The sequence below is a fragment of the Juglans regia genome, chromosome 4, assembly GCF_001411555.2.
Source record: "Juglans regia cultivar Chandler chromosome 4, Walnut 2.0, whole genome shotgun sequence".
NCBI classification, from domain to species: domain Eukaryota; kingdom Viridiplantae; phylum Streptophyta; class Magnoliopsida; order Fagales; family Juglandaceae; genus Juglans; species Juglans regia.
In genome coordinates, this window is record NC_049904.1 from 1,537,669 (window position 1) to 1,681,847 (window position 144,179).

A 144,179-nucleotide genomic window follows, 5' to 3' on the forward strand; every position below is an offset into this window, starting at 1 on the left:
AATATTTCTTGAAGCACACCTCTATCAAAGAGGAGTTTTAATTATTTGTACAAAGGATGGCCCCCCTACGTTGAGTTTCGAACCCGTGCGTGATGGTTGGTCGGGAAGCAGCATAACCATTGGGCTAAGTCCAACTTATGTATTAGTTGGCAGCATATGTAATTCATATACCTGTTCGCATCAAATTACAGAAAAATGAAAAGTTATAACTTTTCATTCACATCCTTTGGTTATCTATAAAGAGACCTATTGGCCTACGAATTTAACAGAGATTACAGAAGAAAGTAGGCAATTTCGAAATTCTCTCTCTCCCAAAAGTTTACATTTCTTCAAAACTTGTTATTAGGATCTGTTCATTCTGCAGATAACATATTTATAATCTCTTGGTTGAATAGCAAAATTTGAGGGTATTCGGGATCTAATTTCGTGTGTGCATAACGCAGTTAGACAAACAGGCTTGTTCTGGGCTTCATTGTATCTCGGAAGCAAATTCACTTGTAATCCGTGTGCATACCGTTATTGGTGGGGACGAATATTGTCTTAAGGAAAACGACATTCGTAACGCGCCTTGAAGCAAACTTTTCTCTCACTATTTATTGTTTTGTAACCCATTTGTACCAACATAGACCAGAATCCATGCAAACGCTATCATCATATATAATATGTAAATATGTTGGAGAAATAATATAATTTAGGCAACATTATTGTTCCAATCTCAGCCATTATTTATATATATATGCATGCAATGTACGTGGCACAACTTAACAGATAGAATCGATCCTGCATGCAGCATGACGCCACGAATTATTCAACTATATTTGGTTTTTGGAGGACAACTAGTACTACAAGTACCCGAACATGACCATGTAAAAATACGAAAATACATGCTAGAAACTAGAATCTAAATAGTAATACGGAATATGAAAATGGTGAAGATGTACCTACGGAAGCCATGTTTGGAGAATGCAGACAGACAGATATTCCCTTCCTTGCTCCTCATAAATTATCAGCTATCAATGGGGTAAGTCAATGGACATATGGAGAGGAGGAGGGACCTAGTCCCTTATAAATGAAAACTTATGGAGTCCACCCATTAAGGACTCAAATTCCAATGGATCTATAAAAATTTCAGAATAAAGACCTTTGAGTTTCCAGGCCTACATACGTAATTATACCACAATATAAATATGATATAATCCTATATTACTAAAGTGCAATAAATTCCAAATGATCACTCAACTTAATGGGTTAAAACAAAATACCATTGTGAGCTATATATATATATATATGTCTAACCCGTTTTATAAAACATGCAATCAAATGAAGCCCATATCTAAAATTATTCTAACAGGCCAACCATACGCCAACTGCTCTTTCAACCGCTGCTTCGAACAAAGATATTGCAGATCATTTTCTGATTAATTAAAACAAAAACAAAATTATTCTCTCCCACAAAAAGTACTTGAAAATAAAAACCTGATCATCATCACATATATATATATATATATATAATGTATATGTTATACAGAGTTAAGTTGACTATATATATATATATATGTATGTTAGATTAGGGCTGTGCATGATATATATATATATATATAATATATATATAGCTTTATTTATAAAAGAAGTCTTCATGACCAGCTTGCTGCTGCTGCTGCTGCTGCTGCCTTCCTTAACCCACAAATAATGCCTACAAATCAGTATATGAGTTTAATGATGCAACATAACTCCTCATCAACAAACAATTTCATGAATGTCTAAAAAGTCAGAGGGAGGGTTGCATTATATATATATATATATATAATGCATGCAATTAGTCAACACGATCGAGAGTCGATGAACCCTAGCTCTAGCTAGTCGGCAGATGTTTAAACTACAAGTAAAATTACATATATATGTACATTTTGAAAAGTTAAACATGGTGATTATCCTGATCAGCAAGATCAAGATTAATTAATGGTGTGTGTGTGTGTGTCTACATATATATGTACTCGTTGTTTTATGAGATCAGATATTTCTTTGGAAACAGGCTAGCTATACATGCATGCATGTCACCATGCCTAGCTAAGAGGTTCATCTAGCTCGATCGTTATTTTATACATACATGCATGTAACTGATCCATGGCTTCACCCTTCTTAATAATTAGTTGATTAGAGAAACTTTCTGATCTACATTAATTCTATATTAATTCAAGATATATTTGATCAGAAAACAGAGCAGAAGTCATGATATTCATGCGTACAACCCCATTAGATAGAGGATGAAATGTAAGAGAACCATGATATATATTTTCCACGTGTCAGTTAATCAAATGGGCTTATGTAATTAACGACCTGCATCATGTTATGAATTAAATTAAAGCTGATCATGAGTATATATGCTTGTGTTGTGGGTTACCAGGTAGTACTTCAAAAGACATTGACCTTCTTGTATCTTATTTAAAACCTAACGTGTCACCGTCCCACACCACCTTTCCCCTAACAAATTAAATAAACTTCTAAAAAAAAAAACCAAAAAATGCTTAAAAATTAAGTGGTTGACATCCAATATGCATGCATGGCGGGAAGCTTTGTTATAAATAGGCTCAAGGAGTACCCTCTCTTCCAAACCACAAAACTGTGCAAACTAACAGAGCTAGCTAGGCACATACAGTACTTACTAGAACAAGCAACTTAGATCTCTTAATTCCCTGATCTCTACCTTTGCCTAGTCTTGTTTTGCTTCAATGACGATCCCAGTGATTGATTTTTCAAAGCTCAACGGCGAGGAGAGGGCCAAGACAATGGCTGAGATCGCCAACGGATGTGAGGAGTGAGGATTCTTCCAGGTACGTGCATGCTTTTCTCTACCACTACTTCCTGATCTGCAATGAATCTACCACACGCCCCACATCATGTGTCTCTTCCATGCCTGGATGTAGCCTCTGCTTGTAGATTTATTTTGTTTGATGCATATTTTTTATGTTTCACAAGAATTTTTAAGGTTCCATCATCATCATTATTGTTACAGCTGGTGAACCATGGAATTCCAAAGGAGCTCCTTGAAAGGGTGAAGAAGGTATGTTCCGAGTGCTATAAGCAGGAAAGAGAAGAAAAATTCAAGAACTCAACACCAGTGAAGCTGTTGAATGAGATAATTGAAAAGAAGAGCGGCAACAAGTTGGAGAATGAGGACTGGGAAGATGTCTTCACTCTCCTAGACGATAACGACCGGACATCTGAAACACCAGGATTCAAGTAAGGAGTACTGCATGTATTTCTTAATGATCAATAGCTAGGCTGGACTAACTGAGTAAAGAAAACAAGTAGGACTGAAGATTCTGATCAGTTCACTCCAAGTTCACAAAAACTTGAACAAGTAGGACTGAAGATTCTGATCAGTGCAGTACTCCAAGTTCACAAAAACTTGGTTTGCTGACAGATTGAAAAGGCTCAAAATGAAGAACACAAAATTCTAGAATAACATTTGGTGTGTTAATACTGATACAATATGGCCATATTCAGCTCTAGCCACCACCATACATGGAAACTTCGATCCGTAGGAATTCATTTTAGTTGTTAGAAATGGCTCGTCCTCGAATAACTTGAGCATTAGTATGCTGATATCATTTGGCCTGTGACACTGATGACAGGGAAACCATGGCTGAATACCGAGCAGAACTGAAGAAATTGGGCGTGAAGGTCATGGAAGTGATGGATGAGAATTTGGGGTTACCCAAGGGATCCATCAAGAAAGTATTTGATGGTGAAGAAGGCAGTGCCTTCTTTGGCACCAAGGTAAGCCACTACCCCCCATGTCCAAATCCAGAGCTGGTGAATGGTCTCCGAGCTCACACCGATGCTGGAGGCGTCATCCTACTTTTCCAAGATGACAAGGTGGGAGGTCTTCAAATCCTCAAAGACGGAGAATGGATCGATGTTCAGCCATTGCCAAATGCCATTGTCATCAACACTGGAGATCAGATTGAGGTCTTAAGCAATGGTCGATATAAGAATGTCTGGCATCGAGTTTTGGCCACACCAGATGGAAACAGAAGATCAATTGCTTCATTTTACAATCCCTCCCTTAAAGCCACATATCCCCTGCACCTCAGCTGGTGGAGAATCTTAAGAAAGAGATGGATCAAGCTTACCCCAAGTTTGTGTTTGGTGACTATATGTCTGTTTATACTGAGCAGAAGTTCCTCCCAAAGGAACCAAGGTTCCAAGTCGTGAGGGCCATGTAAGAAGCAAAAACGTTAATCTTCCTACAAGATGACATATATAACACACACACACACACACACACACACACACATATATATATATATACATGGAGTTTTTTTTTTTCTTTTTTAGTTTATTATGGGCTTAGTGATGAAGATCATTTGCCAACGGGCAAAGGATACCACTGGCGATTGTCTTTCTCAGTACGTTCGCTCATGGAGGACAGAAAGCTATTAATGTGGGTATTAGTGTGTATGTTTCCGATTGCTAGCTGTTTTTCTTTCTTGTTATATATGTAATCATGGGATGCTTAAATCCACATGCCAAGGTCTGCTTTGTATAATATAATTATATAAATTGAGCTTTTGGGTAGCTTCTTTTTCTTGCTACATGAGATGATGGGATGCTAAAATGATCACCATCTTAAGGTCGTTTTCTTTCACATTAGCAATAATATAAAAAGACTGATCCTACGTACAGTTCTTTCAAGTATATTAGGGCTCATTTGGATACAGAAATTATATCATCTCACCTCATCTCATCAGTACAATTTTTTCAAATTCTTATACAAAATATAATAAACAATTCAACTTTTTTAAATATCAAAACAATAATAATATTAAAAAATAATTTTTTAACAATATTTTATTCAATTCATTTAAAATAATTTCATCTCATCTCATCTCATCTCACTATCAAACGAGACAAACTATTTCTAGTAAGAAGCGGTAAAACTATTGTACCTGACCAACTTGTTGAACAAGTTGAGTTTCTTCCGGTACCTCATCAGCTTGCAGCTCGGCCAAATTTACAAAAATAGCACTAGAAAAATGGAAAAACTGAGAATCGAAAACGAATCAGAGCTCAGCTCTGTTCAGTTTGCATAAATCCTAAATATACAATTTTGCCATCCAGGAACACGTACGGGCATTGTATAATTTAGAGCTCTGGCAGCATACTGCTTAGAACTATTTAAGTAACCATGTCAAACTAGCTTGTTTCTCCAACGATCGATTCCTGATATGTGGTTCAATATGGAAATAAGCAACATCAGAATCCGTTACAAGAGAGATTGGGAAATATCCCCTCAAAAAGATGTTGGGGGGACATGGCCATAGGAAAGGGTGAGACCTGTCTCACTCAATCAAAAGTTACAACAAATTCCATTCCAACACCACTATAAGTGTGATCTTCCACACCATTTCTCCGAATAGTATAATTTGAAAATGTATAAAAGCCTCTGTGACATTCCTCGAGGGTATAGAAACACAACCCTCATGTACAGATAAGATGCAGCACTACAAAATTCCTCCAAAGTACCCAATGACAGAATTTCGGTGAACAAAACCTGCAGTAAAAAGTATCTAAAAAGTAAACAATCTCGTTCCCAATAAACAAACTTGTAGTACCTGGCTCAAAGCTACTCTACAAGCTTTCCAGAGTTTCACTCAATTACTTTCATTTTGCCTTTGTTTTCTTGGAAGATCCCTTCTTTGAGGATGAAGATCCCTTCTTTAAGGACTTCTTATGAGGTTTTAAATTTGGTTTCAACTTGCTTGAGGTTGGTGAAGACTTCCCTTTCTGGTTCTTTCGCTTCTCTTTTTTCACGTTGTACATGGTGTCAGCCTAGATCCCAAGCATTACATGTCCATGTGATAAGCAAACCTTCATTTGACTAACAAAGTTGAAGATTTAAACTACCAAGGGAATATTAAACCCGAATGGCTAAAGATTACCTTATCTACATTGAGTATCTCGTGGGAATTCTTAGAGATTAGCTTGTTCAGGACTTTCTCAGTTTGCTCCTTCTCTTGTGAGCCTATCCCTTTTCCTTCCACAACAGGTAGGAACTGAAAGGACATATTGAAGATGTTGAACCACTCCATTACCGAGTACAACTTTTGGTGGAGAAGCATTTGAAGGTAAAATTAACAAACCTTGCGATATTTCCCTTTATGTTGTGCAGGCTTTTCTCCGGGCAACTTCTTGTCAAACTTCCCACCACTGGCTGTTGCACTTGCTGCTATTCCTGCTACATTCACTAGTTCATCTTTAGTGACTTTCTTGGGTGCAGTCTGGGTTCCTGTTATAGGCAACGCTGTGGCAGCTAGTTGGACATGGCTGCAGAAAAAGTTTCCTCAAGTTCCAGTGTTGCAATACAAGAAACGGAAATATAATAAGAAAACACAACAGAAAAGCCTATTTGACCAAGTAACTAAGCCAAGAACTACTCCTACAGCATTGTCAAGATGACAAAAGCCAAAAGCCAACGAGATATATATTATGGGCAAGAAAAGTAAGACTGGGCTGACAATGACTAGATTCACGAGAACTTGGGATAGCCCTGACTAAGTCAAGACGAAGGATCAATTGGGATAGTTAGGCCATCAGAATGGACAAGAAACAGGGTTTTCAAATTGATACTCCACAAGGTCAAGTAAGTTGTTCTTGAATAGTTGGGAAAAGGATTTATGGTGTTCAGTGGAGGTGATCTAGGGCATTCCATCATAATACTGAAGAATAATTGTTGCATTGTCTTATGTGGGTTGTGAGTGTAACCAATACAGTGACATGGAAGCAACCAGAATTCAGCTACTCATCCAAGAAATTTTCTTGAAAAGGCTGACAACTAGACTATAAGCACCAACAACATTGGAGATTGCAAGATCATTGATTCACTCTTAAATTGCAAAGGTGAAAGCACCATTTGTGTCTAGGGGAGTCCAGCAATGGAAAAGAGGAGTGACAAGGGGTAAATCAAAGGAAATTACTTGTACTAACTAAGAAAATATATATACTTTCAGATCTGTAGAGAGGTTATAAAATGGAAAACCTTGGTAAAGCGCCAACTTTTGCCGCTTGTTTCAAGTTCTGCAGCCGATTTTTATCTTGCTTTTCAACACGTTTCCTTTTATCTGCTTGCCTTTTAGCAAAAGGATCCTCCCCTGGCTCTACAAAAAGGTGATTACCATGTCATAACGCAAGAATGTGATATGATATTTTGATGCTTGTAAATTAGTGGATAAAAGATTATTGCTTTATAGTTATGATATCACAATTAGATATCAAACTTCAGTACACTAATTTTAATTTTTTTATATTGTAATTATTTTCACCATTTCGGGGGAAAAAATAAAAAGAAGTACCAATAGATGGCTATTAATTGCAACAAATGATTCATTAACACAGTAAGGTCTTGTTAAATTATTTACCATCAGTTATCTTGGCCTCAATGATTGGTATATTTTCCTCATCATTTGCCCGATCATATCCATAACGACGTTTCTAAGTACCAGTTGGCTCATCATATGATATCTTGTCTTTTTTGCACTTCTTTATACCTGCAAGGTATCTCAAAAATTCATAACCAAGGACATCAAAACTTACCCAAGATAGATCACATAACTGATAACCCATATAGGTTGAATGAGATTATAAAGATGCTAACCTCTCGCTTTGGCAAACAGTTCCCATTTTGTAGGAGGTTTAGGCTTTGGAAGCTGAAAATACAATGTATTTGAGATAATCAATCAAGTGTATATGCTATATATACACAATTAGGAACTGCATGGCACATTGTACAATTTAGTTCTAAAAAATGAGATGATGAACAAATACAGATTCCTCTACTAGGAACATGCATCTCCTCATATTTTAAGTTGCAGAAGTAGTTTCCTTCAGTGGTCTTGAAGCTTCCTAAGCAACTAAACCAAGTGCCATCAACACATTCACCTCTCTCTCAAAATAGTTGCCATCAAAAACCTTGTTCCCCAACTAGAAAGTTGCAGAAGCTACTGTAATAGTGCATTTTGGCAACAGAAATCCAACAAGGTAGACAGTTCTATCAATACCAATTATAAGCCATCTTACTTATATACGAACTACGGATTACTTATGAAAGGAAGTTATGATCTATGTTTTCTCACGTTCAGCCCAACCAAAGAACGCACAGAAACGGTATCGATTACATGGTAAAGATGCAATCCGGATATATGAAATACATATATCTGGAAGACAAAATAGAGATACATATATATAGGAGTGATAAACGGTCCAATCGGACCAACCGTTTCGGTCCGGACCAGACCGGACCAAGACTTAGACCGGTCCACATTTTAGAGGACCGAAAACATTCGGTCCGGTCCACGGTCTAGGGTTTTTTCGGACCGGACCGAATGAAAAATAAAAAAATATATATATTTTATATATAATAATTGTACAATTAACAATATAAATTTTTAAATATATTATTAATACTTGTTAATATTCTATAAATTAACAATATTTTATATATATCTTCATCTAACCTATCACTATTAACAATATAAAATTTTAAATATGCTATTAACACTTGTTAATATTCTATGAATTAATAAATATATAATATAAATTTGTTAATTATATAGTAATTATATAAATTAATAATATAATTTTCATCTAATTTATTATCATTGACCATATAAAATATTTTTTTATTGAGTTTGTTACATAATCCACATTAATAAGTCACTTAATTTAATTTAGTATTTTAAATAAATTTTTTTATTAATTATTTAAAAAAAAAAAAAAAAATAGGCCGGACCGACTAGACCAGACCTGTCGGTCCGGTCCTTTTGGGTGTTCGGTCCTGTCCGGTCTGGAAAAATGATGGACCGAAAATATTCGATCCATCACCAGACCAGACCGGACCGTTTGCAGCCCTACATATATAGATAAAAGGAAGAACTCACAAGCTTCTCTCTAGGCAGTCTTGTTGTTGGTGGGGGTAACTTGACCTGGGGACCATCTACGTCCACAGTTGAAGGTACGTTGAACAGAGTATTGAAGGTACGTTGAACAGAGTATTTGCAATGGCTTGAACTAACTCAATGCCCTTCTCTAGACATTCCTTCACTAACTCCTCTCTATGATGATTGGAAATATTAATTTTTTGATAAGTGTAATAGGGTTTAAAATATTAATTAAAAACAGATATATAAAATTCCCGACTCAGACCAAAGAAGCAACATTCCACGCAGAATGAGGATCTGAAAAATAAAACTTTGCAGAACTCGAACAAATGTAAGACAAAATGGGTTATCACCACATAGAGGTTAAACATCCATGTGCACGTTATTTGAGGCATTAAACACGAGGTAATAGATTTCAATATCTTCATGTGCATAGAGAAGCTTCTTTCCTTAAAACCTAACCTGGATGAAGGTTGGGAGGGAAATTGGTGGTGAGGATTGAAGGCAAAGAGATTGCCAAGGTCGATCTCGAACTGCGACATCTCCATCTCCGACCGCTTCTTCCTTGGTGTGCTATTTGGTTTAGCTCTGCAGCTCAGCAACTAAATCAGAGCCCTACAATGAAAACAAGCAGCAACTAAATCAGAACACTAATGGAGAGGCACCCCATCCGCTGATCCACAGGCTATGCATAAGAGCAACTTTTTTTTTTTTTTGTTCCTTCAAGTAAAAAAGAGGAACTTTATTTCAGAAAATGCCATCAAAAACAGTTCCCACTGTTGAACTCTAAGCTCCAAAATTTGGACTACGAACGATCTTTTTTCAAATAAAACACGAATTAGTATATTCCGAACTACAACTTGTCTACCATTAGTCACAGCAGCTAACCCAAACAAAGTGTTGAATCAATACACTCATCCACGTGATCAACATCATGCATCAAAACCTTTGAACTAGTAACAAAGCCCAAGCTCTTGATTTCCTCCATTAGTCCACCCAATGCAAGGTATATCTCTTCACAATGGGAGTGGGAATGATCTTCTGCATTAAAAGCATGCACCTCATTGTGAACTTCCATCCAACTCCAACCAGGGACTTTTTTCACCCCATTTTCTCTCATAAGCCTGGTCACGCTAGCCTTTGCATCCCACAGCCTAAGACGCCCATACATGTTCGAGAGAAGAACATAAGTGCAGTGCTCTTCAGGCTCTATCTCTAGCAAAAGGCTTGCTACCTGAGTAGCTAATTCAATGTCACCACAAATCCTACAGGCCCCAAGTAAAGTCTTCCATACCATTGCATCAGGTTCAAAAGGCATTGCCTCAATCAAAGCTTTTGCCTCACTGAGACACCCAGCACGCCCATATAGATCAACCCCACAGGCATAATGCTCCATTCTCGGTGGAATCCCATATTCTGATTCCATAGATTTCAGAAACCTGCATCCTTCCTCTAGCAAGCCAATATGGCTACATGCACTTAGGATCGCAACAAATGTTATATGATCAGGTTTCACCCTACTCTCTTTCATTAGGTCGAAGAGGTCAAGTGCAATATTTCCCTGCCCATGTTGTGCATACCCAAAAATGATCGAATTCCAAGTGATTGAGCTGTCTTTGGGGGTGCCTTCAAAGGATTTCCTAGCATCTTCAATGATCCCACACTTGGAATACATGAAGATCAATGAGCTTGCAACAAATTCATTGGACTCGAATCCTGACTTAAGTGCCAAGACATGAACCTGTTGACCCAATTGGAGGGTTGCTATATCTGAGCAAGATCTAAGAACAGCTGAAAAGGTATAGTGATCAATGTCTTCTACCACAGATCTCATGTGTCCAAAGAATTTCAAGGCATCTTCACTCAAGCCAATTTGCGAAAGTCCAGTCAAAATAGAATTCCAAGAAACACGGTCCTTGGACTCCATGGCTTCGAAAATGAGCAATGCTTCTTCCATGGATCTGTTATTTGATTTGAGATACATGGCTATTAATGCATTAGATATCGGTACTGATTGTTCCAGTCCCCTTTTTATTACCAATCCCTGCAAGGATTTCCCATGGTTTTTATGTGCTCCATCAAAACAAGCACTAATGACACTAGTGTAAGTATAGATGTCTGGATCAAACCCAAGCCATTGCATATCCATGAAGAGTTTAAATGCAAGTTCTTCTTTATTGTGTACAAGGTAAGAAGCGAGCATGGAATTCCATGTCACCAAATCCCGGTTGCCAATAGCACCATCAAATACTCTTTAGGCATCTTCTATGGACCCACACTCTGAATATGAAGTGATTAAGGCATTGCATACAGTATTGTCAAATGCCCGCCCGTGTTTTATGATTTTACCATGAATCTGCATTGCTAACATGTAAAACTCAGTATTATTGAGCAATGTCAAAAGCGGAGCAAATGTACCATCATCAAGTTCCACATGCTCCCGCTCCATGCAATCTAACAGCCAAAATGCAGTCCCAGGATCACCAACCAGCACATAACCAGCTATCAGTGCATTCCACGAAACTGAGTTACGCTCTGGTATGCACTGAAACACCACATATGCATCCTCAACTCTCCCGCACTTCGCATACATGTCCAAAAGTGCACTACCCGAATAAACATTTGCAGCATAGCCCATCTTGACCATCATCGAATGCACTTGCTCCCCAATATCAAGCCGATAAGCAGAAGCAACCCCCTTGAGTATGCTTCCAAATGTATACCCATCAAAATCAAAGCCACATATCTTCATGGTTCTTAGAATCTCGAACGCAGTCTCGACGTTCCCACAATGTACATACCCAGCGATCATTGTATTCCAAGAAACAGTGTCTCTGCGGGGCATTTCCACGAACAGCGTGCGGGCAAAACATAATTCCCTGGATTTCGCATACAAACTTAGAATATTGTTCGCGGTGTAGATGTCAGCGATGGCACCTAATTTGATTGCCCGACAATGGATTTCTAAAACCTTGAACAAAGAACACGCAGAGCTCTCGATGAGAGAGTGGAATGGCCTCATTCATTAGCATAGATAAAGAGGCAGAAATCTACAATTTACACGAGAAACTTTCCCAAGCAATATATCAAAGAACTCATTCACTGATTAATATGGGCTTGCCGTGAGAAGGAGCTGGGTGGTGCTTCCCATTTGCTGCCGTGATGCTTGTGGCGGCCTCCATTGGTCACGGTCGCGGTTCCGGAGAGGGGACAAACAGAGGGTAGAGAGAGAGGGGAAAGAGGCAGACGGAGAGTAGTAAATAACGGCAGCAGAGGAGCCCGGCGACAGCCTAGTGGCACACTGCGGCGCTGGGACAGAGGAGAAGTCAGGGGCAGAGACCGAGACAGACGGCGTGGGGCCTGTCTTCTTGGAAGGCGGGGAGAGGTGCTCGACGCAAGGGGGCTCTGAGGCGTCGTGTGGTGGCCAGAACCAGGGAGAGCAGTGCAGCACAGACCGACGGGAACTGAGGGCGGGCGACGTGAGTGGCGACGGAAACAGGATTGCAGATAAGTATGAGAGAGAGAGAGACACTCGACAGAGAGAGAAATACGGCAGATTGAAGTACTTAACGGCGGCCTTAAGTCCAACGGCAGACGGAGGACGGCGAAGCACGGCGTTTCTGGTTGGGTTGGTGTCACACTTCGAAGGGCAGTTCAGTTCGAGACAAGAGAACTGAGGGAGTTAGGGTTTTGTCGTCTGATGAGGAAGCGGTCTTCTGGGCTGGGCTTGTTCACAGGCCGACGGGTGGTGGCTGTTTTATAAATTGAGTCCATGTTAAGTCCAGTTATCTTTTATGTTTTTAGTCCAATGGACCAGTCAGCCGAACATCAGAGTCTGTTATCCATTTTGTCATGTAGTAAGTGTCTGTTTGTTACGTTGCAGTATGTCAATCTTATAAAATTTGAGCTGAATATAAACTTATCATAAAAAAATAAAGATAGCATGCACGTGTTTCAAATTAAATAGAAATATCGTTTATTCAAGAATGTACATGAAATGGAAATCAATGGTACTCATGTTAAAATAATATTGGAGCCATGATGTAATGATCTAGCTAGAGTACTTACGTACAAAAACTTTTATTTAGATCAACTTGATGATCATGACAAATCAATGAAAATGATCGATTGATGTAAAGGTCTGCGAGACCATATATACTTCCAATCAATGCCTGATCTCAATCGGTATATAAATTAAGAATGCAAAATAAAGAATTAATTAGTGAATATTTGGAAAAATCATGATTAATTAGTTCTTGACTTGCATTTATTAACATTTTTATTTCTTCTAGATATTGTATTTGGGCCCATTTGGATATTTAGAATATCTTAATATATCTGTGCATAAATAGTAGTAAAATAGTTTGAGTTAAAATGTTTTTATTAGGTTTCAAAAAATAAGAGAAAAAGTTGAATAAAAACGATTGAATATAATTTTTTAAATATTGTATATTTTTATTTTAAAATTTGAAAAAGTAGTAATATTTTTTGTGCTTTCTTGAAGAGTTTGAGAAAGTTGTAATGATTATATATATGAAAAGGTTAAAGATTTGAAATTGAAAGTGTTTTATGTTTAAAATTATGTTTGAAAATGAAATATCTGAAAAGTGAAATGATATTTGCAGTCGTGGAATATGCAAGAGTTGTGCAATTTCTTTAAAAAAAGTAAATAAATAAGGGATTCACATGAAAAAATTTAATTAATTTTTTAATAGTGGATCTCACTCTTTTTCAAAATAATTGAGCAGCACTTGTGCACTCTACGATTATATGTAATATTACTCATCTGATAATACTTGAAAATGATTTTATTGTCAAATGGAGCTTTAGTTGCTAGATAAGAATCGTGATGAGTATGATCATGTACATGTAAAATGATTGCTTATTGCAATTTTATTGATGAGTTTAGATTGTTTTATATGAGTTGAATAAAATATTGTTATAATATTATTTTTTTAATATTAATATTATTTTAAAATTTGAAAAAGTTAAATTGTTTATTATATTTTGTATGAGAATTTAGAAAAGTTGTAATAATGAAATGAGATGAGTTAAAATGAGTTTTCAATCCAAATCGAGGCTAAATGAAAATGAAGTCTATTATTTTTTTTGTTAACATCATCTAATTTATGTAAATAAACTTGTGGGAAGCTTTCAAATATTAATGTCTAACAATAATGATCTGATTTAAAAAAATAATAATAATATTAAAAAACCCCATTATTTCTTTCCTAGCCTAGTTGTAATGAAGGGATCGAAGTCAAGGGTACGTCTTTGTTTTTTGTTTTCTTTTTCCTCTCTATCTTATGATTGATTAAAATCCAACTTAATCGAAAAATTAAAAAAGAATTTCTAGAAAAGTCGTCTCGCACGCGGAAGATTATATATATAAATAGTAAATTAATTATAATATATGATCGTTTTATAACAATGAAATTTAGAAAAATAAAACATTAATCTTCATCGATGATCAGCTAGCTTGGAGCCAGGCATGCAAGAATATCACCTTTAATTAATTAAAAGACATTATATATTATTGAGATAAATGCTACAAGCTGGAATATTTAACTTTACACCACGTACCACATCCACCTAATCAATATGTAATTCATCATTTTTTTCCTTCTATTTAAATACACATATTTAAGTATTAAAATAAAATAACAAAAATGATAAATCACATGTTAATTAAGTGGATATGTGTGGTAAAAGTCGGAATTCATGTATAATTTCTCTATATTATTATATAACCTAATTTCATAATCAATATTACCAAACTCCATTAACGGTCGTCATGGGTAGTTATATAGGTTATCTATATTATTGTATAGCCTAATTTCATAATCAATATTACCAAATTACTCCATTAACGTACGGTTGTAATGGGTAGTTATATAGGTTACCAAACAACGAACGATGCCTTAAATTTAATAAAAAAAGTAACTTCGAAATCTTCAAACTAGTTACTTGGGGACGTGATCATCAAGAACTATTTTCATAATAACCATTGAATTAAGTATTTTCATTGATTAATATATACAAACAAGATTAATGTATGATTGATTAAATATATATGTTGATTTTTCGATTAAACCAATATGGTTAATTCAATGCTAATGGTTTTGATACAATGATTTTCGAAAATTTAACAAAGAGATAGTAAAAGAAAAACATATAGACTCCGTTTGGATAGTAAGATGAGATGAGATAGTTTTAAATGAAAGTTGAATAAAATATTATTAGAATATTATTTTCTAATATTATTATTATTTTAAAATTTGAAAAAATTAAATTATTTATTATATTTTGTGTGAAAATTTTAAAAAATTATAATTATAAAATAAGATGAGATAAAACTGTTTATATAAACTTATCTAAGCGGGCCATATGCCTTGACTGATTTGCTAGCTTAATTAATATATATATATATGTACACTTTTTTTAATTAATTTTTGGGTCTCCTATAAAATATTACCAATGATTGCGTCAAGATCATTAATTAGTTAAAGTAAAAAATAAAATAAAAACATAGTAGTGAATGACAAAGACCACAAACCAATTAAATCTATAGATGATGTACAGTCCCCCAGGCCATTTCTTCGTCACCCTCATGATCAATACCTTCTCAGAGACACAATTACTCAGCAGTTCCATGTATGTCATGTGAGAGTCGTGGGTGAGATCAGCTAAATAGATCAAAGTTCATCAGAGACACAGATCATAGAAATCTATAAATAGAGAGTCCGGTCTTTGCATGTACGTAAGGGATTGAATTACAATAATGAATTACACAATTAATGATTAATTAATAGTCGAGCGTTACTGATTTAGTAAGAATATTAAATCTACATACTAATATATATGATGTGATATGGTAGTACGTACCAATACTATACAGTTGTATCGAATTATTGTGCACCCAATAATACCGGTCGAGGCTCAGCGCATTTGGAAATGAATCTTTTTTTTCTTCTAGGCTGTACATTTTTGGACATTAACAGTAAGATTATCTTTATTATAAAATAGATTTAAAACATTATATGAAATCATGTGATAAATGTATAAATTTATTTTTATATAATTTCTTTGTGACTATATCATTTCTCAATTAATTAAATAAAACTAATTAATAGCATTGCTTCGTTATCTTATTTATTCAATTGATCACAAAGCCTAGCTAGCTATCCTTTAGGGAGAATAATGTATCTGCGCATGCAGAATACCCTAGATATATGCATGGCTGCCTCACTTAATATATATATATATATATATATATATAAAATCTCTTTCCATGAAAACATACCATTGTCCACGGGAATTAATATTTTAATATAAGGGTTGGCCGGCATGATATTCATTTCGGGAACATGAATGCTTGCGGAAAGCTAGCTAGGTTAATTTACCTCGAATATAGGGTTTTCCGATCAAACTGCACATATATATATATATATATATAATATATATATATATATATATATATCTTAATTATAAGGTGTGTGAATGTGTGTGTAATTTGGTCATGAAAGATCGATGTAAAATGAATAATTAATTCAAGTTGAGTTCATCTTTGACCATGCGCGCATCAAATTAACTTAGACTAGCTAGGATTTCATTTATGTATGATCATCATGATATGAACAAAATGGAGATCATCACGATCAGAACAAAATATATATATATATATATATATATATATATATATATATACGGACAGTAGCTCAATACAAATTGTGGCTTAAAACGAGATTTAAGTAAGTCATTCGTAATTATAATATAATGAAATATAAATTATTATATAGAATATTTTCAAACTTTACAATAAAATGAGATTTTATTTAAAATCTTTAAATACATTTTTGTAAATTTATATTTACAACAACTTAAAATAAGCCCTCAATGCAGATTTTGTGCCTTAATTTAGCAAGATCTTAAAAAAATTATTTAAAATATAAATAATTCATTGTATTACTTATCAAAAAATAAAATTCATTGTATTAAATATTAAATTTAGTATTATGGGGCCTTGCACACATTGAAAACTATATAAATTATTTAGAATTGTATTTAATTAAATGGTTTTTATTTAAAAAAAAACACTTCATTTTTATTTTTAGGAACCTTAAGCAATGGCTTAAATGACCTTACCATCGAGCCGACCCTATATATACATATAAAAGACTATACGTACTTACCCTTTGGCCGCCAGAGATCATGATCATATTATATATTAATTATCTTCATGATCTTCATGTAATTTATTAAATAAAATTTCTTGGTACAAAAATATATATATAATAAATTAATTACCATATATATTTATAGATATATAAGCTGCAGGTAATTATCTTGATAAATTAGTGGCGAAAGGCAAGCACCGCCCTTAATGGTGGGAAATATTTTTGGCGACACATATTCCCCGCAAATGTTGAATAGATTATTTCCAGCGCCTAATAATCACCGAAAATACAGTTTAGCAACTAATTAGAAAATATTGGCAAATTTTTTTCTGACGATCATTTATCTTAATTAGTTCCGGCTAGTTTAATCGGGTAAAGATTATAGTACTAGTATTTCGTCAACTTCAAAAGTTGGTGGAAAATTTCTCACTTGGCTCTTTAGAAGCGGCGACTGGATGGCAACCTGTACGTTTCAGCCGGAACTAATCAATTGCGGCGAGTTTTGATAGTATTTCTGGCGACGGCTTATTTCTTGTAGTAGTGGATCATCCATGCATGATGTTGAAGTGGTACTCACGTAGTACATGATGCAGTACTACTTCATCATGTCCGCTCGGTTATAAACAAAAGCATTTCTATTTGGGAGTAATTCATGAGATCGATTGAATATGAATATCGATCCATCCGGCCTGCTACCTAGCTACGTACGTACGTGCCTGCATATATATGCATGGCTCTCAGAACATGATAATTATTTATTGTATATATTGTTATAAAAATAATTATATGAATTAGGCTAGTTTGGATTGATGTATTGCTCTCAAATGATCTATGAATAATAGTGAATAATAATAAAAATAGAACAATGTTACGTACAATCTCCATTTAGAAACTGCAATGTAAATATAGGCAATTTTATCTTTAAAATTTTTTAAAATTACAAAAATATCCCTTTTAAAATGATGCATTTTCTCATTTTATAAAGAATCTGCACATACAATTTCTAAGTGAAGATTGTAAATAGAATTTTTCATAAAAATAATAGTACATATATAGAGAGAGAAATATTATATTGGATGGCTTGTAACTCATGTCAGCTTCTCGCTCAATGAAAACTTAAGATGGCTATCGTTTTAGCTTTCAGGCCGTGGCTAAATCAATTAAAAAGATACATATAGTATTAGCTAATATTTGTGACGATATTAATATTCGTAGATCATAGAGATATTCATGATAATTAGGTAGAAATTAATTTAATGGAGAAGCTAGCTAGCTGGGGCAGGCCGGCAGCACTCGGATTATTTTAGGAGGGCTCACCACCATTTTGTAAAAGCTAATTTAAGATCTCAAAAGAATTTATTTTTACCCATTTTATTATTAGAAGGGAGATCACTAGCTAGCTAGAAATTTAAGAACTTTTTCTTGGAAGGATTACCCCTTTAAATACGTAATTTAAAAAGGAAATATCACATTAAAATTAATATGAATGCCATGATCAAAATAATTTGGTGCACATTAATGCATGGTTTGTGTTAAAGTTGAAAAAAAATTAGCTGTAATTTAATGCATTGGCCTGTGGATTAATTAATATCTACTAAAATTCTTGCTCCAAATCATATAGAGTTTAAAATAAAAGAGAAATAAATACAAGAAATATATATATCATGCATGTAGCTAGCATATTATTTATGTGTACGTTTATCTCTCTCATATTTTAGACCTTAGCTAGAATTCGAAGAGAAACTCTAATAAATCTTAGGTTGTGTTTAATTGGCTGCTGAGACGATCAATCTTATAATATTTTACTACTATTTACAAACAAGTACATGAGTACTTTATTTATTATTATTTTATTACTATTCATCAACTATTTTACTACTATTCATTAATATCCAACATGTATCCTTAATCCCAGTGGTGGACCTACATAGGGCGGGGGGTGGCCATGGCCCCCCAAAGTTTGAAAAAAAAAAATATGTATTAATCTTTTTATGATTTAATAGGATTATATTATCTCATATTGTGTTGGTTTCTTTTTTAAAAAATTATCTTAGCCTCCTCTATAAAATTATTTTGATCTTATAAATTATTTTGACTCAAAAATAGAATAAAAAATATTTTACTATAATTTTAACTGTGCTCAACTCTCTCCTAAAACAAATTTCTGGTTCCGTCGTTGCTTAATCCGATTTTGGCATCGATCAGTAGAAACATACCAAAAGTAAAAAAATGAAAAGGTTGCATCGATCTCTTGACTTTCTGCTCTACACCAACAGCTAGCTTAATTCTTTTTCAATAGTTGTCATTATCAATGTCGTAGACAATTATTCAAAAAAAAAAATGTCGTAGACAAAAACCAATTAAAACTTTAATTATAAACAATATAATTAATAATGAGACTTTAATATATAAATCATTGATGGCAAACAAATTATATGCCTCGGAATCGGAAGAAAACGATAAGCTCATTCTTGTAATTAATCATGACCAAAGTAGATAACTTTAGAATCAACAAAAGGAAGCTCATGATCATCATGTACTACTGATCAGTTTCATAGAAAGTATGTACTGCAAATTAAAAGATTGTGTTCGATCTAATTCGTCTCTATCTGATCTGCCCAAGGATTTAGCAATTGATTCCCAGTAGCTATTGCAAAACCTGAAATTAACTTCCCTTTGCAATCTCTAGCAAATAGCTCCGTCTGCACCAGATGAACCTGGGTTCCCCAACGAACAACCATCCACGTTTTTCTTGTGCCAACCTTCATTCGGTTTCACCCATTTCAAAGGCAAATAAGATATATGTTTCTGCTTGATAGGTATATTAACCATCAATAATATCTCCTCATCTCGCTTAGATAATTCAGAAGAAGCCTTCAGATTTTCCCAAATCAAACCCAACCAATATTTAATCGGATTCCACACCGAAAGTAAGGACTTATGTTTTCCTTCCATTCTAGCCATGCATCGTCGAGTCCATAGCTTTCAAGTGATTATGCTAGGAAGAAGACCAATTAATTGGCCTTGTTGAGTTGAAAATTTAGCACGCCTAAACCATATTTCTACTTTGTCTCTCGAGTTTTGACCTTCCATCCGAGGTATAGCAAGTGTAGAGCAACATTTGCTCCGTACCTGTTCGGCAAAAGTCCCAACTGCCAGTACATGACTCTAATCCTTGGTTATCAACTTTTCATATCATGCAGCTTAGAGCATTCTCTCTTTTTGGTTAAAATGTGGTCAAGAATTTGGGGAATTTACCCTTTTGAACATTACATCTGGTTGAGTATTTTAGAGTTTGGTTTTGGGGATGCTATAGTTGATCTCCATATTTGGAGCTCTAATGTAGATCTCTTTTCAAGTTTAATATTGTTTTCTCTGTGGTATATTTACCCAAATTTGTTCACTCTCTCTCACACGTTCTACTTGCTCCCAAGTCTTATTCTCATCCATCGATAGCAACCCCTTCAATCGTCTTAATTGGTGTTTCTCCACTTGTTAGAGACGAGTGTTTGCGCAGATAGACTCTCTCTCTCTCTCTCTCTCTCTCTCTCTCTCTCTCTCATGTTATATGACTCAGAAATCCTTTCGAACCTCTCTTGCTCTCATTCTCGCTTAGAACAAGTTCCTACAACAGTTTCACTGAATTTATAATTGACCATTTTACTTCTTTAGTGACGAAATGATCTCTTGTTATAATTTTGGGTCTATGTTCATGCTTGCCAAGCATTCCAATGTGAATGCTCTTGGGTGGCCAAAAACTTTGACCACAATGAGAGTTTAGATATGGATCCCTACCTTGCCATCCTTGGAAGTTGGAAATTCTGAGACGATAAAATATTCCATATTTTAAAATAAATTACTTTTTTAATAAGAGTAATTTTATAATGTCTTACATTAGTTTATAAATTTATTTTTATAATATTTCTTTGTAAATAAAACATTTTTCTTTATTTAATTCTTATCCATTGTAGATCGGCTGTAACTCTTAAGGATGGAAATCCTAAAACAACACCCTGACTCTCTTTAAACTTTCCATTTCCACTCCATGGCTATACATGAACTTGTTGGACGTCATGAAAATAAAAAGGAAAAAAAGGTTCATTGCAAGGTACTAGAGTTTCACGTCTGCATCACATGCACGTCTCAGAAATCACCCACAAATTAATATTATCATAAGACCACTATTTTAGCATGAAAATTTCTATGGCTTAGCAATTACAAACACACCATACCTTGAAAGCTAGGATGCTGCTACCTTGCAATCACATGGTTTCCATGGCACTTTATTCTGCTTTATGTTGGAACTCGAAAAACCACTTCACATGGTTGCACCTCTCCACATATTCTCACTTTGACGGTATCCCATTGAAAGGCCTAAGGAATCTGATCACTGACGTCTTGGCCTTCAATTTCTACGCGTAATTCTACATGGGTATGCTTCTCTGTTCATATACAGCTTCGAAAATATCGTGTAAAGAATGTCATCCACTTGTTTGAAATACCAAAATCTCCACCTTTTCCAATACAGGGGCCCGATGATAATTCCTAAGCCAAAAATAAATCCTAGTTCAACACTTAGAAACTTCCTTCCAATCACTTTCTTAGAATTCGAGTCAGGTGGAGTCGACGGTGCTGTCCCGCGGCCAACATTGCAAATTTTCTGAAGAGGAAAGCCACACAATCCTTTATTCCCTTTGTAGGAACCATCTGAAAAAGTAGCAAACTGTTTAATAATCGGAATCTGCCCCACCAGTTGATTGAAGGAGAGGTTTAGGACTGAAAGGAATATAAGATTTTCTGCAAGTTGCATAGGAATCTCTCCCGTAAGCTTGTTGCTTGACAAGTCCAATGACTCCAACAGTCTCAAGTTTGCCAGAGATGTTGGGATTTGTCCTGTAAGAGCATTATGCGACAAGTTTAGAACATATAACGACTTGAGAAGGCCGATATCCTTTGGTATTTCTCCGTCAAGCTTGTTGCACGAAATGTCAATCGAGGTGAAGATAGTTAGAATCTTCACCAATTCAAGATTTAAACCTTTAGAAGTTACTGTCACCCTATCTTGATAATAAGATAATCGTAGGACTCGAAATTGGAGATGATTGAGCTCTGATTCAACCTCATCTTCACCACCTGTCATTGCTTTCCAGTTCGAAAAGAAATTTATTGGAAACTTTCCAGTGAAATTGTTTGCAGCCAAGTCCAAAATTTGAAGCATCGGGAAGGTGGCATTATGACCAGGACAACCAAGTGACTCACTAAAGTTGTTAGATCGCAAAACAAGGACACGCAATACGGATGCGTTCTTCAAGTGACATGGGAAGATATCCTCAATATGGTTGTTACCAATATCAAAGACCTCCAACCTTGTGCAATTTTCCAGAGACTTGGGCAACTTTCCTTGAAGTTGGTTTCCATTGAGATCTAAAGTTTGCAATCCACAATTGTCTGGAAATGTATCAGAAATTGAGCCACTGAGATTGTTTCTCCCTAGATTCAGCACCCCAAGAGTTCTACCCATCACAAACAAGCATTCGGGAATCTTGCCATTGAAGGAATTATAAGACAGATCTAGAACTTGGAGATATTGTGCATTGCAAATTGATGCAGGGATACTCCCATTGAATTTATTGTTTGAAATGGAGAAGAAATAAGTGAACCAAAGGACATTACCAATGTTAGCTGGTATGACAGAGCTGAAATTATTCCTCGAGAAGTCCAAATATGTGGCAGATGGTGGGAGAACTGGGAGTTGTCCCTGTAGTCGGTTGGAACGAATGTCCAGGACACTCAGAGAAGAAACATTGAGTGCAGATCCTTCCAGACTCACCAAATTGTTAAAAGAAAGATTTAACTGTAGAAGAAAAGGCAGTTTGCATATCCAGTTGGGTATCTCTCCACCAATTTCGTTATCTGAAAGGTCTAGAACTGCTAATATGGATTGGTTTCTCAAAAAATCAGGAAATATTTTCAACTTGCTGGAAGCCAATTTTAACGTGGTGATGTTGGGAAAGGAGGGGGACAGAGAATCAGTTCTATCATATTCAATTGATAAGCTGTTGTAGGAAAGATCAAGACTGGAAAGATTTCTCAACTGCTCGATCATATTTAGCTTGAAAGAGCCATTGAAGTTATTTGAAGAAAGTGAGAGGATCTTAAGACCTTGAAGATTAAAGACAGACACATGGATTGCCCCTTCCAAATTGTTGCTGCTCAAATCAAGGGTGTCGAGTACATGAGAAGAAATGTTGGGAAATAGACCAGAAAAATGGTTGTTGGAAAGTTCTAGAGTCTGCAATGATAAATGGGAAAACAGAGAGGCTGGAATGCTCCCATTCAGAGAATTGTAACGCAATTCAAGTTTTACCAGGTTCTTCAGCTCTTGCCAGTGAGTAGAGGTAATCTGACCTGTTAAATCGTTATGAGAAAGGTTTATTTCAGTCAGATTCTTGGCCTTGCTGAAGGATGGAATTGGTCCAATGAAATTGTTGGATGACATGTCCAAGTAAAACAATTGGGTAAGATTTGCCATTGTTGCTGGAATTGATCCTCTGAAATTGCAACTTGAAAAATCCATTCTAGACAACAAAGTAAGGTTACCGATAGAATGCGGCAACGTTCTCGAGAAATTTGTTTGGCTAAGTACCAGGGTTCGAAGATTCCCATTCTGAGGAAAATCTGGCAAGGAACCCCGAAGTCGTGGATTATTAGACAAGTCAAGAACCTCTAGTGTTGGCACCTGGAAGATCTTTTCTGGAAATGTGCCGAACAACCCACAAGAACCGAGACGCAAGGACATCAGATTTGTGAGATTTGCCATGAACTTTGGTACTACAACACGCAAATTGTTAAAATCCAGACTAATAACCGAGAGGGACTGAAGCTTTAGCAAGGAGGGATCGAAAGGGCCTGAAATATTACAACCTGACAAGCTCAATGCTCTCAGATTTGGGAGTGAAGATGATAAGGCTTGGCCCCACTCATTGCCTTGTTCTGAGATGTTTACACCATCGAGATGAAGTTCCACAAGCTCCGTAAAGTTGTGAACCAACATCTCTAAATTTGGATTCTCAAGTTTTAGGAGGGGAATTCCAGGGAAGTGAAGGGTAGATAAATCGAGAATAACCAACCTTGTCAAACTCGAAAGCTCAATTGGAATTTGACCTGCAAAGCCAGCATTTGATAGGCTCAAATGTCTCAAACTCGTCAATTTGTCAAACCCTGACGGAATCTGAGCATAGTTGAACTTGTTATATGCCAAACTTAGATTCTGGAGATGGTGAAGACTGAAGAGGCTGCTGGAATTGTCGAGACCACCGGAGATTGATTCACTGCTCAAGTCGAGCCCAATAACACGTCCTTCACTGCAGGTTACACCTTCCCAAGAACAACAACTAGTACTTTTGTTCCAATGCACTAGTTTTGTGGACAAACCGTTGAACACCAGACTGTTCTTCAAACGGAGCAACAGGGATTGCTGATCGCGGAGACATTGGCCAGACTCCGCAGGTGCACAAAAGCTGAGGAGAAGTAGTAGTGGTGATATGGGCATCAAGAACAGCCATGAAAAGGATCGAGATTTCATTGGATATACACTTCAAAGAATTAAGGACACCAACAAAATAGGTCGACAAGGATTGTTGGCTCCGATCAAGCGGATGAGTTGTATAGTCCTGCGTCCTAAGTGTGGAATGTGTTGTATAGTCTTTGCTGCTTTGTAAATGAGTTTTCGGTCCACGGTTTGACACCTAAATGATTTGCCAAACGGTATTCTTTTTACTTCCCGCCCTAAATGCACAAGTCACTTTATTCTTTCTTCGACTGATCAATAATTATTAAAGTGGACCTCAGGACGTCTTGTAACCAATGGAGGCAAATTACTTGGTGACCAAATTTAAAAGCCTTTGGCGAATCTAAAGTCTTTCAAGCTTTTGTTTCAATTTATAATTTGATTGGTGATGAACACGCATATATGGCATTGTCCCATTTTCTAAATCAAATTCTGCCCACAATATATACAAGGAAGGAATCAAACGTAGAGATAACAATAAAACAAGTACCACTTGAGTTAAATCAGATTATTAATTAGAGGCTTAACTTACATAAAATTGCTTCATTTGGAATTTATAATCATCTCAATTCATTATTATAATTTTTTTAAATCTTAATATAAAATATAATAAATAATTTAACTTTTTCAAAATTTAAAATAATAATAATATTTTATCATTATAACTCAACTCAATTCAATTCAATTCAATTTAACATCTAAACAAATTAAATTTTTAGTCAAGCAGGCAAATGGAGCGATTAAAGTGAGGAGATAAAAGTAACTTCTTCCTTAAAGTGCCGCTAGCTTTGATAGTTGGCCGTGACTGGCATAAATTATTATTATTTTTTATATATATTTAAAAATGAAAGTAAAGATTAACTTTTCCATTTCTCCTACTCCTTTTTCTTAACAACCTCCCTATCAACAAACCTAGCAAAGAGTTCACATGAAAAATTCAAAGAGAACAGAAGGAAGAATATTGAATTTTATTTAATTGACTAATCAACATAGACTTATGTTTCGAGTCTACAATTTACAAACAATTTAAAGTATTCGGTGTACCTAGCCTTCCACCTATTTGGTATGGCATTTTTATGTAGAAAGTTTCAGGCTCATCCTGTTAAACTCATCTTTCACATCTCTTTCTTGGTTTTCAGTACAAGTTTCTAAGAGTAAAACATAATTTATGGTTTCAAACAACAATTAAACAAGCAAAGCATCATGATTTCCTACCAAAAATGACATTACGAATAATCACACATGCATGTGATTATCTTGAGTAAAATAATTTACATAAACCAGGAGTATAACAAGAGAAAAATTATGAGAAGCCATAATAAAAAATTTTATAAATTTTATTATTATTCACAAATTATCTCAACTCATATTATTTTTAAATCTAAACAGAGTCTAAGTAAAAATAAAAATTAAAAAATTAAATATATAAACAATCTAAATGAAAAAAATAAAATAAAACGACTTAATATTACTCAAAGTTTGAACATTCAAAAGTAGAAATCAAAAGAACCACCTGTGTAAGATGGCATTTCCTAACCCACGATTGATGTTATAATACAAAAAGAAATAGACAATTAAAAGTGTTGGGACCTTACTATCCATGACCAAAAAAACAATGACTTGACTCGACTCGACTCTAAGATTGATGGACAAGACTCTACGTTAGGATAGTGAAGATATCTCAATATTTTTCAAATATTCTCGTACTATTAAAAATATTCTACATGCCTAACGTAATAAACCATTTTCATATCAAAGTCTTTTTAAAAATTATTATAATATTTATCAGTATTAAATATAAATAAAAAATAAAATCACTATAATATTTATCACTATTATATATAAATAAAAAATAAAATCACTATAATATTTATCACTATTAAATATAAATAAAAAATAAAATCACTATAATATATAAATAAAAAATAAAATCACTATAATATATAAATAAAAAATAAAAGGGAGACATATAGCAAATGGTGTGTGACAACATCTTGGAAGCTTGATTGAATCGTATAAATTTAGAAAGTATAATAGAAGCCTCCAAAAAGTGCTATAATAGATGCAAGCAAGCCAACACAGAGATCCAAATCGAAAAAATCTGCGAAACAAGACAACCAAAACATTGAACATGCCAAAAAAAAAAAAAAGATCTATTTTTTCACAAATTATATATTAGACGTAAAGTTTGCTTTAAAGTTCCAAACTTTTCAGCATATTCACATCAGATTGTTCCACTTTATAATTTGAGATAGTTTGGAGGAATTTTTAGAGAAAGTGGTCAGAATAGTGGCGAAACAGAGCACAAAATTTTTTACCTTCCAAATCAAGCTAGCCAGATTAGGATTCAAAAGGTGAATTGTCTAAAAGAATTTGAAGTTTGACATTTTTACATGCAGTAAGATCAAATAATCATTGATAAGGGCTACTAAACCTGTACATGAATATGAGAAGCAAGAACACCATAAGAAACCTAATCTTATCACATGTATAGTGTCTGATACAAGGAAAGATAACCAAAAGACAAAACTTCATCACAAACTGTACAAAGATGCTAGTATTAATAATAATATACATATATACCTGGCCAGATTCAGCATTCAGTAAAAAGCCTAACCACAGTACTAAGAGCTTATTGTTGTTTCTCATAAATTTCGCTTGCATATTTCCAGTTAATAACCTTCCATATGTTCTTCAGATAATTGGATTTCACATCACGGTACTGCATGAGCAAAAAAAAAATTCAGTTTTAAGTAAGAATGAGGATGATTATTTCTGGTTTCAAGTTACAATGAAATGACAAAATCATGCAAGAGACCTGCAGATCATTTTATATTCTGCCCTTGAAACAGCCGAGATAGATGCTCAATATACCCAAAGAAGCAATCCTCATACTGAGAGGTGAGCAGAAGCATTTATCATCATTGCTACGTAATGGGAAGAAAGAAAACAACATCTGAAACCATAAACAATTACTACTCTTCATTTTAAATTTTGTCATCCACAATCACACATGTCGATGTGAGTTAGTTCATAAAAGAAAGTTTCATAAGATTCTATTCTAATCCAATATGTTGAAGTCATGCAATGTGAAACAGCCAAATTCAGACTAACAACATCTTTGAAATAATAGCAGCAGCAGTAAATTCACCTGCAGGTAGTATGCATGCTTCCAAACATCTATTCCAATCAGCAGGACCAAAGCTGATCCTCTAGTTATAAGTGGATCCTGTAAAGTTTTATGTCAACAAACATAATTTCAGTCACTCATAAAATTTAAAGAACAAAAAATAGAATATCTAATGCACCTTGGAATCATTGAAAAGCTAAGAGGACATAACGCTTACTAACAAATATTACTAATTTTTTCACTCAGATTTTCTATCACCTAAAATGTTTAAGTATTCACCATTGAATTACCATTTTCACATAAACGCGCACATAGTAGCAAAAATGTTCTTAAAGTCTCAACTGCAAGTAGCATCAAACTACTCAGGCACATAACATGCATCTATATTCTTTAAAAAATGACTTAAACAGCATAGCTTTGATGACCATACCTGGTCTAAGAGCTGCTCCCACTCTTTATCCAGTGCAAGCCACTGTCTAGAATTCAATTAATTATATAATTCCCCATTAATTGATTTATGAGATCCATCCAATATATTCAGAATCTGATGTAACTCAGAGAATAGCTAAAATAAGTTTTTGAACACTTATAACCTATCCAAAGCCTTGCAAATTAGAAGCACCTTCTACATTGACTTTCTGAATCAACGCGTCAAGAGAACCATACTATGTGTCAATGGCTAACCCCAGGGAAGGCTTTGGCGGCGAACCACCTAGTTCATATCATAATAGTCTCATAAATGTGATCAGGGACCCACAAAACGACATCGAATGAAACTGAATAATCAATTGCTCACACAAGAAACCAAATAAACAAAAAAACAATAATGATAACTTCGTTTGGGTAGCGAAGATATCTCAACATTTTTCAAGTATTCTCGTACGGATGAAAATACTCCACATGCCAAACACAGTGAACCATCTTCATATCAAAGTCTCTCCAAAAATCACTATAATATTTATCATTATTATATATAAATAAAAAATAAAATCGCTATAATATCTATTATTATTATATATAAATAAAAAATAAAATTACTATAATATTTATCACTATTATATATAAATAAAAAATAAAATCACCATAATATTTATCACTATTATATATATATAAAATAAAATCACCATAATATTTATCACTATTATATATAAATAAAAAATAAAATCACTATAATATTTATCACTATTATATATAAATAAGAAATAAAATCGCTATAATATTTATCAATATTAAATTAAAAAAAATTAAAATTGCTATAATATTTATCACTATTATATATAAAAAATAAATAAAATCACTATAATATTTCTCACTATTATATATAAATAAAATCATCATTGAAAAAAATCAATCATTGATGAGACCCACACATTTTTCAATTATCTATCCAAAAGTCAACAACTTAACATACTTCATACATCCAAACAACTCAAAATACTCTCAATGGGACCCATAAACCCACTTCAATCTATACTCATAACTATTCATAAACATTCTCAACACTTCTCAAGTATTCTCACTACCCAAACGTAGTTACTTTAACGGTTGACAGATTTTTCCAGATAATCGAGTGGTTTATTTGACCTTTTCCACAAAGATTTGGCAAGAGCTAAATGCTAAGAATTCAAAATTTGTTGGCTTTACTTTTATCTCAGTACGAAAGCATTTTTTATACTTTCAATTGATGCAGGGATTAGAAAATACCAGAAGAGAGTACAAAACGGCGCTACGACCAAATCCTTCACTCCAAAGAGCAGAGAGAGAGATGAAACCTCCACCGTTAAATTTGATGGCGCTCTGAAGCCAAACGGTGGTGGAAGAATCAGCCATGGTGAGGGGGTGTTCGAGGCGAATGAGGGGTCTTGTGGGTGAATATCCTCCATGCGTGATGGGTCTCATGATGGATTTGGGTGGTATTGGTGGTTGTCTTTGTAGATCTGGATAGATGTGGTGGTTTGCTGGTGGTGGTTTTTAGTGTTTGGGCACGGTTGGGCTTCGGTATTGGTATTTGGTGGTTTCTGGACAGAGGGTCGACGAAGGCAAAATAGAGAGTGAATAGAGGTGGAATAGCTGCAAATGGAGACAGCGAGTGGCGTCGCTGGTAGCTACCGAGACTAAAAAGGAGAGAAATAAGGAATTATCACTCTTATACCAAGCGACAAGCGGTGGGAAAAAAAATTCAAAATTTGATAAGAGCGGTTAAAGCGGTGGAAAACAAAAAGAAAAAAAAAATAGAATCTCAAGAAAAGGCTCTCGACAAGAAGACAAAGACACACTCTGAATCAAGAAACATAGTCCGCAACCAAAGAAGATGAAAATCACTCATAACAATTGGCAAGCGGTGAAGGCGGTGGGGAAAAAAATAAAATTCAAAATCTGATAAGAGTGGTGGAAAAGGAAAAAAAAAATTAAGAATTACGAAAAAGAAGGAGATTAAGAAGGAAAGAAGGAGATTTTGAAAAGCTAAAGGATCGAAGGCTCTCAAGAAGAAGACAAGGAAAAGCTCTCGAAAGCTGAAGGATGGAAGACTCCGAATAAGAAGACAAAAAAACAAATTGAAAATGGACAGAGTGGAAAGCGAGAGAATTTGAGGTGGTGAGAATTTGAGAAAGCGGTGGAAAACGAGAGAAGGAAAATTTAGCAGTTGAAGCGGTAGACAAGACGAAAAAAAATTTGAAGCGGTAAACAAATGTAAAAAAAAAAATCGAGAAGGCGGTGGAAAACGTGAGAAAAAAATGTAGAATCGTGATAAAATTGACACAGAAATTTGAGAGACAGAGAAAGAAATTGTAAATTCAGAAACAAGGACATAAACGAGAAACATGAGAAAATAAAATAGAAAAAGATGAACCAAAATAATGAAGGACGCATCAATAAAATGAATATAAAAGCAGGGGCAAAAAAAAAAAAAAGTGAAAGACAAATAAGAGAAATGAACAAAAAAGTAGGGATAAAAAGGATAAAAAGATAAACAAAGGGATATAGCAGGGGCAAAAATGAAAAAAAAAAAAAAAAAAAGATAAATCAAGGGGCAAAACTGTATGTAGAAGCAAGAGTAAAAATGGAAAAAAAAAAATAGACCAAGGAATATAAAAGGAAAATAAATATAAAAACAAGGATAAAAAGAGAAAAAAAATAAACCAAGAGGTGCTGCTTATTAATTGGCATAATAAGATATATATAATGTATTGAGTATAATTATATTTTGGTTCCTCCAATATATTATGCTCGTTAGTCGTTTTCTCTCCCTCCACTCTCTGAACATTCTGTCTACTTCACACGTGAAAGATTGTAGGGTATTATTGAATATGAGCAAACTTAAATGAAAAGTTATATTACTTTTATCTCAAACATTTTTCACTGGAGACGTTTAGTTACGGAGATGACTTATAAAATTCTTAAAAATTATTATAATTTTATTCTTAAATATTATTAAAACATAAAATAATTTTCAATTTCAAATTTTTAAAATTTTCATCTAAAGATCACCTAATCATTATCGAAATAAACAACTAGTACAACTTTTACAAACTTTAAAAATAATATTAAAAATATTTATTCAAACAATTTTTTAATTTTATAATATTTTCGTTGAATTTTTTCTCTTATATTTCTAAAAATCCAAGAAAACATTTAAATTCAAACCATTTTACTAATATTCATAAATTTCCGAAACATTCCAATCATCCAATTCGACATTACTCACTTTCCATTTTCTTTATTGCACATATCTTTTTTTCTAGCCAAGAGAACCATAATAAAAGGAAATGATAATAATATTCTCTTTTTTTTGTGACAGGATTTTGCACATATTCTCTTTTTCCTATCCATCAGTTCTCTCGGTTTTAGGCTTTAGCTGCTTAGCACTTCCACGGAGAAGTTTATCTTCTGTCTCCAACCAACATCATCTGGACAATTCAGATAATTTCCCATCTTTTAGTTTTATGCAAGCCCAACCTTTCTTCTTATTTGGTATGATTTCCTAACAACGAATATTACCTACCGGCTACCACCTCTTATTTTATTTCCATTCTACTATAATAAAGTGGTATTATTGCCCATCAACTTTTAAATTTTTCTTTAAATAAAAGTATGATCTAGTAATAATAAAAATGTCACATTTTACATAGTGTGATGAGAGTGGAACATCAGTGTGGTATGTTACATTATTTATTTTTTTCTATTACAAATGAGTAATACTATATACTACACTAGAAGTAATGTTACATATAACATTTATATCACAATAAGTAAAATGTGACATTTTTATTATTACTGGATCATCCTTATATTTTTTGGAAAAAAAATCAAGGATCAATGGACAGTGTCACCATATCGTAGTGATATAAAAATGAGATGAGAATGTAGTACATAGAGAGATTTATTACCCACTAACAAACATCATACCCATATACAACATTGGCATCCAATTCCATGGATTCATTTATTTTGTAAAATTGCATAATTTGAGAGGAAAAGAAAAGGAGTTTGATAGACCTGATTGCATTGCTCCTCACAACAATCACTGATGTCTGCATCTCCCTTTTTTGTGCCTTGGTCAACAATGGTATTATTTTCCAAGATATAGCTTTGCAAATATCTAGAAGAGAATGTCATCATTAAGACTGTTCAACCGGGCTAGATTTTTTCCCGATTCTAGTTAGGTTTTTGGCCCGGGTCAAATTCGGGCCGAAACCCGCATTCTAATAATCGAGTTCATCCGGTCCGGACTCGGGTACGAAACCTAGGTTCCATAAAAAACACCAAGTACCGCCCAGGTTTGTATAAATTGGAAGAGACGTAACCCTAGCCGCTTCATCTAATCTCGCATCCGTCTGACTCTGAGACTCGCCCATCCATCTCTCTCTCTCTATCTCACATCCGCTTCCATCAATCCATCCCCCTCTCTCTCTCTTTGACTCTCGCTGACTCGCTGAAACCGTAGTATCTTTGTCGAGCAAAGCTCCGTCACTCATTGAAGAGAGTGAATCTAAGGTCTTTTTCAGTGATTTCATCTTCTTCTTACTGTTTCTTTTGGGGCTCGAAGGTCTTCCCTCAGTACCGATTGAAGAAATCTCGTCATCTTCATGACCTCATTGTCGTCGCCGACTTTCTGTCATCCTCTTGTCCCCAAGGTTTGTTCTTTGTGATTTGGGTAACATTTGTGTAGAAAATGAAGTACCAAGGAAATATTTCTTTGTAACATTTGTGTAGAAAATGAAAAGAAAATGAAAAGGGGAAAAAAAAACCTCATCCTTACAACAACAAGTAGTACTGGTCTTGGCTTGCTTTCTTTGCAACAGTTTTTTTAGGATTTTTTCCTTTTATTACTTTGTTGATTCGGGTCTGTTTTGATGAAAATGTTTGAATGGAAGAATCTTTGATAGATTTGGATTTTTTTTTTTTTTGTTAAACATGGGTATTAAGTATATGCTGCTCAACATGGGTATAAGTAGGTTGCAGTGGACTTGGTTGTGTTCTTGAGAGCTGAAAATGATTGGCGGTTATGCAGCCTCCTGTCTGTAGCTTAAATCTCTTCTTTGTATGTTGGTAGTGAAGCTGTTAAAACTTATTGTTTTTTATTTATTAAATTGGTGTGGTTTATGGTTGACAGTTATGCACCCTCATGTCTGTAGCATGTATATAGCTTTAGATAGCAGACCATTAGCCCTTTGTTTCTTTTACTTGCATAACTGTCAACCATAAGGTAGGATAAGCTATAACTCTCTTTTGACATAACATGGAACTGACTTCTATTTCTGCATATCGCTTGCAAGAATTGTAATTAATGATAATGTCATAAATTATAATGTTTCCTATGGTCATCTAAAGATAGCATCATCTGCCATGATTCTCTTCTTATGTCCCCAAAGGAGAAAGTGTTCCATTCCATTCCTTCATACAAGTACATGGGTTTATTCTGAATAGAGTGTAGATTTGTCTTGTGATGTGTGACTCAGATTTAATGAATTGTGAACCTAACATGCTGTCTCTATCCTGCATTAGGTGGGGATTCCTTTCACATGCAGGTATGTGGGTAAAAGCCATTTCTTGCATTATATGCCCTTCATGTATTTCCGTTCACAGGAACATGTATTTGGAGTATCATGGCTTACTGAATTGGTTTTGAATTGCTTTATTAAATGGTTTGGTTGATAGATTGAGTTTGATATTATGCATTCTCTTGTGCAGACTCTTGCTCTTGATTCACATTCGTATTACCAATCTCAGTTCAAAGTTCAATGGGACTGCCAATGAGAACTAACCGCAACATTTGAGAACTAACCCCAAAGAGTCACTGAGTTGGAATACTGGATTAAAAGTTGATGATGGAAGACCATGCAACTGATTGTAAAATTCATATATTATAATTTTGTAATTTTTGTGTTTCATAATGTAATGTATAAATATAAAATAATGTAATATGTAGTGCATTGTGTGTTGCATGCATTTTACATGATGAATATTGTATTTATTTTCTTTTGCATGCATTTAGTTAAAATGGTATTTAGGTTGTAACTTTAGTTATTTTTTACCTAAAATTTAGTTTTCCATTTTGATACATTTTTATCATTATGGACAATGTTCCATTAGTATTATGCTTTTTAACAGAAATATAGGCTTTTAGATAAAATTAAAAAAAAAAAAAAAACATTATGCTTTTCAACATCATCATTTAAAAAAAAAAAAAAAGTTAATAACCTGGAATTTTGTTTAAAAAAAAAAAAATCCAAGTAGAACCCAGAACCCGGATTTCCGAGTTTAAAAAACTCGGATTCATCCGGGTTTCAGCCCGGGTTATAACCCAGCTAATCCAGCCCATAACCCAACTCGGGTTTGAAATTCGGGTTCCGAGCCAGGTATACCCAAATACCCGGTCCGGAACCCGGATGAACAGCCCTAGTCATCATATTGCTTGTAACACTAGAACCTCCACTTCCTCCAATGCATAATTCCCCAATGACAATCTAAAAGCCAAAAACACATCCCATTTCAGCACTTGGAAAGTTCCAGACAATCACAATCTTATAATCCGAGTGAGGTGGAGGTGATGATATTGGCTTAGCATATGGGCATTATGCTTTCAAAGGAAATCCTTTGTACCCGTTGCACGAAGCTTTAGAAAATGTAGCAGATTGCTTGATCAGTACAATCTCCCCACCAATTTGCACAGAAATCTTCCTTGTGGAAGAGCTCCTAAAATAAAATAAAATCCAATTGCGTAAAGTTGCTCCTGACGATCATTGATGTCGTCACACCAAATTTCTGTGTGCAATTCTGGGACAATATTCTTTTCTAAGATACAGCTTCGGAAAGATCTTAAAAAGAATGTCATCAACTTGTTCACTATACCAAAACCTCCACCTCCTCCAGAACATAAGGGGCCTAACAACAATCCCAAAGCCAAAAACAAATCCCAATTCAACACTTAGGGAATTCCACTCAAATCCCAATTCAACACTTAGGGAATTCCACTCAATCACACTCTCAGAGTTGGAATGAGTTTCTTCCAATGTTGGAGGTGAGGATGTTGCCTTTTCGTCTGTGCACTTTTCTTTCAAAGGGAAGCCACACAATCCTTTGTTCCCTCTATAAAAAGTTTCTAGGAATGTACCAAATTGCTGGATGAGTAGAATTCTTCCCACCTATTGATTGAATGAAAGGTTAAGGACGGATAGAAATGTAAGATCATCTGCGAGTTGTACAGGAATCTCACCAGTAAGTTTGTTACTTGAGAGATCTAGTGACTCGAGATGACTCAATTTTCTCAAAGATGGAGGCATTCGGCCTGTAAAAGATTTATGCGACATGTTGAGAATATATGGTAATTTCAGTTCTCCGATTTCTCCGAGTATTGGCCCCTTGAAATTGTTGCATGATAAGTCAAGGGAGGTGAAGACAGTGAGAATCTTCACCAGTTCCACCACAAGACCTTTGATGGTAATTGCTATCGTATCTTTATAATGAAGAGCAGCAAAATTATCTTTATAATGAAGAGCAGCAAAATCATCATCGAATCGAAGGTGATTCAGCTCTGATTGAATCCAAAGTTCATCAGCCATCATTGCCTTCCAAGTAGAAAAGACATTTGTTGGAAGTTTACCACCGAAGTTTTTTGACCCCAAGTCTAAAATTTGAAGCATTGACCAGGTGGCATTAGAACTTAGACAACCTACTGGGCCATGAAATCTGTTAAATCGCAAAATAAGGACACGCAACATGGATCCATTCTTCAAGTGGCATGGGAAAGTGTCCTTCATGTTGTTGTTCCCAATGTCCAAGACCTCCAACAGTCTGCAATTGGCTAAAGATTTTGGTACCTTTCCTTCCAGTTGGCTTTTGTTGAGAGCTAAAGTTTGTAGACTACATTTTCTTGCAAATGTATAAGAAACTATACCAGTGAGATTGTTTCTCTTTAGATTCAGCACTGCTAGAGGCCCTCTTGTCCCAGTCAAGCATTGGGGAATCTTGCCACTAAATGAATTGTTAGACATGTCTAGAATTTCAAGACTTGTAGCATTACATACTGATTTAGGGATATTACCATAGAATTTATTGCTTGAAATCGAGAATAAAATAGCATCATAAAGCAAGTTACCGATGCTCCTTGGTATATGGCAAAGCAAAAATAGTTCCTTGAGAAATCCAAGTATAGGACTCCTGGCTGAAAAACTGGGAGTGGCCCTTGGAGCTGGCTGGATTGAAGGTCTACAATCCACAAAGTAGAAGATTGAGCAAAGGTCTACGATTCACCAGGTGGTCATGAGACATATTTAACTCAGAGAGACTAGGAAGATGCCAGATCCAGTCGGTATTTCTTGGTGAATTTGGATGTCTGAGATGTCCAGGCTATCTAAATAGGATTGGTTTCTCAAGCAATCAGGAAATGTTTTCAACTTGCTGGAAGCAGGCTTAATTTTTAAATTTGAGAAGAAGGGAATAATGAGGAACTAGTTCCATCACATTCAATCAACAAGTTATTGTGTGGGAGATCAAGCTCAAAAAGATTGCCCAACTGCTGAAACATGTTAAGCTACAAGGAGCCGCTGAAGTTGTTTGAAGAAAGTGAGAGGGTTTCAAGACCTTGGAGTTTAAAGATAGACATGGGTATCGGACCTTCCAAGTTGTTGCTATTTAAATCAGGGGTGTTCAGTAGGTAAGACGACATGTTGGAAAACTCATTTAGTTGACCAGAAAATCAATTTTTGAAAAGAGAGAATTTCTGCAATGATGGAAGTGAAAACAAAGAAACCGGAATACTCCCTTCAAGTGAGTTGCTACTCAAGTCAAAATTTTCGAGTTTCAGAAGTCCAACCCATCGAGTGGAAGTAATCTCACCTGTTAAATTATTATCTGCAAGATTAATTAGGGTCAGATTCTCGGCAATGCTGAATGATGGAATTGATCCACTGAACAAATTGGATGACATATCCAAACAAACCAATCGTGTGAGGCTTGCCATTGAGTGTGGGATACGTCCACTGAAATGGCACTGATGAAAATCTATTACAGAACATTTTACGATTACCAATAGAATTTGGCAATTTTCCAGAAAAACTTGTAGAGCTAAGCTTCAAGGTTTGAAGAGATTCATTCCGAGGAAATTCTGGCAAAGAACCCTGAAGTTCTCCATTACATGTTAAAGTCGAGCGTCTGCAGTGTTGGAATATGGAAAATCTTCTATGGAAATGTTCCATTCAACCCACAAGAAAAGAACCTTAAACTTGTTAGACTTATTAAGTCTGCCAAAAACTCTGGAATTGAAGTAGAAAGATTGTTCCAATCTAGACGAAGAATGGAGAGAAACTACAAATTTAGCAAGGAGGAATCAAGAGGTCCTGAGAGAGAACAGGTTGGCAAGCTCAATACTCTTAAATTTGGCAATGAAGTTGATATGGCCCGACACCATTCATGCCCTTTAGCTAATATGTTTACATGATCAAGATAGAGTTCCTTGAGCCCAAAGAGGTTTTGAATAACGTAGCTAAATTTGGGCTCTAAAGTGTCAGATTCGACCCAGTCGAGCTACTTAAATCAAGAGTAACCAACCTTGTGAGGTATGAGATCTGAATGAGAATCTGTCCAGCAAAGCTAGCACATGACAGATTCAAAAAACTCAGATTCTAGAGCTTTTTCAGATGGGATGGAATATGGGAAGAATCAAACCTGTGTTTTGCCAAGTTAAGGTTTTGGAGATGCTGGGGACCAAAAAGGGTACTTGAATTGTCAACTCCCCCAAAGATGGATTCTTCACTCAAGTCTTGTAACACCCCCTTCCCGTAGGCTAGGTGTGTCACGTATTTTTCGTGAAAAATAAACCCGGCAAGCGATTCTCTAATTTCATAATTGAAAAATAAACTGAAGTAATTTATTATGAAATAAAAGGTCTAATAAAAATGTCTTCCAAAAAACATTAAAGAAATAAACTGAATAAATTCGTCATAAAAGACACATTTTATTTTAGAAAGTCTGAACAAAACTAAAATGCTTCTTCTACTCCTGGCCTGCCTGCTCGTAATCATCATCTTCACCTGGGTAATTAAAAACATGAAAATAAACTAAAATGAGTCAATGACTCAGTAAGAAATCTATCATAACGAAAACGTAATAAACATAAAATTTTCATAAGAACTTTTATGCTGAGCTTAAAATTCATGACTGTTCATACTGATGTTCATGCTATGTATGACTGGTTTAACTAAATTAACTGACTGATCTGACTGATTTATCTGACTGGCCAACACACTTAACCCTGTGTGCAAGGTTGTGCACCGGCCCCACATCCCGCTGCAGCAAGGGAAACCGCTGATAGTATTCTAACATACTATGGTGGACCACGACTAGGTTCATGGCTTGCACACCACCCTGAACTGAACTGAACTGCATTGGTACCATGCATCTGAATGGCCATCTTATTAACTGATCTGATATTATCTTACACTTGAATTTAAGATGGCTTATGTGTCTTATACACATGAGATGCATGACATAATACATACATAATTATAATTTCTGAAACTGAAACATGGTGCGGAATGACATGATCGTATGCTATGTTGGATGACATGTTTGCATATGACATGAGTGGTTCATAAATAATGGCTGTCAAAGAACTGGCTTGAATAATACATACATATAAGCTAACTGTGATGATCCTAATTTATGATCAAATTTACTTACCTCCCTGCGTTTCTTCTTGAATAATACTTCGTAACTTGTGACCTATATTCAATAAATAACTATCACTAAATTGTTTGGAAATAAATAAATACTAATATCTTACTTAACTAAATTCAGAATTCTAAAAGATAGTCAAACAAATATTTTGTTTAACACTATAATCAATAAATCCTAGTATTCAAATTACTTAAAATACTAATAACATATTAAAACTTAGTAGAATACTTGAGCTATTTAAATACATCATAAAACTTCCATTCTTAAAATAAGTTTCATTTCTTAACAAAATGATTAAATCTTATAAGAAATCTAATAAATATTAATATCATTTAAATATTCTTAACATTTTTCTCTATTTTCAACCTACAACTTTAATAGTATAATTATAACAACATCTATTAAAGTAGACAGTAGAATCTCATTTAATAAATCGTTCAAAATAAATTAACAACTCTTATTGCTGAAATATGATATCTAATCTTTCAAATATAATTTAACTATATATATATATATAAATCTAAAATAATTGGTGGAAACATTCGATTTAATAAAAGTAGACTTAATCATAATATTATTCAAAACTCATAACATATTCCTTAATTCTTTTTAAAATATAACATAATAATTTTATTAAAATCCGACTAAATAGATAAAAGAAAACTAACTAAAATAATAGGCTTCATAATGTACTTCAAAACACATTTTAAACTCCTTAAACAATTTCTTAATAAAAAGAGCATTTGACTAATATATTTACTTAATAAAATTAAACTCAACTTGAAATATTAAACTCAACTTTAATTAAAATGACATAACAATATTCATAATTAACATATACTTAAACGTAAGGTTATAAATATAATTATACTTAAAAACACTGCTTCAAGATACTAGATTAGAAAGGGCATACTTGTAATTTCATCTACTAACACTTAGTAAACTGAAACCTAAAGCAAATACGTATATATATTCTGCAGAAAACAGAGAGCTCGAGAGAGAGAGACGCGCGAAGCAAAGGCTCACCGAGAGAGAGACTGACGTGCGGCGGTTCTGGGTTGCTGGTGGGGGTCACGGCGGCGCGACTGGGGGCTCGTCTGTGGTGGTGCGACGCCGAAGGAAAAGAACCATGCGGCAGTGCAACCGAGAGGGAGGGAGGCGCACGTACAGAGCTAGGTGGCTGAGGGTCGTAGGCCAACCGGGATGGAGTAGGTGCCACGGAGAAGAGCTGGTCGGCGATTTCTGGCACCGTGGGTGGTGCATCGACGTCCTGGGGTGATCGGCAGAACAATCTGAACTGGTAGCATCGAGATGCTTGGCAAGAAGCCACAACGTGGCGTACGTGCGATAGGGCTTGGAGGTCCTTCACGGTCATGCATGGTCTGCACAGTGGGGTGGTCGCCGTGGTGGTTCCGTCGTCAAGTAGTGGCCTTTCCGATTGATGTGTCTCACTAAGTGGTGCCGGGTGCTATGGCATGGGCTTGCTCTGTTCCGTGAGTGTAAAACAGAGTCATGCCCTTCCAATCATTTCGTGCGACGTTGGTTTCCGTTTGGTCTAACGAGGTCGACGGCACTACAGGTAGCGGGGCTGAGCATGGGCTGGGCAAGGCTCGAAGTGGTTCTTGGTCTGCGGCGTGAGGTTTTCTTCATGCAGAAGATCCAGCGTATAAACATATATATATATATATATATATATATAGGTGGTAGAGAACATTCTAAAATAAAACCCTAGGGAAAGAGACGTGCATGCATGGGAGTGGAGATGTGCGGGGCGGAGAGGAGGGAAAACGTGGAACTTAAAATATGAGTTATCCTAACAACAATAAAAATATGAATAATAATAATAATAATAATAATAATAATAATAATTTAAAAAAAATACATAAAACTTATCTTATACCCTAATCTAAGGATCGGGTTGTTACAAGTCTAGACCAGTGACGCGTTCCTCGGTGCATGTATACCTTCCCACAAACAGCAATCGACATTTTTATTCCAGTGTACCAATTTTGTCGACAAAGCAATGTCGAACACCAGTGTACTCTTCAATTGGAGCAACAACCTACAAGGATTGCCGAGAGGCAAGACAATTGCCAACCACCCCAAATATAGAAAAACTAGGGAAAGTGAGCAAATGGTCACTAAGAAAAGACGGAAAAAGAGCGGAATTGGCATTGAGGCTTATAATAAGAGACCACCACACATTAAGGGATTTGAAAGTTGAATGAAATCAATAAGATAAGGTTTTTCAGCGATGTGGGATATGGCATCTTGAGGATTACTGGGATGAGATTCGGGAGATTCTTTCACCGATACAGTGTGTGGTTCGGCATGTTTTTCGAGAGTGTAATGTGGGAGCTGATCACCTAGCTCGATTGGCTACGGATTTGGTCTCTAGGACATGGGTGTAGTTCGGAGAGCTTCCTCATCTTCTAAAAGGAATTTTGAATTTAGATCGGTTGGAGCTACCATGTTTGCTTTGTTAGTTTCAGGATGGGCTCCCTTTGTTTCGCTGGTTTGTAGTTACTATTTTTAATTGGTTCTTTGGTTGGGTAAATTTTGTTTTTTTGGCACCTGTGGTCCTATTTTGGAGTTTTTTCAAGTGAGTTTGTCTGTTTATACGGTATTCCCCGTTATAAGTGAGAATTTTAATAAAATAGGGAGGGTCACTTTTAAACATGTGACTCTAGACTTTTTTTTTTTTTTTTTCCAAGAGACAGAGACGAAAGTGTAGAATATTGGGAGGTAGAACGATGATGATAGTTGATTTTTGAGTCACTCACTAGAAATCTGGAAGGCTGATTAATTATTTATAGAAAGATGGAGAGAGTAGTAATCAACAACAGCTTTCAGTGTACAAAAACTTCCAACTCAATGAGTTTTGATGCGGATTGGGTGACGAGTCACTACTTAAATTGGCATGTAAGGGTAGTGATATGCATGCGCATTGACGCTATAGACGCACTTAGTATTTATGCATTGTCATACAATTGAGACCTTGAATAAATCTTTCCTCGCTCAATGAAGTCTAGAGGATAAAACATTTTAACTATTTTTCATATAAATTATCAATCTTAAATGATTTTTCTTATATTTTCACTTTGAATTTCATATTAAAAAGCATAAACGTAGTTTGAGATCCATATTAAAAGTTTATTATTTCTCCTAAAATTTATTTTAATTTAATTTTTGTGAGACCATATCCTTGAAACTAGATAATATATAAAAATTACAAAATTGAGGAGCTATAGGAAAAAAAATTGGAGGGATATTTCTATGTATATTGAAATTCTAAAAACATTTAGATAACATATTGAAATTATAATTTTCCAATTTCTATATACATAAAATTATGTATCAACTCCATGGCCATACATGAACTCGTTGAGTGCCATTAAAAAGAAAAGAAAGAAATTGGCCTGAATGAACTCACTCAGTTAACTTGGAAGAATAGCTGTAGAAATTATGGCAAATCCCGTGGGATGAAACTTAACAACGAAAATGACCAAACAAATTTTAAAGAAGAATGAAATTTAAAAAAAAACAATTTAATATCTGTTTTAGATTTTTCAAGATAATATTTCATAGAATAATATTTATCCATTATTATTTTAAAATAAAATATTTAGAAATTATTTTTTTCATAAAAACCATGAAGTGATATTTTAGAATGCCATTTCTATTTCTATTATTTAAACTAGTTTATCAAGTTTCATATAAAAAGTAGGTATTTTTTATCATATTAAGCATAGAATGCGCTACAATTGAGACCTTGAATAAATTTTAAACAATGCAACATAACCTCCTCAACCCCAACACACTATATTTTTTTTTAATTTTTAAAATTTTTTTTGAGTTTATTTTTTTTTAAACTAATTCATTTTTTCTATTCATTATTCATATATTAAATATTTGATAAAAGAAAAAAATAATAAAAATTAAAAAAAAAAAGTGTGGTGTGTGGAGGTTGTGTAGATTTTTTCATAAATCTTTCCTTGCTCAATCAAGTCTAGAGGATAATACCTCTCAATTATTTTTCATATAAATCATCAATCTTAAATGATTTTTCTTATATTTTCACTTTGGATTTCATATTAAAAAACCTAGACTTAGTTTGGAATCCATATTAAAAGTTTATTATTTCTCCTAAACATAATTTTAATTTAATTTTTGTGAGGCCATATCCTTAAAATCAGATAATATATAAAAATTATACAAAATTCAGGAGCTATAGGGAAAAAAATAAATTTGTAGGGACATTTATATGTATATTGAAATTTTAAAAACATTTAGATAACATATTGAAATTATAATTTTTTGGAGGGCCAATTTCTATATACATGTTATTAAACAACACCCAGACTCTCTTTGAACTTACCATTTTCACTCCATAGCCATACATGAACTCGTTGGATGGCATTAAAAAGAAAAGAAAGAAACTGGCCTAAATGAACTCACTCAGTTAACTTGGTAGAATAGCTGTAGAAATGGCAAATGCCGTGGGATAAACACACTTCATTGTTTACAATACTTTACACAAAAATAATTTGAAAGGAGAGATATTTTTATAAATTATCTTATAAAACTAGAAAAAGAGGTTCACATCCGCATCACATGCGCGTCTCAGAAATCACCCACAAATTAATATTATCATAAGATTACTATTTTAGCATGAAAATTTCTATGGCTTAGCAATTACAAACACACCATACCTTGAAAGCTAGGCTGCTGCTACCTTCCAATCCCATGGTTTCCATGGCACTTTATTCTGCTTTATATTGGAACTCAAAAAACCACGTCACACGGTTGCATCTCTCCACATACCCTCACCTTTGACGTTATCCCACTGAAAGGCCTAAGGAATCTGATCACTGACGTCTTGGCCTTCGAGTTCTACGTGTAATTCTACGTGGGTATGCTTCTCTGTTCATATACAGCTTCGGAAAGATCTTGTAAATAATGTCATCCACTTGTTTGAAATACCAAAACCTCCACCTTTTCCAATACATAAGGGGCCCGATGGTAATTCCCAAGCCAAAAATAAATCCTAGTTCAACACTTAGAAACTTCCATTTAATCACGAATTTCTTAGAATTCGAGTCAGGTGGAGTCAATGGTGGTGGAGTCGACGGTGGTGTCCTGCTAGCATTGCAAATTTCCTTAAGAGGGAAGCCACACAATCCTTTGTTCCCTACGTAGGAACTTTCTGAAAAAGTAGAAAATTGTTTGATCATTGGAATCTTCCCCCCCAGCTGATTAAAGGAGAGGTTGAGAACTGAAAGGAAATTAAGATTTTCTGCAAGTTGCATAGGAATCTCCCCTGTAAGCTTATTGCTTGATAAGTCCAATGACTCCAACTGTGTCAAATTTGCTAGAGATTTTGGGATATGTCCTGAAATAGCATTATGCGACAAGTTTAGAACATATAGTGATGAGAGACCGCCAAATGCTTCTGGTATTTCCCCCTCAAAATTATTGCAGGAAAGGTCAATCGAGGTGATAAGCGTTAGAATCTTCACAAATTCAATACTTAAACCTTTAACCGTAACTGTGACCGCATCTTGATAATAAAAGTTACCAAATCCCAGGACTTCAAATCGAAGGTGATTGAGCTCTGATTCAGTCTCATCTTCAGTTTTCAACATAGCCTTCCAGGTATAAATGCATCTTATAGGAATCTCACCACTGAAATTGTTCGAAGCTACATCCAAAATTTGAAGCATGGGCCAAGTAGCATTATACTCACCACAACCAAGGGGCCCGCTAACGTTGTTAGAGCGCAAAACAAGGACACGCAATACGGATGTGTTCTTCAAATGACATGGGAAGATATCCTCAATGTGGTTGTTTCCAATATTTAAGACCTCCAACCTTGTGCAATTTGCCAAAGATTTAGGTATATGTCCAACAAGTTGGTTTCCATTGAGATCTAAAGTTTGCAATCCACAGTTGTCTGAAAATGTATCGGGAACCATGCCATGGAGATTGTTTCTCCCGAGATTCAGCACCCCAAGAGTCGTACTCATCCCAACCAAACATTCCGGAATCATGCCACTGAAGGAATTATTAGATAGATCTAGAACTTGGAGGTATGTTGCATTGCAAATTGATGCAGGTATGCTCCCTTTGAATTTATTGCTTGAAAGAGAGAAGAAATAAGCATATGAAAGGAAGACACCAATGTTATCTGGTATGACAGAGCTGAAATTATTCTTTGAGAAATCCAAATACGTGGCAGATGGTGGGAGAACTGGGAGTTGCCCATGGAGTCGGTTGGAACTAATGTCCAACAAACTCAGAGAAGAGTCATTGAGTAAAGATCCTTCTAGAGTCACCAATTTGTTAAAAGAAAGATTTAACTGGCGAAGAAAAGGTAGTTTCCATATCCAGTTGGGTATCTCTCCACCAATCTCGTTATCTGAAAGGTCTAGAACTGTTAATTTGGATTGGTTTCTCAAAAAATCAGGAAATACTTTCAATTTGCTGGAAGCCAATTTTAACGTGGTGATGTTGGGAAAGGAGGGGGACGGAGAATCAGTTCTATCATATTCAATTGATAAGCCGTTGTAGGAAAGATCAAGACTGGAAAGATTTCTCAACTGCTGGATCATATTTAGCTTGAAAGAGCCCTTGAGATTATTTGAAGAAAGTGAGAGGATCTTAAGACCTCGAAGATTAAAGACAGACACAGGGATTGCCCCTTCCAAATTGTTGCTGCTCAAATCAAGGGTGTCAAGTACATGAGAAGAAATGTTGGGAAATTGATTGAGTTCACCAGAAAATTGGTTGTTGGAAAGTTGTAGAGTCTGCAATGATAAATGGGAAAACAGAGAGGCTGGAATGCTCCCATTCAGAGAATTGTAATGCAAGTCAAGGTTTACCAGATTCTTCAGCTCTTGCCAGTGAGTAGATGTAATCTGACCTGTTAAATAATTAAGAGAAAGGTTTATTTCAGTCAGATTCTTGGCCTTGCTGAAGGATGGGATTGTTCCCGTGAAATTGTTGAACGACATGTCCAAATAATGCAATTGGGTAAGATTTGCCATTGTAGTTGGAATTGATCTGCCGAAATTGCAACTTGAAAAATCCATTCTAGACAGCATGGTAAGGTTACCGATAGAATGCGGCAATTTTCCCGAGAAATTTGTGTGGCTAAGTACCAGGGTTCGAAGATACCCATTCTGAGGAAAATCTGGCAAGGAACCACCGAGTCGTACATTATTAGACACGTCAAGAACCTCTAATGTAGGCACCTGGAAGATCTTTTCTGGAAATGTGTCAAACAACCCACTATAACTGAGACGCAAGGACATCAAATTTTTGAAATTTGCGAAGAACTCCGGCACTGCAGCAGACAAGTTGTTATTATCCAGACGAATAGTTGAGAGGGACTGAAGCTTTAATAAGGAGGAATTCAAAGGGCCTAAAAGATTGCAATTTGACAAGCCAATACCCTCAAATTGGTCAGTGATGATGATAAAGCCCCACACCACTCGTTCCCTTGTTCTGATATGTTTACACCATCAAGATGAAGTTCTATAAGCTCCGTAAAGTTCTGAACCAACATCTCTAAATTTGGATTCTCAAGTTTTAGGCCAGGAGTTTCAGAGGGGAAGTAAAGGGTAGATAAATCAAGAATAACCAACCTTCTCAAACTCGAAAGCTCAATTGGAATCTGACCTGCAAAGCCAGCATTTGATAGGTTCAAATGTCTCAAATTCGTCAATTTCTGAAGCTGTGATGGAATCCGAACATAGTTGAAGTTGTTATATGCCAAACTTAGAATCTGGAGGTGGTGAAGACTGAAGAGGCTGCTGGAATTGTCGAGACCACCGGAGATTGATTCACTGCTCAAGTCTAGCCCAATAACACGTCCTTCACTGCAGGTTACGCCTTCCCAGGAACAACAACCGATGTTTTTTTGCCACTGCACTAGTTTTGTGGACAAACTTTCGTCAAACACCAGACTGTTCTTCAAATGGAGCAACAGGGATTGCTGATCGCGGAGACATTGGCCAGACACCGCAGGTACACAGAAGCTGAGGAGAAGTACTAGTGATGATATGGGGATCAAGAACAGCCACGAAAAGGATCGAGATTTCATTGGATATACACTTCAAGAATTAAGGGTATCAAGCTGATCTTCTTTACGTACGTCCTGCCTTTCAGTGTGGAATGTAGTGTTTATGAACTCGTATAGCCTTTGCGGCTCTCTAAATGAGTTTGAAAAATGATAAACACATATTATTTTTTATAATATTTTATAGAATAAACACGTGTTTGTAAAATATCTTATTACATTGATATCATTTTATAAAAATATTTTATGTTAAAGAATGTATTGTAAAATATATTATAAAATATATATTGTGGATATGATTACTCAATGAATTTTGCCGTTCGGTTTACGGTTTGCTTGACTTGTTATCTTGACTTGTACTTGTCATCTTCACTTGTTAATCGTCGGTCAGCCATGGACACGTCTACTTCAGAGCTCATTACTGGACAATTAAGGGGAAGGTTCACGCTAGTCGGCAGCCCCGCTCGTCAAATCTGGGGAGAAAATTAATATTTTTCTTTAAAGGCAAATAAATAAAGGGCGCTGCTAATCTTCCCCCAAACTGACAGCTAGTGCAATTTTCATTAAATTATATAAAAAGATTTACACTAACGGTTAAAATGAGCGGTCCAACATAATATTTTCCATAATAAATAATAGTTTCAAACCTTTCTTTATTTTATTAGTTTTCCAATTGTAAGTCAAAATAAAATAAAAAGAATTAAAAGCGGACCCACCCGCTTGAATTTTCTTCGTGACAAAGTTCCAAGTCCACTTGAAAGAGAAGGCATTAAACTGATCAATGCTAATCGAGAACCAGATGATAATTAAATTGAGACCAAATGCAGATCAATGACCATGGATTAAGTGAGAACAAGATAAAGATTCTTAATTTATCTCATAATAGAATAATAGGAATTCAATAGGAACTCAACATACCACAATCTCATTCCATTTCCATTCCACTATATATAAGATAATATAATTACATGATAAAACAGACAATCTTATGGAAAAGAAAAAAAAGGTACCAACACGTTTTTACATGCTTTGGATGCTACTGAAGAAAATTATTCTATCTGAAGAAAAATCCAATTCTGTGAATTGTTGGTAGTCAAACCTTTTAGTGGTTTAAACAATTTTGCAGAAGAGTATATTTTGTATGTTCGTTTTATGACATTATGTTTATCATTTTTGCTAATTTTTCTATCGGTTGTGATAGAAAAATGTGACAATTTTTTATTAATGCAAAATATTTGCCTACTTGCAGGGAATTAAATAACTGACTGGTACATGCTACCGAAATTAAAGACACGACTCAACAACTCCACACGTTCATATGTAGACCAACAACTTTTGGTATTAGATTGGTTATTTGCAATTGACTCATTCAACTAAAGAAACAAGAATTTAATGCAATGGACCTTCGGCCTAATAACCATGAGAAGCATCATGTTTCACTCATCGGTGGCCCAGCATAGCAGTCTCAATTACGGTGCCTGACCCGTAACATAGACATTGTAAAATCTATTACTTTACTTTTATTCTTTACTATTTATTCTGGGACTTGGTGTGTGAAGTTTAAATGATTTTTTCTAATCCATTGGTGAGTGAGGATTTCAAATAAAATATGGATGTAGAACAACTTTCACACGGACAAGATGACTTTGCATTATGTATCGTGCCCCAAGATTGTGCTATTTTACTGTGTTTTTTTTAACTTTAATGGCTCGCAATGCCCTTTCTGCAGTGGTATGTTATGAAATGAACTCCATGGTATTGGAATCTTAATCCTGCTTGAGTAGTATTAAAGTAGTAAATAGTCAGAAATCAATTTTGTCTTCTGCAATTTTGTCATTTCGAAATGGTTCCAATGTTCCTTCTTTCAAATAATACATGCAGATTGTTGAAAGTGTCCCCAAACATGGGGTGAATGAACGAAGATTGGCTTTTTGTTTCCATTTGTTGGTTTTCTTTTCCTGTTCATTACTTTTGTTATTTAAACATTTTTTAAAAATTATAATTTTTATTTTTTTTTAATGTTTGATGGTTTTTTTTTTTTTCTCTTTGGGTTTGCGTGTTGTGATTTCAATCTTTGGGTCTTCTCTATTCAGGATTTTTGTAAATGCATGTTTTATAAAACGTAAAACACTGGTGTTGTTTCATAAAAGGGAACAAAACAAAAGAAAATCCTAAAAGAATAATGTTACATACAATCGTAGAGTATGTAAGTAACGCACAGTCTCTTTGAAAAAGAGTGGAGTCCGCTATATATTAAAAAATTAATTTTTTTTATGTGGGTCTCAAATTTATTCACTTTTTCTCAAATTGATTGCACGACGCTTGCGTACTCACGACTGCAACTATCATTTTTTTTATTTTTATTATCATTAGAAAAGCGTAGAGCTTTTCAACACGTCGAGAGATGGGTAATGGTATATTTATAATTATTTTATAAACATTTTATAAGTCATATTATATATTCTAAAGCACGCTCAATTTGATAGAGACGTTGTAAACTAATTGTAATTTGATCAATTTTATTAATTTATGGTCTATACCAATCTTATTAGAGGCAATGTGCCCTTTATGTCTGGATCAATGTCGTCAATACCATATATCTTAAAACTTGCATTTACATGTGTAACACATATCTATAAGTCTATCTTAATGCATTAGGTATAACTTCCTACTATCTTATATCATATTTTAATTTGTAAACAAAGAAGAATAAGAAACCGTAAACGACAAATATCCTTTAAACATATTACAGTTTCACTATCATTTTGAGCCTTTTGAAAATTACCCAGTTTACTACATTTTTTGGAAAAATAAAATAAGTAAAAATAATTATTCATTAGTAATAGATGTAATTTTTAAATATATTGTTTGACACTCTTCCATTTTGTTTAAATAAAATATATATTGAAGAAAAACTTAACTTTAATGTTCCAGAATCTCTTACAGCGTCGATGCAACGTAACTCGGTGCAGAAAAAGGTGCCGATCAACAATCAGACATTCTCCACATACATTTTCTGTAGGCATTTTCCATGAAATATTTATTGGTGATGTTAATTTGGCAAGTGGGGATACTGCAAGTTTGGCTGAAATGGAGGGTGAGTTGGATAACCACAAAGTCAAAAAGGCTGAGAACCCAAATCATGGTAGTTTCCAAAATGGTGAAGGCACGATTACAAACTAATCCAATGCATTTTATGTTCCGATCCTCTTTATTTATGGAGTTCTTAGCAGCACTGCTGATGTTGGCACTAAAATGGATTGAGGTCTTCTCTTTATTGAATTTCTGTCTTGAGGTCCTCTCATGGGTAGCAAGAATGCCAATAAGCCTGGCCCATTCAAGGGAATTTGCTCTACAATATAGCAGGCTATCATCTTCAAAAAAGAGGTGATTAATGCATAACTTACCTCTTATAATTGAAATGCCAGAAATTAGTCTTGATGCCTCAGCTTGATTTAGCAACAAGCTTTGTGCTTCAAAGCAAAGGATGAACATGTATGGTGACAAATGACCACCCTGCCTTATCCCTCTTGTAGGTTTAAAAGAGTATTGAGGAGATCTATTAATGAGGATAAAATAAGAAACTGAATTGATGCACCTCATCACCAAACTGATCCATCTGCCATTAAAACCAAGCCTCAGCATTACCAACTAATCCAATGCATTTTACGTTCCGATCCTATTTGACCCCACCAAAAGTGAGCAAACACATGTTCCAATTCTTTAAACAACACTTTGGGTAGTTTGAAACAACTCATGGTAAATGTAGGAAGAGCTTGGACAGTATGGTTGATGGTTTGGCTAAGCCCATGCAAAATTTCAAAAAGGTTAAAACAATACAACAATTAAATTTAGATTTTAAAGAAATTATAAAATCCATAAATAAAGAAATTAGAGTTAAAACAAAGATTAAAATTAAAATTAGGTTTTTAAAAAAAGGGTTTGGTTTAGGGTTTATGGGAAAAGAGATCCAAAGCTACGGGTGGTAATATGTGACATGACCTATTAACCCAACACGAACATGAAACTAAATTAGCAGGTTTGAGTTTGATGTTAACGAGTTCGAATCAAAACGGGTTGACCCTCTAAGACACAATTCATTAACGGGCCAACTCATTTAACCCGCTAATGACGTGTTTAGACCCATTAAGCTTTTTACTCAAAATTACAATTATATTATTTTTAACCTGAAAATCAAAATACCCTAATCCTAATTTCCTAGCTCTCTCTCATGAGTCACAACAACCTCCCTTACTTCCTCTACCTCACGTTGTCGTCTCTCACACCACCCCCACTCTCACCTTTCTCGGTCTCCTTCTCTCTCAAATTACATCCTCTACCTCACATTGTGCTACCATGCTCTTCTCTCATCATTTCGTACATATTCTTACTGATTCTTAAGCTGTTAATCGGCCTTCACTTCTCTGTCTGATCCATAAAAGAAAAGCTCGGGTACGTTCTTTGAGTCTTCCCTTTACCTCCTTATTTATTGTAGTCTATTATATGTGATACGAGCCTTCATTTTGCTTGAAATTCGAGTCAGCTCTCTTGCTTCTGTAATTTTCAGCTGTCTCTATCTTATTTGTTTTCAAAATATCACCAAGTTCCACTTTTTTTTCAATAATATTTTGGTTTTTCCTTAGATTTCTTTGTCTAGATTAGGTTAAGCTCCCAAGTAGTAATCTTTCATCGACTTCTCCTTTCCCTCCTTACTTGTGGATCTCTTGAGTTTCATGTTTTTTTTCCTTCTTATGTTAATATGTTTGGTTCCCAAAAAAGTTAGAAATTAGAAAAATGCATACTTTTCAGATTTCTAAATTATTTTGGGGAAGAAAATCTCTCTAAATTATTTTGCTTGTATCATATTTACTCTCTAGTCATAAGAATTAGGTATTATTCTTGTTTGCTAGGAAAAATTAATCTGATTTTGTTGGATAATCTACTCTATGAGTCTCTGCTAATTGTTATTAATCTTTTAAAATATAATGAAACAACTATGGTGTCTGGTCTGGGAGCTTAATAGCTTATTCGTGTTGTCTATTTTATGAATATATTTATTCGGTACCATTCCTAAGTCTCAAAATTTAAAAGCGATAATTTGATTGGTGTGGCCTACAATTTAATCCTATATGTATGATAAAGTATCACAAATTATGGGAAGAACTTTAGGGATGTGCTCAACAGAATTCTAATTTTCTTCTGCATAAATGAAAGAGGACTAGGTAACTGAAGACGCTTCACTTCCTCTTTCAAATTTTAAAATTGTTTAGATTTATGTTTATCATTATTGTTATGTTTTTATTGTTTAGCTTTTAATTTTGGACTTATGTAATTAGTTTTATATTTTTTGCAGATATTATGATTTTAACTTTTATATGAAATTATATTAATAATCAAATGGGTTATTTGGGTCAATTCAACCAGTTTACATAAACAGATTGAAAATGGTCGGGTCATATTGACTTATTTCAAATTCATTAATAACGGGTCAAAACGGCCAATGTCGTATCAACCCATTATTTTAATGGGTCACATTAGGATTTGAAAATTTAACCCGTTAAACATAACAGGTCATATTCAGGTTGACCTATATAATATAATATACATGATTTGACACGATACAAACACGACATGTTAACATAACTTTCCACCCCTCTTATTCATGAAAAGTTGAAAACTCCCCCATCCAAGCCGGGGAGTAAAAAAAAAAATATGTTTAAATTATCTAATCACCACGAGACAACTATAACATCCCATGTTTTAAAATAAATTATTTCCTACATGCAACGCTAAATTACATCAGTTTGTGAAAAAAAAAATCAACATTTATTCGTAAACCAACCATTTATCTTTATCTAATTCTAATCTGTCCATTCTAGATCGGTTGAACTCTAAGCAATGGTCGAACCAACAGTTTTTCCTAGGTGGCAACTTTTTTACCACGTGAGATGTTTATGTAAAATGAAAAAAAGATTAAAAGATCATTAAATTTGACTATACATAATATTAAATCTCGGTAATTTGCTGCATATATGTATAAATAAAATTTAAAAAACACAATTTAATATCAGTTTTAGATTTTTCATGATAATATTTCATAGAATAATATTCATCCATTATTATTTTAAAATAAAATATTTAGAAATTATTTTTTTCATAAAAACCATGAAGTGATATTTTAGAATGCCATTTCTATTTCTATTATTTAAACTAGTTTATCAAGTTTCATATAAAAAGTAGGTATTTTTTATCATATTAAGCATAGAATGCGCTACAATTGAGACCTTGAATAAATTTTGAACAATGCTACATAACCTCCTCAACCCCAACACACTATAGTTTTTTTAATTTTTAAAATTTTTTTTTGAGTTTATTCTTTTTAAACTAATTCATTTTTTCTATTCATTATTCATATATTAAATATTTGATAAAAGAAAAAAAATAAAAAAAAATTAAAAAAAAAAGTGTGGTGTGTGGAGGTTGTGTAGATTTTTTCATAAATCTTTCTTTGCTCAATCAAGTCTAGAGGATAAAACCTCTCAATTATTTTTCATATAAATCATCAATCTTAAATGATTTTTCTTATATTTTCACTTTGGATTTCATATTTAAAAACCTAGACTTAGTTTGGAATCCATATTAAAAGTTTATTATTTCTCCTAAACATAATTTTAATTTAATTTTTGTGAGGCCATATCCTTAAAATCAGATAATATATAAAAATTATACAAAATTCAGGAGCTATAGGGAAAAAAATAAATTTGTAGGGACATTTATATGTATATTGAAATTTTAAAAACATTTAGATAACATATTGAAATTATAATTTTTTGGAGGGCCAATTTCTATATACATGTTATTAAACAACACCCAGACTCTCTTTGAACTTACCATTTTCACTCCATAGCCATACATGAACTCGTTGGATGGCATTAAAAAGAAAAGAAAGAAACTGGCCTAAATGAACTCACTCAGTTAACTTGGTAGAATAGCCGTTGAAATGGCAAATGCCGTGGGATAAACACACTTCATTGTTTACAATACTTTACACAACAATAATTTGAAAGGAGAGATATTTTTATAAATTATCTTATAAAACTAGAAAAAGAGGTTCACATCCGCATCACATGCGCGTCTCAGAAATCACCCACAAATTAATATTATCACCACTATTTTAGCATGAAAATTTCTATGGCTTAGCAATTACAAACACACCATACCTTGAAAGCTAGGATGCTGCTACCTTCCAATCCCATGGTTTCCATGGCATTTTATTCTGCTTTATGTTGGAACTCAAAAAACCACGTCACACGGTTGCATCTCTCCACATACCCTCACCTTTGACGTTATCCCACTGAAAGGCCTAAGGAATCTGATCACTGACGTCTTGGCCTTCGATTTCTACGTGTAATTCTACGTGGGTAAGCTTCTCTGTTCATATACAGCTTCGGAAAGATCTTGTAAATAATGTCATCCACTTGTTTGAAATACCAAAACCTCCACCTTTTCCAATACATAAGGGGCCCGATGGTAATTCCCAAGCCAAAAATAAATCCTAGTTCAACACTTAGAAACTTCCTTCCAATCACTTTCTTAGAATTCGAGTCAGGTGGAGTCAACGGTGGTGGAGTCGACGGTTCTGTCCCGCCGCCAGCATTGCAAATTTTCTTAAGAGGAAAGCCACATAATCCTTTGTTTTCTCCGTAGGAACTTTCTGAAAAAGTAGAAAATTGTTTGCCAATTGGAATCTGCCCCACCAGTTGATTAAAGGAGAGGTTTAGGACTGACAGGAAAGTAAGACTTTCTGCAAGTTGCATAGGAATCTCCCCTGTAAGCTTATTGCTTGACAAGTCCAATGACTCCAACTGTGTCAAGTTTGCCAGAGATTTCGGGATTTGTCCTGAAAGAGCATTATGCGACAAGTTTAGAACATATAGTGATGAGAGTCCACCAAATGCTTCTGGTATTGGCCCCTCAAGATTGTTGCAGGAAACGTCAATCGAGGTGACAAGCATTAGAATCTTCACAAATTCGAGACTGAAACCTTTAACCGTAACTGTGACCGCATCTTGATAATAAAAGTTACCAAATCCCAGGACTTTAAATCGAAGGTGATGATTGAACTCTGATTCGGTCTCATCTTCACTTTCTGACATAGCCTTCCAGGTATAAAAGCATTTTATTGGAAGCTTACCAGTGAAATTGTTCGAAGCTACATCCAAAATTTGAAGCATGGGCCAAGTGGCATTATACCCTTCACAACCAAGGGGCCCGCTAAAGTTGTTAGAGCGCAAAACAAGGACACGCAATACGGATGTATTGTTCAAATGACATGGGAAGATATCCTCCATGTGGTTGTTACCAATATTTAAGACCTCCAAGCTTGTGCAATTTGCCAAAGATTTTGGTATATGTCCTACAAGTTGGTTTCCATTGAGATCTAAAGTTTGCAATCCACAGTTGTCTGAAAATGTATCGGGAACCATGCCATGGAGATTGTTTCTCCCGAGATTCAGCACCCCAAGAGTCGTACTCATCCCAACCAAACATTCCGGAATCATGCCACTGAAGGAATTATTAGACAGATCTAGAACTTGTAGGTATGCTGCATTGCAGATTGATGCAGGTATGCTCCCTTTGAATTTATTGCTTGAAAGAGAGAAGAAATAAGCGTAATAAAGGAAGTCACCAATCTCAGAGGGTATGAAAGAGCTGAAATTATTCCTTTGAGAAATCCAAATACGTGGCAGATGGTGGGAGAACTGGGAGTTGCCCTTGGAGTCGGTTGGAACGAATGTCCAACAAACTCAGAGAAGAGACATTGAGTGAAGATCCTTCTAGACTCACCAAATTGTTAAAAGAAAGATTTAACTGTAGAAGAACAGGCAGTTTCCATATCCAGTTGGGTATCTCTCCACCAATCTCGTTATCTGAAAGGTCTAGAACTGTTAATTTGGATTGGTTTCTCAAAAAATCAGGAAATACTTTCAATTTGCTGGAAGCCAATTTTAACGTGGTGATGTTGGGAAAGGAGGGGGACGGAGAATCAGTTCTATCATATTCAATTGATAAGTTGTTGTAGGAAAGATCAAGATTGGAAAGATTTCTCAACTGCTCGATCATATTTAGCTTGAAAGAGCCATTGAAGTTATTTGAAGAAAGTGAGAGGATCTTAAGACCTCGAAGATCAAAGACAGACACAGGGATTGACCCTTCGAAATTGTTGCTGCTCAAATCAAGGTATTCCAATACATCAGAAGAAATGTTGGGAAATTGATTGAGTTCACCAGAAAATTGGTTGTTGGAAAGTTGCAGATACCGCAATGATAAATGGGAAAACAGAGGAACTGGAATACTCCCATACAGTGAATTGTAACGCAAGTCAAGGTTTACCAGATTCTTCAGCTCTTGCCAGTGAGTAGATGTAATCTGACTTGTTAAATCGTTATGAGAAAGGTTTATTTGAGTCAGACTCTTGGCCTTGCTGAAGGATGGAATCGGTCCATTGAAATTGTTGCCTGACATGTCCAAGTAAAACAATTGGGTAAGATTTGCCATTGTAGTTGGAATTGATCCGTTGAAATTGCAACTTGAAAAATCCATTCTAGACAACACGGTAAGGTTACCGATAGAATGCGGCAATTTTCCCGAGAAATTTGTGCGTCCAAGTACCAGGGTTCGAAGATACCCATTCCGAGGAAAATCTGGCAAGGAACCATGAAGTCGTGCATTATTAGACAAGTCAAGAACCTCTAGTGTAGGCACCAGGAAGATCTTTTCTGGAAATGTGTCGAACAACCCACTAGAACCGAGACGCAAGGACTTTAAATTTGTGAAATTTGCAAAGAACTCCGGCACTGCAGCAGACAAGTTGTTATTATCCAGACGAATAGTTGAGAGGGACTGAAGCTTTAATAAGGAGGGATTCAAAGGGCCTGAAAGATTGCAATTTGACAAGCTCAATACCCTCAAATATGTCAGTGATGATGATAAAGCCCCACACCACTCGTTCCCTAGCTCTGATATGTTTACACCATCAAGATGAAGTTCTATTAGCTCCGTAAAGTTCTGAACCAACATCTCTAAATTTGGATTCTCAAGTTTTAGTGGAGGAGTTTCAGAGGGGAAGTGAAGGGTAGATAAATCAAGAATAACCAACCTTCTCAAACTCAAAAGCTCAATCGGAATCTGACCTGCAAAGCCAGCATTTGATAGGTTCAAATGACTCAAATTCATCAATTTCTCAAACCCTGACGGAATCTGAGAATAGTTGAATTTGTTATATGCCAAACTTAGGCTCTGGAGGTACTGAAGACTGAAGAGGCTGCTGGAATTGTCGAGTCCACCCTTGATCGATTCACTGCTCAGGTCGAGTCCAGTAACACGTCCCTCGCTGCTGCAATTTACACCTTGCCACAGACAGCAATCGAAACTCTGATTCCAGTATCTCAGTTTTGTGGAGGAAGCTATGTCGAATTGGAGGCTGTTGTTCAATTGGAGCAACAAGTCTTTCTGATCGTCCAAACATTGGCCAAAGACCAGAAAGATCGAGAAGCCGTGCAAAATTGAGCATATGGGTATCAAGAAAATCGATGGAAAGAAAGGAATTCTCATTGTAAGCTGCAAACAACATATAAACACATATATAGCCTTTCAGCGTGGAATGTGGTGTTTATGAACTTGTATAGCCTTTGCGGCTCTCTAAATGAGTTTAAAAAATGATATACACATTATTTTTTACAATATTTTATATAATAAACACATGTTTGTAAAATATCTTATTAAATTAATATCATTTTATAAAAATATTTTATGTTATCAATGACTTTTGCCGTTCGGTTTACGGTTTGCTTGACTTGTTATCTTGACTTGTACTTGTCATCTAGACTTGTTAATCGCCGGTCAGCCATGGACACGTCTACTTCAGAGCTCATTACTGGGCAATTAAGGGAAGGTTCATGCCAGTCGGCAGCCCCGCTCGTCAAATCTAGGGAGAAAATTAATATTTTTCTTAAAGGCAAATAAATAAAGGGTGCTGCTAATCTTCCCCCAAACTGACAGCTAGTGCAATTTTCATTAAATTATATTAAAAAATTTACACTAACGGTTAAAATGAGCGGTCCAACATAATATTTTCCATAATAAATAATGGTTTCAAACCTTTCTTGATTTTATTAGTTTTCCAAATGAACGTCAAAATAAAATAAAAAGAATTAAAAACGGACCCACCCCCTTGAATTTTCTTCGTGACAAATTTCCAAGTCCACTTGAAAGAGAAAGCATTAAACTGATCAATGCTAATCGTGAACCAGATGATAATTAAATTGAGACCAAATGCAGATCAATGACCATGGATTTAGTGAGAACAAGATAAAGATTCTTAATTTATCTCATAATAGAATAATAGGAATTCAATAGGAACTCAACATACCACAATCTCATTCCTTTTCCATTCCACTATATATAAGATAATATAATTACACGATAAAACAGACAATCTTATGGAAAAGAAAAAAAAGGAACCAACACGTTTTTTCAAAAAACTTTGTTGTTTGAAAAAGGAACTCCTTTTAAACGTACTGTACTCTGGGTGTGGAGGTGTTGTGACCAATTTATTTTCAGATGCTGTAACGGTTAGTGATTTATTGTTTTCCAAAATGTTAATTTTGGTTACTTGCAAATGCATTGGTATGCATTGATATATGGCAATTGTCATCCATAGACGGTGATAGTTTAGATTGTTAGGCTAAAAAATAGGATATTAATGGAATGGATAGGAATTGATCTGTTCGAGAAGATCACTCTCAAGAGATATTAGCTGGCTTGAATAATTTGTCTTTTTTATTAATGCAAACAATACTTATAGACAAATGACTCTATTGACTTGGCAAAATATTTGCCTACTTGCAGGGAATTAAATAACTGACTGGTACGTGCTACCGAAATTAAAGACACGATTCAACAACTCCACACGATCATATGTAGACCAACAACTTTTGGTATTAGATTGGTTATTTGCAATTGACTCCTTCAACTAAAGAAACAAGAATTTAATGCAATGGACCTATGGCCTAATAACCATGAGAAGCATCATGTTTCACTCATCGGTGGCCTAGCATAGCAGTCTCAATTACGGGGCCTGACCCGTAACATAGACATTGTAAAATCTATTACTTTACTTTTATTCTTTACTATTTATTCTGGGACTTGGTGTGCGGATTTTTTCTAATCCATTGGTGAGTGAGGATTTCAAATAAAATATGGATGTAGAACAACTTTCACACGGGCAAGACGAGTTTGCATTATGTATCGTGCCCCAAGATTGTGCTATTTTACTGTGTTTTTTTTAACTTTAATGGCTCGCAATGCCCTTTCTGCAGTGGTATGTTATGAAATGAACTCCATGGTATTGGAATCTTAATCCTGCTTGAGTAGTATTAAAGTAGTAAATAGTCAGAAATCAATTTTGTCTTCTGCAATTTTGTCATTTCGAAATGGTTCCTATGTTCCTTCAAATAATACATGCAGGTTGTTGAAAGTGTCCCCAAACATGGGGTGAATGAACGAAGATTGGCTTTTTGTTTCCATTTGTTGGTTTTCTTTTCCTGTTCATTACTTTTGTTATTTAAACATTTTTTAAAAATTATAATTTTTTTTTTTTTTTAATGTTTGATGGTTTTTTTTTTTCTCTTTGGGTTTGCGTGTTGTGATTTCAGTCTTTGGGTCTTCTCTATTCAGGATTTTTGTAAATGCATGTTTTATAAAATGTAAAACACTGGTGTTGTTTCATAAGAGGGAACCATAACAAAAGAAAATCTTAAAAGAGTAATGCTACATACAGTCGTGGAGTACGTAAGTACCGCGCAGTCTCTTTGAAAAAGAGTGGAGTCCGCTATATATTAAAAAATTAATTTTTTTTATGTGGGTCCCAAATTTATTCACTTTTTTTCAAATTGATTGCACGACGCTTGCGTACTCACGACTACAACTATCATTTCTTTTATTTTTATTATCATTAACAAAGCGTAGAGCTTTTCAACACGTCGAGAGATGGGTAATGGTATATTTATAATTATTTTATAAACATTTTATAAGTCATATTATATATTCTAAAGCACGCTCAATTTGATAGAGACGTTGTAAACTAATTGTAATTTGATCAATTTCAAGAGAAGTTTTAGCGCCTAAAAGAGCCACACTTGCACCACATGTATTTTGAGAAACCTTATCCAGTGCAATAGGATAGAGAGCACCTTCACTTGTCCCCTCTAGAAGCATTTTTCCCGTTGGTTTGTCATTCACGCAATAATGAGAGTCGATTAGGATGAAAAAGTAATTATTATTCAAACAAAATTTATTAATAGAAAGTAAATTAAGCATGACATTGGGACAATGTAAGACGTCCTTAAAGAAGAGATTTTTCTGTGGAGTGTGAATGGAAAAAGAACCGATATTAGCAATAGCAAAACCCAATCCATTACCTATGGCCACAGAATCCTCACCGACATAAACTTCCTACAAAGTCAAATTGGCAATTTCATTAGTAATATGCTGATTAGCACACGTGAGGCTGTATGGCAGCCATTGATGGTGGCACTGGTCGGCCTTCCTTTGCCGATTTGGTGGCTGCCGTCCCTCAACCCATACCTGAGATGATCCTTGCCCCCAGACCTCCAAAGATGGTGGAAGGAGATGTTTATTTCCAGTTTACCAAAGAAGAGATTGCACGATCAGTGGAGCCATTCCGCTATTCTGTTATGCTCAAGTTTCTGAAGAACAGACCGTCGTTGGATGCTGTGAGAGCTTTCATTCACAATCGTTGGGGCCTTACACCATTCCAATAGTTTCTTCCATGAGGAGACGTCATAACGTCTTCGTACGCATGGCTAATGAAGCTGACTTCACCAAGGCATTATCGCAGGAGGTTTGTGAGATTAATGGGATCTTTTACTGTGCTTTCAGATGATCACTGGATTTCAATGAGGATGCTGAACCCTCTAGGGTCCCGGTATGGGTTTCTTTGCCGTGTCTCTCTCCAAACTTTTATCAAGAAGCTTTCTTGGATATTCTTATGGCACCCATTGGAACTTTCATTCGCCGTGATAATCCTACTCGGTGCGCAACAAGAACGGCCGGAGCAAGATTATGTGTGGAAGTTGATGCTGCAAAACCTCCGCTGTCTCACTTCTGGATTGGAGCAACGGGGTTGCCTTCTAGTCGAAAGCAAGAAATCGTCTATGAAACGCTACCGGCATATTGTTCTTCTTGTAATATGCAGGGTCATAATACTCGGACTTGACGTTTCACTTCCTCTTTCAAATTTTAAAATTGTTTAGATTTATGTTTATCATTATTGGGATTGTAATATTAATATTATTACAATATATTTATGTTTTTATTGTTTAGCTTGTAATTTTGGACTTATGTAATTAGTTTTATATTTTTTGCAGATATTATGATTTTAACTTTTATGTGAAATTATATTAATAATTAAATGGGTTATTTGGGTCAATTTAACCAGTTTACATAAACAGATTGAAAATGGTCGGGTCATATTAACTTATTTCAAATTCATTAATAACGGGTCAAAACGGCCAATATCGTATCAACCCGTTATTTTAATGGGTCATATTAGGATTTGAAAATCTAATCCGTTAAGCATAATAGGTCATATTCAGGTTGACCCATATAATATAATATACATGATTTGACACGATACGAACACGACATGTTAACACAATTTGATTCACTGCTCAAGTCGAGCCCAATAACACGTCCTTCACTGCAGGTTACGCCTTTCCAGGAACAACAACCGGTGTTTTTATGCCACTGCACTAGTTTTGTGGACCTTCTATCGTTGAATACCAGACTGTTTTTCAATTGGAGCAACAGGGATTGCTGATTGTGGAGACATTGGCCAGACACCGCAGGTACACAGAAGCTGAGGAGAAGTACTAGTGATGATATGGGGATCAAGAACAGCCATGAAAAGGATCGAGATTTCATTGGATATAGACTTCAAGAATTAAGGGTATCAAGCTGATCTTCTTTACGTACGTCCTGCCTTTCAGTGTGGAATGTAGTGTTTATGAACTTGTATAGCCTTTGCGGCTCTCTAAATAAGGATGAAAAATGATAAACACATATTATTTTTTATAATATTTTATAGAATAAACACATGTTTGTAAAATATCTTATTAAATTAATATCATTTTATAAAAAAATTTTATGTCACAGAATGTATTATAAAATATATTATAAAATATATATTGTGAAATATATTATAAAATATATTGTGTGATGTCATTACTCAATGAGTTTTGCCGTTCGGTTTACGGTTTGCTTGACTTGTACTTGTCATCTTGACTTGTTAATCGTCGGTCAGCCATGGACACGTCTACTTCAGAGCTCATTACTGGGCAATTAAGGGAAGGTTCATGCTTGTCGGCAGCCCCCGCTCGTCAAATCAAGGGAGAAAATTAATATTTTTCTTAAAGGCAAATAAATAAAGGGTGCTGCTAATCTTCCCCCAAACTGACAGCTAGTACAATTTTCATTAAATTATATTAAAAAATTTAAATGAGCGGTCCAACATAATATTTTCCATAATAAATAATGGTTTCAAACCTTTCTTGATTTTATTAGTTTTCCAAATGTACGTCAAAATAAAATAAAAAGAATTAAAAACGGACCCACCCCCTTGAATTTTCTTCGTGACAAAGTTCCAAGTCCACTTGAAAGAGAAGGCATTAAACTGATCAATGCTAATCGAGAACCAGATGATAATTAAATTGAGACCAAATGCAGATCAATGACCATGGATTAAGTGAGAACAAGATAAAGATTCTTAATTTATCTCATAATAGAATAATAGGAATTCAATAGGAACTCAACATACCACAATCTCATTCCACTATAAATAAGATAATATTGAACATCAACTTTTGAATTTTTCTTTAAATAAAAGTAAAGTATGATCCATCAATATTAAAAGATTCACATTTTACATAATGTGATGAAAGTGTGGTATGTAGCATTTGAAAGTTTTTATGAAAGGTATTGTTCAGTTATTCAATACCATGGGCAACCTTTCATTATATACAAAGTTTACATTACATATTAAAGGCAATAGAGAATGTACAAGAAAAGAAAATTAGATAGGAAAGGAAGGTAGCTGAATATATAGGAGACAATCGGATAGAATAGATAAAAAAAAAAAAAAAGGTCAAATATTGCATCTCGAACAGAATATCCCCCCCGCAAGCAAATGGGAGGGAGGCCGACTAGAAGCTTGTCCTTGAGAAAGAGAAAACGAGCGAAGTAAGACCCTTAGTGAAGATGTCTGCAATCTGATTTTGACTAGGAATGAACTGAACAACAATGTCTTTGGTCGGATTCTCTTTTGCAGAACTCAATTCATGAGTGAGAGGAAATATTTGTGTAAGAGACAGATTAACAATCGCCTTACTGTTTGTTATTTTCGATCTCTATTTGCTCTTCATTTTTCTAACATTTTTTTTCCCCTCTTCCCATGTAGCATTTCCACCACTCTTAGCTTGGTTTGAAGATTCCAACCTAACAAATTTTACAGGCATGCAAACTTTTTAGGAGGGAAACAAACAAATCAGTAGAATAACAACACCATTTTCTGTTTGCGTACGTATGCGTTAAGTGTGAATGTTGTCACTCGGCAAGGAGACTTCTTCAAAGCCCATCATGAATTTTTGTTACTTAAGGATATTGGAGGAAAGGAATGACACTAATTTCTATTTGCTTTCGTGTTTGATGGGAATGTTGTCACTTCGCAATAAATCCCCATGACTTTTTGTAACTTTGTATTTCAGGAATGAATATAATTTTATCCGAGCCCACTAAGGAGAGTAACGTGTTTTCTTTATGATAGATAGTCTTCGAAGATTCTGCAAGTGGAACGAGAAAAAATGGACGCTCTTGAAATTTATGCACCAAAAGTGTTCGATACGTCTTCTTTCTCCCAAGACATATTTGAGATAATATTAAACAAATAATAAATATTGTAGAGTTTATTAGATGCATTTATATTTTTCCTACTTAAAATCCAATTTGGGATATGAATTTTTTTTTAGTTTTAAGTTCCTTTGATGTGGTAAAATATTTTTTTTATAAGTAAAAGTAAAATTTTATTGATATAATAGGCATCGCCCAAGTACATTAGTAGTATACAATGAAACATGCCTAATGGCATCTAAGCACTAGTGAGAGTTATAAGCAAATCATGAAGGTTGTCTATGTTACAAATACAAATAATGGCAGAAGCCCAAGAAAGTAATGTATTGTAAGAAAATAGTTTCAGCTCATCCACAGAATGTTCCATGTCTTCAAAGCACCTCTTGTTTTGCTCCAATCTCAAGTACCACATAATGTAGTGAGAGATCATTCTCCACACAACAGCGATGTGGGCATTTCCCCGATACCCCTCCAGCAAGACATAATATCCCTAACTCTTCCAAGCATGACCCATCCACCCCTATCCTATTAAAAATCTCATTCCATGAACATCGAGCCACTTCAAAATGTAATAAAAGATTATCAACTGAGTCTCCATCACTCTTGCACATAAAGCACCAATCTGAAATAATAAGACCATGTTTTCTCAAATTATCTGAGGTGAGAATCCGCCCAAGAGATGCAGTCCAAATGGAAAAGCAATCTTAGGAGATACCTTGCACTTCCAGATCATAGCCTTCCCAGGATAGCTGTGATTAATAGAGAATTTCAAGAGAGCCTTATAGAAAGAAAGCATCGAGAATTGCCAATCGACATAACATATAATGAATCAAATAAACCAGTAAACATGTTCAACTCCCAATCTTGAGCCGCTCTAGATAAACTCACATTCCCAAGAACAGCACCATTAGAGAGTACCAATAAATCAACCATAACAGCCTCTTTATCACAAGCAATTTGGTAAAGCATAGGAAACTCCTGCTTAAGAGCCATGTCACGACACCACACATCGTGCCAAAACTAAACATTATTGCCTCTTCCAATTGTGAATCTGAAAAACTGAGAGAATCTTCCCTTGCCAGCTCTTATGTTTTTCCACAATCCTACTCCATGTGCCCCCTAACTTCAATAGAGCACCAACCCTCCCAAATGCTCACATACTTAAGACTCTATCACTTCTCTCCATAAGCCCTCTCCTTCCCTATGATATATCCACTACCATTTCTCCAAAAGTACTTTATTGAAGACCCTTACATTTCGCACCCCAGCCCATCACATATTATTGGTGAGCAAACTTTATCCCAATCCACAAGATGGAACTTAATTTCATCCCCCATTCCTCCCCAAAGAAAGTTATGAAAGTTTTTCTCAATATGAGAGGCCACACTTGCAGGTATCGAAAATAAAGATAGAAAATAAATAGGAAGATTATATAAAGTACTCTTAATGAGAGTCAATCTAAGTATACCACCCTTGGACAGATATATCCGTTTCCACCCAACCAATCTTCTTTCAATTTTTTCTAACACGCCATCTCAAATAGATTTTGTCTTGAACGCAGCTCCCAATAAAAGACTGAGATAGTTCAAGGGCAGCGAAGCAATATAACATATTGTTTACGAGCACATATTTACTGCCAATATTTGTGCTTAAAGATTTACGAGCACATTTGCATGTAGCATGGATCTTAAAATAAAGTATATATTGTTTACGTAACCTTGGGACTCAAATTAAAAAACCTAGTATTTCTTATATAAGAACTTTAGGGCCGACATGATTAAGAAGCCTCCTATGTCTCGAATAACCTAAGTTTAGATATTGTAAGAGTTTTTGGGGGCGCAAAGCTTAATATGGGTCTGAGTCATGCTATGTACAGTCTCGAATGGAGACTTCCCTTGCAATCCTGCGTACGTGTGCACCTGTTTCTCATGTGAATGACCATATTGTCCATGATTCCTACCTTCTGTTAAAGAGAAACAAAATAGCGAGAATTCCAGCTCATCATAGTGAGATCAAAGTATGGTACGTAGAATTTTTCTTCTGTTGATTTTTTAAAATTTAATACTTGATAAATAAAAATAAAAATCAATTAAAGAAAAAATATTTTCTATTGATTGGAAATCAATCTAACCTCCTAGAAAATGATCTATACATCTTTGCAAAAAGTAGGACAAATTTGGGACCACATGGAAAAATAAACTTTTTTACAGTGGACCGCACTTTTTTAAAAGGAAGTACGCAAGGCTTACACATCATATGATTGTATCTAACATTACTCTTAAATGGATAAAGTGTAAAGTTAGGGTTTGAACTCATGATGTTTGCTCTAATATCATGTGAAATCAATGTTTATACCAAAAATTTAAGTGGATGGGAATATCTAGATTTAATTATTTGTATTATATTATATATATTCTTAATTACACTGCAATTATAACAATGTCCATTTGCAATAATTGCCTTCTATCGGTCCCTACTCACTACATAGTCAAGCTTTCTCCATTGAGTATGGTCTAACTGAGTTAGGATCTACATTTTCTCCTCAAACGTTAGATTTGATGTTGCAATGACAATTGAAAAAACCATTTATTTTTAAAGATACTCAGATCAATGTTTATTTTAATGCAAGTGTTTTGCTAATGTATATTACTTTGATTAGAATACTTCATTATTTCACTTGGCATCTTTCTTTATAAATAAGCCCATGTGGACTCTTTGCGAAATTTTTTTGGTGTTTATCTTTGGCAAGCTTGTCGCCACTCGGTGCTTCCCAACCATCATCGCTGCTCGTTCGGAAACCAAATTTTAGAATCAAGTTCGCAAGGTACAAATCATTGGATCAATGAAAGACCTAATCCCATCCACCATCACACGTGCCGCCACGACCTACCACAACATTCGGCCCTCAACACCATGGTCAACTACCAATATATGTTTTTTCAAAATTTTAACAACATATCCTAATAGAATAGTTGTCAGCTATTCACCATCACACGCGCCGCCACAACCCACCACAACATTTGGCCCTCAACACCACAGTCAACCACCAATATATGTTTTTTCAAAATTTTAACAACATATCCCGATAGAATAGTTGTCAGCTAGCTAGGTTTGGCTAACGAGAGTACCTCAAGTACTCTCAAATACTCCTACTACTATTCTTTACTTTATTATTAACCTTTCACCTACTTTTTCCTACTATTTATTACTTTTCAGCTACTTTTTACTACTATTCAATATTTTATTATTATTTTTTCATTATTTTTTCACTATTATTCACAAACACTCTCAAACACTTTCACTAACCAAATGTAAATCAACACCAGAGGAGCCCACATGGGGCCCACGTACCGAGCAAAGATTTTGGCCACCGTCCACATGCCTGGGCATTGTTCCACTCATAGCAAATAGAAACCAACGACATGTGTCACGATCTCAGCACGCCACATCAGCAGAGACGCGTCAACCATTGACCGTTGACTTTAACTGTTGACCAGGTGCTTCCTAATCGATTTTTCACATTGATTTCATATTTTCGGACTATTTTTACATTAAACTACTCTTGATGGTTCAAATTTCTTCTAATTTAGACAATATTGTTTGTCTAATCGATTATATTTTGAATTGGCCCAATTACAATACGTTGACCCAACATATGGTAGTTTTTCTACAAGGACGTTGATTGTGGGGTTATGCGTCTAGCAAAATTTCTCCACCTAAGCCTAAATACGGTGAGACAGAAGATGATTTTGTTTCACGTCTTGGAGATTGGGATAGTATACAGTGTAAGATACTTTCCTGGTTTATAAAGATTTCAGTTCTTTCTATTCATAGCCTGTTTCCAAATCTTAGGAATAGGGGTGGGCAACGGGGACTTGCCCCTGCTACCCTCCCCCTTCCGTCCCACACCGCTAATGTGGGGGAGGGGCCCTCGCCCCTCATGGAACACCCCATGTGGGGGTAGATTGACCCCAGGGAGGCCCCACCCCTGCCCCACACTCCGCACTCCTCCCCTTTTTAATATAAAAAGTTATAATTTTTAATATTTATATAAATATATTGTATATAGATATATATAATTTGTTAAAAACTTGAATTCAACTTCAAGTTAATGGATTGCCTTGACCTCCTAGGCCAACTATTATATAGGAGGTCAAGGAAATACAATAGTGATAGTTAAGCAATGAACTTATATTTTTTTAATGTATAAATTTCAATTTATACTTTAAATTATATTATAATTTGGGTCTAAAAAATTTTTTTAGTCTAAAAAAATTTTTAAACAATGGGTTGAGCGGGGGGTGAGGCGGGGTGTGGTTTCAACCCCACCCCCTGGTAGTTGGGCGAGGGCCCTGCCCCCGCCTTTCAGGAGCGGGGTATGAAACCCCCTCACCATGCGAGTAGCACCCCTACTTAGGAATGCAAAAGTTGTTTGGGATTTTTAAGTATGTCGATACAATTGCACTCATGATTCTTCATAGGAGTTCCAACTTGAGACTAAATATTATCAAATGTGTCAAGAGTTACGTTAGCCTATTTTTCTCTAGTGGCCATGTCAAAGGAAGTGGGAGAGCATTTTGGATCAGCCATTGGAAAAGTGCTTGCAGTTGAGGCTTATTGCGATGGTTGGGCATGGGGAAAATCTCTTTGTGTACGGGTTGAAGTAGACTTAAACATGCCTTTACTAAGGGAGGAAGTGGCTTAGAGTTGATGATCAACAACTATGGATCTCTTTTAAGTATGAACGATTGCAAAGTTTCTACTTTCAATGTGGGTCCTGAATCACAAAAGGAAAGGGTGCACAAAATAGAGAATAAATAAACAAGTGGACGAGGAGTCACAATTGCAGTATGTTCCATGGCTTCGAGCTTAGCCTATGAATTCTAATATCTTTGATATTAGAAAATATGGTGGTAGGTTGAACAAGATCCACTCTCAGAGGCAGAAGCAAGAAGATTCCAGTGGTGGTGAAACTAAAAAAGGAAAGGAAAATTACAAGGAGGGATTAGAGGCTCAATCTCAAGCCTCTTCTGAGGTTGGTGATCTTAATTTGGCAAGTGGGGATGCTACAAGTTTGGCTGAAATGGAAGGTGAGTTTGCTAACCACAAAGTCAAAAGGGCTGAGAACCCAAATCATGATTGTTTCCAAAATGGTGAAGGCATGATTACAAATAAGGAAGGTAGGCAGAAAGGGGTCTTAAGGAAGGATGGCAATAAATCAAAGATGGTGTCTCTTCGAGAAGGTATGGAAAGTTCTTACCACATGGACTTAGAGTTGCCTAACTTATCACCTGTGGTGTCATTACTACATCAAGCCTATCCTCATACAAGTATTAGTTCTCTTGACAATTTAGTTTCTGATAATTCCCCTAAAAGGAATGCTAAGTGTCAAGGAAGAAATGACTCAAGTGGAAAAGAAGAGCCAGGGAGAATCAAAACCAGAAAACAATGATATATGTCCTGAGAGTTGTGGGAAAAAAAAAATGGGACATGGGTTTGTCTCTTATGACAGTGTGTTGCATCAATATGCTCAATATGTTGAGAAACCAAAATCAGTATTAGCCATTGATAAGAAAGTCCATCTCAAAATGTATTGGTGGAGGCTATGGTGCAGCCCCACCAACAACCATGATTGGCCTTAGTTGGATCTGTCGAGGGCTTGTGAACCCTTGAACAATTCGTAAATTATACCTTTTGGTGAAATCTAAGTGTCCCAATTTTGTATTTCTCATGGAAACTAAATGCAGCAGACATAAGGAGGAGGTTGTGAGAAATAAAGTGGGATTTGATTGAAGGTTTGTGGTTGATAGTAGGGGTCTTAGTGGTGGGCTAGCTTTTATGTGGAATAGCACAGATAACATATGTCTAGACTCTTATTCTCAATACCATATCTCCATCATTTCCAAAAGAGTAGAGGATGACTCACAAACTCTCATTACCAAATTCTATGGTAGCCCTTTAATAGCGAAAAAGAGTGAGAGCTGGCAATTACTTCAACTTTTGAAGCCAAGACAAGGGTTGGCATGGATGTGTTTTGAAGACTTCAATGAATATTACAAAACCTTGAAAAGCAAGGGGCTACAAGTCGACCTTATAATCAAATGGATGATTTTCGAGAAGCAGTTGAGGTATGTGGATTAAGTGACCTTGGTTTTCAAGGTTCCAAGTTTACATGGAGTAACAATAGAAAGGGCAGTCAGTTCACTAAAGAGAGGTTGGATCAAGTTTTTGGCAACTCAGTTTGGATTAGCCTCTATGCAATCAGTTCTATTACCAGTTTAGCTACCCAGACATCTGATCACAGTCCTTAGTTGATTACCACGAGGAATGATTTGAGTAGTAGTCAATGGAGGGAGAAACTTTTCAGGTACAAGGCCAGTTGGGATAAAACAGAGGAGTGCAGCGGCATCATTAAAAAAAGTTGGGCTCAACAGTAGAATCCTTCTTCCAAGATGGGATTTATTCTTAGAGGTTTGTAAAGTTATAAGGAATCATTAAAGAGATGGAGCAAGGAGATAGTGAATAAATAGAGAAATGAAATCAATAACAAACTTAAGCATATTTGAAGTTGCAGAATTTAAACATAGGCAATCATTCAGGAGACATTAAGCAGTTGCAAAAAGAGGTGGATGCATTATTGGAGGAAGAAGAGATTAGATGGAAGCAAAGAGATAAACAGGCATGGCTCAAAGATAGGGACAAGGGCACTAAGTTTTATCACATGTGTGCTAACCAAAGGAAGAAGACTAATTCTATCAAGAGAATTGCTAGAGAAGATGATTCTGTGGCAACTAGTCCTAAGGAGATTTCAGAGCTCTTTTACCAGTTTTATCAAGCAATTTTCACCTCTTCCAACCCAAAAGGTATTGATGAATGCTTTAGCTCGATGATTCCAAAAGTGACTGAGGAGATGAACTCTTTTCTGGCCAGGAAATTTACAAAAGAAGAAGTTAAAGAGCCAATATTTCAAATGAACCCATTGGGCTCCCCTGGATCAGATGGATTTCCAGCAGCTTTCCACCAAACTCACTGGAATATTGTAGGCAATGCTATTAGTGAAGCTGCACTTGAGGTTCTCAATTTATCAAGTGAGATAGCACACATTAATGAGACACATATTGTGTTGATTCCTAAGGTGATAAGCCCTTCTGATTTCAGGCCAATATCCTTATGCAATGTTCTTTATAAGCTCATTTCCAAAGTGTTGGCCAATAGGCTAAAGAGCATCCTCCATGATATTATTTCCTCTATTCAAAGTGTCTTTGGTCTAGAAGGCTTATTTTGGATGATATAATAGTAGCTTTTGAGGCCATGCACTTCATGAATACCATATTACTTGGTTATGCAAGGCATATGATAGGGTGGAGTGGGAGTTTCTAATAGAGGAAATGCTTAGGCTAGGTTTCAATGGCAAATGGATTAGTTTGGTGATGAGGTGCATCAATTCAGTTTCTTATTTTATCCTCATTAATAGATCTCCTCAATACTCTTTTAAACCTACAAAGGGGATAAGGCAGGGTGATCTTTTGTGACCATACCTATTCATCCTTTGCTATGAAGCACTAAGCTCTTTGCTAAATCAAGTTGAGGCATCAAGACTAGTTTTTGGCATTCCAATTGTAAGAGATAAGTTATGCATTAATCACCTATTTTTTGAAGATGATAACCTGCTATTTTGTAGAAGAAATTCCCTTGAATGGGCCAATCTTATTGGCATTCTTGCTACCTATGGGAGGGCCTCAAGACAGAAATTCAATAAAGAGACGACCTCAATCCATTTTAGTGCCAACACTAGCAATGCTACTAAGAACTCCATAATCAGTATTGCATGGGCCAGATCCCCCTCATCCTATGAAAACTATCTTGGGTTGCCAGCCCTTATTGGAAGATCAAGGCACAAAGCTTTTAAAAGTATTCTGGACAAAGTAAGGAGTAAGATCAGCAACTGGAAGTCAAAGTTCCTCTCGTAGGCAGGAACGAAAATTCTACTGAAGTTTGTGGTTCAAGCATTGTCTACTTATAGAATGAGGGTTTTCAAGCTTCCTAAATCATTGCTCAAGGAGATTAACAAGGTGATGCATCATTTCTAGTGGGGTCAACTGCAAAATGAGAGGAAAGTCCATTAGGTTTTATGGAGTCAAATGGGGAAGGCCAAGTCAGCAGGAGGGTTGGGTTTTTGAGATTTAGAATGATTCAACTTGGCTCTACTAGTGAAGCAAGGGGAAGAATCTTACAAAAACCAAAGTCCCTTACTGTTCAGATCCTAAAACTGAAGTACTTTCCTCACACCTCATTGTTTCAAGCCAAGCTAGGTTCAAGACCATCTTTTATTTGGAGGAGCATTGTTGCAGCAAGAAATTTGGTGGCAGAAGGCTCTTTTTGGAGGATTGGGAATGACCAAGAAACTAGAATATGAAAGGATAAATGGCTACCTCAACCTTCAACCTATAAGGTTCAAAGTGCAGTTAAGGTACTGGATGGAGATGCTTTTGTGGCAGAGTTGATCAATCCTTACTCTAAACAATGGAAATTGGAACTTTTGGAGGAGATCTTCTCTAGTAGTGAAACAACCATCATAAAGATAATTCTCATTAGTTTTGCAAATGCACTAGATAAGTTGATTTGGATATGTATTGCTAATGGCAAATTCTCAATGAAAAGTGCCTACCACTTACAAAAAGAACTTAATGATCTAGCTATATGGAAATAATGATCTAGCTAAAGGGAAAACATCCAAATCTGTATCCAAGAAAGAAGAGTGGGCCAATTGTTGGAAGCTCAAAGTGCCTAATGTCACTAAGGGTTTTCTGTGGAGATCTTGTTTGGACTCACTACCCACAAACCTTAATCTATCAAAGAAACAAATAGTGGACTCACCACTATGCCCCATCTGCTTGAGGGAAGAGGAGTTTGTCTTACATGCTCTATGGGAGTGTATTTCAGCAAAGGATGTTTGGAGTTAGTGTTCAAAGCTTATAAAAAAAAGTGCACTTAATGCAGAAAATTTCGAAGGAATTTTTTAAGCCTTTAGTGCAGTAGCTGAGCAGGATACTATGGAGGAGTTTGATGTGATAGCAAGGAAGATATGGCCAAGGAGAAATGAATTTGTGTTCAAAGGCTCTTTCCTTCATCCATCTTTAGTGGTGCAACAATCAAGGCCGCTATTGGTGGATTTTAAAGAAGTGCAGTCCAAGAACATTCGACAAATTACAAATAACTCATCACAAGTCACTACAAGAAATCAAGCCTTTCCCAGCGATTTTAAAATCGTCGCAAAAAAAAATCGCCACAAATAGAGGTTATTTCCGACGATTTTCAAGTCGCCGCTTAATTTTCGTTGAGAAGTTGCGAAATCATGGAGTAAAAATGTACAATTCACTTTTGCGACGACATTTGTACCTTTTGCGACGATTTTTGTCGTCGCAACAATGTATTATTAACTGTAGTGGCATTAAATTTCCGTCGATTAAAGAAAATCGCCGCAATATATACTATTTGCGGCGAACATTGTCGCTATAAAAACACATGCGCCCATTTAAACTTATTAGCAGCGAGTCAAAAGTGCCGAAAAAGCTCATTAAAATTAAAACCCTCGCGTTAGGTTTTCCCCTCATTTTGTTCCATCCAGCCGTCTCTCCCCCTTCCCCCTTTCTCTCCACAGTCCCTCTCCTCCCTTAAGCCTCCGCCCGCACACAGCCCGTCACCAACGGCCCCAGCATGCCACCGTGACCTCACCTCGACGGCCACCCCCTCCTTCTCCCCTAGCCCCCACGCCAATCTCTCTCTCTCTCTCTCTCTCTCTCTCTCTCTCTCTCTCTCTCTCTCGGATTTCTCTATATCGTCATTGCTGGGGCCGCCGTTCGCCACCACCCATACATCGACGCCGTTGCCAGTCCTTCGTCGGAGTCCCTTCTCCTCTACACCTAGCCCAGCAGCCCAAGGCCCTCCCTCTCTCCCTTGCTCTGTTTACAACCCATTGCCACCAAATGAGGAGGGGGCGCGGGGAGTAGGGCAGATGAGGCATTTGAGGCTGGCCAATTTGATTGAGTATTGCTGTGATGTAGATGAGAAGCTGCTGATTGCTGAGTACATGCCTAATGATACTCTTGCGGAGCATTTGTTTCACTGTAATACGATTTCTAGCATGGGTTCTTCTTTTTCTAATTCTTGATTTTTTGTTTTAGCTATGGCCTATGTATCCAAGAAGAAATTCTTATTAGTTCTTAGGTTGCTCTGATTCAGATGGTCTCTTAAGCTTGTCCTTTGTGTTTTAAGATTTTCTTTGAATCTTAAAACTCATTTGTGAGCTTTCCATATTTGATTGGCTTCAATATTTTTTTATGTTCGGTAAATGGGATTGTTTGCTGTGGAACTTGGATAGTTTTTATGACATTGATAAGTCTAGTGTACCAGTTTTATGTTTATGAGTTCCACAAGTAGTTAACTCAGATGGCCATCGGTACAGAGGAAATTATTGTCTACAGAATTCTGAGAGATGATTAACTGGTGAACCTTTTTCAAATTCACCATTTTTAGTGCAACTTTTTGCTATTCTCTATTAATCCTTTATCATTGAGTTGAATGAGCTTTATCATTGGGTTCCTTTGGTAGATTAAAACCTTGTTTATGCTTTACAAATGTGTGTGCATTATTTTCCATGCTTTTATTCATGACCTTAGACATTTATATCCATTGTTTCAGGAAGTATATTTCAAACCTTAGACCTGCTAAAGCTGGCAAAATAGGGCCCCTCATTGATGAATTATTTGTTATTTGGCTTGGTTTCTTACATATCATTTTTTACAACTCAGATATTTTACTTGCTTGGTGACACTTGTTAGTTTTTAGATCATTTGTAAGTTTGGTTTTGTGCTTCCCACTTGTGCAATTGCTTTTTGAGCAAGAACATACAATTTGGATGTGTATAATATTTTTGGTGGATTCTGTTTTTGGTTGCTTAGAGCTGGTTTTGGTTGAAATTTGAGTTCACTTGGTACTTCTCATGTCACCTCTTGAGGTTGAGATGGAGGGATGGAATAAAGGTAGAGAAATGAAAAATAAGAGGTTGAAATGTTAAGAGAACAGAGAATACTAAAAACTGTTTTATTGCTGAATTATTTCCTCTACTGCAGGCGACATTTATTTTCTGCTTTGCTTTTGTTTGGGCTCAATTATCTAGCTACTGACCAACTTTAATCATGAGCATATGAGGGGATTCAATGGTGGAGTCTTATGTAAGAAGAAATGAAGAAGTTTTGAGGAGACCATAAGCAAACAGTAAGAGAATTCACAATAGATTGTAACACTGAGTTGTGTAGATCTTTCTGTTTTCTTACTATTAGGAATACCAAATGACCTTAAAATCTCAATATGTGACAATAGAAAAACCTTCATAGGAACCACGAAAACTATAGTGAAGTCTATAGAAAAAGGAGGAAGCTCCAAGGTTAAAGAAACAACTTAAACTAGTTCAAGTTTGAGGTGAAAAAAAAACTGTCATCTATTATTACTATGTTTCTGGTTTGATTTAGTTGTTGCAAATCAGTCTCATTAATGGCTTGGTGCTTTTCCACAAATATAACAATTGGTTCCAATTTGATGAGTCAATATACACACCACTTTGGACCTCTGAATTATTTTATTTCTAAGATCTTTAAATTTAAAGCGGTAAAGGCAGAAGACAACGTTATTTCACCCTTTGGAAAATATTTAAATTTTGAGCCTCAATGAGCCTTTTTTTTTTAATCTTTGATTGATTGTAGGAAAATTGTTGAAGAGGTGGCTCGAGGTGTGCACATTAATTTTTTGAAAGCTGAAAGAAGCTTACACAGGTGGGCTCTTGAAGATCTCCAGAGAATTCATGGTGCTAAGGAACTTGCTGCTGATGAGGGAGGTGGAGTTGAAATGCATGTCCTTGAAGATGCTGGCCATTGGGTATGTTTGCTTTTGTGCACATAGTTCTATTCCCTCTTCTATCCCTTTAAACTCATGAACAATATTAGTCTTACTCCCCCATTGAGAATTTAAGGGATACTTCCATCTCAAAGTTTAAGATGGCCATTGAAAAAGCTGCACCCAACACGTGTTCTATATATAGCTCATATATCTTGTGTAAACTTTCATGAAGAAGTTACTTACATGTCATGAATCCTCAGGTTGGTCTCGTTTCTATTCCTGTCTGTTTGTAGTGGTCACAGAGCTCTTTTTGGTGTGCATCAATCTAACATGCATTGATGTAAAAGAAAGAAAATGAAAATCAGACTTTAGAACAAAGATCAAACTATTAGATGACAAGATTGTAAGCACCTTCTTCCCCTTTTAAGAATAGATATATGTAGTCATAGTTTCAGAAACCACCAGGTGTGACTTGTGAGTGACTTACCAATCAAAATGAGTAGATAACGAAACATATAAGAGGATAAGGTGTTCAGCAAAGAGTGGGGTGTTTTTATACTTATTTTAAATCTGTAAATTTATATCTTTAATTTTATTTATAAAACAATTATATCTTTAATTTTCTTTTGACGTGGCATGTGATTTGTCTAAGCATCTTGTCATTTCTGCTGGTCAATGTTTTGACAAACAAAAGAACCAGGAGAGAGATTGATAGGGGTGACAATCATGTCAAAATAAACCATAAAAAAGGCAAAATTATAAGACTTGAAGAATCAGATGAATCTGACAACTCACCTTGACGCCCTTCTGTGGCAGACTCTCAAAACATTCCCCATTCCATTGAATTGAAAGTAGTGTCGACTGGAACATAATGATCATGTTGATCTTCAAAAATTTGGATGAATGAATGAATGTCCTTTATTAAATTGAAATGAACTAAAGATGATTGTACATAGTTGTTTTGATGTGGATCCTAGATGCATGCTCATCAGAGTAGATAAGTCATCAAATTCAGAGCAATTTTATGTCCATGGTGACACTTGTTATTGATTTTTAGATCATTTGTAAGTCTGATTATGTGCTTCCCACTTGTGCAATTACATTTTTGAGCAAGAACATATAGGTAGTGAGCTTTTATCATTTTCCAGCAAAATCTCTCATTTTATTGATATATATATATATATATATCTGTGTGTGTCTATATGTAGTATTAAAACAACAGTTACTGTGAGGGATTGTTGCACTATTTAGGTGAATTAATTATAGCTTGGGTATAGTTCATCTCTGTTTTGTGCATTTTTTTTCCTTTTTTGGAACACCATTTTCGGCGAATGTCGCTGGAAATACTTTTTTGTCAACTTAACTTATTTGCGGCTACTAAAAGTCACCGCAAATAATCTATTTGCAGCGATAATAATTGTTGGGAATACATAATAGCGACGATAATTTTAATCGTTGGAAAAAATAACCAGTCTTTTGCGACGATATATATCGCCATAATTGATTTTTCCCAACGATTTAATAGTAAACGGAATGGCCATTTGTGTCGATTTTTGGGACAGTTGCGACGCACGAAAATCGCTGAAAATAATAGTTTTTTGCGACGATTTTTGCCTATCGCTGGAATTGATCAAAACAGACACTTTAATTTCGTCGAAAATGCAATGAATTAAAAATCGCCGAAAATGCTTAAATGCAACGATTAATAGGGATATTTGCGACGATTTTGAGCGTTGAAAAATGCCTAATTTCTTGTAGTGGATCTGTAAGTGGGAGCCCCCTTCTGAAGGTTTCTATAAAGTGAATTGGGATGCAGCTATTAATAAGTCTATGGGAAAAAATGGTATTGGAATTACAACTAGAGACCAAGAGGGGAATGTCTAGCTACAAAAAGGATGTAGAGAGAAGGTTTCCCTGAACCATTCTTGGCAAAAGCTCTGGGAGCTTTACATGCAGCCATTTTTGCTTTTGAGCTTCGTTTGAGAAAGTTCATTTTGGAAAAGATGCCTTCCAAGTTGTTAAGCAGATCACACAAGGTTCTATATCATGGCATAGTGCAGGGATGAGCATTTCCGATGTTAAACAACACCTCTCACAGTGCTACTCACATGTTAGCCAAGAGCTCCCTAGATCTAGTGGAGGATGTGGTTGATATGGAAGATTACCCTTCATGTATTCTGTCCATCATTTGATGAAGGCTTTATCGATAAGAGATGTTATTTCCTTTCGAAGAAGAAGAAGAAAGTAAAAAAAAATTGTAACTTCATAAAAACTTATTCGTTTATCGTGTTTATACTAGTAGGAACATGCTCGATTCACAATGAAAGGATCCTCATGAATAGAAAAGCATTGCAAAACAGTTTAAAAATGAAGGAGTGACATTTTTTTTTCAACCTGAGCTATGGAATTCTTTAGATATGATGCAAAATAAACCTTATTCTATCGTTCATGAGATATTTTTGTAGGGCTTGTTTCGAAACCTAAACCATCTCATCTAAAAATTCGTCATAATTTCTTTGTTAAACATTATTAAATACAAACATTTTTCAATTTCACGTCTTCAATTTTTTCATCTAACCATTACAACTTTTTCAAACTTCTAAACAAAACACAAAAAATTATACAACTTTTTTAAATTCTAAAACAATTAAAAAAAGTATATTCTAACAATATTTTAACTTTATAATATTTTTATTCAAATTTTTCTCTCTTCTTTTCCTAAACCTAATAAAACATCTTAACTTAAATTATTTTATTACTATTCACAAATAATTTCATTATTATTCACAAATTTACTATCTTTTCTCTCTTCTTTATAATGTTTTTTTATTTTTTAAATCTTTGTTATTTTTCTTGGGCAACCGGCCAGCAAACTGAGGAAGCTCAGGAACGTATTAACAGAAGCCTTTAACCTAAAACCTGCGGACTCTCGGAGGTCGGGAAGGCAGATCGAAATTCGGCAAAGTGGAAATGGACATTGAAAACGCTGCTAAAGCCAAAGGTAATACCCGTGAGAGCAACTTTTTTTTGTTATTCGTTGAACTCGTATGGGTTAATTGATATAAATTGTATATGTGCAAAGGCGAAGAAATAAATGTGAAGTCTGTTGTGGTGATATTGGTGGGTGCCCCAGGTAGCGGCAAGTCCACCTTTTGTGATCAAGTCATGCCCTCCTCTACGCGACCGTGGGTTCGCATTTGCCAGGTTTCTTTCGATACTATGTGTGTCACATGTTTGATGAAATGCTTAACTTGTTTTCTAGTTGCTCGCTTGCTTGAATTTCGCAAAATGCAGAACACCATCGTGAGAAGCGATAACCAACGGTGCCGCCAGATTAATGGAATATCACAATTACTTTACCACTATGCGGCTTTTACGTGTTTTTTTTTTTTTTTTTTTTGATAAACTGGATTCATTCATAGATCAAAAGAACATAAAAAAGTACATACTCCGTCCCAAAACTACATAATCAACTAATGGTTACAACAAATCAGAGTCTATGAGCACCCTATTAGAGATAAAATCCGGATAAGAGTGCCACCATTGCTGCGTATCTTCAATCCATTTGGCTTGTTGAGCTAGTAGGTGTGCTGCCTCATTACCTTGTCTTCACACATGAATGACATCAAACATCTGAAAACAGTGTCAAATATGCTGAATCTCCATGATCAAAGGCCCCTGAGATGTATCTTGAGAATTTATAGCTGCAACAACCATCAAAGAATCCCCTTCGAATTGTAACCTTGTATACCCCATGTGTAGAATCATCTGTAGACCTCTTAATGTTGCTAAGGCCTCAATATCATCCACTGAAAAATTCTCAACTTCCTTCCTACTTGAAGCAAACCAAACATCCCCTTTATCATCCCTAAGAATTGTATCCACTCCAGCAGCTCCAATCTCCCTAAAGAGAGCCCCATCGAAATTCAACTTAACACAACCAACTGGTGGAGATTTCCACGACAAAATCCTTTCTTTTCTCAACACTTCTCTAGATTTCTTGATAAAATTAAAGCTAGCCACATACAGTGGCGGAACCAGCAATTTTTCCAACCGCACGAGATGTTTATGTAAAATGAAAAAATATTACAAAATCATAAAGCATAACTATATATAAAATTAAATCTCGATAATTTTCCAAATAACATAGAAATAAAATTTTAAAAACAAAATGCCACTGCCTAGTTTGTGCATTAAATAACAAATTTTCAGAAGCATTTGGAGGTAACAAATTAGAACATGGAACCCCAAGAGCATCTACCCTTTCTGAAATCCATCTATCAGGCCACACATTGATGCTCTCACCACTCCCAATTCTCCAATAACACCATTTTTTTAAAATATTCTTGGCTGTACATAAACTCCTCCATACATAAGCGGAATTAGCATGAATATCTAACTGTAAAAAAGAGGTATGTGGGAAGTACCTTGCTTTCAGCACCTTTGCCACCAATGAATCTGGATTAGTCATGATTCTCCATCCTTGTTTTGCAAGAAATGCATGATTGAATAGTTCCAAATCTCGAAATCCCATACCATCATGCAGTTTAGAAACACACAATTTACTCCACTAATCCAATGCATTTTACGTTCAAATCCTCTTTGACCCCACCGAAAGTGAGCAAACACTTGTTCCAATTTTTTACAACACTTTGGGCAGTTTGAAACAACTCATAGTAAATGTAGGAAGAGCTTGGGCCACAGCTTTAATCAATATCTCACTACTTGCTTGCGATAACAATTTTTATTTCCACCCTTGTAGTTTGTTCCAAATACGATACTTCAAGTCTTGAAAAGTTTCTGTTTAGGAGCGCCCCACAAAAGATGGCAATCCCAAATAATGATCGTGTGCTTGAATAGAGACCACATGCCATAGATCCTTAATAGCTTCAACTTCTTCGAAATCCACATTTCTGCTTAGCAATAGTTCAGTTTTACTTGAGATATTTGGATTTATTTCTTTAGCAAAATGGGAATAGCTTGGGTAATGCCGGGTAGGGTGGTGGAACTGTTAGCAAGCTGGAGAGGGATCACTGGAACACCACAGATCAAGGTTGTGTGGAAGATGACTCTCATTTGTATATTTTGGTGTATTTGGTGTGAAAGAAACGAGAGGCTTTTTGAGGATCATGAGCGCTACATGGAAGAGTTTAGGAATTTTTTCTGGAAGATTTTGTTTTTGTGGGCCATTGCTTTAGATTTGAATGGCCTCAGCTTCCATGATTTCCTTGTAAGTGTTTTTAGTTCTTAAATAGGTGTATTCACATGTATACTTCTAGTGTACCTGGGCTATGCCTATTTTCTTTATCAATGAAATAATTTATTACTTATCAAAAAAAAATAGTTCAGTTTTTTCCAAATTTAATTGCTTCCCAGAAGCCCCTTCATAAATCTGTAACAACCTCATAATAGCTTCATTTTCAGCCAAGAATCTGATGGCCTGATGGCATATGACCCGGTTCTCCAAATAGAAAACATGGGTTCGAAACCCCCCACCCCCTTGTATCAAAAAAACAAAATCAGCCACAGTGGCTTTGCAAAACAATAAACTATCATCAGTGAAGAACAAATGGCTAATAACTGGTGCAGCATTACAAATTTTATTTCAAGTCAATTGCTCCTTGCTGCTTTGGTGATTTTTTATTATATATCTATGCTCAGTCGCAGAAAAAGTGTTTAAAATCTTTCCTTTTTTTTCTCCCTGTTAGTTAGTTCGTTTTGAATTTGCATTGCAGGATACCATTGGGAATGGTAAATCCGGAACAAAAGCCCAGTGCCTAAAAAGTGCAGCTAGTGCACTTAAGGATGGAAAAAGTGTATTTATTGACCGATGCAATCTAGACAGAGAACAGCGGTTGGAATTTGTGAAGCTCGGTGGTCCCAACGTAGATGTGCATGCTGTTGTACTTGATCTTCCTGCTAAGCTATGTATATCCCGATCTATTAAACGGACCGGGCATGAAGGAAACTTACAAGGTGGAAAAGCTGCTGCGGTGGTGAATAGAATGCTACAAAAGAAAGAATTGCCCAAACTAAGTGAGGGGTTCACTCGGATCACACTTTGCCTGAATGAGAGTGATGTTCAAGCTTGTCTTAACACATACAGTGCACTTGGTCCTATGGACACCCTTCCAAATGGATACTTTGGTCAGAAGAACCCAGATGCCAAAATTCAACTTGGTATAATGAAGTTCTTAAAGAAAGCGGAGGTTCCTGCCGCTAATACAATTTCTGATGCAAGCAGGATTCAGAGTTCTTTTTCTCCTCAAGTTTTTCAGGAAAAGAACCCTGGATATAAAAGAGTGGAAAATGTTTCTTCATTTCCAGTAAATACTGCTAAGGACTTAAAGGAATGTGAAGACCTGGCAGTTTGCTCTGCTGGCAGTCATATTTTGAATGATGATGCTCCCACTCTCGCATTTCCATCTATTTCGACATCAGATTTCCAATTTGACCTCGAGAAGGCCTCTGATATTATCATTAAGAAAGTTGAGGAATTCGTGAATAAGCTTGGGAATGTTAGGCTTGTGTTGGTGGACTTGTCTCATAGATCAAAGATTTTGTCTTTGGTCAAGGCAAAAGCTACTGAAAAAAACATTGACTCCAGTAAGTTCTTCACATTTGTAGGAGACATTACACGACTTTGTTCAGAAAGAGGTTTGCACTACAATGTAATAGCTAATGCCGCAAACTGGTAAGTCTGTGTCATATCCTTATATTTACTCTTTATTCAAAAATTTAATTTAAATTTTTCATCAATGACTCTAACAGTTGGTGCCTGTGTCTGTGTCTGTATCTGCGTGTGAGAGAGAGAGAGAGAGAGAGTGTGTGTGTGTGTGTGTGTACAAACAAGAAAACTCGGTTAAAAACCTGATTTCAACCTTTTGGAATCCCTGAGCTCTCTTGGGTATCTGAACCATATAAGGCAAACTCCAGAGATTGTTATTGATCTTCAAAAAGGCATTGTTTGAATTTGATCATGACCTTTAACATTGTTGCTACATATTGCCCAAAAGCTTTAGTCATTCCTTGTTTTTAGTATCCTGGGGATAATGCTGCTCTGATTACTATGGAATCTTATAGCAAGTCCTTGAAGTCCAACCAGTTTGCTTTCATTACAATATGCTGAGTTGTCATTGCATGCTTGCCCCCTCAAATATAATGTAAGATAGATATATGCTTTACTTGACCGATATGCTGCTAATAAAAATAAACATAATGGAATACTCCCATGATTAAAATTTAGTTTGCATGCCAAGAAGATCAAATGAGTAGTTATCCTTTTCAGGCGGCTGAAGCCTGGAGGTGGAGGTGTGAATGCTTCAATCTTCAATGCTGCTGGCCCAGCCCTTGAGGTTGCTACCAAAGAACAAGCTAAATCTCTTCAACCGGGGAAGTCTGTGGCTGTTCCTCTTCCTTCAACTTCTCCCTTGTTTAGTAGGGAAGGGATTACCCATGTCATACATGTTCTTGGACCAAATATGAACCCACAAAGACCAAATTGTCTGAACAATGACTATATTACAGGCTGCAAAGTTCTCAGTGAGGCCTACACTTCATTATTTGAAGATTTTGCATCCATAGTTAGGACCCAAGCAAAGTTGGCTAAGGGAAAAAATGTTAACCTTGTGACAAACCCTCTAGGGCTACAAGAACACAATGAGGGTGTCAATATGAAGCATTCTCCCAATAACGATCAAAAGAGTAAGAGAGAGGATGTCAATTACTACGATAAAAGCAAAAAGTACAAAGGATCTCTGTATGAAGCTGAAGCCAATATCCATGATTTTAGAACTGAGAAGGAACACACAAACAATGACAAGATTGATGCAAGCACGACCAAGGTGTGGGGATCCTGGGCTCAAGCTCTCTACCATATTGCCATGCATCCTGAGAAACACAAGGATGTTGTGCTGGAGATTTTGGATGATGTTGTAATATTGCATGATCTTTATCCCAAGGTAAATTTAGACCATTAACCCTCCACCCCCCTTCTTATGCTTAGGTTCCATGTATCGGGAGTGAAATATTCATTCTTTTGCAGGCGAGAAGGCATCTTTTGGTGTTGACTCGATCTGAAGGTCTTGATTGCCTCACAGCTGTACGTAAAGAACACCTGAATTTGTTAAGGACAATGCATGATGTGGGTATGCGTTGGGTTGAGAAGTTCTTGCAAGAAGATGCATCGTTGATTTTTCGCCTTGGATATCACTCGGTACTTACTGTCTCTGCTTTAATGTATTTGATGTACTTTTCATCTTTTATGCTCCTTTCTATGCCTACAGCCTTGGCTTAGGTGCTGTAGCAGTGAGTTCAGGATAGTTTTCATGTTCGACCCTTACCAAAAGTAGGAATAAGAAACTATTTTACCTTATAAAGTCTATGCCTTAAGCCCGTAGACAAAACTTGGTGGAAAGGATACTCATTAAAGTCGATGACAATACCGCTTGGAGGCCAAATTTTGGCCTCAGGTAGCTGGGTTTGGTTTTGTGCAAAATCAAATGACTGGAAGAATACAGAATGATACGAGACAAAAAAGAGAAAAAAAAAATGAGGAGAAGAGGAATAGACAAACATGTCTTTGGGTTCTGAAAAATAATATAATATTGTGATTCAAATACAAGTGAAGTATTTAAAATTATTTTCAGTTATGTTTTGAACTGACCTTGGAACATATGAAAGAATGATCCAATATGCCATAGTCTTTAGTTGCAATTTTTATGCGTTTCTATGTTCATCCGCCAATTTCTAGTTTTCTGCTCAAATTTCAGTCTGATTAACTACAAGAGATATATGGTAGAAATTTAAAATTTGAATTTCTGGAAAGGCATTTCTGACTCTTTCTCCTCTCTTTGCAGGCCCCATCAATGCGACAACTGCACCTGCATGTTATTAGCCAAGATTTTGATTCAAAACATTTGAAGAATAAGAAGCACTGGAACTCATTTAATACTGCTTTCTTTTACGATTCAGTGGATGTAATTAAGGACGTCAGCAATCATGGTAAAGCAACATTAAGAGATGATGAAAGCCTGTTATCTACAGAATTGCGTTGTCATCGATGCAGAAGTGCGCACCCCAACATACCTCGGTTAAAATCACATATTAGCAATTGTCGGGCCCCCTTTCCACACTCTTTACTTCAAAGTGGCCGTCTGGTGCTACCACCATAAAATGCAGCCCTTGATCCGTAAGTGCATGTAGGTAATATATCATCAAATTTTGTTGTAAATAATGTAGAATCAACACCCTAATGAAATCGATGTGGAATATCATCCATTTACTTTATGGTTTTTGGTTGATGGAATGATGCTGTGGATTGAGTATTAGAAGGCGTTGATAATGGAGCGGAATATTGTGTTGTCAAAAAGGTACAGCTGAGTTGAGTTAGAGATCATGCAGCAGCAGCAGGAACCACCTTAAATGATGGGACATGTTGATTTAAGGGACATGTTAATGGAACTTTAGAAGCCCAAATAGAAAAGCAGTGGCATCGCACATGGCATTAGGTTCGTCTTCTTTTTGTTTGGAATACATGCCCCTTATGTCTTCTAATGATATACATGTTTAATGAAGAGAACCTATATGTTCAGTTATAACAAGAGTAGATCCAAACTACATATGCATTTCTATCCTTGACCCTTGTGGACGGATTTTTTTTTTTTGTCAAATTTGGCAATACTTGGAAGGATAATGATTAGGTTATTATCTTTCTGTTATCTATTTTTTACTCTCTTTGTATTTGATTTTTTTTTTAATTTTTAATTTTATTTAATATTTAAAGAAGTAATTATTAGTAAAATTATATTTTTTTTGAATTTTTTTTAATGATTAAAAATTTTAAAAAAAAATACTTAAAAAGAAAATAATAAAAAATTTCAAATATTAAGTAGTAAAATAATTTCAAAACTATATTATGTCCTATCAATCTTAAATATTCACACGACATCAATCTTGTCTTGTACCAGCTAGTTTCGTGTCGCTTGCTAGGTAGAATTTACAATGTTTACGTCTTGGAATAAGTGTCTTCGTCTTACGTAAGACGAGGGGAAAAAAAGATTCTAATACGTTATTACCGGTATATATCATATCAACACGTAGTATTTTCGCGATGTGACATGGGAGAACGGTTAAAATTATTATTAAATGAGAAATAATATATAATTACTTAACAGGTTTAAGGTTGTGTGCATGCTTTCATAAAATAATGTGGTAATTATGTGCAAATGGGGCAACTTAACAGACGTGGATTGAATGTGTTTGATAGATCTGGAAAACGTCATTAAGCTGAACGAGTGTCATGTGGTAGGTGCTGACACTGTTTCAAAAGTGTCAAAACAACACTGACACTGATGACGTTTCAAATATGAAAAAAATATATAATAAATTTAAAATTATTATATTATAGATATAAAAAAAAATTTATTCATATAAAATTTTATTACTTATATACATATAAAATTATTATATTATAAATTATTGGATTATAAAAATGAAGATGAATATGATTGTTAGAAGTTATAGAAAATTATGAAAATAATAAAAAATAATAATATTTTATTATTAAGATAGTGTGATGACTAATTTAATATAGACTTCAAATTGATTAATTAAAAGTCAAAAAATTACATATTAATTAAAAAAGAATAGGATGGCACTCCAATTTAGCTCCCTGGCTGGCCATGCCAACCGGTCTCTGTCACACCCACAAACATAAAGATCATTTCTTAGATAACTATAAGCAGAAAACATCGAACACTCCAATTCAACAAGCAAACCGTCCAGGAAAGAAACTTCGCAATTCAAAATCATACTGTAAATGGTAACAGTACTGAGTACACCAAAAATAGAGAAAACTCAAATCTATTTTGAGCTGATTATGGCATTTCGTTCAAGTGGTTTCAGTTTACTGAGGGTTGGGTGGGCGGCTGTTGGCAGCAGAGACCCTGGAACCCCACTCGAGCAGCTCCTTGCTGGTGTCGTCTTTGTGAACAATCACCTCAAGGAAGCACAAACAGTCCTTCTTAGCCCCTGTTGCTGTCTCAATAGCTTCAATCAAATCCTCCTCACAAAGGACCTGAAAATTATTAAGAAAATTGTTACAAAATTGTAGTGTATATATATATATATATCACTGCATTTGATCCCTTTGGCATTGATGCGTTAAAGCATTTGTGTCGTGTACAAAAAACTTAATTACCTTGGTCGTCCAGCACTTTCCGTGACCATTGTGTATTGCATCAATCAAACCAGTGTAGTTCCAGTTCTTAATCACGTTGTATGGCCCATCATGGATTTCAACTTCAATGGTGTATCCGCCATTATTTATGAGGAATATGATGCTCCTCTGCCCACAGCGAATCATTGTTGACACATCTTGTGCGGTGACCTGTGAAGCAGACATCATGATATATAAAAACACAGAGATTCCAGGAATCAAGTTCCAGTGAGAGAAAATCAAGGTGAAACTCGAGGCAGTTTCAATATATTGGAAAGGAAATATTCTTGATAGGTAAGAGAAAGCGATATATATATATGTATCACGACATTTGGAACTTAACCAACAATCCTATTATGGATCAATGTAGAATTTTCATGTTTTAAGTGGTGATTTGTTAAGTGATGCAAGTTCAAATTAGGTTTTAAAAAAAATAGAATCAAGATAAACCTGGAAGCTCCCATCACCAATGCAAGCAATCACTCTCTTCTCTGGCACGGCCTGTGCATACCCAAGAGTTGCACCAACTGACCAACCGATTGATCCATATTGCATTTGAAATTCATACCTGCAATCCAATTTTAAAAAGTTTTAGAAACTCCTACTCAGAAATAAACATCAAACAAGATTGAGCTCCTCCACTTACCCACAAGCTCGTGGCAATTTCAGTTTCTGACAGTTAAACCACGAGTCCCCTGTCTCAGCAATCACAGCAGTCTCACTAGACAGCATCTTCTGTATATGCTGGAACAAAACATTAACTCTCAATGGTTCTCTCGGTTCTGCCTTCGGAGGATGCCCCTCGGGAACATAGATCCTGTGATAGTTCTCATAAGAAGTTGGGTTTCGCTTAAGCCGCTTGGCGAGTTCTCTGAAGAAATCCTTCATCAAAACACACCCAAATTGAGGCCCATTCCCAATCACCACCCGCTCCGGCTGCACGATGATCGCCTTCTCCTTCTTGAGAAGGAGCGAGTACCCAACGGAGCTATAATCATTGAAAATAGGTCCAGCAAACAAGTAAGCGTCCGCTGACTCCACAATTTCTGCGCAGAAAGCAGTGCTCACAGCACCCCAGTAGGTCCCAATGAAATGTGGGTGATCCTCCGGCACGAGCCCTTTCCCTGATGGCATCACTGCAAGGGCATAACCGCATGCATCGGCGAGCTCCACAAAGGCCTCGCATGCCTTTGCCACTCGCATTTTAGGTCCGCCCAGCAAAACTGGTTTCACGGCCTTATTCAAGAGCCCCGCGGCTGCCTCCACTGCAGCTTCTAAGCCCATCTTATTACTCCATCTGTGCCACAGTCAAAAACAGAAAACAGAGTGCCAATAAATCTCATAGTCCAAAGTTCAATTCTAACATGTAATTTAGTCTAGACTATGAATCATCAGGAAGCCCGAAATTTACTTGGGAGCCAGTGAAAATGGAACAGGTTCTCGGCTGAAACTTGGATGAGGAAGCCCAGCCAAGTTGCAGCTTATGCTAATGTAAACAGGCTTGCTTTCTTTCAACGCAGTTGAAATCGCTGTATCAATCTGTTCGTGTGCATCTTCCAAATTGTTCACCACAGCCTATAGCATACCCAACAGAAACACGCATCAATTCATTCATCCAAACGAAAACAGAAAAACCAGACCTTTTACCTAATTAGCAGATCAAACTTGTATTTTTATAACACAACACGACGAAACACAGCCAACCCAAATACCTGATAACAAGTGACAGTCTGAAAGCATCTTAGCTCTTGGCTAAAGTCAGGCAAGCCAATAGTGTGATGAAGGATTCTGTTTGTCCCATAGTCATTAGAGTTGGGACCGCCGACTATGCAAATAACCGGCAAGTTCTCGCTGTATGCGCCGGCGATCGCATTGAGGACGCTAAGCCCACCGACGCTGAAGGTGACAACACAGGCGCCAACGCCGCGCGAGCGGGCATATCCGTCGGCGGCATATCCTGCGTTGAGCTCATTGCAGCAACCGATATTGTTGAGTCCGGGCTCAGCAATGAGGTGGTCGAGGAGCGTAAGGTTGAAGTCACCAGGTACGGAGAACACGTCGGTCACGCCGATTTGGACGAGCCTGCGCGCGACATGGCGGCCCATAGAGGCCTCGAACGAGTCGAGGAAGGTGGAAGGGACCGAGTTCAGGATGGTACAAACGGTGCCGTTAGAGGGTGGGGAGCCCAGGTCGCAACACGCAGGCTTACACGCGTCAAGCGATCCAATCTTGGTGTCCATTGGATCACAGTTGCAAGTGAAATGAAAAGACAGCTAATTCCCAAAACAATTTCAAAGACAGTTTTCGAGTATTCGTGGGTTTGGCTTTGGCTTTGAGGAATGGTGGATGGGAGAGAGTGAGTGGAGAGAGGATGGCATTTATAAGGGGCTGCTTTTTGTTTGTAAAAAGCCTGAATGGTTCTGGGAAATAGGCGAGTTTGAAGTCTGTGGATTCTTGTAGAAGGTTGGAAATACTGTTCTGTGGCGGATTTTTTGGTGGGTGCGAGCGAAAAAGGATACTTCTTCACGTTCCTGTAAATAGTTTCTCTTTTCTTTTTCTTCTTTTTGGTTGGAAGCAATATTCATATTGTATTTTACTTCATCGATCCATTGTTTTCAAGGGATATGGGCCACGATGGACATGATATTTGGAAGAGATGAGATGAAGTATTAGAAAAATACATGATTCCATAAATATTGGTATCCATGATATAATTGCTTCTTTATTACTCAGTATTCTGATTAAATTAACGTTTTAAGTGAGAGACAATTCAAATATCCGGATTTATATATAAGATAAATTATATAATCGGATTGAGATTCTTTGTAACTTTTTGCTTCAAACACTTTCTACAATTTAAAAAGATATAGATATTATAGGTGGACATCATTATATTATATACCGTATAGTCTACATTTTATATCTACTGTCTCTTCAAATTGTAAAAGATATTTTTATTCAAAAGCTTATAGAAAATTCTAATTCGACATAAGTTATAACAGTTTCATTTATTTTCGTATATGAAATGAGATGAATTTATATAAAAAATAAAAATTAAATAAAATATTTAATATTATTTTTATTTTACAATCTATAATAGGTATAAGCTATGTCATCAATTTGGTTCAAATGGTCTGAGAAGGATTTATAACAGTTTCGATAAAGGGGTAAAAATGTATGCTGCTAAAGAACTTGTAGAAAAGGTAAAGTATTTACAATATTGTATACAACATTAATGAGGAATTTAATTAATAATATAATTTCTAAATAAGGTTTTTAAATCCTTAATTTACGAAAGGAAAATGCTTTAGCTACATATGGTAGCCACAGATTGAATTTTTTTATTTTTTTTTATTTTACTTAATAGTTAAGTAAATATTTTAAATAAATTTATAATTTTTATTTTTTTTAAAAAATATTTGAAAATAAAAATAAGAAAAACATAAAAAAAATTTTGCCTATACGGTGGCACTTTCGTTGGCCTCCAGAGAGTAGCACCACCATTTACGGAAATGGGAATGAAGCAGCTGTTTTTCATTCGTTGGTAGACATACGAGGACGACTTGTGCATCATGATGATCATGTTGGTCAGGTCGGCAAACCGTTGAATTATATAATTCCCGGAGCGACACAAGAATCCTGATCCCTGCCCTGGTTTTAGAAATTAGAAAGTAGAAACCACGTGAGTAGCTGGTAATCCAACCGTCATTTTGACCACCTGAAAATAGGACATTTATATTTAACAAAAATTTTATCTTTCACTCTATTAATATGATTTACTATATTATTTTTTTAATATAAAATAATTACTTTAACAATCAACACAAAAATATATACAAAAATAACTGTCCTTAACATAACTCTTTATATTATTCTTTTCCCATTTTAGGAGACCAAAGCTTATATATATATATATATATATATATATATATATAAATAAATATAGATAGAAGTTATTATTAAGAACATTCATTTTACACACATGATGTGGCATCATGTAGACCACACATCTCCTCAAGTGAGTGTTGGAAACAATGAACTAGAAACAACCACTCAGTGAGTGCAAAATATACACTATTATAATGACTTCTCTCTAACATTACTATATATATATATATAAAGAAGTTATAATGGAAACGTTTAGTACTATGACATTTATAGATTATTTAATTCATATAAATTAACCAATATTTTCAGCTTGATACTTTTTAAGTTGTGTTTGGATGTTGAAGTGAGTTAAGTTAAGTTGAGTTGAGATGATAAAATATTGTTAGAATATTATTTTTTAATATTATTATTATTTTAAATTTTGAAAAAGTTGAATTATTTATTATATTTTATATTGAGATTTGAAAAAATTGTAATGATGAGTTGAGATGAATTTGAGATCCAAACGATTGTGTTTGGATATTGAAGTGAGTTGAATTGAGTTGAGTTGAGATGATAAAATATTGTTAGAATATTATTTTTTAATATTATTATTATTTTGAGAATTGAAAAAATTGAATTTTTTATTATATTTTGTGTTGAAATTTGAAAAAATTATAATGATGAGTTGAGATAAGTTGTGATCAATACGTTAGAACGAAAAATCTAAGATAAAAAACAAGATTTCTCTTTTCTTTTATGAGAGAAATCGTCTAATGACCAATCATCAAAGCAGTCCTCAAATGTCATGAAAATCATTTTCTTAGGTGTGCAGATGCTAAGACCTTAAATATCATCAAAATTCATATCTTGGAGCCCACATAATTCTACTACCTTAGATCTCATCAAGATTATTTTTAAAAATATGCAAAATCTCTAAATCTCATAATTCTAGAAACTCAGTCCATAAAATCTGCAGAACCTCAAACCCAACTCTAATACCAACTGTAATGCCATGATCCTGGAGGTCCGGAGAGTTAACTCTTGTAACTTAAAATCATTTCTCATAACATATTTATATACTCCAAACTCCCCATAAAATATAAACTCATTTATTCAAAACCAAAAATATATGTTCCTCTACCAGGACTCCAAAAAAATATCTCAATGAAATAAATTAAAATCTCCATAACGACTCGAAAATATCCCTGACTCAAAATACCAAAATAACATATAATAATAAATCTACTAAATAAGACTCTCTAATAAATACTTGTACCATTTGACACTTATTTATCTACGACCATCAAACCTTACTAACACCCCCTACTCTTGACTTACAGCTGAGGCATCAAAATTATCTAAAGAATATTATGGAGATAAGGGGTGAGTTATCAACAACTCAGTAAGCAAAGAACATATACTAGTATGTAAACATGAGCATTTACAAAGTTCAGAATGCAGAACAAAATATTTTTATTTTCAGAATGCAGAATCAGAACATGTTATAAAAAATATCAGATCGAAAGTTCAAAAAAATTCTTATTCAAAATTTTTTTGGCATAGCATAATTGAAACATCTCATCAAAACAAAATTTCATGTTTAACCCCAGTGGTAAGGTTGTGTAAATCCCAGCGGCTAACTGAGCAGAAATAGAATGTGAAGTCTTCCCCTTATTATTCTCGGAGCCCCGAGTGTGGATATAGGAAAAACCACGAAAAAAATCACTTTACTTCCAAAGTGGATGCATCGGAAACAGAAAAGTTGGTAACAACCCAAACAGAGGTCACCGTTTTACACCTGTGATAAGGTCAGAACAGAACAGAAACAGAATGTCATGCCAGAAGTTTTCAGAAATGACATCATATCATATCAGAGTATAAAACATATTCATAATAGAACAAAATCATATCATAATCATATAATTATGCACAAATTTTTATATTTGTTCCTTTTTGCACAGTTCATAAACAAAACGCAAAAAATAAGCTCATGTCTACACCAGTTATGACAGAAAATATTTTTTTTATACAAAATTTCATGAGTAATTCAAAACAATTAACTGAGGTTATTAAAAATTTTTTTCATAACAAAACATGCACATTTTTCAAAATCGACCTTAGTTCATTTCTTTTATGTAAAGTCTAGTATAGGGACCCCGCTTACTTGAACTTGTTTTTTTAGAATCTTCTCACAACAGTGCTGAGCAAATATTAATCGTTACCTATAAAATAGTCACGTATTTTCGTAAATTTTCAATCGAACACGTATTTCGATACTTAAACCTAAAATGTTAGAATAACTTATTTTTCCTAAATGTCTAAAATTCTCTTAACCCCAAAATATCTTTACTTTCCTAATTTCAATGATATTCATTTCATTACTCTGACTAATACATTAACTCTAAAATATTTTTGTAAAATAAAATTTTGTAATATAAAAAGTGAAACTAGCCCACCTAAAATATTATACTAATTTTCTGCAAACCAAATGAGGCCCATGGTAAAAGTCACGCCCAACATAAAAATACAAGTTCAAACTTTGACTTGTAACTCAAAGGGCTTAAGCTTTACGGGGGACAAAAGAAATATTTCCTATTTTGAAAACAAAGTAGACACTACCAAAGTGTGGTACGACTAAGGCTTACTAAGAGGGTAGGAGGTGTGCGGCGGAGCAAGGAACTAGGCGGCAGTTGTGGGTGGTCAGCGAGGTGTAAGACCACTGAAAGTGTGTGTGTGAGAGAGAGAGAGTGATGAGAGCGAGAAAGAACGGAGAGAGAAAGAGAGCATGGCGTGAGGGAGAAGAGAGAGGTTATTGAAAGAGAGCAATGGCTTGGGGTGGCATGAGGTGTCCGGCAGTACTTTCTCTGCAAGTGGAGACGTCACAGAGAGGTATGGCGGTGTGCAGTGGCTTCTTGAGCTGCAGTGGTGGCTGGTTCATGTTGTAGAACTACTCTGTTTCGGTGTAGCAGGGCAGAGTGCTACATTGGTATGGGTGTAACCGGTTTGGTCTGGTACAGTTTTGGGCAAAATTTAGGATCGAACCGGTATATACCAGTTTTGTATTCTCAAAAACCAATTACGCACCAGTTATCCCTCTAAACTAGTACTTTCGATTTTACCGATTCCGATCTGGTTCGATCCGGTTTTCTGATTTTAATAAAATGCAAATTTATTAAAAAAAAATTGCTTTAAAAAAATATGTTTTATACTTTTATTCGAAAATATGTTACTATTACAAACAATAAGAAAAATATTATATCCAAATTCATTTAGGAAAAAGATTAAAAATAAAGAAGCATATAGATAGATTTATGCAATCGGTAATAAATCCTATGCATTTACATGCAAGGCATGATAGACAACAAATTAATCGACAGATTAATCAAAAGTATAACATAGTTATAAGCCAGTTACATACAAACTACAAAATGAAGATATATAGATTGGATTAAAGGGTCCTTCCATTTATACATGGGTTATGATAAATTATAAGAAAAAATATTGCATCCTCAACAATCACACCTTAGCTTTACTAGTTATATCAAATTAAGGAAAATACATAAGCCTACGGGACCGTGAGACGGTCAATTAACAGAGACGAAAATATATTTTTCTTTCTAATTCCTCTTAAAGTTAAAGTTATCTAAATTGTCATTATTAAGTATCAATATCATGTTTGGTGACTTTATCAATTTCAATTTAAAGTTTTACAATTCCAATTTATTTTTAAATTAATTTATGATAAAATGTTATTAATATATATATTTTTTATATTTAAAGTATATGATCTTCAATTAAATTTTCATGTTTAAGATTAAACTTTTATTTTATAAATTATAATAATATTATCTTATATATAATTATAATTTGTATTATTATATATATTATATATAAAAATATATATAATATAAAAAACATTATATATAATATTTAAAAAATAGTTTAAAATACATATTAAATGGATCCAATCCAGGCCTAAAAAGCCTAGAATCGGAATCGGAATCGGACTAGTTCCAACCCATTTTCCCATTACGGAAACTGGTTCCAAACCGGACCGGTCCGGTTTTCCAGTTTTCTAGGGTTTTTTTATACCCCTAACCATGTTTCTGTAGTTGGGCAACGGTGGTGTAGGGCAGAGGCTTGAGTGCACGTTGAGGTGCTTATCGGTTATTTCCTGGACGTGGAGGGCAACGTTGCAATCTGTGGCTTGTTGTCGTTGTGCGTGGTTGGTTGCGGTTTATGGGGGAGAGTCATGGTGGTTGCCAAATTCACATGGTTGGGCAGTGCGACTAGTGGCTTTCGTCATGTAGGGGTATCTTGGCACGTGGGAGTGGTGTGCAAGAAGGGTATTGAGATGGCTTTGGGCGGCGTTATCTTGAGGCTCACTTGTTACTTGTTTTGTTGCTAGTTGGCAACAACGTACTACTACCTCTTGGTCGGAGGTCTGTTTTCTGAAACCTATGAAGAAGGTGCAGCAACCCTAGTTTGTAAAACTAATGAAAAAATTGCTTATACATGAATACGAAATTGTTGCCATGAATGTAGTGGGGAAATGAACCTGCATGGTGTGCTTTACGTGGGTGAAGTAACCAAAAAACTAAACTAGATTTTGAAGAATAATAATATCCACCCACGATATATGGGCTGAATATATATATCAGTAATTGATTTAAGAATTTTAATGAAAATGAAACTCTAGAATTGTAATCCTAATCTATTTGTACTTGAACACAAATATCTAAATCAGCCTCAATCTTCATGTCCAAAATAAATCCATCCTCCAATAACATCTTGAGCCTTTGGAAGAATTGTTTGGGCTAATTTTTAATTATTTAGAACTCACTTAGTCCATAAATAGTAAATGGGTTTTAACGTAATTATCAAACCCAATAAAATTTATATTCGGTCATAATAATATTTTAGACCCGTAATATTTGAGAGTAATAAATAATAAAGGTTTCAATTCTCCAGTACCATTTGAATGTAATAAATAATAAAAGATTTCAATTCTCCAGTGTATCTTGTAATAAATGCTTTAAAAAATGTGGGGAAAATTCTAAGTACCACCTTTTATCTTATTTTCATCCGACTTTATCCATCAATATTTAATTTAAAAAGTAAAATAAAATAAAATAAAAAATGCTATATTTTATAAAAGTGCTATATTTTATATAATTGAACGAAAATGCAAGAAAAGTGTAATATGTAAAATTACTCAAATAATTTTAGTAATAAAATTATCAATTATAATAGTTTGGAGAATATGTAAAAAAGCCTTGTCCCTTAATCGGGAGCTTAAAAGCCTAAATATCTCCCGACTAAAATGGAGAAACTCCATATCCAAAGTGTACTAAGTTCTTTCTATTTGTGCACACATGCGTATTCGTGTGCGTACACAAATGCGCTTTCTTTCTCTCTGCTATTGAAACCTTTCCTTTTCCAGGTGCCTATGAGCTCCACCCCGACCCTTTGGCTTTACTCAAGGATGGATACCTGAGCTGAATAGGGTTCACAGTTCAAGCATATCTGACACAACTAACCCCTCTACTTCTGCCGTGTGATAGGAGGCCTCTTGAATAGTGTTAGAGCTGAATACGATTATCACTTCTAGTAACTAAAACAGTGTCACACAACACCCGCCTCTTATGCTTGATCGAAACCAACATTCTGTGCCTCTAAATTGTGTAAGAGATTTGGAACACTTGGAAAAGACACAAAAGGGCGTATAAGCAGAAAAACACAACCAGGATTACAGTCTAAACACTATCATAAACCAACTCATCCAACCTGATACAATGGACTGGACAATAAGTACCAAAATTGACAGGGCGCGGATTGAAAAATGGAAGGGGGGGAAAAAGACTCATTCTTGGGATGCAGCACCGTTTGTCGTAGAATCCATAGGCTCTGCTTCTGTTGACTCCTCTGTTTTGTCTCCCTTTTTACCTGTAGTGAGCAAGAAATCCCAACAACAATCCACAATGTAACTTCACATAAATTTTATTTTTATCCAGAAAGCATGGGGTATGGTAACAACAGGGTAGAATGTTTCAAAATTTATATGGTTAGAGCCATTTCCAGCTTTACCTTTCTTCTTCTTTCCACCACCTTTCTTCTTTGTCTTTGTGCCCAAGGCTAACCACGCCTTGATTTCAGGATCATCTATTGTCTTTGTGGGTTGCAGTTCTTGCAGAGGATGAGATGTAATCCGATCTGACCCATTTGGCATTAGTAAAACTGTGAATTTGATGTGTGCAACAAAATCATCTGCAAAACCACCAACCATAGTTGTAATATTAGCACATCTCATTATCAACTGTGTCAATCCAACCGGGTTCTGCTACAAACCAGACACAAGTTTCTTACCAGGCTTCTCATGAAGCACAGGATATGGCTGTAAGAGGTCATGATTAACACATTCCACCAAACCCAGCCGAGCCCTCTTCTCCTCCAGAGCCCTATTTCAACGAAACTCCACATGTACTATGAAATGCTGAAGAATAGAAGGGAAAAGACACTACCCAAAAACATTGTTTACAAAATACCTAGACATTCTCCAAAGGAAAAACATACCTAGCAGTGAATGGCATGATGGGAAATTTCTGACTTATTTCACTGAAAATAAACCTCGATGCTTTCATTTTCAAATGGTAGTTCCTGTCAACAGCTCTCTTATAAATAGTAGTCTGCTTCTCATCCAACAGCTTAGGCTGGAAATTCCATGTAAATAGACTTTGAGGACACTAAGTAAGCAAAAGTGCACAAAAATGGCATGTTAATATTGATTCCCAAAATTACCTTGCCTTCACCTGAGCTTGTTACAATATCAACAGCATAAACTTCATTCTCCTCGAATTCTACATCATCGACTCTTGTTTCTGGACCAGATACACTCAGTACAACCTTGTTACCATCTATCACAAACTGCTTCATCTGGTGGCTGAGAACACCTTCAACAATTTTGCAGTCAAATGCAGTAGCCACCTTCTGAATTGCATCGGTGACATCTTTGTTCTGCCAAAGAAACAGAGATTCAGAAAAACGTAATTGAAGGAGAAGCAGATGGGAATTCAGTTTACCAATAAAACCATAGTAATAATAACCAGTAAATTTAAATTAGTTCTATAAACCCTCATATACTAATCAAATGAAAATGTGCCCCTTACATTGTACCCGTGCTCTAAACAATACAAGTGTACCAACCCATGCAATATAGAAAAGTATGTGTAACAAGGATATCGGATAGAATGGATGACTGTACAGACAATATACAAGTCGGTACCATGCATCTATCATTAGCCAGTTCCAATGTGGGCAACAGGGAAAAGAGGGAATCAAGTCCATCTTGATCACCTCGGCAAAGTTGCCAATGATTCAGCCTATATAGATTTTCCAATTACAGATTCGAATGCATTGATCACTTGCAGAGGATTTGTTTTAGACAAATAGTGGTCAAGGTGGTACTCTGGGAATATTTTCAAATCAGAAAGGGATTGTGTTTCTCTATCAGAATAATATGACAAAAGCCTCACTTGGGTTTTCATCATATACGGAGACTGAGTAATGTAATAAAGATTCCAGTTCTACAAGCCTTACTGGAAATAGCACCTGAGGCCACTGATTCTAAGAGGAAAGAAGATGAGCCAACTCATCAGGGACTTGAGAGCTCAATAGTGCGGCGCAAGAAAGAAGAGAACACAACTAAATCTTTCCAATTAAAAAAAGACTAGGTCAAGCTGCATAATAGCGGTTACAATAGTTGATGAGAAGCCAAGAAAAGAATACCATATCAAGCCCATGGAACAAAAATGTATGATCATCTATCAGTGTAACTATGACAAGAAAAGTGGCTTCATTGGAGTTTATCCATAGCCCACAGAATCTTCATCATCTAGAGATCATGTCAAACATAAAAAAATTAAAAATAAAAATAAAAAGCCTCAAACTGTTACATGAAGAGAACATGTTAATAGAAGAAAACAAGACCAGGCAATGTTGACTCACAGCTGCGTCCTCACCAATATGCCAACAATTAATTCAGTCTTGAAAAACAAAATTGTACAGGGAAATTGAAATATTCCATATTATCTTGGCACAAACAATTAAATTTTCAAAAACGCAAATCAAGTTTGTCCAAAAAATTTTGAACAAATGTCTGCCAGCATTGGGATATAGGAATTGACCGCAAACAGATGTCCACCTAAAGCACCCCAAGCATGGCCAGGCACAATATAGGCAACAGGGAAAAAGAGGAAATCAACAAGACATCGATCACCTCGGCAAAAGTTGCCATGATTTTAAATGTTTTAGCATCATCTTATGCTCATAGTGCTTTATTCATACAGTTGTAAAATTATAAATGCATGCGAAAACAGTATATAACTTGCCCTCAGCCTTGAGCACCTGCTCACAGACACCCACCCACACCCAAAACAGGCCCGCCCAGGAAAGAGGAGAGCAAAAGTGTTGATCTTTCAAACTGGTCAGTTTTTGAAAATATTAGTTCAAACACAATGGAAACATTATATGTCACATAGATTTTCGTCACGCTAGTCTCAATATGTACCAGCCTACTAAAATTCAGGCAGCCAAGTTCAAATACATGAAATAATGTTTTCATAAAATGTAGTGATATAGCATTCCCCTATCAGAGTAACTATGACAAAAAGCTTCATTTGGATGTATAACCATAGCCTATATCAGGAGTTCATCATTTAGGGGAAAGCGCAAACTGAAACAGACTATTTCCATTTCAAAATTTAAGCAAGGATCAAACAATAAACAAAACGAGTTAGTCACCAGAAAAATGTTAGAAATAAAATAGGGAAATACCAATCGTATTTTTGCTCTCAACTATATCATGAAAAAGACATTTTGAAGGAAGTACAATCAAGTCAAAATATCAGCAATAATTTCTATATACTTTTGATTTGCAAGTAACATAGTCTTCAATAACCGCTCAAACAATAACTTTGGCATGATTCAGTAAGCCTGCATGCATATAGAACCAACTTCATAACTGTACTTATTATAAAAAGAGACCTAAGAACATGCCTTAAAGCAGAGTAACGGATGACTTGAATACATTGCATCATAGCGGCTCATCCGCAGAAATAAGCACATATAAAATAAATTTCATCTAGAAAACAAATTCAAAATTGACACAATTCTAAATAACAGTGATCATGAATCAATAGGATGAATTGAGACAGTCTTCTGTAATTAATTACTTATATTACTTATATAAAAAAATCATTATTCAAATTTCATATCCAAGAAGTACGATAGATAATCTAACTCATAGCTTACGTTTCTTCCTGGCCTCACAAGCCTCAAAGCAACCTCTGCAGCAGTATTAGCTGCGGCAATAACATCAGCTGCCCTTCCAGTAACTGGGCCTTCCTGAAGAACATGAGTATGCGCCACTACGGCAATAAACCCATCAATGTGGCAACCCATATCGCTGTATCCAGAAAAATAGAAGTATCACATTTAGAATTGCCCAAAAATTAGTTCGTTGCACTTGGCAGCAGGTACGCAACATTTAAGCTATGATGACATTTTTTTATAAGAAACTAAAAAATTAAAAGGAAAGCTTACATTTTTAACACATCACCTTCTTCCAGCAGTGTCTCATCGCTGGCAAGCGGAGAAAAATGAGAAACAGTGTTGTTGACAGAAATGCAAGTTGGGAAAGCAACACCCCTCTCGATTTTCTTCTTAACATTTTTGTACATGCTTCCAGTTTGCCTTTTATACACAAACAGCAGGGCCCACACTCATTACAATATAGAATTGAAAAATCCAGATAAACTTGAAAAGTAAGCACAATAAATTTAGAAAAAATTTAAAAACTTAAAAAACTTACTCTCGGATGTACGAATCACCCCTCTCACAAATGTCTACAATCTTAGCCTTTGGTTTGCATTCGGATACTACTAACTGCAAAGCCTCTGTAGATTTTCCAAGTTGTTTATCAATATATACCGCAATCAAAAAACAAAAGCAGAGGCAACTAAATCCTATACATATAGAGAGTGAAAGTGAGGGTAAGAGAGTTTATTACTGTTAATTATCTCGGCGGCGCTCTTGTATTTGGTGACGACTTCAGGAGAAGAGAGATCCAACTCCTTCTCCTCCCTTTCATCGTCTGACATCGTTATGAAGATTTGGGAATTAACAACTGAAATTTGGGAAAAAAAAAAAACAACAAGAACATTGAGCTAAGTAAGAACCAAAAAATTATTTAAATAAAAAAGAATTAAAACTGGCTCAGAAGCAAAGCGCATCAGGGAGTGTTACATTGAAACACAGATAGACGAACGAAAGAGCTGGATTCAGCACGGACAAAATGATGGAGATGGAAGGGAAGCTAGTTTGGGCACTGGAGTTAAGCAGAGGATGTCAAAAGGTAGCACCGAGTGAAAGGTGGCTCACCAAGAAGCTAGGGTTACGAACCTTTATGCAGCGTTGGCTTATATAAGACTTTTTTTTGTTTTATAGCCTGGCCTTGGCTTTTTATTTTATTTATTTTTAAATTTTTAAATAATTATTAATTACTATCAAAATACGAACATGTGATATTTTCAAATGTCAAGTTAATTAAAATTATATTCAAATAATATTAATTACCTAATATCTTGTGATAGAATAAAAATATTATATAATCTATCTTTTTTTCTCAACAATTTATAATCTATCTTGTTTGAGTACCTAATAATTTTTCACATTTTTCTGTTATTTAACGTATTACACGTTTATTTTAGTGTATAGAATTTTGCCCCTTAAATTACTACATTTTCTAATATCAAATTATAGAAGTTCATTTTACTCATAAAATATTGTTCGTGTTCCAATTTATCATTTTCTTGAATATTGAATTGGTAATTTCAAATTAACCAATTTAAGTTACGAGGCTCTTCACTAATTAGGGCGGGGGTGGGATTTGCCTCCTAGGATCCAGCCCCACACCCTGAGAGTGGGCACCTCATCTGAGTGCTGAGGTCGGATTTGGAACCCTGGTCTGTCCACCCCCTCCCACGTCAGGCCCAAATGGCCCCATGGCTCACAAGTCCCAAAATCTATTTATGGGCCAAAAAATGGCTCATAACCTATTTCTGAACTATTTTGGATCCAGATATTAAAAAAATTAAAAACTATATTATACCTATTACAAAAAATGAAACAAAGGTTGTTAAAGCATAAAACATAAAAATCTAAATTCTAACTAAGTTAGTAACTTTTAAGGTCTCGTTTGATTACACAGATGAGATGAAAGTTGAATAAAATATTGTTACAATATAATTTTTTAATATAATTTTTATTTTCATATTTGAAAAAGTTGAATTATTTTTTATATTTTAATTGAGAGTTTGGAAAAATTGTAATAATTAGAAGAGATGAAATGGTTTGTGAAAACAAATTATGCAAGTTTTAACCAATAATACTAAACTATTACAATAATACAAATTAATCTAAAACTATTACAAATATTACAAATTGTCAAATAATTTAAATGAATAATAACGTTTCAATGAAATTACAAATTGTAGCAAGATCAAGATGACTTTAAAATTGACTTTAAGTCTTGAGATTGGAATTTGGGGAGTCGTGGGCAAGTGAGGCTATGAGATTATATTTCTGAAACATTAATAGAAAAACAAATTACAATTACAAACAATATATACATAGGTAAAAAAATCTAAAAATTTAAAACTACAAGTTCAAATCAAGATGAGATCGTAAGGTTTTGGTTGTAGGCCTTTATATCAATGATTCAATATTAGATCACTAGGAATTTGGGATTAGGGTCGGAAATTGGGCAAGTGAAACTATAAAACCTGAAAAAAAAAATCATAAATAAAAACATTATATAGATATGTGAAAAAGTTAAAAAATTAAAAATACAAACTAAGATGAGATTGAGATCAAAATGAGATCATTGGAATCCTTCACTCTCCAAGTATTTAAAGTATGTTTGGAACCCTTCACCATTTACAAACTGAAATGGTAGCTCGTCTACTATAACCATACGAGTTAGGTATCTCCTACACTTCTCTGGATCATATTTTGTATACTCTTTCAATGTTCTCCCTCCTTCCCTTACTCTCATCCACTATTCTTTTAAGTCCAATCTCCTGTTTAGATTGACTATTTTCTTGTAAAAAATGTTTAATTGAACTCTTTTTATATTGTTCTTCTAAGTGGACTTTCAATTGAGATGTATCATGTCTCTTGTAGGAACATCCATACACTTCAGCACAATGATTACACTCAGCTTGGGGGGTCATCACCCTATATTTTGGTGAAATGAGACCACACAATTGAAACTGGCTGCTTATTTGGTGGGACCATGTGTGTAGGCATAGGGGTAGTGGTAGGGGTAAGCGTGGTAGGGGTAATGGTAAGGGTTTCAATTAGGGTAGGAGAGCTAGCACTAACGCTAGTGGTTGGATTTGGCTCACTGTCCATTCTTGTTGACTCAAAAAAACATGACATGATACCATGATGCAAAAATCACACAATAATTAAAATCATATAATTATGAACATCCAAATAGTTTTGGGGTTTCAATATTGAAACCCCAAAACATCTAGGGATTCAATCCTGAAATCCCTAACATAATTTAGGGTTTCAGATTGAAACCCTAAATTAATTTAGGAGTTCAGACCTAGATACTCAAGCACAAGTCACAAAAATCACATCCAATCTCCACAGCACACAAATCACAATCCAAATCTATTCATCAATCACATCCTCCAAATCCAAACATCAAGACACAATATATTGTAAAACTCAAAAAAATGGCTCGGATACTTACAGAATGTAGGAGAGAGAAACGCTTGGAAACGACAATGGCTACTGAGGGTACAAGAGTGGGGATTAGAGAGCTGAGAGAGATAGGTCTGAGAGACTGAGTTGAGGGAGGGAGTTTTAGGCTTTTAGTAAAATCACGTCGTTTTAATATAAGTATAATTTTTTTAAAATACATACATATATATATATATATATATCTGGAGTGGGGTGGGGCAACACAGATGGGGGCCTAGCCCATATCGCCTCTTGCACTAGTTGGGGTGACTAGATTCGGGCGAATTACCTTGCCGCCTACATCCAACGAACGGGGCCTCTACTCCTCCTAGGCCAAGATCGGACAAGGTGGGGCGGGGTGGTGGCAAGCAGGAGCCCCTCCGCCTAGCCCTATCAATAATAAAGAAACCATTAGAGCATTGATATATGAAGTTAGAGACAACAAAAGTATGATATTTATATGAGTTCATTATAAGCAATTTATGAGAGTGTACCACATTTATGTGTCAAAAAATAGTATACTCCTAATATAGAAATTAGAGAAAATTTCAAGTTGTAGCTCCAAAATATGATTATTTATTTTTTAAAATTAAACCTTCAACTTGTAAAAAAAAATATTAGATCGAGTTAAGTTTACAATACAAAAAGAAAAATAAAACAAGTAAATGGAAAGGTCAATATCAGGAGGATAGCCCTCACTCACTCACCCATAGGGATGCGAGTGAGGGTGAATATATTTGTTGCCAGAGGGGGAAAAAAAAAAATCCTAATATTCTTTTGCCCTTTATTATTTGGAAGACATTTGAGCATTGGTGTTGTCTGGCTTTAAAAGCCTTGGTGTGGGTCAAAAACTAGTCATTTGAGCATCATTTGCAAACAAGCAAGGTTTCAATACGTTGAACTCTTAAATGGGATTGGAAACAAGAATCAGAGCCTCGCATTGGGTTTTCTTGACAGCCAGAATTCATCCCGCGTGGTAAGGAAAATGACCTCTCAATATCTGGGACGCGAAGATTTATTAGAGCAGTGGCATTTATTAGAGTAGTTAAAATATACAGAAATGTTTTAAAGGTATGTTTGGATACTACTAGACTTCTCAAAATACTCAAAAGTTTTTATGATTTCGTTTTAAAACATTATTTAAATAAAAAATACTTTTTAATTTTTAATTTTTAACATTTCATCTAATTATTATTCAAACACATAAATCAATACAATTTTTATGAATTTCAAAATAAAAATTATAATCAAATATTTTTTTAACTTTATAATATTTTTAATTTTTTTTATTTGTCATAAAATATCTTCACTCGAACCATTTCACTATTATAGAGAGTCTATATAATTTTCTTTCTTTACATTGAATATATGAACATTATCCTTAAAGATGGAGAACTCTTATGTCGAATATATGATCTTTTATTACTATAAATATCTATATTGACGTACTGATAATATTATTTTGTATCTTGAATTATGTTGACAATAGTTTTTTTGTATTATATATATATATATATTTATATATATATTATCATTAGTTTACAACATGAAAAATGTTGCCAAGATGACTAACTCAAGAGGCCGGTGAATTTTATTTTAAAATTTAACAATTATAAATTAAATATACAATATAAAATGTGAAGAGAATACTAATTAAGCAATACTAAATATAAAGAGCTATGGTGAAAAAGATGCAAACTATTTCGTTTGGATAGTGATATGAGATAAATAGTTTTAGATAAAAGTTGAATAAAATTTTATTAGAATATTATTTTATAATATTATTATTGTTTTGAGATTTTAAAAACTTGAATGGTTTATTATATTTTGTATAAAAATTTGAGAAAGTGGTAATGATGAGATGAGATCGTTTTTGTATCCAAATGGGGCCTTAGTATTTTAACGAGGTTCAACCCCATGCACTGCCTATGCCATCAGCTCAAGTTACACCTTGAGTATTTTCAAATTCATTATTCAACCTCTTTTAGGTGGAAATAGAAAACATATTATACCCTTGAGCAACACCGTTTCAAAGAATTAGTATAGAACACATTCTACATTTACAATCACTTTCTGAATGGTGATTCAGCTATTCTTTGTGTAGAACTCCTACTGCACTTACAAGGGTTATACACACTCTTTACTATTTATACAAGAGTTGATAGTTGGTAGGTTATCAAAGTACATTCCTCAATAAGTGAAATGAAAACAGTACAATGCAAACTATATTTCTCTTAAAATGAATAAGTGTTAAGACTCAATGCTAAAAAAGAGAGATTGAAAGTTTTTTATAAATGAATGATGTAAAGCTTGTAGTTGTTGTGCAATTTTGAAAATCTCAAATGAGCTATTTATTAGGGTTGAAAACTTATCCTATCGGTGTAGTTTTGGTCTAAAACCAAAACTAAACCGACATGTTAAAAGGTTGGTACCGAACGAAACCAGCCGACAGGGAGGGAGAGAAGGTTTCTAAGCTTATCCCCAAATTGACATTACAAATTCACAACAAATCAACTTCAAATTCACAACAAAATCACAAATTTACAACAAATCAACTCCAAACTCCATGGGTAGTTGTGTCAGTGTTTGTGTAACATCTCGTTCCCCTAGGGTTATGGATAAAGTTATTTTTAGAAAATCTCAGGGAAACAATATGCTACTGAACTTGACTTAAAAATATTTTTTCTTAAAGAAGCGCCAGATACAAAGATTCCTTATAATAAATGTAATCGTTTTGTATTAAAATACTAAAATCATAAAAGAGAATGCGTGAAAGTATTTATTAGAAATTTCTCAAACTCTGTACTATAAAAATCATAACTTAAAATCTCTGTACATGATCTAGGCATTGCCACGTCTCCCTAGGCCAAGTCTCATCCTTGCAATCTCTATGATCTTCATAAATATTCTAACTTGAGGTGGTTTAAAAACAAAATAAATTAAAATGAGTCGAAAACTTAGTAAGAAACTCATCATAACGTAAATATACTTAACATAAGGCTTTTCATAAAAAATCTCATGCTGAGAATTTAAAAGCAATACCATTCGTACTTATGCTTATGACATGCATGACTTATTTTACTGGTTCACACACTTAATCATGTGTATAAGGTTGTACACTGGTTCCACATCCTGTGGCCACAAGGGAAATCGGTAATAGTATTCTAGCATACTATGGTAGACCACGCTTAGATCCGTGTAAGAGTGTAATCGGTCTGTCTGGTCCAGGGGGGTCATGGATCGAAAATCTCGTGTGAATCATTTTTTCCGGACCAGACCGTTAGCTATCAGTCCATTCGGTCTGATTCTGTATGAACATCCTTTTTTTTTTTTTTAGAAAAATTAATACAAAAAATTAATTAAATTAAGATGAAGTGATCTCTGTAACATTTTATATATGGTTAATGAATATTAAATAATTTCATTGTATATATGATCAATGGTAATCCCTTAGATGAAAATTATATAATTAACTTATACAACTACTATATAAAATAATATATTATATATAAAAAATATATATACAGTCGGTTGGTCTCAGTCCAGTCTAAAAAAAGCACACCTCAAGATTGACCAATAAGACTATCGATCTGGTCCGGTCCAAACCAAACCATTTAGTCTGGTCGATTTTTCCAGTTCGGATCGATAATCTTACAACCCTAGATCTATGGCTTGCACATCCACTCATAAATTACATTGGTACAATGCATTTGAATGACAATCTTATCAACTAATTTTATCTTATACTTGATCTTATGAATGCTTCCGTGTCTTATGCAATGTGAGATGCATGACATGCATAATATATACTTAATTATAGCATACAAAATGAAACATGATCATGAATGATGAATGACGTACTTGCAAATAACATGACATGCGTAGTACATTAACATTGACTTCTAAAGAACTGACTTTAGTAATAATATATATAATTAGCTAACGTATGTAAATTCTAATTTATGATTAACCTACTTACCTCTTAGTGCTAATCTAATAATTCCAGCACTAAATCTATCACATATAAAATAGGCACGTAATTTATATAAATCTCTAATTAAATACGCACTTTGTAATTAAAACCTAAAATACTAAAATAACATATATTTCCTAATACTATAAAATTCTTATAAATATTTTATGTGAAAGAGTAAATTTCTAAACTAGATATCATCCTTGTGAAACTGACCCCGATACCACAAGTTGAAAGTAAAAGCTCAAGGCACACAGACTTGTTTACAATTTAAAGGTATGAAGCAATCACTGCTAAATGCTCTAGAAAGTCTAACAACATTCGATTACTCCTTTCTTCAAATTCAGGTATTACTTTGCTGCTGCTGCTGCTGCTGCTAGCGTAGGTACAACTAAGCTAAACTTACCCCTCCTTCGCTAGCCACCATAATAACATTTAAGGTCCCGTTAGAATATAAAAATATTCTCAACTCATCTCCTCTCATCATTACAATTTTTCTAAATTTTCATACAAACATAATAAACAATTTAACTTTTTCAAATCTCAAAATAATAATAATATTAAAAAATAATATTCTAACAATATTTTATTCAACTCATCTAAAATCATCTTATTTCACTATCCAAATGAGCTTAGAAAAAGTTGAATTATTTATTATATTTTGTGTGAAAATTTGAAAAAACTATAATGATGAAATGAGACGATATCGTTTCTCTATCCAAACTAAAAAGACTTTTGGATGTTTTTTGGTAAAGGACAATGCTAGGGCTATTGAGAAATGTGATCCATCCATTGTACCAAATAGTGCAAATTGCACTTTTTTTTTCTTTTTTCAAAATTTTTTTAAACCCCTTTAAGAATTTAAAAATAAAAATAAAAATCACAAACTTATTAAAAATACTTCCTTAACCATTAAATAGAAAAACAAAATCAATAGACTTTGTTGGTGAAAATATCATTTCCCTTTTGGTAAAACACCACACTGTGAGATAAATGGAATTATAATAATATATAAAGGGAAGTCCGAACATGCTTTTACCGAAAGGCTAAAAGCCAAATGATCGACCAAAGACAACGCTCCTATCCTCTTGGCCATCTCCTACGCAGCTCATGGTGCATCTTCCTCATCGGTATTCATTCCTCTAGCACTCTGTGACTCAGCATGCTTATTTTGTCTTGGCGCAATGTCCTTGCCAAACCTGGCGCTTCTTCTCTTTAGAGCTTTGTTTGCTCACTCTAGATTTTCCATCTCCAGCGTCATCATTTTCATGTGCTCTTCCATCTTTATGAATCTTCCTTCCATATTTCTCGAAGTAGCCTCCTGATTGCAGGTTGCTTGAGAACGCTTTGTAGCAAGCATGCAAAGGACATGTTAATATTACCAAAATCTCATAGACATCACCACTATTGATGTCGTGTTTCGCACCCTTTTTCACGACCTCAATCAACCTACACCAGAGAGAATGTAAGGGCTCAGTGTGTCGGGAGAAACCTCCGATGCCTAAGTCAGAGTCTCGTATTTGCTAGATTAAAGTGGTAAAAATGATGAGCAAAAGTTCTCTCAAATCACTAGCTTCCATTGTTTATATAGGGGAGCATGCATTTAATTGATGGAGATCGCATAACAACCTGATTTTCTCTTCTAATTTCGTGAATGCTAGATATCTGGCTTTTGAATGAATGCTAATCTTAGGAGAAGTTACCATAGATGGTGGAGATCTCGGATATTTATCTGTTGAAGGAAGGTTTGTGAATATCCTCTCAATCGTGCCATTATTACGTGGTTAATGAGTCGGATAACCTACCAGTGCCCTCAAGGAGTCATTCTGTGTACCCCTCACTGTTGGTTTGTTGGACCCATGGTTGGCATTTGTGGACCTCTCTTAGGCTTCATCGGCCCATCGAGGAATATTGTCCCTCCAGTTATGTGATTCAAATTGTTTATAAAAGCATTAAGTTTTGTCGTTGGATAGAATATCATATATTCGTACTCTGAAATTATCTAATAATTACTCACTAATCAAAAGAACTAGTATAGACTATAGTTTGAAAAAATAATAAAAATCTTGTTGGATTGTAATATTTTAGGGGCAATAATATAGAAAATTCGTAACATAATTTGAATCATTTAAAAATCTAAAAATAAAAAACCAAATATGAAAAGAAAAGTACTGAAAGTTTTTAAAAAAATATAAGAAAGACAATAAAAGAATAAACACGTATATCTTTAGGGAAATACTCTAGCTACAAAAAGATTACATAAAAATAATCTCACAAACTGACGTGACTTGATGTGGTTAGTCAGATTATAAAGTTACTTTTATTGTAAAGTAGTTCTAACAGATCAGATAAAACCATGTCAGATTGTAAGATTATTTTTGTGTAATTTCTTTGTGGATGTAGAAGTCCTCATATTTTTATATGTGTGTGTGTGACCTTATATTTTTATGTCATGCATGCATATATTTGATCTTAGGCAGATGATCATCGAAAGTTTCTACACCATTCCATCGCATTGAATTCTTTAATTACGAGCTAGATGTTTTCAAATCATGTAGATCACTATATATTATATCTTCTTACTTTAAAAGAATGGATTTTGTTTGATTAAAAGTGTATTTCCCTTATTTCAAAAGAAATTAAAAAAAAAAAGTGTATATCCCTTTATGAAGAGTGTAAATATTTGGAAAATAGCTATATATTAAGCGATGGATCGTACGTGGATGTACTAGGCTAGGCTATATTTTATGGTGCTTGGTGAACTAGATGTATGGTATTGGTGTAGAACCAAGTACTACAACATCAATCTATTTGGGGTTCTCTTTAATAATCAAATATGAAAGAATTAAACAAACAATATGATCTATGTGATATTCATTTTCATGTTTGTGCAATATGCATGGCTCGCTCCTTTGACTTGGAGCTGAATCAGGCGTTGTAATGGTATAAGAAAGCTGAAATGAGAGACAGCAAGGGACACGTGTAAGACTTCAAATGCCAATAGCCAATTTAATGGATGCAATAGCCAGGACTCGTGTCATTTTGATTGCTGTAAATAAGAGTGTTTTGACTGACTCAAGCACCTGTGTGTCATTCTAGTATCGCTCAACTTCCCCTATTTCGCCGCGTCTGTACCCTTACGTGGCCTCTACCGCTCCCTTTCTTGATTACCTCCCTTCACCATCGGATAACTCTCTACCTGTATATTAAGGAAGGTCTCTCCGCTTAGCCAATTCATTGTAGTATATATACGTAGCATCAGCAATATTCAGCACTAGCGTGGTCATTGAAAATTAAGCAAGTTTGTCAGGAAAATCCCATCCCAAAACAGAAATGGCATTCGAACAGAAAAGAGAAGAACTTGACGCAAAGGCAAGGCAGGGAGAGACCGTGGTTCCAGGAGGAACTGGGGGAAAGAGCCTTGAAGCCCAGGAGAACCTTGCTGAAGGTATATATAGCTTGTGTTTGTGTGTTTCTGGAGTCAAATCGTTTAAAAGTTTTGCAGTGGAGTACGTTGAATATTCATGGTAATAAGATTGCATGCATGTTTTTGTGCTAATGGTACTGCATGGGTGATGAATGAAGGACGGAGCCGAGGAGGGCAGACGAGGAAGGAGCAGTTGGGACTAGATGGGTACCAGGAGCTGGGAAGCAAAGGAGGACAGACGAGGAAGGAGCAGATAGGACACGAGGGGTATCAGGAGATGGGCCGCAAAGGCGGACTCAGCACCACTGACAAGTCTGGAGGAGAGCGTGCTGCTGAGGAAGGCATCGAGATTGATGAATCCAAATTCAGGACTAGGGACCGCTAATAACTACATGTAAACAAAATGTTTTAAGGAGTTCAGGCTGGGCTTTGCGTTTTGTTTCTTCAGGCCGTCTTTGTTGATAAGCCAGGTGTCTAATAATGACAGTCATGTATTAGTGTGTCTAGGTGTTTTTTTTGGATAAATGGTACTCTTAGGATGTCGGTTTTTTGGGGACCGTTACTGCCTGTTTTTGTATGTTAATTTAACAGTTTGTTATATCACTTTCCGTGCATGGTACGTAGATGATCACTTTGGTTGAATTTTATCTTGAAACGCGGCAACTTCGATCGTGTGAGAACGACCTGAATGCAGTCTCTGACCATCTATACAGATAAAAGGAAACGGGTGTGTTTGCATCCAGAAAGTGGGATTAGGGAATCAGCAAATTCGTGGGCCTCAACTGTAGCTCCAACATCAAGATAAATATCAGAGAGATTAGAAACGATAGCAACTGAAAAATCCAAATTATAAAGGAGTAATGCTAAATGGAATCGAATCCAGAATGAAAAGCCACATCCCGCACAATGCTAGCAGCAGGGATATCAACAAAAAAGAGCACAACCGTATAACAAAATTTACAGCAACTGCTTTCTCCGAGGATGTCTACTTTTGAGCCCTCTCCAGGCAAAGAAAAAGGGGAAACCCTCGCATAGTTTAATCAGGATCAACATGATTAGTAACTCTCTATCAGCTTTTGGCGCAGTTTGTGCACCTAATTAGTAACTGTTCAGCGGGCTTTTGTTTCTGCACTTGTCTCCTCTCTCTCCACACAGCGGCATTTGGTCATCGGCTCCTGATAAAATCAATGGCTGGTTGCAAAAGCAGTCACCAAAAGACCAAGCACGAGAAATGGCTGGGCGCTTGCCTGGAACATACAAAATATTCTTTTATTTTTTGGTGCAAAAGGACTAGTATGAGGTAAAGCAAAATGCTCGAATTTTTTCGAGATTATACGTTAATAGTGAAATAATTTGTAAATAATAATGAAATAATAGCAAACTGTTTGTTACTAGTAGTAAAGTACGTAGTCGAACAGTTATATTTCAAAATAAACTTTAAATGGGCAAAAGAATGTATTATGTACAGTGAAGAATATAATATAAATAATAAATCTATATTTTTCTTATAAGTTTTTAGAATAAATGTTGATTTTACATGATATTAAAATAGAGGTTTTTAAATCCTAACTCTACAATCTACACTATTATTGGGCAAATTTATTGAGGGAAACTATTAGTTCAGACAAGTGGTCAGAATATAATATAAATAATTACATATTCGTTGGGCTTATTTATTGACAAAAATCTTGTCTACATGTGAAGGGAAGTAGTGACACACTGACATGAGGCATGGAGGAGTTTGATCCCCTCGTAAAAAGCTCCTATTTGGGTCGTTTTGGAGGTCTGTGTTATGTCATGTGACATAATGAATTACAAGGCTATCTAGCTAGTCGATCAAGTTCATTAAATAATTATTCAGAAGTAGAAGCCTCATTCTCAAAAAGCTCGATTTGGCAGTAACTTCACATTTCATAAAGAGTCCTGAATATTATACCTGATATTTAACATCATACTTAACAGGGTCCTTCAGGAAATACTGAAACTGCAGTGCACAAAAAAAAAAAAAAAAATGGTATTAGCAGAGTGCTTATTACGGATATAGCACGTATCGTAGCTAGAAGCAAATGGGCAAAGAATAAAATAACAAAACAGAAAATATTCATGGTTGAACCGTAATATCGACAGTAAGGAGTGCACCTAATTACAATTGTTAGTTAATTAATTAAAACGAATATATAATTTTTAATTTTATATAAACTATAAGTCCTAATTTCATTTTCAACTGGAGTAAGTGATGAAGTTCCATTAATGCAAGTGCTTTACCTGAAAAACGACTTGAGGTATTATCAAAGCAAGTAAGGCTAAGGCATGGTGTGGTTTACCAGCCCCTAGCAGATAACCTGCAATCATATAAATTCATCATGGAATGAAGGCAAATTTTCACGAGGTATCAGCAATAAAACGAAATATGGGTTTCAATGAATATTAATATTGGAAATAGAAAAAAAAATGATTTACCAGCTACAGAGATCTGAGTTATGTCAATAGCGGCAACACAAATCCATTTGGCAGTTTCTGCTCCAAAAGCAACTGGAAGTGACTGCCCGAACGACATTATTAAGTTTATGAAAGCATCTTCTAATTAGATGGTCAATTCTAAATTGTTGCCAACATAGCAATAATTCGTATTACCAAAGGGTAAGAAACAATGGAGAACTGGAGGTACCTGAAGTCCTAGTGCTCTGTCTCCTTCAATACTTTTGAAATCATTGACAATGGCAATACCCAACTGAAATGTGATGTAGCCATAATCAAATATTGATGATTGGATCACATATTTAACATACATGATGTAATATACCCCTGATAGTGTGATTATGTATAAAAAGGTAGTGAATGAGATCCCATATTGTTTGTGAGGGAGAAGTTCAAGCCATTTATAACCACTTTAATAGGCTCTAATTGTAGCATTATTGACGAGGCCTTTTACACATAGCCATATACTTCTCCCAAAAAAAAAAAAACCATACCCCAGCTATGCTATACAGTAGAGTCAGAACAATTATGTGTGGTGTAAGTGTCCCGAATAAAGCTTGACCAGCCCACCTGTGAACAAGAGATCAAGTTGAAATCAATAATGTGTGGTGGAAGTCCATTATCCACCTAGAAAATTTTACTTAATGATGGTTTTTATTTAGCCTATTGTATGAAGCTTGCCTTCTATTAACATATTTGAAACAATCCATGCAGAAAAAATAAAACCTACAATCTGAATGGCTTTCCTTCACAACAGGCTTCCAATCCCACAAACAAGCAATAACGATAAATATCCAACATAAGGATTCTCAAGGGGGAAAAAAAAATCTAAGAATGCTCTGCAGTAAGCGATGGAACCAAGAAAATATCTATAATTTCCTAGTGAAAAATTAGGTATTGGCTATCGTACCGATTCAATAAGTCACTTTTGATTGCTAAAGGATTCCTTGCTTAGAACCATCAGATATGTATTGCCCTCTTCATGAGCATAATGTTAGAAAAACACTAAGAACTAGACTTACAATTTTCTCTTGACAGGTCTGAAGAATAGCAAAGGAATTAGTCAACTGAAAAATGCTATACATTAACAACCCCAGGACAAATGTGAATCTGTCTACATTAATTTTAGGAAGGACAGTTAAGCATAGGATATCTCACCATGGCAAACCGATGTAACTTGCTCCAAGGGCAAAATTTCCAATCCATCCATTTTGTTTCAACTGCAACCAGATTTGGAACTTAGTCATGGTTTAAGCAAAGTTTTCACTGCAACATGAAGGAAAGCTGAATGGTTGGACTTAGTGACAAGGATGACCAAAAAAGAAGTACCTTTAAAGGTGGAGCAGAGTATATGTACGATACTAAGGATCCACCAACAGCTAGGTAAAAAATTATGGGGAAGTCATGCCCGGCCTATAAGAAGTAAGGATTAAGGAATTGATATTCATCTTCAATACTATCATAGGGAGCAACATGAAAAGCCCATTTGAAGTTACCTACCCACACGTCTAATAGACCAGCCAGGCCAAGTCCTCCCAAAAGCAACAACCAAATTTGTGTGAAGACCTGAAATATTTGGAAAATAAAAGAAAAAATTATAAATGAATTAAATGGAAGTATTTGTGTGCATACATTACAATTGGTTAAATAACTTTATACCAAAAAGGATGAAAAAGAAGAAAATAAACTAAATGCCTCTTTCTCAGATATTGCTCCTGAAGGAATTGGACGATAAGGTTCATTTATTGCATCGACTTCTCGGTCATACCAATCATTGAGTGTCTAAAAAATGAAACAATCAAAGAAGTTTACATTAGATGAGTTTGAAGTTCTTATGGTGTTGAAGTGGAGCATTTTTTATATCACTAAGAATTATACCTGTGTATAGCCAGTTAGACATGGGCCAGACATCATCATGCAAACAATTGATTTGACAACATCCTCCAAATTCCAGTGAAAATTTCCTGCCATGAGAGCAAAATTGACTCAGAAGATTAAAACATACAATTAAACATATATACATATTAAGATCATAGTGTCTATGAATTAAAAAAATTTATAGGTATATGGCTAAATTCTTGGATCACTGCACATGGATTTGAGCCCAAAACTTGGTAGGATTGATCACAAATAGGAATTAGAGAAGGTCATAACCACCTCAATCTACAGGTTTATGTGGAATTGGACAATGGCATGGCTGATTCTATGCTAACCAAAGAAGGTATCAATACGGGAAGAAGATTGAGATGTAGTGTTTAGTTGAGAAAAGCGTAAGGATTTACTGCTTGCAGAAGATACTGACTGAAAATACACATCAAAAACTTCCAAGCGGAATTGATAAACTAATAAAATAATCAAATGAAGGAAAAGAATATTATTTGTAACAAAAGACGCTACTGATTTCATAATATGCAAGGAGGGTACCAGAAGCAGCAGCTCCGCAAACCACTCCCCATACCAGTGGAGGCCATGTAACAGGCTTTGTTAGCTGAAGTCGGATCTTCCATTTAGTCTGCAAAATACAATGTCTATTATAGATCAAAATGCTTATCTTATTCCGACTCAATAGATTTTGAAGCCTAAGGCTAAAATTTTGAATGAGGCTATTTCTTATATTTAAACATTAAATTAATAATTTTAGTTGTTGTATTTTGCTTTATATTTGAAATTTATTCTCCTATTAGGAGCTGCAAGCTAGGATGAAGCAAAAAAAGAAAAAATCAAAGAAAAAATTATTATCCTTTATTTATCGTAATTAGAAAAAAAAAATCAAAGGAAAACCGTGGTACATTGCAAAAGTTGCAAATACCCAAAATAAAGAAAATAAAGAAAAATAATGTCTTTACCTTGGGTTTGGGTGTGAGAGTTTATAGTATGGAGAGGCGTAATAAAAGAGCTAGTGAGATTTTGGTAATTTGCTAGAGAGATTGTTTAGAGAATAAGATTGAGTGTTTGTGGGAATTGTATATATTAATATATAGGAGCCTTACGACTAGAGAGACAATATATTGTATTCTTTGTATTCATGTTTAACTGTTGATTTTCTTAATCGAAATTCTAGTCTCTCAAGAGAGGCAATTACCTTTTTTTAAATATAAAATCATTGCTTTTTTAATTTTTTAATTTTTTCATGCGGTAGTGGAATGTTAATATATAATATAAATAATAAAACTTGTCTCTTTTGATGAGTTTAAAATTTTGAAAAAGTAGTAACTTAACATGACATTTTATCAGAGGTTCCTATATTTACACTTAATCTCATTTAATTAAAATATTTTATTTATTGGCCCACTTTAACATGGAAGTAGCTCACACGTTTAAACCATAGTTATTTTTTGTGGACTTTTTGGCAAACCTATTTTTCTAAAGGAAAATACTAGTGTGTCCTGAGTGGGACCGTTAGTGCATTTTATTTATAGTGAGTAGAGATAAAAATTGAATAAAATATTATTGAAATATTATTTTTATTTTAAGATTTGAAAAAATTGAATTGTTTATTATATTTTATTTAAAAGTTTAAGAAAATTGTAATGATTAAATGGGTTGAAATGATTTCACTATCCAACCAAACCTAAATGTTTAAAAAAGTTATCATTAGTAAATTTCTATACTTTTTAAATGTTAAAAAATATTTTTTAAAAAAATCAGAATGAACCAGCGACCACACCCAACAATAAGATTATTAGTAGCCGGCATGGTAGTTCGACTATTTTCTAAAGAGAATAGCTATACATCAGCCTGTAGCCATAGCACACCTCACATAATGTTTTTTTTTTTTTAAACTTAGTATATTAAGTATGCTGCAGCTACAGCCTGATGTAAATAATTTTTCTTTTTTAAAATATTATACTATTAAGTAATGTTAATATTTAGAGGGCCTCTTCCACCGGGGCCTTAGGGGACTGCCTAATTGGCCCACTAGTGGAAGAGCCGGCCTGTTGTCTATAACGTTATACAAGTTGTTGCTCGGCTTTCCGAAGCAGTATACCTAAACTGGAGAAAATCTCAAACAATTCAGAGAATGAAAGTTGTAAATTTGTAGTTGAAAATTGAAATGGAGGAAGGAAATTAAATTCAAAACAAAGAGCTCACACTTTCTTGCGCCGCTCCTTTAATGCCTAGAAGCTGGTTGAAACTGGAACCTTCAGCAGCAGGCGCCTTTTCCGGTGTCTGAGATTTAACTGCTTACAAGAACACATAATAGCAATCATTAGAACCCTAAACCAATTCATTAACAATCGCTCATATATATGGAGTAGCTACTTCTTATCTATTAAATTCAAACTTCAAAATTTTCATCGACAACAGCAAATCTTCTAAAAACAAGGCTAAAGAGAGCATTGAATCTCACAAGACCTTCGTCGGAATCGGTCTCCGCTGCTCTGATCGCAAGTCTCTGCCCTGTAAAGTTCACAGATCAATCTCTCAGTGTAAAAAAAAAAAAACAGACAGTTTAAGCTCAATGGCTGAATCTAAGACCGTCGTTTGGTAGCCGAGACAATGTTTACTAAGTGAAATTTATATGTAAACAATCTTAAAAGGTTACAAATTTTCCTACCCTATATTTGATTTCATTTTCTTCGGTAATCAAACGGAGCATTAATGAGCGAGGTAACTCACTGGTGAATGACACAGAAGCCCGTAAAAAAAGGGGCCGGGTTCGAAGTCGGTTGCAGTTGATATTTGATAAAGAAACGGAAGAAACTCTGTTCAGTGCGGCCGCCATAAATAAGTGAGAAAGCTTCTGAATAGCTAACAGGAAGACAAGAGGGAGACAACGAGGAAAGGGCGGAGAGGTAGAGGGAGAGCTATTTCCTATTGGACTTTGTAGACGACGACTTCCTTTGCAAAATTATACTACAAAGATTCCCTCGTTTAATATTAGAACATGGAGCCTTTTTTAATGATTTTTTTTGGAGTTATGCTACACAAGCCTCACACTCTGTACACTATTTAAAAAATATGATTTTATTCTTTTATTCTCATATTTCATATTTCATGAAATATGAAAGTAAAAGAATAAATTCACATATTTTTAAGTGGTGTGCAGGAATATGAAGCTTATGTATATAATTTTTTTTTTTTTCATGTGATCGAGTTTTTTAACCTAGCATGACGTAGAAATATTACTAATTTTTGTTTCGAAGTGACAAAAGAAACTAAAAAGCAATAGAAATAGGATATTGAAAAGTAAAATCATTTTTTCACTCTTACAAAGTCCGATAAAAACTAATTTATTAAAAAACATTTGTTGAAAAAATATAATTTATTCTACTTGACTTACACATCTTAAACTTGTATTTAATATTATTTATAAAAAATATCATTAAAATACTATTTCCAACTATCAAACAAAAAAATTTATCTACTAACAATATCTTTTAAAGAAAACAAACAATCAATAGCTACTACTCTATGATCGCCACCTTCCTCCTCCGATATATTGACAGTGGATTCAAAATTTAACTTTACTAGAAAAATCATGTAGACAGTGGGAGTGGGCAATGGGGATCCGCCCCCGTTTGCCTCGCCCCCATGTGGCAGAGTGGATACTCACGTCTGCCAAATGAGGGGGGCGGGGCATTTGGCAACCACAACGGGCTAGGGGTGGGATGGGGGTGCACCCTCGCCCTGCAAATATCCCTCCCCACCCTCGCCTTTTATTATATATATATATATATATATAAATATATTAAAAATAAAAAAATACCCCCATACATCAAAATGACGCCGTTTTGTCATTGTGCAAAATAACGTCGTTTTATGTATGGTGTATTTTTAAACACCCTATATCAAACGGTGTCGTTTTGCATTGTGCAAAACGGCGTCGTTTGATGAGTGTTTAGCCTAAGGGGGATTCCCCCTAGTTTTCCTGAATATTTGATTTCTCAAAGGCCTTCTTTCTTCTCTCTCCCCCCTTCTGCCTTCTTCTCTCTCGATCTTTCTCCCAATCCCTCTGCTCCTAAGCTTGAGCCTTGTTCCGTGAAGTATCTGTCGCCTGCTATTGTCGCTAGTCGTGGTTATTGCTGAAGGTAAGTTTTCCGATTGGGTTTTCCGAAAATCTTTACATTTTTTTTATGCAATAGAGGATGAGATTAAAATTTAAATAGAGAATGGGATTGTGAATTGTTGTGGAGGATGAATGTGCATGTGAATTGTTTGAACTTTGATTGAAATTTTTACCATTCGGTGTGTCAATGTCATCAAACATTCTATTTTTTCTTACTCTTTTTGACGCTTTTGTGTGGTTTTTGTTTGCATGCCATGTATGAATGAAAAAAGACAAGAAAAAATGATAACTACTAAGTATTATTAGGCGGTCTGAACTTTGGGAGATGCTGCATTTGTTTTACTCAAAAATCATTATCTTCATTAATAATTGTTCCATCTTTATACATCAATGCATGTGTATAGTGTTGTTTGTACGTGTGTGTGTGGCATTCTTGATCTGAAAGCTGTTTAGAAAATGTGGACTATAAGCAACACATGTGACTATGTGTGTATATATATATATATGTATATGTATGTATGTATATGTATATGTATATCGTCTAACCTCCAATAGCAAAGAAACAAATGAGATTTTAAATTGCGGTGAGCTACATAAAGCAAGATATCTCAAGTACCACCTAATGCAATGATGAAACATAACATTCCTTTACATTTTGTTAAGGTAATTTGGTACAACCAATCTACAGTATATATATGGTAACATTATGTTTTCTGTTTTAAGATTTCTAATTTATTATAATCTAATTATCTTTTGTATGTGGTTTAAGGTTCCCCCAAAGTCAATGTGGTCTTTTGTGTAAAACCAACATAAATTAAAGAAAGGGAGTTATGCAATTCACAAGTCGATGTGTAAACACAATACTTGTTATAAAACTCATTAAGAAACAAAAAAAAAAAAAAAAACTATTTTGCGTGTCAATAAGCAAATTTTATAAACAAAATTTCTCATATTTATAACAAGAACCCATGTTAGTCCTTGTTTGGATTTCACAGTAGTTTTTATTTTCCTCCTACATTACTTTTGTAAACCTAGTTTTAATCGTTAAATTTGTTTTGTTTTGTTTTTGTTTTGTTTTTTTGTGTTTTTTTTGTTTTGTTTTGCCTTCAATATTGACGTTATGCATGGAAGTCTATTGATCCCCATGTGATCGATGGTTGGATCTTTTACAAGTAGCATAATCTTGATTTTTTTGTCAGATTTAATACTTGAATGTTAAAACTTAATACTTGGATGTTAATTGTTTGGATGTTAATTCTTAGATGTTAATTGTTTGGCATGTTTCCATGCTTGCTATAATTTTAGATTTATTGTTTGCTTGAGTTCATGGAAATCCGGCAGATTTTAATGCGAGCTCCCCTATCCAGGCTACCCCTACTCCTACTTCTGGCCCAACACCTACCCCTACACCTACGGAACCTTGCCCTGCCCCCCAGCCTAGCAAGAAACCCGCTTCCGTAGTTTGATCTCATTTCACCAAATTAGAGAGGGGTGACCCCAATAACTCCCAAGCCAAGTGTAACCACTGTGGTAAAATTTATGAATGTCATTACAGGAAACATGAGACCTCACAATTAAAGGTGCACCTAGAATAGCAATGCAAAAAAAGTCCAATATTAAGATCATTACAAGAGAAGAGCCAATCTAGGCTAGAGATTGGACTTAAAAAATGACGGATGAGAGTAGTGGGAGTGCAACTTTAAGGGAGTATACTAAGTATGATCTCGATAAGTGTAGGAGACACCTAACTCGTATGATTATCATGGACGAGCTACCTTTTTAAGTTGTTGATGAGAAAGGGTTTCAAGCATATTCTCGATACTTGGAACCAATGTTTAATCTTCATTCTCGCCACACGGTGGCAAAGGACGTAAAAAAACATTATTAGTCTAAAAAAGAGAAGTTGATGGATCAATTGGCGGGTCAATTTGTTTGCCTCACCACCAATACTTGGACATTGGTCCAAAATTATAAATATATATCTTTGACTGTGTATTTTATTGATTGTGATTGAACATTGCACAAGAAAATAATAAAATTTTGTCAAATCACCGATTACAAGGGTGAGACGATTGGGAGAGCCTTGGAGACCGCAATAAAAGAGCGAGAGTTGACACAAGTTATTACAGTCACAGTTGATAATGCCTCGTTTAACGATGTCGTATTGGAACATCTTAAGACCTATCTTAGAGAGGTAAATAAGACAATCATGAGTGGTGAGTGTTTGCATGTGAGATGTGAGGCACATATTCTGAATCTTATTGTCACTGATGTTTTGAGGAATCTTCATGAATCGATTGCTCGGGTTAGGACTACTGTGAGGTGGGTGAGATCATCTTCTTCGAGATTTGAGAAATTCAAAATTGCTGCGAGGTCTATGGGCCTAACATCCAAGAATGGGCCTTTGTACTGATATGTCTAAACGATGGAACTCAACATCTTTTATGTTGGAGGCGGCCCAAGAATATAAATTGGCATTTATATTATTGGGTGATGAAAACATCTAATATGTAAAATATTTTGATGATCACAGGGGATTGAGGAAGCCTATGAATGATGATTGAGAAGTTGTATCTATTTTCGTAGATTTTTTGAGGTTTTTTTACGAGGTCACCATGATTCTATCTGGAACTTTATACCATACATCCCATCATTTCTATAAGCAAATATGTAGGGTAAAAGAAGAATTAGATGACATGGTCGCAGGTTGTCACATTATGCTGAGGGAGATGGCATTGATTATGAGGACAAAGTACAACAAATATTGAGGAGATTTCATTAGGACTAATATTTTATTATATGTAGCTGTTGTTGTTGACCATTGGTTAAAGGTGGATGGCTTGATATATGGATATGGAATTGCATACTGTCAAGCATGGGTGTAGCATATTACATCAATGGTTAGAGAAACAATTGGTAGATTATTTGATGAGATACTGTCTTGCGGGTGATAGATAATATTGCAGCACCTACACCTACCCCCCACCAGTTCCAGAAGCCGAGGTTGGGAAAAGAAGTAGATTGGACTAGGGGGAGAAGTAGGAGCAGAACCCCTTAGTCCGAAATTCTACAGAGGCTCAGTAAAAGATAGACAGATACTTGGCAGCGGAGCTTCAACCATTAGCACGAGACTTTGATATATTAGGTTGGTGGAATGTGAATGCCGTGAAGTATCCCATCCTTGGAGAGATGGCCCACAGTATTTTGGCCAACCCTAGTTGCACCGTAGCCTTAGAGTCAACCTTTAGCATCAGAGGGCGTGTATTAGATTCATTTCAGAATTTATTAGTTCCTACCACTGTGAAGACTTTGACTTGCAAGTAGAATTGGATCATGAGGACTCCAATTCATGTTCTGGATATTCTTGACTATGAGGAGGTCGACATTGAGGAGGAGAGTGGTGATCAACCTGTATCTGATAATCGTGGGACTTGAATTTCATTTTCTTATTTTAATTTATTTATTTTCATTTAATCGGTATTAATTTCAAATTTAATTGTTGTAGTAATATATTAGATGACGTATACGGCTACCTCCAATGCAGTATGACTTTGTATGTATTGGGCCCACCATTGCCAATTTGCCATGGTTTGCACAATTTGTCCCTTAATTGTTTTTTACATTTATAATTTTATATAATATTTTAATGTCTAATTATTTTGCTTGTAAGTTTTATAGCTTTTATATTCTCAATATACATATGCCGAATCCTAATCCTAAAGACCCAATGATCTATGCTCATCTTTATTCCAATCTCATTTTGATTAGTACTTTTAATATTTTGTATTTTAAATTTTTGTTTTATGTTTATAACTTTATAATTCTAATTTCTTTTATTTTTAACTTATTAATATTACAGGTTTTATGATCTCAATTCTCATAGTCTCATAGTAGTCGACACAATTTAGTGAACTCATCGCCACCCCAAATTGATCAAATTTGAAATATTATGATTTTTTTAATTTACAATTAATTATAATGTTGCTACAATAGTTAATAGTACAATTTGAAATATTTACTATTTATTTTTAGATGAGTTTGTAATATTGTAATAATTTATTAGTTCTCTTAATTTATATAATTGTAATAACTTAGTGCCTTAGTGATGATTATCAGTTAATACTTAATAGTATTAGTTGAAACTTAGTATATAGTTAATAGTTTCTATCCACATAATTTATTTTTTGTTTTCAACATTTTAGTTTTTAAATATATTTATTTTTGTAGTTAAATTCTAAGCTCAAAATCACTCGAAAATAGGTTTGAATGTGTTTATGGGTCATTTTGGGCCCATGTAACTGAACTGGGCCCCAGTGGGGGGTATGGGGTGGGGAAGGGGTGGCCCCGCCCTATAGGGGGCGAGTAGCACCCCTAGTTGACAGTAAAATATCAGAGCAGTACACTTTAAAGTTTTAGTTCAATGTTTTGAGTCAATAAGCCTCGTTTGGTTATACAATTGAGATGAGATGAAATAAAAGTTGAAAGTTGAATAAAATATTATTAGAATATAATTTTTGTTTTGAGATTTGAAAAAATTGAATTGTTTATTATATTTTGTATGAAAATTTGATTAAGTTATACTGATTATATGAGATGAGATGAGTCTTGGTAACCAAACCATGTTTAAGAGTCTTGTATTTGTAAGCCTATACAAAGGCAAGTTAGTGGTCAAATTTAAGATTAATTAATTAATTTATTATTATTATTCAGATTTGATTAAGAAAATATGAGTCTTTTCCCTTGTTGTCTTAGTGTGGATCTTTATGATTTATTAAAGAGTTCATTCTTCGTTTTCTTGAAGCAGATTTGTGTTTTGTTTATTTAATTCGCTGCATTCATAGCGTCATATTTGGTTTATACATTGCATATATTAGTGGACTCCTGTATTATATATATATGATAAATGATATTTACAATCATAAAATGCGTAAGCATCGCGTAATCTTCTTGAAAAAAGTATATGAAAAAAATTAATTTTTTAATAATGAACCCTACTTTTTTTCAAAACGATTGTGCGGAACTTGTGTATTCTACAACTGTAAATAACATTACTAAACATTAATGCTTGTGCATTTTACGACTGTATGTTTATATATCTTAATAAATTAGCCTGCATCAAAATGCCTTGTACATAGTTAATTAGTTACACGTGAGAAAGTCATGTTTTCTAATTTTTGCAATGTTAAACAATAAACATTATTCTGAAGAAAGATTTCATTTAAAAGTTAATGCGTGGAGGACACATATTTCATACTATAAATATGACATGAATTAAATATTTAAATATTACAATATATATCAGTAGTGTGGACGTGGCGTATATTGATCTCCACACCAACTTTGATTAGAAGAACTCTTGCTGAATAATGGAACTGATCCATTGTCCTTGCACTTGCTTAATTGCTTGTTTTCCATATGTAATTTAGAGCTGATCATCTCCCCTAATTATGACCATTGGCAACAAAACAAAGTCTAATCACATTTATTATATCGATCTCTAATTTTTTTTATTTTTTAAAAGAAGACCGGCCAGTGTCATTCATGTGGTTAGGAAGGGAACATGGTCGAAAAGGGTGCATGGATGGTTGGGTCATACGCAACTAGCCACAAGGCTAAACCAGTCCAACCATGTAGCACAACTAGGGGTATAACCGGTTCGGTCTGGTCCGGTTTTGGATAAAATCTAAGACCGAACCGGTATGTACCGGTTTTGTATTTTTCAAAACCGATTACGCACCGATTACCCTCTTAAACCGGTACTTCCGATTTTACCGGTTTTCGGTCCAGTCCGATCCAATTTTTTGATTTTTTTAAAATATAAATTTCACAATTTATCATTAAAAATTTGTTTATTAAAAAAAATTGATTTAATTTTTTTTATACTTTTATTAATATATTAAACTATATAATAGTATTAATATTAGACTATTGGTATAGTTATAAGTTATATATTAGTATTAGTTATAAACTTTTATTGATTTAGTATTTAACATTTTATGTAATAATTTATAAATTATAATAAGAAATTATTTCATATATGAATATATATGTTATATATAAAATTTCACATAAAAATTTATAATTATATATTATATATAAAACTAATATATATTAATATTTAATATATAAAAAATATTTTGTATAAAACTTATATATAAAAATATTATTTTTTATTTTTTTTAATCAATCGGTCCGGTCCGGTCCAAAAAATCCCGGAACCGGAATCGGACCGGAACCGGCCGGTTTTTACGTTTTAAAAACCGGTTCTGGACCGGACCGGTTCAAAACCGATAAAACCGGTCCGGTTCGGTCCGGTTTTCCGGTTTGAGTTTACACCCCTAAGCACAACTGAATTGTACCATTCACGTACGATTAGGGGTGCTATCTGTCTTATGGGCATATATATATAACCCCACCCACGACCAAGCTGTGGTCGTGGTTGTAGTTTATAGGGACCCATGCTCATGGTCGTGGATCTGTCGACATAACTAGTTCGAAGAGAAGGAGAGCAGGATGAAGAGGAGGATAAGGAGAATGAGACAATGAGATGAAGAAGACGAATAAATGAAGAGAATGAGAGGAGCTGAGAGGGAAGAGAAGGGAGAAATGAAAAAAATGAGGGATACCTATAGCTAAGGTCTGCCCATGCGGGGGTGGGTAGATGGGCCAAGCTGGCTGGATGCGGGACCTACCTAGCAGCCCTACATACAATATCATATATTATGATTTGGAAGATAGATATATATCATATATATCTATATATGATATATACATACAATATCATATATATGATATATATCATATATTTGAGCATCAAATGGGAGATAGATAGATATATAAAATAGATCTTATAGTATTCATTACTCATTCAATGCTGTCCAAAATATTTATATGAACAACAATAAATATTATAAAATCCATTTTATAAGCTTATCTCTCTCGTATTGAGGGAACCTTAATCCACAACCACATCCCCAACCAACCATACCATTGCCGCTTTGGTATTGGATGTTGGATAGGACTAGCTTGGCTTGGTAGGATATATGACATGTATTGTTCACATAAATATATATCTGTAAGTGCACAAAATCGTAACAAGTAGTAAAGTGTTTTAAAAAAAATGGATATCGAACCCACATGGAATAATTATGCTATTGAATATTGACATTGACTAAATTAATTACTATTTGGAAAATCGAAATTTGAATAATGATTTATCTAAATTAAACTGAAGAAAAAAAAATTAAGACTAAGATTTTAAAAATAATAAGAATAGATTTATAGCGTTTGACCTTATCTAGCAAATCCCACACAATTTATTATTCCTTTTTATATAATCACAATTATCCCAACTAGATGATAAAAATCCTTTAACTATTCAATATTTTCTCTGGAACAATACCAAAAATATCTCCAACTAATAACTCCATATCTCTATGTTAATTTAACTAATTGGAGACTCATTAAGTTCTTTGGATTTTTCTTGAAAATCACACTAGTTGTGGTAAATCATCTCTACTTTCGCCCAACTAATGGTGTTTAATTCTAGAGTTTTAATCACAAATCACCTCTCGGTCTCATTGCAATCCAAAATATCAAACAACAGTTAGCTCAAAAATTGTAAACATTCAGAACAAGGAATAAACACTCAATCATGGAAATATTGAAAACAAAATAACTTGGAATATAAATTGTATGTTCAATACTAGGTTGTAACGCCCCGGTCCCGGATGGGTCAGAGAGTTACATCTTAACACTTACAATCATATCTTAATGTATAAATATAAACTCAAATTCCTCAAATTCTCATAGATCTCGTTGCTTTATACCATTTACTTCAAAATAAAGAACTAAGAATACGACGAAGTCTAAAAAAAATGCCAACTTCCCAAGGAACTAAGTCAACAGAGCAAGACGAAACTATTCAATAAAAAAATTCTCAAATAACAAGTACCCTCTTTGTATTTAATATACTATGCTCACAAAGCAACACTCACAACTCATCAATATATTTATAGACTCCCAAATATAAAGTTATCAGAATATTACAAAATCTCTTATTAAAATCCGTCAATTCTCAGAAATCTTCTATGAGTAATCTATTATGCTTAAATAATCATCTCATAGATGCTCCATAATCCTGATCCTTAGCTGGACTATTCAAAATCATCTAAAAAATATTTGGAGATAATGAGTGAGTTATCAACAACTAAGTAAGCAGATGACATATGCTAGCGTGCAAATATGAGCATTTACAAAGTACAGTATGTAGAACAAAATATTTTCTAGAGTTATCATGCAGAACAAAACATGTTTTTAAAAGTAACAGAGCGATGGTTTTAAGACAAGTAAAACCCAGAGTACTTTGGCATAACATAACCTAAGCATCATTATCAAATCAAAACAGAGCATCTTACAGAGCAGAGACCATGTTTCACCCTCGTGGTAGGGTTGTGCTATCCCTGGTGGCCAAACCGGGCAGAGACAGAGGTGAAATCTTTCTCTTATTCTTCTCAGAGTCCCGAGTGTGCACACAAGAAAGACCACAATAAAGCCACTTTGTTTCTAAAGCGGGTGCACTCAGAGACAGAGAAGTTGGTACCAACCCAAATAGAGCAGAGCATAGCAGAGCAGAGCAGAGACAAAGTCATATACAAAATCAGTACATCATACCAAAGGTTTTCAAATGCATATCAAAATAAAACAGAGTACCAAAACATAATCAGATCATTCTCACATATTGAAAATAAAAGTCGAAGCATCTTTTTAAATCAATGCACAATTTTTCAGATTCTCAATATCGCTATTTTTCAGATTTCAGAAATAACATGACAAAATTTAGCTCATGTTTACACAATGCATGTCAGAAATTATTTTTCATTTTTTGTACAGATTTCATGAGTAATGCATATAAGTGACCGATGTTGGTTTTTCTCAAATTCTCATTTCATCACAAAATATGCAAAGTTTTCAGAAAGTCAACCTCAGTCTCTATAATTCATATAAAACCTAACATAGGAACTCCGCTTACTTGGACTTCTTAGATTTTCAGAAAATTTCTCAAAAATGCCGAACGAAATATTAATCACCACTTATAAAAATAATAACGTAATTTCCATAAATTTCTAATCCATGTATTTCAATATCTAAATATGAAATACCTATTTTAATACCTCAAAACCTAAAATTTTTCTTAACTCTAAAATACTATCACTTTGTAAACTCATCATTATCTACATAAAATTCACTAGAATGGTCTCTAAAACATGTAGCTCAGCCCAAACTAATTTTAATACCCAAGTCCCAAATAAACCTAATCTCAGCCCACAAAGGGGAAACAACCCACTAAAGTGATCGATTTTAAAACATAAAGTCCGAAATAGACATTTAAGGGTAAAAACATAAATACCCAAAAAGTTGAGGATTTACGAAAGCTTTCCAATGCAAGGCTTTTAAGAACATTTGTGTAAACCAATAAAAATGTATGCTTTTTGGGAAAGGCGAAAACAAAATAAATAGAAGGATCGTTTTGACTTTACCAACCATTAGGAAAGACTTGACAAAAGCTGCCTAAGGATTGAGGACACGACCGTAAATTATAAGCACAACCTAAAACTACATGCATCTCATCGGAACACATAAATCTAAAATCATAGAGTTGTGCAGCTGCGCTTATAGTGAGGAAAAAGAAGATGTACGGCAACTTATCCAACGAGCCCAGAAAAAATGCGTACACCGTGCGGGATGAAGGTCACCGTGAGCCTGCTATGGTAGTGATAGTTTACGATGGAGGGAGTCAAGGTGGATGAGCTTACGGTGGCTTGGGCTGTTCTGTAACTACTGCTGCCTGGTGATGCAGAAACAGAGGTGGTACCAAACGGCTGAGCAGGTTGGGGTCGTGACTGACTAGGTGATGTGCGATGGAGTCTCATCGTGACTGAAGGAGGTGGCGGCGGGGCAGGCAAGTGGGAGGGGGCTGAGACACAACGGCAGAACAATGAGAGAGAGAGAGAGAGAGAGAGAGAGAGAGAGAGAGAGAGAGAGAGAGACGAGTGAGAGAGAACTAGGGGGGGAATATGATCACGGCATGAGGAGAAGTGGGATATTATCAAGGGCTGACAATGGTTTGGGGTGGTGTAAAGTGCCCGACGGAAATTTTTATGCAAGTGATGACGTTAGGGTGGAGCTAGCGGCATACAGAGGCTCACCCAAGATGTAGTGGTGGCGGTTTCCAGTTGTGGGAGTACTCTGTTTTCGGAGCAGCAGAACAGGGTGTTACCTTGGTGATTTTCCATGGTTGGGCGACGGTGGCATAAGGCGGCTTTGTGGAGGATCTTGACGTTGTAAGGTGGAGGCGACTGCGACGTGGTGGCTAAAACCGTTGGGCATGCGTGGTGAGTTACTGATTCACGGCCAGGTTGTTTGGGGAGGCAGTCTCAGTGGCTAGTGGTGGTGCAAGGCAGATCCACGTGTATGGCAAGGGAAAAAATGATGGTTGGTATGGGTTCTCTTGTGGTGACTGTGAAGAGGTGCTGCGGCTTGCTGTTTTGCAGAAAGTATGTATAAATATATAAAGGTGATTGAACGTAAAAAAAAAAAAACCCTAGAGCCGTAGGAGACATGCAAGTGCAAAGGAGTGAAAAAATACATTATATACGTGCATGCTTATGAGTAACAGAAAGAGACGTGTAGAGGTGGGGAGTTTTAAAAATCAAATAAAGAGAAAATCCGGCTTAACTGGGTCTGGATGTTACAAGGTTACATCAAAACTCTAGAAAATAAAATTAGTTCATAATGAAATTTAAAAGAAAAACAATAAAACTGGTGTTCTTCATTGAAGTCGGTTGATGAAGCATGCGGCTTTCACCTCTGCCCTTCAGTTTCGCCTTCTCGAAAGAAAACTTAAAGAATAAATTCTGGAACTCTAAACTCAGACTTAGACTAAAACTAAAACTAAGATTAAGAATTAAGACTTTCTATTCATCCCACAAGTTTAGATTAAATAGATGTCGAAATTCAAATATGAAAACAAAATAACATCGGCTAAAATCTCGCCTAAAGATCTGGAAAATAGTTTCTAAAGATAAATGTTAACATAAAAGGAAATTATCCCAAAAACATCAGAATTATCTAAAATAGAAGATTCAGTTATATGCGGCTTGAATTGCGGAGTTCGAGAGGATTTGGTTGCCAACATATTGATTGCGGAACTCGGATTTGGTGGTCAGCAACAGATTGATCCTAGTTGGGAGAAATTACCCAACCGAGTAGATGTCGTGTGCGCCGAATATAACTGGCGTGGAGGTCACAAATGAACGGGCATGGAGGTCACAAAGACCACACGACCCTCTCTTCGCCTAGTGAGTGGAAAGACTCCCGACCGGGATGACTTATCTCGCATTTTCTAGTTGTTGCCAACGATATCGTTTAGGTTGATCTTTTAAGTTGGTCGTTTAGATTAGTCGCCCAATCTAACCGTTTAGAGCCTTGTCACCAAATCTTCGCGCCTTCTGATTGCGCTTTCTGGTCGCGAGTTTCCTCGCCTACCAAGAGGTATGTCTTCTTGCCTTTGAGTGAGAGAAATCTCTTGGCTGCTCATGGGACAAGGCTTTTTACCCAAATCTTATCGGCTCTCTTCAGATCTCGCTGCCTCTTATCGGTGTAGATCTGTAGTCTTTTCTTTTGTACCAAAATGCTCTCATTTTGCACTAAATCTTCTCATTCTTTCAAATACAAGAAAATAAATAAAAATATGTAGAAATAAAATAAAATCAATAGTATTGAATGGAAAATGACACTTTTCATAAATAAAAAAGTGATAAAAATCACATAAAAATAATACTTATCATGTATGATGCTATCAGAATAGCTAGATATCCTGTAGGCTGAAAGGTAAATTGGTTTTCTCAATTTTTTATATTTTTATAATTCTTTAAAAGAAAGAGTCATAGATAGAATTGCTCGTGACTCAATAATTAGAAATAAGAGAAAGCAGGTTTCTATCTTCCAATTGAAGAGTGATCGAGAATTGTTAGAGATTAAATTGACTGGGTCTAGCTCTTTAAAATCCTATTACTAATAATAAGGGAAGAGATAAATCTAAGATATAAGGTAGTGAATAGATAAGGCAAAGAAGAGATAAACCAAAAGAAGTTGACTCAGACTCCTAAAAGGAAAAGATTTTACAAGGCAAGTTGGACTTTATCACTCCAAGGAAGAAAACATATCTCTATAAAAGGAGGAGATCTCTACAAATGAAGGACGGACTCTCGACAGGCTCGTGATGACTTATCTATGCCTAAACTAAATTCATCCATCATCTTGAGCAATATGTGGGGCCATGAGAGATTGTAAAATCATCAATCATAGTGGATTTTTCTCCTAGACAACCCGTGGACATAGGTTTTTATGTCGAACCACGTAAATCTCTGTGTCTCTTTTTATTTATTTCTATTTACTTATTTATTATTTATTTTATGGATGAATGCAAATAAGACTGTATCGAAGCCCGAATCATCATCATGGGCCGAAGATGATTCTTTCCTCCCTTTCGAACTGTTGTGCAAATTAAGGCATTAACAGTTAGCATTGTCTGTGGGATCGATTTCTTATTTTTTGCACCGAAAAGGGAAGTAGGATGATTCCTTGACCCACGAGATAGTATCCAGCAAGCCAAATAAGTCTCATTACAAACTTTTTTCTTGTTATTTTTATTTCATTAATACTATTGCTGCAAATACAAGGAAAAGAAAAAAAAATGTGGAGATATTCAGGGTGCGTCGTGCACGTGGGACCTGCACTATGCAAGGGAAATGGGTACCATATTACCATGCACGTAAAGCACGATACGTGCACGCCCATGCAGGTGCACAATGGGCACGCAGACAATGGGCGCACATCGTTGTGCACCCAGTGACCATCGTGACGGGCTGAGCCGCAACGCCACCTCCTCGTCATGGCCGTTGAACATCTAGGTGAAGTCGGCGGGAGTTTTCCCTTCAACTCCTCATTGGAGTCACTCACCAAAAAGCCAACAGTTCCTCCATCCATGACACACGTCTTGGAGTTCGCTTGCGGCCGAATAAAGCCACCATTAACCACCGCCTGGATCTTTGGTGGGTTCTACCGCCGCCATGGCTCTCCCGAACCCAAAAGCTGCCAGTTGGCTCGACTGTGCCATGCTTGTTGCCGAAGGCCCAGACCAAGCCAAACATCCATGAGCTCGTGGAGCCACCCACGGCCACACTGTGAACCTCCGACACTCTCTATCAGTGCCATGGTGACCCTAGCCCATAAACCAAGTTTGTCGTAAAGCTCCTTTTAACCAACACTGCAGCACACCACCAAAGGTAGCCGTGGAGACACCCCTGCACCACCAACCCTTAGAAGCCCACTGGCAAGGTGCTCAGAAACCAACAACGGTCATTTCTTCCATTGTTGGGCATGCGTAGAGGTCGAGAAATGATCACCACAGGAGCTCTTTGCCGCAGGTCAAGAAACTGCTTGCCACTGAAGCCCCTTGCTACAGCTCAGCACGAAAACCTCTTTCACCACCTTCACTGATGCTCGCCAGGGAAGCTCCTCGCCACAGCCACCACGAAGCTTCCTCACACAAGCTCGCCGCAGAAGATGACGGGGTGGCAGCTCGCCAGCCATACACGCCTTTGTGGCGTCGCAAGTTCAACGCACTCAGTGTTGATCCACCAGTATTTCATGCTGCTGCCAAAGTGTCCCCGCCCCCCAACGAGCCCTAAATCGTTGCACCTAACCTCCATATCGAAACCATAACTCCACTACAACACTACAGCCAACGCAACTGTAGTGCATATTGCCACCCCCATGACACCTCGCCAGATTCACACAAGTGCAGATAATATCTCTCGGCAGTTAGCTGCATACATGACGGGCATCACCTCTTGGCGAGCAACGAAAGCAATTTTATTACTGCCAAACTAGACCAATGCCTTAGGCAAGCAACAAGACCAACTCCTTTGGGCGAGGAACTAGACCAATGCCTTTCTGATGGGAACCAAAGTGTCCCGCGGGTTCATATCACTTTCGGTGAGCAAAAATTAAGCAGTCCACTATGCAAGACCAACGCCTTGGGCGAGCAACCAGACCAACTCCTCTAGCCAAGCAACAAGACCAACGCCTCTCGGCAAGCAAAAATTCAGCAGTCCACCTTGCAAGACCTACAGGTTGGGCGAGCAACCAGACCAACTCCTCTAAGCGAGCAACAAGACCAATGCCTCTCGAAGAACGAAAATTCAGTAGTCTCACTTGTGCAATTATTACTACAAAAGCACTCAAGGAGAAATAATTCCTCCATGTAAAAATCATTCAGCAGCGAACAATCCCAATTGAAAAAAATGGAAAGCAGCAGCAAAATTGCTTTGGAATATACTTTGATAGAAATCACCCGAGCGGCACAGAACACCTCTTACAAAGCCCCTTTCGGGCATCTTAATCTGTCTTCATTATAATAGACCGTTTGGTATCGCGGGCATCTCGGACCTCCATCAATGCCAAAGCATGGTTGCCCGCGGGCATCGCTTGTGTGTCACCTGCCTTCAACACACTCTATCAGAGTGACTCAAGTTTACAAGTCTCAAACTTATAATTTGTATCATGCTAACCTATTTGGTTTTAGGTGAAAACCTCTTAGGACGGTCGAACTCAACCTCCTGCCACAACAACGCGGTTGAGCATCCCCTCAAACACCAAAGTTGAGTCCCTAGACTCGCAGTGAACAATGACCCTGAAACTACCAAAGTCGAGTCCAAAGACTCGTAGTGGAATGTGCGTGGAGCTCAAAAGACCACATGACCCCCCTTTTTAAACACCAATGTCAAGTCCAAAAACTTGAGGTGGAATGGGTGTAGATGTCAAAAGACCCCATGACCCCCTTTTTAAACACCAAATTCAAGTCCAGAGGCTCGCGGTAGAATGGGTGTAGAGGTCAAAAGACCCCACGACTTTCAAACACCAAAGTCAAGCTTAGAAACTCACGGTGATGAAATGGGCACGCAAGTCAAAAGACTTTGTGGCCCTCGCACAATGCATTCTCTAGAAAATTCAAAGTGACGATGCTCGCAACACAACCACTGCCAATGGGTTACCTTCAAAAACAGGCCACCAAGCTCTACAATCACCTCGTGCGGGTTTCCTCCGGAAATGAGTCGACGGGCTTGGAAACTGCCTAATATGGATTCAGGGAGACGATGGGCTTCCTGACCACTTAAGCGCGGGTTACTACAAACAAATTCCAACATCAACCCCAAAATGGGAACATCAAACAAAGATTTACACTAGGGACAGAAAATCCACTACTGCCAATAATAGCGAAAAATATCACGAAAATACCAAAAAAAAAAAAAACCAATCATGAAAATATACACTCTTCACTAATAATAAATAATCTCTCAGGCTAATATCCACAAAAACAAACAAACTCAAAATCGAGCTCCAAGCTCACACCTAATGCGATCGAGTACATCTCCCACCAAAGCAGAGATTCACGCTCGCACCTAATGCGGTTGAGTATATCTTCCGCCAAAGCAGAGCTCTGTGCTCATACCTAATGCAGTTGAGTACATCTCCTGCCTATCTCTCCAAATTGAGCTCTTCACCGCTTAGCATAAAACAAACAAATAGAAAACCAAGGACCAAACAAGAAACCAGGGACCAATTTTCAAAATTTATTTTGCAAATTATTGACTTGAAGATTCTTAAGGCTTTCTTGTCCAGCAAATCACCCTTAAGAATCATGGGCATCTGTATGGGTCAAATCAGCAGCCTATAATTTAGCTTCAAGATAAGGTAAAAAATTAAGTTAAGAGATAAAACCAAGAAGAGATAAAACAAGTTGACTCAGACTCCTAAAAAGAAAGAGACTCGGACTTCTAAAAGTAAAATACTTCACATGGCTAGTTGGACTCAATCACCCCAAAGAAATAGACTTTTATATAAGGAGGAGATTCCCCACAAATCTGACAAACTCTCCAGAGGCTCTCCACAAAAGCTCCCTATGTACAAATTTCACCACACATAGCGACTCTAAAGGATTTTTCCTAAATTCCTCCATTGTATTGTGATATATGTGAGCAATGAGAGATTGTAAAATCACCAATCATATTAGATTTTGCCCCTAAACAACCATGTAAATCATTGTGTCTCTCTTTATTTATTTTTATTCTCTTGTTTATTATTTATTATATAGATGAACACGAAGAGCATTGTATCGAAGCTCGAATCACCAACGTGGGCCAGGAATCATTATTTTCTCCATTCCAGTCTATTGTGCAATTTTAAGTGCTCGTACTTTTTTTTCTCTAATTTCAACTATTTTCTAAATATCTTTTAAATTTAAAAAAAAATGACTTCATTAATATTTACTTTCTTAACTATTAAATAAAAAATAAAAAAATAAAAATCACAATCAATAAATTTTATCAATTAATTTTGTCGATCTAAATAGCATTTTTCATTCTAAGAAAAGTCAAAACATGCATGAGATAATTTGAATATGTTAAAACTCGAATGTGAATTAAAATAATAATAATGATAATTATAATTATAACAACAACAACAGTGCATGCATGGGTACTGGTTCTAGCCTCTAGGTATTCCCTTCACTTGGATATTCCATACCCGCGGGGTTTATGCCATGTTTGAATATATATAAGACCAACCCTAAGATATAGTCCAAGAGTCAAAAGATGATTTCATTTTTAAACATACAATATATATCTACAGTACTGTTAAAACTCATCAAAAAGTTTTCAAACAATATCCAAATTAAATCATCTTTAAAATAAATTTAAAAAATAAATAAAATACTAGAGATTAAAAATAATAATTATAAGCCACAAGTTAAATCATTTTGGATGTTGGAATATCCAGATCAGCTAATCATTCTGAATCAGCCACGTGCGTGCATGGATACGTAGTTTATACGCATACGGAAACGGTTTCAAATAAAGTCAAAGATCGACGGCTTACGTACGTAGGAGTTTCCGAAAAGCAAAAGAGTTGAATTGAGGTGGGAATTCTGAGGATCGATTTCTGATGGTTCAAAACTTCAAATTAAAGAGATAGCACTGATCTAATCACAAATGATAAGCCGAACTGCATGCATGCTGTATGTATAGTTATATATATAAATGCCTAGCAATCTATAGAACTCCAACCTAAACTCGGACTATTCAACCAATACAGCCGGCTCACGAAGGAAAACCTCTCCCATCGCATACATCCTTCAATCGAGTACAACAACGTCTTACTGCAAATCTTTGCCTGCCTTTTGAATCCTTAAGAGAGAGAGAGAGAGAGAGAGAGCGAGCGAGAGAGAGAGACCCAAAAACTCTATACAGATGGAAGATCGAAGCAAGATATTTGTGAGGGCAGGCATGGTAGACATTAAGAGGCTGGACAGGCAACTAGAGGAGCATCTAAACCGAGTTTGGGCGTTGCAGAACCCGGACAATAAGGAAAAGAACGTGAGACCAGCCACCGCCAAAGAACCCTGGGAAATCGATTCCGATAAACTTATCGTAAAAGAAGTGATTGGTCGAGGTACCTTCAGCGCCGTCCATAGAGGGGTCTACGGCGGCCAAGACGTTGCCGGTTAGAACCTCAATCTCCAACCTTCTTTCTTTTCTTTGATTTTCATCTTTCTTTAATTTATTGGGTGCATAGGGTTTTTGTTATGATCTCTTTGTTTTACTAAATTAATGTTCTTGTTGATCTGCATCTGTATGCATTCTTTTGGTAATGAGATCATGAAGAGCATTAATATTCCAACGGGAAGTTGTTAGTTCTTTAATATTTCCCCTTCAAATTTAAACAAAACAAAACGACGACATTATAAGATTCAAGTTTTACTACTGACTTTGTTCCCTTTTCTTTGCGATAAACTGTCAGTTAAAGTGCTGGAGTGGAGATCAGCACAGGCCGGAACAGATCAGGCTGAAATAACTTTACTCAGAAATGCTGCTTTTAAACAAGAGGTTTCTGTTTGGCATAAGCTTGAACATCCTAATGTTGTCAAGGTACGTACGTAGCACGATATATGAACTTGCACTCTTTAATTGATGTTTTCTTTGATCTCTCTCTCTTTTTTTTTTTTCAAAATTAATTTTTAAAGAAAAATACTAATAATTAGGTTTGCGATATAAGTTATTTTACGCTAGTTTGGTTTGTTGTTAAATATAGTCTTGGGGTATAATCCCGTGCATTCCCTTTTAAAAAAATAGGGTCGATTATTAAAAAAAGAGTAATATTAGATACAAACTCCAAATAAATAAGTCTCATACAAACCTTTTGTAAAGCAATGGTCTCACTAATAAATAATAATTTTTTTTACACTTTTTTAAGGTGGGGTCTACTTTTTTATAAGGGCTTGTATGAGTTTGTCTATTTGGAATTAGTACAAATCATTTCTCTTAAAAAAATAATTTTTACATATGAATCTTAAATTTATCTATTTTTTTTCCAAAGAAAATAAGTAGATCTTATACATCCTAAGACTATAAATATTATTTCTCTTTCAACTTTGAATCTTATATGGATAGAAGAGTCCATTTTTAAGAAGACTCCCTATAGTCATTTAGTGTAAGCTGGGTGGAGGCATTCAATATTGTATAATATTTTGTAAAACTCAAAATTTAATATTCTTGTAGAAATCAAATTATTTCGTGTAAATAGCATATAATGTCATGTATTCTCTATCCACATTGGCTTCGAACTAGAATTCGTATTAATGTGTTGTGCACCATTTATATTATTTTGGAGGCTATATCATGTAGTAATCAGTCCAAAAAATTTTTCAACAAGAACCAAAAAATAAAAAAAAAAGAGATATATATATATATATATTTACACTTTGTTTCTCGTTATTGTCGTCATCATCAACAAATCTTTCTTGAGTCGGACGTACAACTCACTACAAGAAAAATAAATTTTTGTGATTAATTTATTGCAACTAAAAAGATTATTTACAATCAATTTTAGTTACAAATAGTCATTTCATTGAAATTAACTGGTCGCAAATAAATAATTTTTTTGTAGTGACTCAATATTGAATGAACAATGTCGGATCATACTCTATATATAATGTGTATATATATGTTCTTGCAAAAACTGTTTTCCAAGTAGAAAATTGATCACTTTAGAGCCGACTCTTCCTCTAGATCAGTTCTAATCACGTACACAGAAATTACACATGCATGCATACCTACAGGCATATATATATATATATATACACAGACACACACGTCCTGGCAATATTTTTAATTCTAGCTAGTTGAATTTTAATTTGTTTTTCTTTGTTTTTTATTCCTCAGTTCATAGGAGCTACAAGGGGCACCGACTTCAAAAACCAAGCTGAGCGAAATGGCATGCCAAGTAGTACTGCTGCTTGTATTATTATCGAGTATCTTCCTTGGGGAACTCTAAAATCTTACCTGATAAAGAACCGAAAAAGGAAGCTGGCTTTCACAAAGGTCATACGACTCGCTCTAGATCTTGCAAGAGGGTAGGATTCCCTTACCCATATATTAGTTAATGGATTATTGAAGCAGCACTTGATCAGCAACTAGCTAGCTAGCTAATTAATTAAGCTCTTAGGAATTTACTTTGCCCTGATCTGGTTCCTTGCAGTTTGAAGTACCTTCACTCCAGGAAGATTGTCCACAGAGATGTAAAGACAGAAAACGTGCTTCTTGACAAGAATCATTCTCTAAAGTTAACAGACTTTGGAACTGCTTGTATTCAGGATTCAATTCCTGATGAGATAGGTCGTACAGGGACCCCTGGTTACATGGCTCCTGAGGTATATAGTTTCTTGACATTTTTCGAAAGTTACAGCTATTTAATTTTGTGTATCATATTATTTGTAGTCTTAAAAGTATCTTTAATACTGGCATGATTATAAATGCTGCTTATAATATATAATATTGTAGAATGTTATAAACTCAGTTGAAGGCTGAACTTCTGGCCAAGTATTAATAATATTAGTGGTACTGCTGCTGCAAGTTTTCCTTCAATTTGGTTTCGCCCATAAATTCCTGAAATATCCAAAAATTGCAAGCAGCGAATAACCTTAGATTTGTCAATATGCATGGTGCAGGTGTTTGAAAATAAACCATATAGCAGGAAATGTGACGTGTACAGTTTCGGAATTTGCTTGTGGGAGATGTTTTGCTGTGACATGCCATTCCCTAACGTCAGATTCTCAGAATTGACTTCGCCTGCTGTTTACAAGGTATATACAATATATATATATATATATATAACTTTCTTCTTCCTAGCTGTATGTGACTGACAATTAGTATTAATTATCATCAGGGCTGACAAATTCTAAATCGATTGTTGAAATTAACTACAGACTTTGAAGCCCGAGATACCCAGCTTCTGCCCAAGCTCTTTTGCAAAAATTATAACGCAATGCTGGGATGCAGATCCCAAAAAAAGACCAGAGATGGAAGAGGTAGTAACAATGTTGGAAGCCATCCAAACTTCAGAGGAGGGCAGAAGGCTACAAAGTTGTTTTTTCTTCTGCCACAAATGATCGCTTTAATTATTTGGACGTTGCAATTAAGGTCAAGCTAGGAGCATTGAAGCTTGGGGTTTATGTTGAGTATTGTGGAGTCTGATTTAGACTGCTCGAGTGGAGGAGCTACACACAGAATTTGCACAAGATGTGCTCGATAGGGAGCTTTAGTGGATGCAATATAGTGAGTTTGCTCAACACTCGCTCGACGCGCGCTTGACATGCCGCTCGAGCGAACATTGCTTTATTTGAGAAATTAGGGTTTTTGCCGTGTACCCTATATATATGTTGTTTTATTTTACTGTGGTCGAACAGAAGTGTACAGTAGTTGCCCCATTCATTGTATTTTTTATTCCTCAAGAAATAAAATTCTCTACAGCTCCCATGGACGTGGGCAAGTTGCTGAACCACGTAAATCTTATATCGAGTGATTGTTTGATTGTTCTTTTCGTGTTTACTTTTAATTTTTATCATTGTTTTTCACAATAGTTTAGACTATTCATATTTACTCACCATAGATATACATACAAACATGCTGCATGCAGCCATATGACAAAGGGAATAGAGTTGATATTGTTGTATCTTCCCTTAGTAAACTCAAGTTTTGGGCATGACTTGAGTACTGTTGTAACCTTTATATTGATATAGTAGATTATTTGCCCTGTGGTTTTTTCCCTCTACACTGGAGGGTTTTTCCACGTACATTTGGCGTATTCTTTTCCTTGCTCTCTCTTGGTATAAGTGCTAGCTTGAGTATTTGCTTGTTTGATTTGCTTGAGTTATTAACTCAATTCACATCTAGTTATACATATAAACTTTCCCCTTCCTCCCTCTTTCTCCTCTGCGCCGCACCCCCTCCCTGATCCCTTCTCCTCCTTTGCAAATCCATGTTTCCGTCATCCATCCCCTTGTTGTCGTCGCTGCTATCATCTATATCTCACCACCTTCCATCGTCGGTAAGCCCTCTCTCCCTATCTACTGATCTCGCTCCCCTCCCTCCGATTGCTCTCCCTTTCTCACACTATCTTCACTTTGTGTTGCTGCCGTCGATCACCTCGGAGGAGCACCACGCCTATCCACTTAGATTTGTTGTTTCTCCTCTTGATCTCCTCCACCACACTTAAGAGGTAGTGGTTTGAGACCCAGGACAGCTGAGCAGATTTGCCATGGATCTCGACTCGCCACTCAGATCTGCCGTTGCAGATGTCCTCCTCACCCATGCCACTGTGCCGTCGATTTCTTTTTCCAAATTCATTGCCCTTGCATCTTTCAGTAGTTCTCTCTCTCTATTCTCTCCATCTCCGCCACCCACGGTTAGTCACCACCTCAATACACCGTAATCGAGCGCCCTTGTGACAAGCACCGCCCCTCGTCGTCGTAAAATACAACACACACGATGTTTCATCTCGGCCTCTACCTTGTCTTCACTTTTGTCCTTGCACCATCGTGAGCACCACCCTCTTCCTTCCCCATCCACTAAGTTCATCAGATCCATCACCCACAGTTGCTAGTTGCCAACCACAAGCCACCACAACTGTTACAACAAGTCCCCATTGTCACATTCAACTAAAACGTCTCTGTACACTTCACTGCCGTCACGGTACTCCAACCCTCCAGAAACCACCACATGACGTGTGCACACACGCTCACGGGATACCTGTCAAGACCCCAACAAAAACCGCCCTAGGACATAGTCCTAGGCATGCATGGGCTAGCCAAGGCCACCAAGGGCCAATGTCGTGGGCCCCCATGGGTTCCACACCACTATCATTTGTTTATTGATTGATTTATTTATTTTATTTATTTTTATTTATCAAGAGACCTATTAGAGTTTTCACTTTGTATTTTCTATAAATAGGACTCTTAGGCATTTAGTTTACATCTTTTGAATCTTTGGCAAATTCCCTGAGTGAGTAGACTTGTTCTTGAGATCACCCTTCGGTGCTAGGCACTTGGCCTTTTTGGATGCAATTAGTGAATCCTAAAGAGAGGATCACACCTTCCAATTCGTGAATATGTGTGGTTCAATTATCTTGTTCTTGCAACTTTGTGCAATTCAAGATCCAAGTTGTATTATCTTTGTTTTGTCAAGTTTATCAATATAAGAGGTTTATTTCATCTATGTGCAATTTGTGAATCATAGTGGAATTAAATATCTTTTGTTCACTTTGTTCATCGTGTTCTTCATTTGCTCTTGTGTGTTTATCCCTTATCTATCCTTGTTCATATATTTTCTTGCATATCAAAATATCCTTAAACTAGAAAAAGAGTCTTCATATTCCTTGTTGAGTCCATTCATCTTTATGCATTCTTGACTTGGTGGTGAAGTTGTTCATCATTGTGTTCTTGAATGTTCATAGTGTTCATCCATTGTTCATTGGTGTCAACCATTCCATTGCTCATTTGATCCATTCCATACCATATACTCGACCACCATATTGTTTGTCATCATTTTCATAAGTTTGTCAACTATCCATAAATTGTTCCCTTCATACAACTTGCCCTAGCCGAATTCCTATTGCCTCCCACTTTCCATAATTGGCTCCCATCCATATTCGGCCACCACTTCCCTTATTTGACTTTGCCCTAGCCGCCCCTCCATAAAACCCTAGCCATATGTCACTTACCATATTCGGCCATCATAAGTCTTCCCTCCATAAAACCCTAGCCGTCCACCTTAAGTCCCTATAAGGTAACTCATTCCTTTTAGGAGTCTTGCCTTCATCCACTCACACAAACCCTAGGCACCCATCAAGAGTCCCTTTTTGGCAACTTCCTTAATTCAATGAAAGTTGACTCAATCCAATCTCATCCCTTAATTCTAGGAGCTTTCCTAGAATCACTCCATCCCTCCAATTTCTCAATCAATCTCTTAAATCACTCTTCCTAAAATCTCTCTAGTCAACCATTGACTTGCCATCCTAGCCAAACTCAAATCATTCATCCAATTCCTTAAATCTCTCAACTCTTTCCATAGACCTAGTCAACCAAAGACACATCCTCTTGCCATATTCAAATCCACATCCAATCTTCCTTATCTTATCCTACCCAATCCCTAAACTCAAGAAACAACCCTAGACTCATTCAAACTTTATCTCATCTCCTAAATCCAATCCCTAAATCTCTCAACTCCTTCCATAGACCTAGTCAACCAAAGACTTCATTTTCTTGCCATATTCCAATCCAAATCCTATCTTCCTTATCTTATCCTAAATCCAATCCCTAAATCTCTCAACTCATTCCATAGACCTAGTCAACCAAAGACTCCATCCTCTTGCCAAAACTGAACCACCCTAAAATTAATGGTTATCCAACCCCAAAGTTGGCCAACCCTAGCCTCTCTCATCCACATCATTCCCAAATCCTAGCCACCCATCCAAGACTCCAACCCTAGTCCATCTCTTCCCAATCTTGAAATCATCATTGGCCACCACACAAAACTCTAGCTACACTTCACCATACCAACCCTGATCATCTTCCAAGTGTCCCCAACATCAAGGGCAACCTTCTAGCCATTCCCCTTAGCATCAAACACCCATATTCATCACCTTCATCATTTAGCCACTAAATACCATTCCTTTGGTGAAAGCCAAGCAAGTTGGCAAGATCACTCGGTCATCATTCACACCAAGGCGAGCTTGTGGTCCTTAGTGTTAGGGACAAGACCGGGGTCCCTAACAATACCTTAGGCAACGCCTTTGATCATCCAGAAATTTTTTGTCCTGCATTGTAAGCAAAACCATAGAATGACCCTTGGAATATTGACATTGAAAAATTGTGTTTTTATTGTAGTTTGGTTGCGATTGGTTAAGTGATTGAGAGTCTGTGGAGCATTGGGATAATAACTATAGTTGGTGATGAATTGTTGGCCAAGAACCTAGTGAAGC

The 144,179-nt window shown here is 35.5% G+C and overlaps 10 protein-coding genes and 5 pseudogenes across 14 annotated transcripts; 4 read left to right on the top strand and 11 right to left on the bottom strand.

Moving 5' to 3' along the window:
• The first annotated feature begins 2,729 nt into the window (after positions 1 to 2,729).
• On the top strand, positions 2,730 to 4,229 carry LOC108995156 (annotated as a pseudogene).
• A 1,120-nt stretch (positions 4,230 to 5,349) lies between these two features.
• On the bottom strand, positions 5,350 to 12,611 carry LOC108995194 (annotated as a pseudogene).
• On the bottom strand, positions 9,823 to 10,470 carry LOC118348284 (putative pentatricopeptide repeat-containing protein At3g25970). Its single transcript, XM_035689645.1, has one exon. It carries the CDS (start codon positions 10,468 to 10,470, stop codon positions 9,823 to 9,825), a length of 648 nt encoding a protein of 215 aa, XP_035545538.1.
• LOC118348285 (putative pentatricopeptide repeat-containing protein At3g25970) lies at positions 11,194 to 11,961 on the bottom strand. The gene has a single exon (XM_035689646.1). It carries the CDS (start codon positions 11,959 to 11,961, stop codon positions 11,194 to 11,196), a length of 768 nt encoding a protein of 255 aa, XP_035545539.1.
• Positions 12,612 to 21,186: 8,575 nt separating the features above from the next.
• On the bottom strand, positions 21,187 to 24,693 carry LOC108995122 (receptor-like protein 7). The gene has a single exon (XM_018970624.2). The coding sequence runs from the start codon at positions 24,666 to 24,668 to the stop codon at positions 21,522 to 21,524; it is 3,147 nt and encodes a 1,048-aa protein (XP_018826169.2). The 5' UTR covers positions 24,669 to 24,693; the 3' UTR covers positions 21,187 to 21,521.
• Positions 24,694 to 27,318: 2,625 nt separating this feature from the next.
• Positions 27,319 to 29,715, bottom strand: LOC108995146 (annotated as a pseudogene).
• Positions 29,716 to 35,462: 5,747 nt separating this feature from the next.
• On the bottom strand, positions 35,463 to 36,311 carry LOC108995134 (receptor-like protein 43). The gene has a single exon (XM_018970635.1). It carries the CDS (start codon positions 36,309 to 36,311, stop codon positions 35,463 to 35,465), a length of 849 nt encoding a protein of 282 aa, XP_018826180.1.
• A 7,238-nt stretch (positions 36,312 to 43,549) lies between these two features.
• On the bottom strand, positions 43,550 to 47,176 carry LOC108995185 (annotated as a pseudogene).
• A 6,918-nt stretch (positions 47,177 to 54,094) lies between these two features.
• LOC108995187 lies at positions 54,095 to 57,764 on the bottom strand (annotated as a pseudogene).
• Positions 57,765 to 78,783: 21,019 nt separating this feature from the next.
• On the top strand, positions 78,784 to 85,243 carry LOC108995190 (transcription factor bHLH140). Of its 2 annotated transcripts, none has more exons than XM_018970700.2 (6): positions 78,784 to 78,956; positions 79,038 to 79,159; positions 81,691 to 82,649; positions 83,244 to 83,916; positions 84,000 to 84,170; positions 84,814 to 85,243. In XM_018970700.2, the coding sequence occupies exons 1-6, from the start codon at positions 78,926 to 78,928 to the stop codon at positions 85,126 to 85,128; spliced, it is 2,271 nt and encodes a 756-aa protein (XP_018826245.1). In that variant the 5' UTR covers positions 78,784 to 78,925; the 3' UTR covers positions 85,129 to 85,243. The 2 variants fall into 2 exon arrangements, with proteins under 2 accessions (XP_018826245.1, XP_035545444.1); XM_035689551.1 differs by having other exon boundaries at positions 78,823 to 78,956; positions 79,089 to 79,159.
• A 1,450-nt stretch (positions 85,244 to 86,693) lies between these two features.
• On the bottom strand, positions 86,694 to 89,836 carry LOC108995175 (pyruvate decarboxylase 1-like). The gene is made up of 6 exons (XM_018970679.2): positions 88,886 to 89,836; positions 88,585 to 88,748; positions 87,820 to 88,470; positions 87,624 to 87,741; positions 87,156 to 87,344; positions 86,694 to 87,032 (listed from the first exon to the last, which is right to left on the bottom strand). Exons 1-6 carry the CDS (start codon positions 89,411 to 89,413, stop codon positions 86,862 to 86,864), a joined length of 1,821 nt encoding a protein of 606 aa, XP_018826224.1. The 5' UTR covers positions 89,414 to 89,836; the 3' UTR covers positions 86,694 to 86,861.
• Positions 89,837 to 96,666: 6,830 nt separating this feature from the next.
• On the bottom strand, positions 96,667 to 101,533 carry LOC108995182 (ERBB-3 BINDING PROTEIN 1-like). Of its 2 annotated transcripts, none has more exons than XM_018970689.2 (10): positions 101,346 to 101,533; positions 101,110 to 101,226; positions 100,912 to 100,996; positions 100,644 to 100,793; positions 100,353 to 100,506; positions 97,842 to 98,057; positions 97,617 to 97,753; positions 97,410 to 97,501; positions 97,131 to 97,310; positions 96,667 to 96,989 (listed from the first exon to the last, which is right to left on the bottom strand). In XM_018970689.2, the coding sequence occupies exons 2-10, from the start codon at positions 101,198 to 101,200 to the stop codon at positions 96,907 to 96,909; spliced, it is 1,188 nt and encodes a 395-aa protein (XP_018826234.1). In that variant the 5' UTR covers positions 101,201 to 101,226; positions 101,346 to 101,533; the 3' UTR covers positions 96,667 to 96,906. The 2 variants fall into 2 exon arrangements, with proteins under 2 accessions (XP_018826234.1, XP_035545575.1); XM_035689682.1 differs by having other exon boundaries at positions 97,152 to 97,310; positions 101,346 to 101,506.
• Positions 101,534 to 111,053: 9,520 nt separating this feature from the next.
• LOC108995112 (protein SLE1) lies at positions 111,054 to 111,856 on the top strand. Its single transcript, XM_018970614.2, has 2 exons — positions 111,054 to 111,274; positions 111,412 to 111,856. Exons 1-2 carry the CDS (start codon positions 111,160 to 111,162, stop codon positions 111,636 to 111,638), a joined length of 342 nt encoding a protein of 113 aa, XP_018826159.1. The 5' UTR covers positions 111,054 to 111,159; the 3' UTR covers positions 111,639 to 111,856.
• On the bottom strand, positions 111,764 to 118,579 carry LOC108995111 (chlorophyll synthase, chloroplastic-like). 3 transcript variants are annotated; one of them, XM_018970613.2, is made up of 15 exons: positions 118,352 to 118,579; positions 118,088 to 118,132; positions 117,824 to 117,912; positions 116,156 to 116,243; positions 115,610 to 115,695; positions 115,427 to 115,513; positions 115,232 to 115,297; positions 115,061 to 115,144; positions 114,890 to 114,951; positions 114,226 to 114,301; positions 113,922 to 113,984; positions 113,714 to 113,795; positions 113,519 to 113,595; positions 113,190 to 113,237; positions 111,764 to 112,500 (listed from the first exon to the last, which is right to left on the bottom strand). In XM_018970613.2, the coding sequence occupies exons 1-15, from the start codon at positions 118,455 to 118,457 to the stop codon at positions 112,438 to 112,440; spliced, it is 1,122 nt and encodes a 373-aa protein (XP_018826158.1). In that variant the 5' UTR covers positions 118,458 to 118,579; the 3' UTR covers positions 111,764 to 112,437. The 3 variants fall into 3 exon arrangements, 2 of the variants coding, with proteins under 2 accessions (XP_018826158.1, XP_018826157.1); XM_018970612.2 differs by having other exon boundaries at positions 115,391 to 115,513; positions 118,352 to 118,561; XR_001996813.1 differs by lacking the exon at positions 111,764 to 112,500 and having other exon boundaries at positions 113,204 to 113,237; positions 113,714 to 113,770; positions 115,391 to 115,513; positions 118,352 to 118,561.
• An 18,373-nt stretch (positions 118,580 to 136,952) lies between these two features.
• On the top strand, positions 136,953 to 140,539 carry LOC108995150 (serine/threonine-protein kinase STY13-like). The gene is made up of 6 exons (XM_018970648.2): positions 136,953 to 137,366; positions 137,664 to 137,791; positions 139,085 to 139,275; positions 139,401 to 139,572; positions 139,870 to 140,004; positions 140,128 to 140,539. The coding sequence occupies exons 1-6, from the start codon at positions 137,114 to 137,116 to the stop codon at positions 140,308 to 140,310; spliced, it is 1,062 nt and encodes a 353-aa protein (XP_018826193.1). The 5' UTR covers positions 136,953 to 137,113; the 3' UTR covers positions 140,311 to 140,539.
• Positions 140,540 to 144,179: the final 3,640 nt, after the last annotated feature.

Bases quoted from the DNA above. Each gene is read 5' to 3' on its own strand.
- LOC108995150 (XM_018970648.2), top strand. From the start codon at position 137,114: ATGGAAGATCGAAGCAAGATATTTGTGAGGGCAGGCATGGTAGACATT. The intron at 139,276-139,400 runs GTAGGATTCCCT...GGTTCCTTGCAG, and splicing joins GCTCTAGATCTTGCAAGAGG to TTTGAAGTACCTTCACTCCA. The intron at 140,005-140,127 runs GTATATACAATA...AATTAACTACAG, and splicing joins CTTCGCCTGCTGTTTACAAG to ACTTTGAAGCCCGAGATACC.
- LOC118348284 (XM_035689645.1), bottom strand. From the start codon at position 10,470: ATGAAAGAGAGTAGGGTGAAACCTGATCATATAACATTTGTTGCGATC.
- LOC108995175 (XM_018970679.2), bottom strand. From the start codon at position 89,413: ATGGACACCAAGATTGGATCGCTTGACGCGTGTAAGCCTGCGTGTTGC. The intron at 88,749-88,885 runs GTATTTGGGTTG...GGTATGCTATAG, and splicing joins AGACTGTCACTTGTTATCAG to GCTGTGGTGAACAATTTGGA. The intron at 87,033-87,155 runs GTAATTAAGTTT...AATAATTTTCAG, and splicing joins GAAAGTGCTGGACGACCAAG to GTCCTTTGTGAGGAGGATTT.
- LOC108995122 (XM_018970624.2), bottom strand. From the start codon at position 24,668: ATGCCCATATCACCACTACTACTTCTCCTCAGCTTTTGTGCACCTGCG.
- LOC108995111 (XM_018970612.2), bottom strand. From the start codon at position 118,457: ATGGCGGCCGCACTGAACAGAGTTTCTTCCGTTTCTTTATCAAATATC. The intron at 118,133-118,351 runs GTGAGTTACCTC...TGAACTTTACAG, and splicing joins GGCTTCTGTGTCATTCACCA to GGCAGAGACTTGCGATCAGA. The intron at 113,238-113,518 runs GTAAAGCACTTG...TGTGCACTGCAG, and splicing joins TACCTCAAGTCGTTTTTCAG to TTTCAGTATTTCCTGAAGGA.
- LOC108995182 (XM_018970689.2), bottom strand. From the start codon at position 101,200: ATGTCAGACGATGAAAGGGAGGAGAAGGAGTTGGATCTCTCTTCTCCT. The intron at 100,794-100,911 runs GTAAGTTTTTTA...TGTGTATAAAAG, and splicing joins GGTGATTCGTACATCCGAGA to GCAAACTGGAAGCATGTACA. The intron at 97,754-97,841 runs GTAATTTTGGGA...TGGAATTTCCAG, and splicing joins CAAGCTCAGGTGAAGGCAAG to CCTAAGCTGTTGGATGAGAA.
- LOC108995134 (XM_018970635.1), bottom strand. From the start codon at position 36,311: ATGTCTAACAATTCATTTAGTGGCAAGATTCCCCAATGCTTGACTGGG.
- LOC108995190 (XM_018970700.2), top strand. From the start codon at position 78,926: ATGGACATTGAAAACGCTGCTAAAGCCAAAG. The intron at 78,957-79,037 runs GTAATACCCGTG...ATATGTGCAAAG, and splicing joins AAACGCTGCTAAAGCCAAAG to GCGAAGAAATAAATGTGAAG. The intron at 79,160-81,690 runs GTTTCTTTCGAT...TTTGCATTGCAG, and splicing joins CGTGGGTTCGCATTTGCCAG to GATACCATTGGGAATGGTAA.
- LOC118348285 (XM_035689646.1), bottom strand. From the start codon at position 11,961: ATGAGGCCATTCCACTCTCTCATCGAGAGCTCTGCGTGTTCTTTGTTC.
- LOC108995112 (XM_018970614.2), top strand. From the start codon at position 111,160: ATGGCATTCGAACAGAAAAGAGAAGAACTTGACGCAAAGGCAAGGCAG. The intron at 111,275-111,411 runs GTATATATAGCT...TGATGAATGAAG, and splicing joins CCAGGAGAACCTTGCTGAAG to GACGGAGCCGAGGAGGGCAG.